Genomic DNA, 144179 nt, shown 5'->3' with positions numbered 1-144179 from the left:
TTTTTAGAAGGCCATGAGTTTTACAGTGTGGTTCTAGAGCATTTCATTTTGAAGTCCCGAAGTAAGGGGCTAATTCTAAGTCGCAGGTTCAAATCCCATTGAGAGACGTTGAGAACAGTCCTTCAAATGGGACTGTAAAAACTTAGGTCCAGTGTCACAGAATAGATGCTGGCACCAAAAAGATCCCTTAATGCTTAATGGCCAAAAGTGCCGAGTACTTCTAAATTTGGACCCTCCACTGGGGAAATGTTCAAAGTCGTAGTCCCAACAAATCTCAAAGGGATTTAAAGCAAAGAACAACCCATCTTCAAGGGCCTAATTAAAGAACCAGAAGTCTCTGATGAGACTGTAGCTCTACTGGTCTGTTTGTATAACAAAAGAAAAGTAGCACTTGGATTTGAAACATTGCAACATGCAACAATAAATAGAATTATGTATCTTAATGTAGTCTACTTTTGTGACAAGTTATTGAAATCAAATGAAAACTAGGAGTAGTAGCGTTTTGAAAGTATTTCACGGAAATTTCTATGTTTAGTACTGGTAACCATGACAACACCATTCACCCAAATAAAAAAAAAACAGAAATACATATTATGTATCATAGTGTATTCTAACTGTGTGCCAAATTAGATTGAAATCAGACCAAAATTGTAGGAGGAGTAACGTTTTAAAGGAATTTCACAGAAATTCCTATTTTTAGTAACCATGGCAACACCGTCCATCGAAATCAAAAACCGATGCACTAAATTATGTATCTTAGTGTAGTCTACTTGTGTGCCAAGTTATATTGAAATCGGACCAAAACTGTAGGAGGAGTAGCGTTTTAAAGAAATTTCACAGAAATTTCTATTTTTAGTAACCATGGGAACACCGTCCATCGAAATCAAAAAACCGATGCACTAAATTATGTATCTTAGTGTAGTCTACTTGTGTGCCAAGTTATATTGAAATCGGACCAAAACTGTAGGAGGAGTAGCGTTTTAAAGGAATTTCACAGAAATTTCTATTTTTAGTAACCATGGCAACACCATCTGTCGAAATCAAAAACCGATGCACTAAATTATGTATCTTAGTGTAGTCTACTTGTGTGCCAAGTTATATTGAATTCGGACCAAAACTGTAGGAGGAGTAGCGTTTTAAAGAAATTTCACAGAAATTTCTATTTTTAGTAACCGTGGCAACACCGTACATTGAAATCAAAAACCAATGCACTAAATTATGTATCTTAGTGTAGTCTACTTGTGTGCCAAGTTATATTGAATTCGGACCAAAACTGTAGGAGGAGTAGCGTTTTAAAGAAATTTCACAGAAATTTCTATTTTTAGTAACCATGGCAACACCGTCCATCGAAATCAAAAACCGATGCACTAAATTATGTATCTTAGTGTAGTCTACTTGTGTGCCAAGTTATATTGAAATCGGACCAAAACTGTAGGAGGAGTAGCGTTTTGAAAAATTGTTTACAGACAGACAGACAGACAGACAGACAGACGGACGGACGGACGACGGACACCTTACTATCGCATAAGCTCTTCTGGTCTCTGACCAGTAGAGCTAAAAATACACTGGACGTCTCAGGAAGCTGTATCATGATTTCAAAACTATTTGGAAAGAGTATATAAACACTATTTGATTGAACCAACCCATATCTAACCAGAAGTCTCTGATGAGACTGTAGCTCTACTGGTCTGTTTGTATAACAAAAGAAAAGTAGCACTTGGATTTGAAACATTGCAACATGCAACAATAAATAGAATTATGTATCTTAATGTAGTCTACTTTTGTGACAAGTTATATTGAAATCAAATGAAAACTAGGAGTAGTAGCGTTTTGAAAGTATTTCACGGAAATTTCTATTTTTAGTACCGGTAACCATGACAACACCATTCACCCAAATAAAAAAAACAGAAATACATATTATGTATCGTAGTGTATTCTAACTGTGTGCCAAATTAGATTGAAATCAGACCAAAATTGTAGGAGGAGTAACGTTTTAAAGGAATTTCACAGAAATTTCTATTTTTAGTAACCATGGCAACACTGTTCATCGAATTCAAAAACCAATGCAATAAATTATGTATCTTAGTATAGTCTTCTTGTATGCCTAATTATTTTAGAAGCAGACTAAAACTGTAGCAGGAGTAGTGTTTTAAAGGAATTTTACAGAAATTTCTATTTTTAGTAACCATGGCAACACCGTCCATCGAAATCAAAAACCGATGCTCTAAATTATGTATCTTAGTGTAGTCTACTTGTGTGCAAAGTTATATTGAAATCGGACCAAAACTGTAGGAGGAGTAGCGTTTTAAAGGAATTTCACAGAAATTTCTATTTTTAGTAACCATGGCAACACCGTCCATCGAAATCAAAAACCGATGCTCTAAATTATGTATCTTAGTGTAGTCTACTTGTGTGCCAAGTTATATTGAAATCGGACCAAAACTGTAGGAGGAGTAGCGTTTTAAAGGAATTTCACAGAAATTTCTATTTTTAGTAACCATGGCAACACCGTCCATCGAAATCAAAAACCGATGCTCTAAATTATGTATCTTAGTGTAGTCTACTTGTGTGCCAAGTTATATTGAAATTAGACCAAAACTGTAGGAGGAGTAGCGTTTTAAAGGAATTTCACAGAAATTTCTATTTTTAGTAACCATGGCAACACCGTCCATCGAAATCAAAAACCGATGCTCTAAATTATGTATCTTAGTGTAGTCTACTTGTGTGCCAAGTTATATTGAAATCGGACCAAAACTGTAGGAGGAGTAGCGTTTTAAAGGAATTTCACAGAAATTTCTATTTTTAGTAACCATGGCAACACCGTCCATCGAAATCAAAAACCGATGCACTAAATTATGTATCTTAGTTTAGTCTACTTGTGTGCCAAGTTATATTGAAATCGGACCAAAACTGTAGGAGGAGTAGCGTTTTAAAGGAATTTCACAGAAATTTCTATTTTTAGTAACCATGGCAACACCGTCCATCGAAATCAAAAACCGATGCACTAAATTATGTATCTTAGTGTAGTCTACTTGTGTGCAAAGTTATATTGAAATCGGACCAAAACTGTAGGAGGAGTAGCGTTTTGAAAAATTGTTTACAGACAGACGGACAGACAGACAGACAGACAGACAGACAGACAGACAGACGGACGGACGACGGACACCTTACTATCGCATAAGCTCTTCTGGTCTCTGACCAGTAGAGCTAAAAATGATACAATGCCATACACAATGTCATAATCACGAAGTTTAACCCATGAATAAAAGGCATGAAGAAAGGACGTCTGAAATAATTTCATCAGGGTGAAATATGCAGACATATAAATGATGAAATTGTTTTTTATAAAAGTTGGTAAACATTAAAAAAAATATTTGAATCATCTTATTTAAAAAATCTTTTAAGTCGGTGCGATTTCATTGGGTCGGTTGCATTAGGGGAAACAAAGGTATTTTTTATTTTGGCCTGGATATTTCACTTTGTAAGTAGTATAAAACTATAAGTAATATAAAACTTAATTTATATAAAACTATAAGTAATATAAAACTTAATTTATATAAAACTATAAGTAATATAAAACCAAATTTATATAAAACTAAAATGGAATGTTATACTTACCTGTTTAATACTTTGTATAGAAGTCCAAGAGATGAATTAAATTTCAAATCTAATTTCTGAAGAAGAAAAAAATATTCTGTTGACTAAAATGCAATTAAACCTGATATTGTTTCTTTATTTTTATTTTTTTTTTAATGTATGTAATCAGTTACATGTACCAGGTAATACATGTAAGACACCTGAGGTCATTGAGCATTCATCCATTTGATTTTGTATCAGACAAGGTAAAAAGGAACACTAGAGTAATATATATGTGCCAAGGTTGGTGACTAGACATATAATCATTCTAGAGTAAAGGAAAATGAGAAATTTTGCATCTAACACTCATGGAAACAGAGAGATGAGGGACAAATTTCAATTAAATGTTCATTTGTATCTTCTGCTCAAGTGAACTGTAAACACATTAATGTATAAATCACCTTAAAACTTCTCTTTTAAATGAAATATGACATTTCAGTCACCATTTCCCAACAAAAATGAAAATGGTTTTCTGTTTATTTTCTTAAATGACAATCGTTCTGGTTCAGCAATGGGATACATGTATCAGTAAATGGACTTTTAAATGCTTTTGAAAAATGTTTTTTTTTTTTTTTTAGTTGTTTAATGATATATAACATAAACTTTTTTCACAAATCAGCAATATTTCTCATAGATTTATATTCAAATAGGTATTACCCGAATAATATTTGCCAGGTAAAGTGGGAGAATTTTGATAGATTTTGTCACAATGTTAAAAATGTGTACAAAATTTTGTATAGAATTACATAGAAAACCACAAAAAGTCGCATATCTAAATACCAAAGAAAACTTACGATTTCTTTATATTTTAGGGATTTATTATTTAAGTCATTTCTCATCAAAATCAGTCCAAAAATATAATATTAATCAATCCATGCATCAAATTTTTGCTTGTGTTATGTATCCTCAACACTTCCCTCTATTTATCATTTTTTTAAGCTTTAGTTTTGAAAATCTCACTGACACTGTGAAATTGGAATATTGAGAGGCTTAAGTCTGATTCTTAAATTAGCAAGAATGCTCAAAACTTTGTTCAAGTGTCATAAGATGTATTAAATGCATACCATTCTTATCAGGTTAGTTGAAACATGTTTGGTGTCAATAATCAATGGAAACATCTTGTTAAGCTCTGTCTTGAAGTCTTTATAATGTGCTATAGGAGGAAAAAGGTACAATTTCAGTTTTAAAACAAGAGGCCCAAGGGCCTTAATGATCACCTGAATATAGTACAACCTTGTGAAGGATGCATGGAATGGTAAATTATTATATCAAAACAAAGAATTAACTGAAACTCATAAAGAAGAGAAATAGGATGGTCAGGTAACAACAAAATAGTTGGTCTGGTATTTAGCATATACTATATGATCGATAGAGCCCAGCCACCTGTCCCAAGGGCTACAAGACACCCAGAACTTTGGGCCATGAATTTCACATTCCTGGAGGAAGCACCCTTGCTCATCATATCTCTGCACATGTCTGCTTAATATACAGGGGGGAAAGAAGATATTTTTGAAGAATTTATGCATTTTTACCATATGATCAATAGAGCCCCAACCTAAGAATGTAACCCATGACCCTGGAGCCATGAATTTCATTATTCTGGTTAAAGACCAATTTTTTTTAATAATCATACCAACAGTTTGATGTCCTGGAAGAAAGAACAAGATATTTAAAGATTGTATTAATTTTAACTGTTTTTTAACACATCCCTCCTGCCCCTTGGGGGGATGAAATTCTTAATTTTTGTTCCATTTTACCCATAGATGTTATATACCAAATTTAGTCAAAAGTTCATGACTGATGCACAGCAACGAATGAAAACAAATTACAATATGTCACCTGAATGACTCAGGTGAGCTAATAATAATTGCACACAACATTTAATAGCTTAATATTGTATTAGTATTAGTATACATTAATCTATCCTCCAAAATACCTGGAAGTGGTTTGTGAAATTTATCATAAATCAGCAGCAGATCCATCAACATATTGTGTCCTAGCAGGGGCTGAAAAATAGCAAAGTAACATTTCACAGGAAAACATTTCAAGTAATGGGTTTCTAATTTTCTCCCTTTCCAGAAAAAAAATTATTTATGATTAATTAGTTATATACAACGTGGACAAGAAATATACATGTAATATAACCATTTTAGTGATGACAGGAAGTCATAAAATAGTTTTCCCAACCTTCTTATGTTCTAGTAAGACCAGAAACAACCTCCTGAATCCAAGCAGACTATTGGAAAGTCTAGAAGGAATAAAGAAAAAAAGTACATAAGCCAAAATAAAATATACAGAATTCAAACTTTTTTTTAGACATTGAATCCATATTGAAAGTTTCATGCTCTATTTTGTGTCAAAGTGGTCTTAAAATTATTATATTGTAAAGTATTGTCTAGCTGTTTTGATATCTTCCAATCGCATCATTTTGGGCCTTTCCGTCAGAGGTCAGAAAAAAAACCTCGAATGTATTAACATCCCTGGATGTTAAAAAATTTATGCAAGATGGAGTCACTTCCTATTTATTAAAGAGTTACAAGGTACTCCTGTAGTATATTTAAGGTAATATCTTTAAATTCAATAAAGTTGAGCTCCAGATAAGAGGTCTCCCTTCATTTATTTAAAAGTTTATGAAAAGGGGGGTTGTCAAGGATGCCTACATAACACAATCGAGGTTGTTTTTCCGCTTGTCAGCCCGAGAAGTTTCGATTGTGATGTCTTCCTGGCAAATATTCACATTTTAAATTTTCAAGAAACCTTACATAAAAATATTCATAAAAAAAAAAAATCCAACTCCTTTATGAGTTCACATTTAGGTCACACATCAGCAGATCTAGACACATTTTAATATACTTTACTGATATAATATCAATACATTTTATAGCCAATCAATTCATTAAGAAACTGTTTATGAATGTAGTCATATCAAAGGTAAATTTTATGGTTCCTTAAACTCTCTTCTTTTTACAAATGAAAGGGCAAAACTTTCTAAATTTGAAATAAATTCTATGAAAGCTTTTTAAATTGATCAGTACAATATTTAATATGGTTACATAGAGATTTACAAGAATTTCAAACTCCTTAGACATAGGCAGAACCATCTGCTTGTGACTTACTCTGAACTCTCTGATTTCTCTAAAGTCATCTTTTGTTCCTTTTCCTCTGGTGTAACTTTTGTTACCACAAGCTTTAAAATAAGTGGAATATGTGTTACATAGAAAAAGCTATGAGGGGAAAGAGAACATAGCATCAATATTATAAAAAGGATATTATCAGAAGACAGGGTTTATTGAATGCTAATGCCCCCACTCCCTTTTGGAAAATGATTTTTAAAACATTTCTCTTATAATTGTTTTTGGAACAAACTAAGCTTATTATTCAACTGTTTAAGTTCTCCAAGATATTGTTTGCTTAATTAAAAAAAAAATGGTGAGTTCCACAATGCACCAGAACCCACAAAAATGGTACCCAATAATAAAACTTTTTCTGGCTTTGGGAGGGAGCAACCCTCCCAGACCCCCCCCCCCCCCTCCCCGCCAAAAAAAAAACCTGGTGGTGGCCCTTTATAAAGACCTACTGAATCATGATGCCATGTTACAGTATAATACAATGTCAAGGAGAAATCTAAGATTTTCTAAGAGAGAGAGAGATAGAGAGAAAGAGTAAATCTATGTATAATTACATTTTTATCACCATCTGTTGATGTCCAGATGTCCTTGAATCTACTGCGGAGCTCATTTTGGAAAACATAGTTGTATTTAATCTTTCTTGCGCCTAGATAAGAAACAATCATCTTCATGTTAAGAATCATAATACATGTAACATACTTGCTTTTGGAAAAAGTAATAGCTTGGAGCAGTATTATATAAAAATCTTTATACTGTATCTGCCCCCCTCCCCCCATAAGTGGGCAAATTTAAAACTTGGCTACAATGAATTAGACACAGAGTTCTTGAACATTTTTGAAAATATGTATTTGGAAAGCCATCAGTAACATTCATTTTTATATACATGAACATGTATTTGTTATGCCTCCAACCTTTGATTTACATACCATAATCCAAATTAGGAAGATTAATATGCCTATCAATTAATATACATGTAATTCACTTTTTCCCATACATGTATTTAAAAAATTCTACTTTCTTCACTTTCCCTTTCAAAAATTCAATGAACTCTAATGAATCTTCAAAAGGCTTGAATGAGATAAAAATAATTTACGTAAAAAAAAATACCATCATATTTCAGAATAGTGTGTGAATCCCCAACCTCAGCTTTTGTGTGCCACTCAGCTACCTCAGAGCAAACATCCTGTACAAGGTTTTCATCAATGTCCCTGGAAACAGTGTGTATATACTATACTATATTCTAAAAGTTAATTTACACAATTCAATTCCCAAATCATAAAGTTTATAGCTACTAGCTAGGGTACATGTCATGAGCTTTGTGCATCTTGCCCCATTCATCCTTTTCAGTTATCTGTCAAATTATATTTTTAAAAAGACTTTGAAAATTTCATTGATTTTTTGTTAATGGTCACAGTGCAGAATGACCTTGTTTAACATCTGGTCTGAAAAAATATCAATGTCTTTGATGTCTCTGCAATGTTTCATGGTTTTCTTAATGAATTTTTTTATTTTCGTTTTTTATTCATTTCTTTTTTTGCCTTTTGAAATTGAAATAAAATATAAAAAGTGTATTGATCAAGCAAATACAGAATACTACGTCGTTTTGGGGGGTTAGTTTTCTTGTGTATATGAATAGAGTTTTCTTGTGTATATGAATAAATTTTACTTGAAAAAAAGTCAGTAAAATGTGTATTTTGATACAGTTAACCAGTAAATCAGTCGGAACATCTTCCAGTTAACCTATTAGCAAATCTGTATTTGATTGCCACCCCTATTAAATTATAAGCTAGGTTTCTTTTAGAAGATAATTATCCTTAAAGCAAACTTCTATATGAATGAACAGAGGGATGCAACACCTTAATAGACATCTTGTTTTCATATGGTTTACAAGCTACAGTGTATATGGTTTTGATCTTATTTCAGGTAAAGTCTGTGTTAACTGGCATAAGCTTGGGTCCTCAATTTACATTAAGGAGGAAACTCCTTACCTCTCCACTCCTGCAGTTATCTCCCTTCTCTTCAAGAATGCTTTGAGTTGTTTTTCTTGATCTTCATTCATAAATGATATGCCCTCATACACATACTTTATTAAAAAAAACTGTATTTAATACCTGAGAAATAATAGGATGCAGCTTTATTTGACATATAAAATAAAACATATGTATTTAAAAAAAGAAGTACCTCACCTTGTTAAAATCAAAATCATACCGTCTTTGGAATTCAAAACTTGATGCCTGAACCAAAAAAAGATAATATTTTCTAATGTACATGAATACTGATTCATACTTGATACAAATAAAGCACCTTAAAAAAATTTATGCATACAAGTACATACACTGCTTTTTTTTATTTATACAGTTACAAACATCACTTTTCTACTGAAATCAGAGTTTGTAAAATAAATGCAAATAATCTGCCAATTATATTATTATATGCAAGAAAAGACAATATATATAATTATATATATATATATATATATATATATATATATATATATATATATATATATATATATATATATATATATATATATATATATATATATATATATATATAGTGATTAACCATTGAGGTGTCTGATCACTTACCTGAACCATGAATCTGACATCAACAGGACCATAGGCAGCTGGAAACAGGTACATATTGTAAGTGTGGGCCACATACCTAGTCAATGGATAAAAACATCATACAAATATTTCTTATACAACATACCTAGTCAATGGATAAAAACATTGAAAAATATTTCTTACGGTTGTACTGTATGTACTTGTAAATATATATGTGTTAGGCTATCAACAAAATACAACTCTGTACACTGATTTACTTATAACTCCCACCTGTCATTTTTCTTTAAAAATGCTGAGATTCCTAAAAAGAAACCAAAATCATTTTTACTTAAATACTCAGAACACTATAAAACATGTACATTATAAAGTAGTAATGAGGGATAAGAACTGAACTTGTACCTATCTGACTGATTGTAAACTGTTTGGTACTCTCCCGAAGTTTGTTGTAACGATCCTCAATCGAGTCAAACAAGCTGAAAATCATCAATATTACAATATTAAATTAAGACAAATATTCTTTGTATTGATAAAAAAAAATCAAAATGACTTCAAAAGATTACTTTATAATTATTCTTATAGTAAAGAATAAAAAAACAAGAAGTCTGTGAGCCACTGCTCACTAATAATACCCCGCTCTGATGTGAATACACAAGTTCGGTATGGACAAATACAGTGATAATCAGGAAATTGACATCAGATTTGTTCCAAACGGATTTGTAAAAACTGAATCCCAACATATGGCATGCCTAAACAAAGATTGTGCTAAAATGTCAAGCATCTGCGATGAGTAAACAGAGAAAACTACGACCAATATTTGCTATGTATGGTACAGACAGACGCACGGATAAACCAGAAGCTGACATCGGATATGTACAAAAATGAATCCCACCATATGGCATGCCTAAAAAAAGAGTGTGTTAAAATTTCAAGCACCTGTGATGAGTAGTTGCTGAGAAAACTGCGACCAAAGTTTGTTATGTGTGGTACAGACAGACGCACGGATAAACAGGAAGTTGACATCGGATTAGTACAAAAATGAATCCCACCATATGGCATGCCTAAACAAAGACTGTGCTAATATTTCAAGCATCTGCGATGAGTAGTTGCTGAGAAAACCACAACCAAAATTTTTTATGTATGGTACGGACAGACGCATGGATAAACAGGAAGTTGACATCGGATTCGTACAAAAATGAATCCCATCATATGGCATGCCTAAACAAAGATTGTGCTAAAATTTCAAGCATCTGCAATGAGTAGTTCCTGAGAAAACTGCCACCAAAATTTGTTACGGACAGACAGACACACAGACAGACAGACAGACAGACGGATGGACAGACAGACAGACACACAAGTGTAAATCAGTATACCCCTCTCTCCTTCGGAGTGGGGGTATAAATATGTTCAAATCAAATGAATATTACATGTATAAGAAAAACATAGCTAATCAAAGGTTATGAAGCTCACTTCAATGAATGTTATCTATAGTAAAGCAAATCTCACACCAAATTTTTTCTAGTTAGTGCGAATCCTAAGATCAATATCCATGTGGGTCTGGTTTAAGTTGGACCTAAAGTAACTTGGGAATGGACCTGCTCCAAAAACTATGACCTGTTCCAGAAAATGTAGGCCAGATCCAGCATCCACCACACGTCTGAGTGTCCATTCCTATATACATATATGCATCATCCATGCAAGTTTAATCATAACAGGCCATATAGTTACAAAGCTACTCCAAAAACTTTAACCTGGTCACTCATCTAGAAAATATAGGTCAGATTCAGGATCCAAAGCAAGCCTGGTATTGTGCATCCTTAGATACATCATTGGTCCAGGTGGGGCTTATAGTTACTTTAATAGGAATAAACTTGCTCTAAAAACTTTTAACCTGGTCGATCATCTTGAAAATTTAAACCAGATTCAGCATCCGAAACAAGTCTGGCAGCGTCCATCCATAGATGCATCATCCATGCAAGATAGGTCTAGGTATGGCTTACAGTTACTTGGAAATGACTTGCTCCAAAAATTTTAACCTGGTCAATTATCTGGAAAATGTAGGTCAGATCCAGCATCTAAAGCAAGTCTGACAGTGTCCATTTCTATATGCATCATCCATGCAAGTTTGGTACAAGTAGGCCTTATAGATACTTGGGAATGGACCTTGCTCCTAAAACTTCAACCAGGATGCCAACGCCGATGCCGGGGTATGGCAAAAGCTATCTCGACTTCACTGAGGTGAGCTAAAAATCACTGATAAATAAAGTACCTTACTGAAGCTACTTGCTTTTATGCAATGTACTTCATACGTTTATATGATATAATAGTCCAATCCACACTTTGCAAAAGTTGTGTCCATTTGCGGGGTCAACAAAAAGGTCAAAAGGGAAAGAAACAACATTTCTCCTCTTTATACTGCCAAACATTTGGGCATGCTCCAATGAATCCACTTTGTTTAAATTCTTTTCTTTCAAAGTATGGGTAGCCCCATCCTCGGGCATTCAATTTACAAGAAGCAAATATTTTCTCCAGTCAAACGATAAAGTTACAAACCAGAAAACTACAAAGGCTACCAGAACTATGAGGATTCTATGGATTTTCCCCCAAAGATGGTGGCCAAAGGACATAACTTTTGAAAAGTGTGGCTTCAACTATTTAATATAATCAAAATACCAGTATATGAAATAAATTTATACCTATTCTTCGTTTCACCGCCCAAATTTAATCCTGTAAACTCTGTATCTATAGCTGAAAAAAAGATCAGACATGTTTGATGAGAAGAAATCCAAATTAGAAAATTTGATTCTGCAGTTGTTTAATTGAAGTATGATAATTTCAACATGAAATCACAAGTTCTACAATGTTTAAAAATCAAAAATTTATTGCCAGAGCTGAAATTATTTTGTCAGTGACTGTATGAAATGTAGACTACAATGAAAGGGGTGATTTGTGTACCGTATATACTCGCCTATAAGTCGGTCCGCCTATAAGTCGGTTCTATTTTTTAAGCTTCAATTAGAGGGATTGACCGGCTTAAATACCATTCTTTTTTATAACTCGCGTATAAGTCGGATAACGAGTTTTGGAGCCAAGTTTAACTCCCAAAAAACCGACTTATAGGCGAGTATATACGGTATTTTGATACATGACACAAACATCTGAGAGAAAAATCAAACAATCAAAACTGTTTATTGTATGACACTACATTAAAATAAGTTTCGAACTAAATTTATGCACTTCATGAAATACGCTGGCGTGAAGCGTTGTAGTTCATGTCTTCATGAATATTTAAAAAATTAAATTCATTCTGCAACAGTCGGGAGTTCAGGAATCAAGAATTCTGTAGTTAAGTATATTATATGTACATAACAATGTTGATATATTTATGTAATGATGTACAAATTCATCTTAACATATGTGCCTGAAAAGTATGGAGCAATTCTGTTCAGAGGTTTGAAGAATATATCTGATATATGATATGATATGATTCATGTAGATTTACTGCCTAATTTTCTGTTGCTTGCCATCAATAATGTAATGATCGATGTAGTACACTTTCATAGTCAAATTATATGTCATGCTTGGAAAATCTTAGAAAATATATAATGACAACTCCTTTCAGGGCTTTCAAAAAGATTAGAAACAGGTGGTACTTCTACAAAAGGAGGAGGTACCTTGTGGAAGTGATTTTAATTATGTATGTTATTGAATTTTTCTCAATTGAATATTTTGGCCGGTACATTCATGATTTCAGCTGGCTTAAAGTATAGGCTACTGGAAGTTTTTTTGTGATTGACAGCAATGGTCGAAATTAACATTGTAGAATTTTGTAGACTTTGATAAATTGTGTCATACCTGATTGTTTTAAGTTGTGTGTCTCAAATCTGTCTAAAACTGGTTTGGAATTGATAAAACTGAAGTGTTAAATGATATTTCTTTGAAAACAACTTAATTTGATATTTTTATTTTAATTAAAATGAGTTGGAAATGCTCATATGGGACAGACCATCCCATTTTCTATTTCAATGGACAACTCATCTACAAAATCATATATGGCACCACTGCCTTTATTACCAACTATCTGCATAGACAGTGTTTAGACATTGCTCACCCAATGGAAAAGACATTTCACACAGTCTAGAAATTGTTGTATGGAAAATTTGGAATTAAATACATTGAGTTATTATTTTACTTTGGGGCTAAATATTTATTAAATAAATAAGAAATCCTACATAGTGTTATATTCAATGTAATTTGGAATTACATGAATGGATCTTCGGTGTCCAACCCCCCAACCCCCCCCTCCCAACCCCCCATCCCTTTCCCCTGGAATTTCAGAGTTATTAAATTTCTACGTAAAATTTAAAGGAATAGATAGTTTTCATATGACGTATTTTCTCTCCGGGTTATTTCCCTTGGCCGCCATCTTGGGGGTCAACCTGGTAGTTTTTCCTCTTTGTCTTACCAAATCTAAGAGGATGTAGCAGAAATATTTGGGGGAGAATCTTTATAGAATAAAAATAATGAAATAAAGGAGGCTTTAACAAATGTATATTTTTCAGAAAAACAATGCTTCCTACCCCACAATAGCCAGTATAAAAGGTTAAAGTTGGTTGAATAATGAAGTAATATGAGCATGTTGCCCCCTAATATGGCGGCCAACGGGAAATAACTCTTGCTAATTTGGGTCTACTGAAAACTATCTATAAAAAAACTGACCTTAGACCCCCTGGGAAACAGACCCTACTTAAAATTGTAAAAAGAAGCATCTATCTGAGAAATTTTATTTAAAGTGTCTTCTAAACCCCCCCCCCCTCCCCCTCTCTGAAATAGGATCTTCATGTTAGGCAAGATGTTAAGTTTTTTTTTTTTTGCTTACTTGTAAAAGAATGTAAAAGACTGACATATGTTAGTTGATGCAGAACACCCCCCTCCCCCGAAAAAATCCTGGATCCGCCCCTGAATTAGATGCCTTCAGTTATTATTTTACTTTAGGGGTATACACTATATTACATAAACAAGGGGCAAAGGGTTTTTTTTTTAAACCAATTCTGTGATTCTGTCATACAACTTTGCACAACAGCCAGAAAGATGTATACAACGGACCACTGATTTGAAAATGAAAAGATCTTAAGAACCTCATTTGCCTAAAACAAAGTTTTTGATCGTACAAGCTTGAAGCCGATAAAAATCTGCACTACATCCAATGACTTGGCTACGTTCGAATTTCCTTGGTTAATCACTGTTAATTATACGCTGTTGTCATTTTGTAAACATTCCCACTGAATATATTTAAAAAATATAAATTAAGTCTTACCAATAAATTCAGATTTAGATATTGATTCACTTATTTTAGGTAAATATTCTTCAAAGTTGTGCTTATTAACCTCCATGCTTCCTTCACTGCCTTCGAGTGATCTCCCCCTTGCTACATTTTGCCATAAGCTGTTGAATCGAAAGTTTTGATTGGGTTTTCTAGAAAAAATAAACCAATCACACATCTTGAAATAAAATCGCTCAGAAATACCAGATTGTTTAACAATGGCGGAAAATATGAGCAAACTTTACAGTGCGATGTGAAATTTTACATGATATTGGGTATCTTGTGTAAATCTGATGCAATGTCTTCTCTTATTCTGTTTTTCTTAACAATTCTTTTTGGGAAATCATATAGTCAAGGTAATTCTTCAAATTTTATATGCACAAATGATTCTATTTTCAAGTTGTAGCATGCTTACACCAATGTATTTTGACAATTGGAATCTTCTAGCTACAAAATATGAACAGCATAATCTTATTCTACAAAACACAGATGTTTTTCTGTTTAACAGAGCTATTTAAAAATGAGTCCACCATGACCATGTGAATAAATTTTGTATTTATGCCCTCGGTTTCTGAGAACGTTAGGCCTACAATATAACTGTGCTGAAATATGAAATGTCATTAAATCAATAGACAAGGATAAGATTAACCTCGAAGTTGAAAAAAAAGTAAATCTAATATTGAAGTGTAAACTAAAACCTCAGTAAAACAAGTCATTTATAAATTGGTTTTCATAAATCACAATACAAGAGTTATTACATCAAATCCTCATAAATACATATAGGAATGCTATGTATTGTAAGACATTTTGAATATAATCAGAGACCTATATACTAGTATATAAGTCCCTGATATTATTGAAAATATTTCATTAATTGTCATTAAATAAGTCATGCAGCAATTAATTAAAGGACCATGTTACTTTTGTTGAAGAATATCACCTCTTGCAACTTTTATTTGACCTGTTAGAGGTAAAAGTTTTAGAAACATTTTTTTTTTTTGATAAATGATATAATGATCCTCCTACATTGCATTTCATTTTATTCTATGTAGGCTACAGGTGTAGAGATTCTCAAAGTTTCAGGTACCTTCATGCGGAGTTCTCAATTAGTCACTGTCGACATCACGTGACATCAATTGTGTATAAATACTGAGACTCCGCAGTCGTCTGTTGTTGTTCTTCAGATGCAGCCAAGGATAGAAGATGAGTGTAGTGAATAAAGTATTCACGTTTAATATTCCTCACCTGTTTTACAGTTAGAGAGATAATTTAAGGCCTGCCACAAACCAGGTTGACCTCTAGTATAGAGGCTAGCCATAGTTTGTTTTGTCTCATCTGCATTGGCTGACTAGTCCATCCAGGCTGCTATATTCATTGTCCGTCCTGAATAAGGCATCGTACAGTATATGCGATAATATGAGGGTGACGGGGCTCTTGTGTTAGGTTAGAACTACCAGTTTATTGTTGCATGCCTCTGATTATTCTAGTGATTTACTATTTGATTATCATTTATCAAATTATGTAGATAAGGTTAGGACATATTTGTATATTTCGACAGTCCACTAGAATTACACCAATTAGTTTTAATCAGCTACTATATTGAACACCTCAAACCCTGGAATTGACCAGGTAAGATCCCAGTGTTTTATGTAAATATGTAACATTACACAGGTATGTTTTGAAAACCAGCATTTATATTTTTAATTACATAAGGCCAAACAAAAAAATATGTGTGGTTCCAGTTACACTTCCAAAAAAATTAGGGTAGGTAGGTAGGGATTTTTTTTTTTTTTTTTTAACAAAATGATTTTCTTAATTTTTTCTAAATAATACCTATCACTGTTTTGCAAATGGCATTTAGATGTGATGTGATAATATACTAGTCAATATTGGTAGGGGACACCTACATGCTAGCTTGCTTTGGATTTAACACTATTAAACACTTGCACTATGTTTTGTAAGGAGGCCGTCATTGCTGAAACTAAAACTTAAACTGGAGCCATTGATAGAAATCGGGGGAAATTCCGGAAAAAATATGAAAATTGCCAAAAAAAAAGTTTAGGGTCGGGGGTATAAAATAGGGATGGTCGGGTAACCGGAACCACACATATTTTTTTATTTGGCCTAAGGTTTGTGTATCATTCAGAAAATGGCATCTGAATTTTTTTTTGCAGAGATGGAACAGTACATGATGTTTTGCATGTTATTTTAACAAAATATTAAAAGTTAACACTATAAATTAAATGACAACAGTTTTTGAAGTATGAACTGTATTACATTCATTTGCCTAAAAGTTCAAGAGTGCAAAATATTTCTACATAATTTACAGGTATGCACATATAAGAAAGTCAATTTAAAATTCTCCTGTGTGTGCATCTTGCTGTCTTTAGTACTAATTAACCTGGGCTCCACAACAGCCCCCTGATGTAACTTATTTTTTACTCATAATGTTATATTTGCTATGTTTCATATATATTAACTTATATCATGTATATGATATTAAGTTATCTAACCTTTTGTGCTTTATTATTTCAAGGTTGTGTAGTAGTCATCTTATTAATATATTATTTGTTTTATTTTTTCATTGAAGTTTAGTTAGATAAATGAATATATATACATGTATCATAAAAGGATTTCATGTATGTTGCATATGCTGTAATTTTGGACAGTAAAGTTAATTTTAACAAAATATTTTCAGGTACCGGGAGAGTGTTTATTGGAGTTCCAAATAATTCATCATTTCCAACTTTTACTGTAACTAACAGTGTAGCTGGTGGAGTGACTGTCAATGTTCCAGTTTACATTGATGCTGTGAATAATACAGTTAGTGAGAATATCAATGGCAATGTAAGTATATAACGTTAATCTTATCCTGATCGTCTGTGTGCTGGTTTGCATGTATACCATTACCAGGGAGCCATCCTTTGATGCTTGTCCTATGACCAATGTTAGATCTGTTCCTTTGTCAATCCTCTCTCTCATTCAATTCCTTTTAAGTGGACCATTTCCATGTTTCTTTAGTTTTTAGCTCACCTGAGCTGAAGGCTCAAGTGAGCTTTTCTGATCAAAGAGTGTCCGTCTGTAAACTTTTTGCATTTTCGACTTTTTCTCAAGAACCACTTGGCCAATTTCAACCAAACTTGCCACAAAGCATCCTTGGGTGAAAGGAATTCAAGTTTGTTCACAAGAAGTGCCAAATCCTGTTTCAAGGGGAAATAATTAAGAATTCATGAAAATTTGGTGGCATCTTTCAAAATCTTCTTCTCAAGAACCACTGGGCAAGTAAAGATGAAACCTATGTGAAAGCTTCATTACATACTCTTGATTCAAGTTTGTCCATTTCATAACCCCCGAGCGGTAGGGCACTGCCACAAGAGGGGGTTGAAGTTTTACATAGGAATATACATGTATAGGAAAGGTCTTTAAAAATCTTCTTCTTGAGAACGGCAAAGCCATGATTAGTCATTTTATAATAGAAGTATCCTCATGTAGTGTAGATTCAAGTCTGTTCCAATTATGACCCCTGGGGTAGGGCAGGGCCACGACAGCTTGTTTTGTTTTCAAAATATTTAGAGTAAGACTTAGTAAAGAATGACCAAAATATACAAACTATGAACAAGTAAGAATCTGAATTTAATGTCATAAAAATTACTTCTGTCCATTGATACTTAAAAGTAATTGCAACAGTTATTCCCCCTATTGCAGACATTATTTGCTCTTGATCTTCTAGCTTTAATTTGGATAATATAATAACTTTACTGTACAAAACAGGAACATTTTTTTTTACAAAGCCTAAAATGAATTTAAAAAAAAAATACAATTTAAATTCCATATTGATGTATTTAAATGATTTATCTCAAGATGAATTTATTTTCATCTGTTTGGAAAACAGAATTCTTTATTTTTGTATATATTCTTTTAATTTTGACAGGTTGATGTCACTTGTGAGATGCGGGTCACAACAAGCGGCTACAGCAGTGCAGCATTCTCAACCAGACGTCTGTCAGATACAACACGCAGTGGAACTGTTCAAATGAGGTGTTCATTTAAGAATTTACTAGGATATTTATGAAAGATATCATTTTCTAGTAAGGCGGGGAGAAATCAAATAAAGAAACTTTGACTTCGAACAAATATTATTAATGAAAAATTGAAATATTTGCTGATTTTAATTTTACAAGATATAGTAGATTCAAGAATATTTTTCCTTCACTGTTGTAATTTATTAGTTATACTTTTAAAAGTTAAATAAAAATGCAGGAACTTAATTTTTTTTAAAGCCATTTATAGGTGAAATGTGTTCTTTAGAATTGGAGGAATAATTTTCTGGTACTATTTTCCCCCCCAGTAATTTACAAACTGGAAGGGTTGCAGGATTTCAATGTTTTGGAGAATCTGTCACAGCTGGAGTGAATCAGTTTACACGAGCAGGCTCAAGGAGTAGGGAATCGTAAGTTTATAAATATGTAATTTTATAAAACATACTGCTCAGCAGAATTTCAAAATCACTGTATACATTTATTTACCAGTTTTTGGAATCAGATTTTGATTTTTGATTTTCAAGTGGATGATTGCTTTGAAACAAAAAAATTTAAAACTCTCCCATAATACATAAAATCTTAAAAGAATTTTGTTTGCAGAGCTGACGATCACTTTCCTCAATAGGGAAAATATGACTGAGTGTTTTAAATATACATTGTATGATATTTTGAATATTCAGGTCTCTTACTGTAATTAGTCCCCCCACAATAAGCATCTGTGCAGAGGATACCATAAAAGTCCTAAACACAAATACTGCCCAACAGAGTTTTACAGTGGAATTCAGGTGAGTTGGAAAACAGTACCTCACTTATTCAGTTGAACTATTATTGACTGTAAATTTCAATTAAAAGCAAATACTTTTTAAATGAATTAAGAACACTTTGTTGTGGGGTTAATTCTAAAATACTTGTATATACAATGGATGTTTGGAAATTATTTAGACATTCATTTTAACTCGAGAGAAGAAAGAGATCAATTCACGAAAGTTCACCAGAATTTTGTCAAGAACAAAGAATACAAATATGCAAAATCTCTTGTTCATAGCATAATTATATAAATCCTGAGGCCTGTTCAACAGAGCGAACGTTCGCAAGCGCTCGCCTAAATTCCTTATCCTTTCAACAGAAATGTTGGCGAGCACTCGCGAACGTTCACGCTATTGAACAGGCCTCTGGTGCAATTCTAAACTTGCATATGTCCACTGACCCGGAGCACTCCAAAGAGATAATCACAACATCATTTTTCTTTCCTTCAGGCTTCAGCATCAGTTTGTTTTCTCACATTGGAATGATGAAAAAAGCATCAACTGTTCTTTTTCTGTCAACACTTGATAAAGTTCTATCTCTCCATTTTTTTTATCTCCCTCTACAAACTTGTGAACTGTTGCTTCCTCAATGTCTAATATCCATGAAATATCTTTCCCAGTTGGACATGCATCATATGGTATAAACTTTAGGACTAGTGACATCAATTTGTTCGTAATAATTGATGGTCATTTCAATACATGATTTTGAGACTGCGCTGGGTACCCTTACCATCGATACATTTATAGGTCATTTAAAAGAAAAATCAAATTTAAATATTGCAGGTGTTTGTTAAATGTACTTTTACACCAAATAACATTGATTAAGAAGGAATATAATCAGAATGTCACAATAATTTCCGAATAGCCCTCATATACAGTATGCAATATATTTATATAAATAGATACTCAATATTTGAATAGGAAAATCCTCTTGTCTTTCTGCAATTTCAAATAAGGCTTTAAGATTCAAAGTCCCTTTGATTAGAGAGATAACTGTCTCTGGGATACTGAGTTAAATGATTATTATTCCTTTATAAATTTGTCGAGTTACAAGGCCATTTCTGTCAAATTTTGCATTGTTAAAGTGTGTTGCATTTTTTTTTTTGCATTTTTATCATAAATTTGATCATTAATATTAAAACAAAGTATTTTATATGAGTGAACAGAGGGCTAATGAACCTTAAAAAGCAAAATGATATTTCATAAAGAAAAGAAAAACAGTATACCACTATTGAAATGTACAACTGTTAATTTCAGTGACCAAGTGACCACTGCAGTAACTGTGAGCTGTACTAGAGGTATTTCATATTGCATTACAGTATACACTTTCATAGTTGCTTTAAACTTATTGTATTTTGCATTTGGTGCTGTTTTTATGTTGCCTGCAGAGAATGATTGGCACAAAGGGGTCAATTTGTCTGCTGTCTGTATGGCAGAATTGTTTACTATTATGGAAATTCTATACTTATCCCATATTTTAGTTTCAAAATACAGATTACGGATTGGATGTACCTACAGAAATCAAGCTTTCCAGTTATACTGGTACTCCAAATTTTATTTTTATTCTGTGTCAAATATATACTTGAGCAATGATAAGTCTTCAAAGATACTGATGATAAGAACTTAAATGATCATATATCCAACTGTGTATTACTCTAGTTTTACTGTTGATTTTATGCAATCATGTCACAGTGTGATCCGGCTTTCCGGATCACCAAACTGGTTTTCTGAATCCATATCACCCCTCTCTGAAACTGATGACGAAGCTAGTACACGGTATAAATGATATAATTTTGTTAAGTATCAAAAAGTTCCTTGAAAAAGTGAACATTTAAAAACCTGATTTCTTTTAGTCCCATGAGATGACTTTAAATATAATCACTATAATTTTCACCATTTTCCAATACCGTATAAGTGGAATTTTTAGCTGGATGCAAGTTTAGCGAATCAGCGATCTTAAAAATTGGTAAAATTATTTTAGCAGAAGAAATTTTGGCTTTTTAGCTCACCTCAACGAAGTTGGGGAGCTTATGTAATACCCTCGGTGTCGGCGTCGGCGTCCCAGGTTAAGGTTTTTGGAGTAGTTTTCTTTTCAAGTACTTCTATGGCCTATATTAGTCAGAGATGCATGGAGGATGCTTCTAGTGTGTTTTTTTGTACCAGTCAAGGTTTCAGATGCTGCAATTTCAGCTAAAGAATGACCAGGTTAATGTTTTTGGAGCAGGTTAAAGTTTTTGGAGCAGGTTAAAGTTTTTGGAGCAGTCTCATTTCCAAGTAACTATAAGCCCTATATTGACCAGACTTGCATGGATGATACATCTAAGGATGCACACTACTGAACTTGCTTCAGATGCTGGATCTGACCTACATTTTCCGGTGAGTGACAAGGTTAAAGTTTTTGGAGTAGATCTCATTTCCAAGTAACTATAAGCCTTATATTGACCAAACTTGCATGGATGATACATCTAAGGATGCACACTACTGGACTTGCTTCGGATGCTGAATCTGACCTATATTTTCCGGATGAGTGACCAGGTTAAAGTTTTTAGAGCAGATCTCATTTCCAAGTAACTATAAGCCCTATATTGACCAAACTTGCATGGATGATACATCTAAGGATTCACACTACTGGACTTGCTTCGGATGCTGAATCTGACCTATATTTTATGGATGAGTGACCAGGTTAAAGTTTTTGGAGCAGATGTCATTTCCAAGAATCTATAAACCCTATATTGACCAAACGTGCATGGATGATACATCTAAGGATGTACTCTACTGGACTTGCTTCGGATGCTGGATCTGACCTAACTTTTCCGGATGAGTGACCAGGTTAAAGTTTTTGGAGCAGATGTCATTTCCAAGTAACTATAAACCCTATATTGACCAAACTTGCATGGATGACATATCTAAGGATGCACACTACTGGACTTGCTTCGGATGCTGCTGGATCTGACCTAATTTTTTGGGATGAGTGACCAGGTTAAAGTTTTTGGAGCAGATGTTATTTCCAAGTAACTATAAGCCCTATATTGACTAAACTTGTATGGATGATACATCTAAGGATGCACACTACTGGACTTGCTTCGGATGAATGATTTGACTTACATTTTCCGGATGAGTAACCAGGTTAAAGTTTTTGGAGCAGATGTCATTTCCAAGTAACTATAAACCCTTTATTGACCAAACTTGCATGGATGATACATCTAAGGATTCACACTACTGGACTTGCTTCGGATGCTGGATCTGACCTACATTTTCCGGATGAGTAACCAGGTTAAAGTTTTTGGAGCAGATCTCATTTCCAAGTAACTATAAGGCCTATCTGAACCAAACTTGCATGGATGATGTATCAAGGGATGAACAATCATAAAACTTGCTTCGGATGCTGGATTTGACTTACATTTTCCGGATGAGTGACTAGTTTTAAGTTTTCAGATAAGTCTATTCCCAAGTAACTGCAAGCCCTATCAGACCAAAATTGCATAAATGTTGCATCTAGGGATGCACACTCCTAGATTATTAGTTTAGTGTGGGACTTTGCCTTACTTAAAGACAACATTCGTTGAGGTGAGCTCTGTAATCTCTGATTACCTATGTTCTATAATGTGGAGATAGATACATATTACCATCGATATGGAATGAATTATTAGCGCTATTGAATTTTAGCAATCTCAACACTCTCGCTCATAATGCCAAAATTGAATCCTCGCTAAAAATTTCTGCTTATACAGTATTTTGAAGTACCTTCAGGACACATTGTGTTGAGCACTTGTGCTTAGTTATATGTAGTTTCATGAAACTCCTATAATATTCATATCTTTTCTCTTCAGCAAATGGAACCATGGTTCTGAACATTCCAAATAATGTGGCACAAGTTGGTACAACTAGGTTACAGGTAAATTTTTACCCCATGTAAGAATTATCTTGTACTGATATTCCTACCCATGAGGTTGATGCCAAAATTTGGTATGTTACATTTGAATTAAGTTTGATATTTAGATGCATAATTAATGAATTTTAATGAAGTTGACCTCTGTAGAAGTTTTAAGTAATTGGTCAGATTAGAAGTTGTAAGTAAATGACAAAATTGCTAATATGAAAAAATGTATTTAGTGTGAGCTGTTTACTCTTTAGATGGACTTCACGCTTACAACAGTGGGAACACCTGTACAAGTCAGCTGTTCTGCAACAGGATATAATACAGGTATGTAACCTAGAAATAATACATGTAATCATGTGTAACCTAGAAATAATACATGTAATCATATGTAATCTAGAAGTACAAAATGTAATACATGTAATTATGAGTGACCTAAAAATAATAAGGTAGTCAAGTATAACTTTGCTAGTGATGTTAATTGAATTGAATCATATTCCTTGTATCTTTATATGTCTCCCAAATTAAAGATGAATGTGCATAATATACATGTACATGGTCTATTTCTTTGTCTTGAACTATAATCTCATGTTTTTGAACTGTATGAAATGGTATCTGCCAGTGGATGAGGTGGAGCCTACCATGTCAATCAAGTTGCATTCAGAAGTTGTTTAACTTGTTTTATGAATACAAGTACATGTAGTAGCTTCAACAATCATTGCATGTTTTTTTTTTTTTTTTTTTTTGGAGATTGCATGATTATAGTGACTGGACACAAATGTATCTTATTTTTTATAAAATAAAAACTGCAAGGTCATGGTCCCATATTTTGATATTATTCATAAGAAATTTTTTTTTAAAAGATTAAAATTTCATTTTTGAAGTTTGCGAGGAGTTCCCAGAATTGTTGAGTTCAGTAGAACACACATATAATGAACTGCCAAGAACAAACAATATTGATTTGTTATAAACATAATTTTTTATATCCATTAAGTTTTGTGTTAAAACTACAGGAAATCAGTTCACTGTAAGTGTGAATTCATTATAAGAGTGTTCACTGTAGTCATGATTTAATGTAAATTTTAATCAGAGAAAGAAATTGTATTTAAAAAAGAAATGCTTTGTTTCTACTTATAGGACCTTCAGTTGTATTCCAGATGAATGAACCTGTTTTAGCATTCTATCCTCCTCCCTTCACAACAACAGCTACAAAATTTGGGGTAGGTGCTGTATATAATAGCCTAGGGTATATGTTATGTAGCAATAATTATGGATATATATCATTATTATATTGGGTTGAAATAGAAAGTAGAATTGTATTTAAAAATTTTTAATTTTTGATTTAATCAAAGGAAAATAGTTTTATTTTTATTTTCTAGGGTTCATAAAGAAAGCGATGCATTTGACCATGTACAGATTCAAATACATTGAAGAATTCCTAAAATTAGCTGAATAAAATCATGTTCAAATTAACTTTCTTGATGAATGCACAAAAATATTTTTATATTGAAAAGTGATGAATCAAACGTTCACATGCCTTATTGTTTAAATGATGCCTTTGGGGAGGTATACTGTATTTGTTCAATATGGTTTTCTGCTTTTGAGCACAATTATAAACAATACTCTCTTTTGTAGCTGTTATTGCTAATCACAAATCCTCCCACCACTACTATTCCCGTAAGCTGCCAGGCTAACCTCTACTCCTCTAGTACTGCCGCTCAGGGTGCCAATAACAACCCTCCATGTGGAGCCTCGCCTACTGCCACCACCACGACTGCCACAGTCACCACAGGCTCATCTGTCTCAGGTGGGTGTCACATTATATAGTCATTTAATGAACATTGAACCAGTGCAGTAAAATTTTATTAATGTGTTATGCATGATGAATTTCAATACAGGTGTTGAAATACAGTGGAGCCTCATTTATCTGGACGCTTAGGTTCCCAGTCAAAATGTCCGGATAAGTGAAGCGTCCAGATATCTGAAATGTATTGATTTCTTCCACCAATATAATTATAGCGTAATAGTATAATAGCCTTTCATATCAATATAAGTAAAGAAAAATGCTGCCAAATAGAAATAAGGTTTTATTATTTTATAGACTACATCTATAATATACATCAGCACTACTTTTTAACACTTTTTCAAATAAAATGAACATTTCTAAAACTAAAAAACTAAGCACTGTGATAACTGTCACCAAATTAAAAGATTCAAGCTAAAAATTACAATACCGATGTGTATTGTGTGTGTAGAGAACGACATTATGAAACTCTGTCGTCATGTCTATTAATAGAAATACATGTATGTGTAAAACCAATGTAGGTTCTGTACTCGGATTGTAAATATCTTTCAAATAACAAATAACTGAAGAGAAAATTATTTTCTGTTTCCAACACAGTACATGTAGTTTAATTTCACTTGTGTATCTCTCATGTATTTTGTATCTCTCATTCCTATAGTGATGTTTCGATATCGACTTAGTCTAAAATCATAACAGGTCACAGGTAATCGTCTTATAAAAACACTCAGACCAGCTAGTGTTTTTATAACAATTAACACCCAGCTCAGCCAGGAATGTTGACAACCATGGGCGTACAAATTAAAATTTACTGTCCAGATAAATGAACCAAAATATAACTTAAAAATGCATTTTTTGGTAAAAAAGACCGTCCAGATACGGAACGCGGAATTCCGGATAAATGAGCCAAAATAACATTAAAAAAATCTGTTCCCAAGAAAATTCGTCCGGAAGGTGAAGCATCCGGATATCTGGGGTCCTGATATGTGAAGGTCCACTGTATATGTATATATAAACATTGTGGTATTACCTAACATGTAGACAGAAAAATTTTATGATTGACATTTATGACTTTCTGTCTGTTTAGTGCATTTTAAAAAACATTTACTTAGTAACAAGATTTTTGAACTTTTAATAAGTTCCGTATTTTTGAGACCAAGACTTGATATCATGTAATTTACAAGTAATTGTAATATAAAGTATGGTAGAGAGGGGTCAGTTGAGGGTCTGTGTGCTTTATCCTAGAGGATTTAGGAATGGCAGTGGCCTGTGAATTGGGGTAATACATGTAGTAAGAAGGGGATTGTAATAGTGATATAGTATCACAATCAATATATTACAGTGTATCAATGCTTTAAACATGACTTGTGCATGGGTATATCATTGTATATTCTAAACACTGAACAATCAAGATTTATGTAAACTACATGTACACTGAATGTTTTTTTTCTCATTGTGTACTATCTACTTTTTATACTATGAGTGGTTTTATTTTAATATTTCAATAATTCATATAGAAAAAAATATGATTTAAACTCTACTCATGCAGTTTGACTTCATGTTTCTTTTTAACAAAACATATTTTCCTGCATATGGAATTATTGGTAAGTAACTAAAGCACAAATACCGTATACAGGGAAATTTTCGCCCCCGTTTTATTTTCGCCCCTTTCGCCCTAGACGCAAGTGGGCGAATTTAAGACTGGATGAATTCAAAGAAAACAGTATAATTTTTAAACAAAACTGTGACTGGGCGAAATTAAAATGGGGCAAAATTGTTTGCAAGTGTGAAAGGGCGAAAATAACCCTGTATACAGTATAAGCTAGTGGTGATTTTTTTTTGTATTGTGAATACATGTAGTATCACCTTGCTTGATATCAAATAAAACCCATATTTTATCACAATCCATAAAATCTCCAGTACATTCCATACCCTATGTTACCTTCTTTATCAATTTCTAGACTACATTGTATATTGAAACACTCATACATGTATGAAGACAGGTTAAGCAGAATCTTAAACATATTTTTATATGCTATAAAAAAACTTGCAGTGCTTCAATTGATCATAATTATTCACATAAAACATCAATATTGCAAACATTGTTCAACTTTTCCTTGAATCAACAATGCTTTTCTGCAAATCCCCTCCCCCGGCTTTTCCATGACAAAACACTTCTATTCTGTGACTTTATTTTCTCCTTTTTATTGATTTTTTGAAGGTACCCCTTTCATTAGCCATATAGTACCTATAGCTATTACTCCCTGTTTACAAGACTAAGTACTATAGGTAAAAACATCTAAAACATCATTAAAACATGCAGTCTGTCGAAATAATCTGCAGAATTGTTCAGTCCTAAAATGTTTACATGTAAATTTATTTGCAAGTTTAAATCCAAGGGATTTCATAAATTTGTCATCTGGTTCACTGAATATTTCTGAATGTATACTGAAGCAAAAAGAAAGTGGGTTTTTGTATTGGTTTTGTAAGGATAGACACTTAGTACCTTAAGATAGTGCAACTTTACATAAATGTAATACTAGTAGGTGGTGGTTTGTTTTTTTCAAAACGCAAAATTGTACCTAAATATTAGGATGTGCAGAATGAAAAAAAATGCAGAACAGATTTGAAAGGATAGGTGGTGCATAATACCTGTATTCATTTAAAAATCACAGAAAAGACAACTATTAAATTAATTGATTTGTGGAAAAGCAATGTCAAGTCCTTGCAGAAAAGCATATAGGGGTTTTTTTTTTAAGCACGGAAAAGCAGTTCACCCATTGCTAAATAGAGCAATTGTACATTGGTTATGTAGTTTTTATTTCACATCAAACTTGTTTACAACCATGATTTGGTGAGTGTTTAAGCACCATATTTCTTTTATTGAGAGTAGAGTGCACAAGGTTGTGTTTTATTTTCAAATAACTGTCTATTAATTTCCAAAAAAAAGTGTGTACTAATAGAATTAATAACTTTCATAAATTGTTTATTATGTTTATGATGCAATGTTTTAAGCTATATCTGACTCTAAATACAGTCATGTATTCACCTATGGGTATATTCTCCAAATGGCAAAACAAAAATGAGCAAAGAAATAAAAAAAAATCCCAGTTCTTTTTTTTTACATTCAGAGAATTCATTTCTGTACATTTACATTACAGCTGATCCCAATGCGACAACATCTGCTCCTATTCCATCCACAACATTAGTACCATCAATTCCCGAGTGGGGGGTTCTGCTTGATTCTCCTGCTATAGAGAGTGTAAGTGTACTGATTTAGAAAGGGAATTTTAACTGCAACAAATTGTTTGACATATATTTTAAGTTTGTCATGAAAACATGGACACTGTTGTTGATCATGAATACAAATACAGATTGTTGCCTATAACATGCTGACCTTTGTCAAAACATATGAGATATATGAGATAACATAGATTCATTTGGATATTATAAACAGCTCTTACTAAAGATTGTTACTCAAAAGACCAAAGAGTGGCAGATGTGTGTCTAAATTCATTTGCAGTATTAAAACTTCATTGGATCATAAGCATTATTTATTTAATTTTTTTTAGACAAATAATTACATACAAATCAAAGTGGCGAGGAACTTGGCTGCTACATCATATGTCCGGGAGTATGTGGTTGTCAGCTGCTGCACCACAAATCTACCAAACCAGCAACTTCAGGTTGCCACCTTGGTGGTGGCTGATCTCAATAAGAACAGGACTATTGACTGGACAAATGCTGCAGGTAACATATGATTGATCTCCGTCAGTTGCAGATTTTACTCAATATTTTAGAAGATACGAAAGATTATGGGATATGCATTAAATTTGAACTATTTTTATTAAAGCTCAAGTGAGCGTGAACTCAGAAACACCATACAAGAATCCAGCATTTGTCAACCTTTCACCTTGTCCATGTGATATTACCCAGAATGCCTGTGACATGGATTGCTGTTGTGATAGTGTAAGATCAAAATGTTCCAGGTTTAAAAGATAATATATTTATATGTATATGGCCTGTTTTTCAACCTTTTAATTTAAAATATCTGTGGAGAATACATGAAGTGGTAGAAACACATGAAACATTATGCTTGACATGCTTCATGCTAAATGTAAAAAAATCTCCAATATTGTCTTAATATTATCTTTTTGATCTTGTGTATAAGTTTTTTCTTCTTTTTTTTTTTGCAAAAGGACTGTACAACTTCAGACAAGAATTCCTTTCGGGACTGTATCAGTGGCCTGCTTGGGGGTCAGTCTGCCCCGTACCCGGAGTATTACTGTAAATCCTCACACCCCTTGAAGGAGGACTGGTTCCCTCTCATGTGTGTGGAAAGGGAATACAATGCCCTCATTGGATTTTTCTATGCTGCTTCAAACAACCTGAGAAATACAGAAGCTCTAAATCTTAAGATGGCATCAGAGAGTTTCTACTCATACAGGTAGAATTAAAAAGCATTAGACTTCTAGGAAAATGTTAAGACTGAGTGGTCACAGTGTCTGCTAATGGTTTTTTTTATGCCCTGTATTGAAGATTCAGGGGTACATAGATTTTGCCCTGTCCGTCCATCTGTCTGTTTGTCTGCTAAAACTTTAACATTGCCCATAACTTTTGATTGGTTGGAGCTATAGCTTTCATATTTCACATGTGTATTCCTTGTGACAGGACCTTTTTTGGGGTACCATCATATTTTACCTTTTGACCTTGGAGTTCCCAGTTTTGCAAAATTTTACCGACTTTTAACCTTGGGCATAACTTTTGAATAATTGGTGCTAGGGCTTTTCATACTTCACATGTATAATCATTTTGACAAGACCTTCCTTTGAATACCAATTGCAACAAATTTGACCCTTTGACCTTGACCTAGGAGTTTGACCTACTTTTGAAAAATTAAACTTTTGAACGGTTGGTGCTAGGGCTTTCATATTTCACGTGTATTTCTTGTGATAAGGACTTTCCTTGGGCACCATTAATTTTGACCATATGACCTTGACCTAGGAGTTTGATCTACTTTTGAAAAACTTTAATCTTGGCCATAACTTTTGAACTTTGTGCTAGGGCTTTCATACTTCACATATGTAATGCTTGTGACAATTTCTTCCTTTGGGTACCAATTACTTTGACCCTTTGATCTTGACCTTGGAGTTTGATCTACTTTAGGAAAACTTTAACCTTGGCCGTAACTTTTGAACAGTTGGTGTTAGGGCTTTCATATTTAAGATATCTATTCCTTGCGACAAGACCTTCATTTGGATACCAACAATTATAATCCATTGATCCTGACCTTGGAGTTTGACCTACTTTTGAAAAACTTTAACCTTGGCCAAAACTTTTGAACAATTGGTGCTACAGCTTTCATATTTCACTTGTGTATTTCTTGTGATAAGGCCTTTCCTTGGGCACCATTAATTTTGACCATATGACCTTGACCTTAATGTTTGACTGTCTTTTAAAGTTTAACCTTTTCCATAGCTGTTCCATGGTTGCTGCTACGACTTTCATATTTCACATGTGTATTTGTTGTGAGAAAGCCTTTCCATGGGCACCATTAATTTTGACCATTTGACCTTGATCTTAATGTTTGACTGTCTTTTGATAAAGTTTTACCTTTTCCATATCTATTCGATGATTGCTGCTAGGGCTTTCATATTTCTTTACCTTGATCTTGGAGTTTTGCCTAGATTTGAAAAACTTCAACCTTGGCCTTGAGCTGTTATACGGGGGCATCAGTGTGTCAAAACCACTTCTTGCTTTGTTTCTTTTGCTAACTGTATTGAAATCAGCTGAGGAAGAATGACTGCAAGGCAATTTATCATGTGTTAGTTATTTAGTATGTAACTGCTTTTCGAATGCTTCAATGCATTTATCATGCATACATCAATCTTTTCAGCAGATATTATTTAAAAGGGAATACCAATACATGTATTTAGACTAAGTGTATTTTTATTGATAATTGTAGTCGTCCAGACCTGACTCCAACTCCAACACTCACCTACAAAACAGGAGTGTCTGTAAGGTCCATCAAAGAGTCAGTAACAGCAGGTGGGGCTGCAGAGAGGGTTGGGACAGTTGTCCTTCCACAGAGGATCCTGGCTGGACAGTGCCTGACTACAGCTCCTGTTCGCTACTTAATGGACCGACAGTCTGACTGCAGCTTTACTCTGACCCGTGACATGTGTAACAGTGCCAGTGTCTTTAGTGCCTTATTTTATATTCAGTCCTCCACCACTAGAGATCCTTCCTGCCCAAATGCCTTCTCCATCCAGGGCAGTCCATCAGACTCTTTTCTGACAGATACCAATGTTAACTACTTCTGTACATCAGACTTCTCAGGTTATGTTAAAGATACATCATCCATAGCAGATGTCACAACATCAACATTCTTCAATTTCACATTGCCCACTGATCAAGATTGCTTGGATGTGTGTGGAAATTATATATGTGTAGAAAATGTCCCAGTAGATGTGACAGAGCCCACCAGAGGATCCCGATGTTCATTTGATGATGGGTACACTCGCCCACCTGTGCCCACTGTCAGAAACAATATTTGTGAGAATGTTGTTTTAGATGTAAAGTATGATTTTCAGTGGAAAGGCACCAGGATTGTCAGACTGGATGCAACAGTTATCCTGGGAAATGTCCCATTGTCAACAGCTGTGGCTCCTGTAGAGATAACCCAGAAGTATGAAGCTAATTTCAATTATCAATACGAATCAAATGGAACCATAGCCTCTGATAACTACAGGGGAGTCACCACAGCATACGACCGCTCAACAGGTCAGTGTATATTTCTACCACTTCTAGTACATACGAACGCTCAACAGGTCAGTGTATGTTTGTACCACTTTACATATGACCACTCTACAGAGTTGGTGCATGTTTCTATCACTTCTAGTATATATGACCGCGCAACAGGTCAGTGTATGTTTGTACCACTTCTAGTACATAGGAATGCTCAACAGGTCAGTGTATGTTTCTACCACTTCTAGAACATAGGAATGCTCAACAGGTCAGTGTTTCTACCACTTCCTGAATTTACAATGGCTCAACAGCTCATTAAATGTTTATATAAGAATGCTTAGCTTGTCTGTAAATATTCCTACCACTACATAAGACCTGTCAACAGGTCAGTTGTCAGATGTTCATTTTAAACAATTGATTATCCTGCAGTAGGTCAGTATGATGAAATGTAGTCCTTAAACCTGACACACTTTGTGACTTGACCTGACATTAGTCATTGTTCCTTGGTAAAGTCAGGTCACTTCATTTGACATGGGTCAGGTCTCGGGTACATATTTCATGATGTTGACCTCATAAAAGATAACTTATTTTATACAACCACTACATGACCACTTAACAGGTCAGTATTTTTTTTTTACCACTACATAGGACTGATGAGCAGGTCAGTTAATGTTTCTATTAATAAATATGACTGCTGAACAGGTCAGTTCTATGTGCATTCATTCTACTGCTCAAGAGCAGTAAATGCCTGTAACACTACATGCAATCACTTGACTGGACTTTCTACCAGTACACATATGATCACTCCACAGGTCTGTTAATGTTTCTACTGTTTTAGTATATATGACCCCTGAACAAGTTGTACATTATTATTTGCAGTATCTACGTACACATTTTCTTTTGTGTGCGAGTACCATTTTAACCTTTCACTGATATAAGCAATTTTGCAAGCCCTGAACTTAAATCATGGGTCCAAATTGCAAGAGCTTCAATTCTTATTTGGAGTAGGTTTCCCTGCATAATTGATTTCATCAAGTTCATGGGTGTTTTGTTTTGTAATCTACAACTTTATTAATCTTTTTTTTTTCAAGCAAATTCAGTAGGCTTTATCTTTCATTTACCTATTTAAAAACACTTTTGGTACAGTAATTCTGTTTCTATGCTAAGAAATGTTACTTTTTCTGTTGTAGGTTATGATTTAGGTAAAAACCTGCACAGTGGAGTCCAGATCAATAATGTGACAGAGAACACATTCTTGTACATCAACACCAACAAGTCTCAGCAAATGGCTGTGTGGGACACAGGTAAGAAACAAGTACCTTGCTACATGTACATCTATCTTCTGGTAAGAGATAAAAGATATTGTATATTATAACTTGCTCATTCTTACAGTTTTTGAGAAAAAATGAACAATTCAAAACTGAACACAAAGAGATGGTAATAATATTCTTTATTTATGAAAAAAATTCCTACATTATCAAAGCAGCGCATGACACAATCTGTACAAAAGTAGGAGAAATGCATACATACATGTATAAGCCCAGTCAAGTCACTGTACACTCTTGTACCATTTCAGTAATTTTAAATTTCTGTTGAACAGTTTTGTATATAATAGATTCCTATTTTACCTTTTCTAAGGTGTTGATGGTCTGTGTTTTAATGCTGGCAGAAAGTTGATTGAATTTGGACAAGATGTTTTTACAAGTTGTCTTGTAAAACTCTCTCTTCAAGACCTCAGGAATTGTTCTAATATCAGGTATTTTAAATACTTTTCTAGTTTATTTCATCTAGAATAATACATGCTTTATCAGTTTACAATTAAAATTCTGCATAATTTTAAGAATTCCATGATGTTTTTATTAAGTTCATGTATGTTGTTTATTTTTTTTCTCAGGAAAACACTGATCAATAGACTAAATAATTTAATGAAAGCTGACAAAATTGGTCGCCTTGGTAACAACAATCACTTGAATTTAGCATACTGGATAGATGTTGCAAGGTGGGTATTAGCTTTCTGAGCTTGTTTTTTGCATTAATGGACATGAGAAAAATAGTAGAGCAATGAATAACTGAGCTATACTTGTTTACTGGGGTTGACAGAACTAACTTCATAAATAAATTATAATGCTGAAAAGTAAAATTCATATGAGTGCTCTTGTTCTACAGAGAGGATGTATCAGCTGTGTGTACTGGATACCTGAACAGTGTTGATGATGCCACTAATAACAGCAAACTATCGTACGAGGCTCAGGGACTGTGTGTAGACATTATCAGTGGCATTCACCTAGATATCATGTATGCCCTTACAGGGAAAATCAATGCCACTCCAATCTATGAAGTTATTGGTGCTCGCATAAGGTACAGAGTTTCAGTAGATAAATTATACTTTTATGAGGTATTTATAGTTAAATTTTTTATCCTTGTCAATATTTCTTTACACTCATCACTCTCTACAAAACAATTTGCAGTATAAGAAGTCAAAAAAGGATTCATTCTACAGGTTTTGAGAGAATTAAGTTTCAAGATGAATTGTACACCCACCAAAGTTTGGTTCATTTAGAAATTATATCACCTAATAATTTTATTTTAATTTCAGCTATGTGAAGTCTGAGTGGCAGTTAAGGTGCACCATTGGTGACATGAATGCCTGCAACACTCCAGGATATGCAGAAACATTTGAAGTAACTAGTTATGTAAGATTTATCCTAGTGCCAGGCAACACACCAGAGAGACTGCCAAGGTGAGGGGAATAATTACTTTATCACAGGCTTGGGGGAAAAAAGGAAAATAAGACCATTATACACCATGGATATCTACCAATATTTCTAGATCAATATATATACTGAAAGGAAAAAAAATGCTTACCCAAATATAAAAGGTTAGCATTTATTACTATGGGACACAATGATAGCCAAATACAAGTTCACATTTTACAGTGTATTTCATTCATAACTGTCATTAATTGAAGCATAATATCAAATCAAATGACATTTTAGCACCACATTTATTGACTATAGGGAGTAGGGGTCAGAATTTTAACATTCAAAATTTCACAAGTCAATATCCCATGTGTCCTCATCCAGTATTTAAAGAAGCTGGTGTCGGTTTTGAACCTAAAATTGATCAGGTAGTTGATTCTTCAAATAGGGATGAAATTTCACTTCCCCATAAGTGCTTACCTCAGGTCATTGGTGGCATTTGAAAACAGATAAGGTCATTAAATTCAATGATCCATTTTGTCCCATAGTTCCTCAACTGGAGGCAATGTGGAACTAAATGGTGATCATTCTGTGTCCGTACATTGTTGGTAACATAGAAATCTAAGCATATTTTAGCAACTTGCATTCTTTTCATGTGAAATGTGGTTGTTAAAGGATGGCCCATGTGCTTTAAGGCCTGCTGCAATGGAACTTTTGCATACCTTTTTCTCTCTAATTCTGGCATTGCAGCATCCAGGAATGCTACTAGCAGTTTGAAACCTTTTCTGTCTGTGGATTAAATGGATCTCTCTGTCCGGAAGTCCCGTTGCCCTCTGAAGACATCTGCTTCTGCTAACATGCGTCTTCATTATAGCCACAATACAGTGGATTGGAGCACATTAAACTGCTCAACAATTTCATTCTGATGGTGTCTTTGCATTAGTTAGGCAATAACCAGACCTCTTAGAATTTCAGTTTGGTGTGGTATCTTTTAGGGTCCAAATCTGTTCAAATTCCCACCTTACATTTTCGAAAAAATCACTGGAGATTGCAAAAATGATCTTTAATTCCACTACAGTTTGTGGCTTTCAACCCGAAGCTCATATGCAAATTACTCGTGCTCACATCAAGCACACAAGAGTCATGGTTGAATGATTTTCTATCACAAATCCATTTCTAGACATTATTAAAGCCAATTGTGAAATAAATTTAACTATGATTATAAAAAATTGTAGTAGATCAATCAAAAATATGAGTTTCTTTTTCCTTTCAGTACTAGATTTATCTGCAACTTATTTTTATGCCCCCCTTCGAAGAATGGAGGGCATATTGCTTTGCTGCTGTCTGTTGGTCGGTTTGTCTGTCTGTGGGTTCACCAAGTTGTCGTTCATTTTCTTCACAGAGGTTGCACTTATTGAAATGAAATTTGGTATACAGATTTATCAAAAGAATATCTAGGTCAACTTCTGTTTTGGGTACGATCGAGCAAATTTTGACAGAGTTATGCCCCTTGGACTTTGAAAAATTCTAATTGTATCCAGTTTCTATTCATTCTCTTCACAGAGGTAGCACATACTGAGATGAAATTTGGTATACAGATTTATCATAAAAATATCTAGGTCAAGTTCTGTTTTGGGTATGATCGAGCAATTTTTGACAGAGTTATGCCCCTTGGACTTTGAAAAATTCCAATTATTTTTTTTTGGGGGGGGGGGGCATAATTGTTTCACAAACAGCTCTTGTGTTTTTTACTCAGAGTTCAAAATTTATAAAGCCTCTTGGTGAACAAAAAAAAAAAATTAAAAATGTTGTTCTGCTAATTAAATAAAAAGACTGCTTTTCAAAAACAAAATATTTATTTACATACATGCATCATCCACTGAAAACGAGATTTTTGCCACCTGGTACCACATATGTTTTCTTTTCTAGGTACAAGGACAGCAAGTATTATGACACCTGTTCCAAGGACGTGTGTTGGGAGGCCTTTATTTACCCCCTCTCCTCCAGATACGAGGGTGTGGATAAGGAACAGGTGCTTGTACAAGTTCTTCTCATCATCGTCATCCTCGTAGGTTTCCTCATATTCCTCAGACCATGGTGGTACATTTTATGATAGTGAATTCTGCTAGATTCTGTGATAATGATTTATAACTATAAAGGTACAAGACTGCTGTATGGGATGTCATAAAGTGTAAAAGTATGGATTATGATTGTGACTATAGGAGATGGTTTTGAGGGAGGTAGTATAGTAGATAGTACATTGCCAGGTTAAAGTGGATGAAGTTGAAAATTATTTCAGTTGGAGAGTCTGGGATTTGTGAAAACTTGAGATTATTATTGATTGATACAAATGGAGGGTCACTCCACTTTGTGTACATTTAAATGAAGCAAGATGGCCAAGAATTACTATTGTGATAATGTTCAAATGCTCATCAATTCATACACAATGTACGCAGCACATGGAAACAAAATTCTGTCCATTTTGCATCATCTCTTGTAAGACATTTGGTTGTGATAATTGATGATTTTAGAATACAATTACAATGATGATCATTTGTCTATTTTTAGACAAATTGATAAGTCTGGTGTATTTGTAAAAATGTTGGGTGAGTGAGAACACAATATACAAGTGCTTGTTGGAGAGAAAGGTGTTAGTGATTTCTTTGTTAATCATGTATTGAAATTTACATGTAGATAGGTATACTCAAATAAATTATTTTTATATTAATTTTGGATTTTATTGCATTGATTTATTTTAAAGTATAAAACTGTTCTGAATCATCAGATAAGAAGATTTTGTATTTATCAATATACTCAATTTTGATTGATTTATAGAAAAAAAAAACAATGGCAGACCTACTTGAATGATTTAATTTCCCCTGAAAGTCAGTTAATATACATGTACATTCACAAATAAAGTCAACCAAGGTATTCTACTATTGTAAATAAAACAAAAAACTGATTAACGATGAGACAAAATTTTGCAATAGTGTTATTAAACATGGAAGATAACTACGTAAATTTTATATCTTTTAGTCCTCTTATCCCCTGCATCCCACATTTAGCTCCAGCCACCTTGCATCCAAATGTTATAGCCTCTGTCAGGTTTCTACCCTCAGCAAGAGTCAAAATGGTGGCAGCATTAAATGTGTCCCCAGCTGCTAAAGTGTCACACAGCCTCTCAGGAGGGAAACAAGGGGAGGTAATTAGCTGACCTTCTGCATCAGTAGCTGCTGCTCCGTCCTCACCCCACGCACAGATGACCGAAGCTCTAAAAGAACAAATACGAATGTAGGGTCTCCCTTTTTTTGACAGTTCATTATTTTTTATCAAATGAGTGAAATTTCTTTTAAGCCTCATGCAGTAAACCATATTCAAAGAATATCTGTAATTAAGTCATCTAATTGTCAAAAGTAGGAAATATAAACTTGATATAATGATGAAACATGAACTTCATACATACAGTCGTACTGAGCTTGAGATAACTAGGTTCAAGAACACCTACCCTTTCCTACATCTCTTTATGAATCCTTTAACAGCCTCCTCCTTACTCCTCAGTCCTTGATTCTGACTGTAATCCTTACTGACAAACACATACTTAGCCTTATCCAAAAGCTGATCTTAAAAGATGGTTTAAAATTCATATTTATTAGCTTTATAACATTCTGATAATTATGAAAACAATAGTCTCAGTTGCTGAAAGCTCTTTGTCATACTCAATACTGAATGACCCAAGTTTTATATCTCAATGTCTTATCTTCATGAAAAATTGTACAAACTGACTAGGAAAATTGTACAAACTGACTAGCTAAGTGCTGACTGGGGAGTCTATTTACCCAGTTCTGGCCTGGCAGGTTTCTCCAGCTCCACTGAAGTCTGGACTTGCTCTGATTCAGACACTGAGCGATTGTACTCATCAATATGAGCTAACATCCGGACTATTTCATAGGCTGGGGTATTGAAACTTGGTCTTCCCTGAGAACGCAGTGTACATGCAGTAAATTTATTACCCTTTGATTAAATAAAATATGCAAACTGAAATTGAATTGAATACCTCAAAATGTATCCATTTGTAATTTTTCAGATCAACAGCTTTAAAGTCTTCCAAAGTTATTTCTGGCAAATTCCTATAAGAAATTTGTTTGAACTCGTGTGTTATTACAATACAGTATACGCTTACTGGAGCAAGCATTATGCTTAGAAAAAGTTTTTATGTTCCCATAATCAAAGATTTGGGGGCATATAGCTTCTGCTCTGTCCCTCTGTCTGTCTGTCTATCTGTTTGTCCACAAAAACATTAACCTTGCCCATAACTTTTGACTGGTTTGAGCTAGAGCTTTCATACTTTACATGTGTATTTCTTGTTACAAGTCCTTTCTTTGGGTACTGACATATTTGACCTCTTGACCCTGAAATTTGACCCACTCCTGAAAATTTTACCAAACTTTAACCTTGGCTATAACTTTTGAACACTTGGTGCAAAGGCTTTAACACTTCACATGTGTATTCCTTGTGATAAGACCTTCCCTTGGGCTTAAATATTTTTGCCCCCCCCCCCCTTTTGCAAAAGTGAGGGGACATTAAATCTCATTTGTCTGTCAGTCTGTCCCTCTGTCCATCACAAAAAACTTTAACTTTGATCATAACTTTTGAATGAGAAAAGAAAGGGCTTTTATATATTTCACATGTACATTACCTGTGACAAGACCTTTCCAAATATTCTATGATTTTTTTACCCTGAGACCTTGACCTTGAAGTTTGACATACTTTTCAAACATTTTAACATTGGTTATGACTTCTGAATGAGAGAAGATAGAGCTTTCATATTTTTTTCACATGTGCATTATCTGTGACAAGAGGCTTCTGAACTTGCTATGAATTTTAACCCTGTGACCTTGACATTGAAGTTTGACCTAGTTTTCAAAAATTTTAACATTAGTGATAACTTAAATGCAAGAAGATAGGGCATTCATATTTGACAAGTGCATTAACTGTGACAAGAAGTTCTGGAATGTGCTATGATATTTGATCCCATGACCTTGACTTTCATCTTTGACCTATTATTTATATCTTTTTGTATGATTGACAGACAAGACAGGACACACACACAAGACAGTTACAATATGCCATAGTTAATTGCATCCCAACCACTAAGACACCGAAAGCAAGGGACCAAATTCTTTGAATTTGCTAGTTGACCTTGGAGTTTGACCTACTTTTGAAAAACTTTAACCTTGGCCATAAGTTTTGAATGGTTGGAGTACGGCTTTCATATTTCACATGAGTATTCTTTGTGACAAGACCTTTCTATGAATACAAACAATTTTGACCTTGACCTTTGAGTTTGACCTACTTTTGAAAAACTTCAACTTTCGCCATAACTTTTGAATGGTTGGTGCTGGGGTTTTTGTATTTCACAAGTGACAAGAACTTTCTTTGGGTACAAATAATTTTGAACTTTTGACTTGACCTTGGAGTTTTACCTGCTGTTGAAAAAATTTAACCTTTGCCATAGGTTTTGACTGGTTGTAGCTAGGGCTTTCATACTTCATATGTGTATGATCCTTGTGACAAGACCTATATAAAGCCAACAGGGAATGAGAGTCATATAAATGCAAATACTTGTAGTTTACTTGCTGGCATGTAGTATGGTCCTGGATCCATTTTGTGAATTGACTATTATAACAGAGGTAGGGGTGATGTATCCTGTACTGTATGTACGGCAGTGAGAGGTAGACACTCCAAAGCTGTCAAAGTCCTCCTTCAAAAACCTCTCATCAAAATAGATTAAAAAAGAAGACATGTATAGTCTCAAGATATGAACAAGATTACAAGTAATAAAGGATTACAAATACAGTCAAACCTCATTATCTCGAACTCAAAGGGACCGAGAAAATACTTCGAAATATCCAAGGATTCGAGATATGCAGGGTAAAATACTTAAGGAATAAGCATTTGGGACTTCCAAATCACATATCATGGTATTCGAGATATCAGTGTTCGAGATATCGAAGTTCAACTGGAATGCAAAATACAATTCAATATGAAAGAAAATTATATTAAATTCATCCATTAAATAATGTGTTACAGTTAAAAATCTTGCTTCAGTTTGATAAAATGTTTAGAGGTGATATATTTAGCTGATGAATTGATTCAGTCAAACAATTATTAATCTGATGTAAATATCTGTATTGATTTGCAGTTATAGTGACATTGAGTAATTATGATATTTTACTTCATCAACTGGTACCATGCACTATGATAACTTGAAAAACTGCCCCTTTATAAAGAATTTCTAATTTCAGCAGTTATGTAGCTGATGATTCTCACTAAGGTTATAAAATGTACGCATGTGAGCTAAGGCTAGGTATAGGCGTTTCTATGCAAATGAGCTAATAAAAGCGCATAAGAGGTGTATTTATTATTCAGAGAAAGTGTTAATTTATTTTCTTATGCATACTTAGTACCCACGATATGTTATAACCAGTACACATTATGACGTCATATTATGACGTCACTGATCGTACCTACTGGGTGTAATAAAACACATCAACAAAACAGCTATTTATTTTAACATAAAAATTGCATAATGCTTAGAAGAATATTCTATAGATTAATAAAACTGCTGCACAAATCCAAGGCATTTTCTCATTTGATCGAAATTTGAGGAAACTTATACCGGACTGTACATTTTTACCCTTATTCAACTTAAAACTTTACAAATAGAAATTATACAACCGAGCTGTTGATATTTGTGCAGCAATACCAGTAAACTTTGGAATATTTTGCTTCTAAATAAACCTTGTTCAGTTAAATAAAATAGAGTATGCCCTTGCGCCGAAGCATTTTTGTTGATATCCATTATAATCTTTTGTAGTAAAGAACAATGACGTCATAATATGACGTCATAAAGTGTTCTGGCTGTCTCATGTCGTGGGTACCAAATATGCATTAGACAATAAGTTTAAACTTTCTCTGTATAATAGATATAGTCCTTAGGCATTTTAACTAGATTATTTGCGTAGAAATGCTTAAACCTAGCCTTAACTCACCTGCTTAATGAAAAATCACGAGATAATGAAAGAGATTTATTTGTGATTGGTATATATTAATTTCCATTTACTTGATAACCTTGTATATAATAATCATAATATTACTGTCAGTGAGAACAATGTACTGAGTGGAAACTACAATGAACAAATGGAAATGAAAATCACATCTGTCCTGTCATTACACATGTAGACCTATGTTTAATTCAATACCTCATTTCATTATCATTAGCAAAGCTTCCCATGTACTCAGACTGGGCTCCTAGTAGTGATAGAACAGAGCTGGTGTTGGAAGCATTACCTCCCCTCTGCCAATAGAAATCCAACACTCTGTAATAGAAAGGAATGAATAATAACAAGACCTTACTTTACTGATTCATTAATTGAAGTCAAGAACTAAATAATCTAAAAAAAAAAAAAATTACAAATATTTTTGCAAAATTACTGTCTTCCAGTAGAGGTGGGTAGAAGGAATAAAGTTGAGAGAAATGAAATCTTGAGTGTGTTATTATGTGCAATGATAATCAAATTGGAGAGGAATTTCACTAATTACTGGAATGTAATGTAATTAGTAATATTCAGAAAGATTCCTTGTTACAAAAATATTAATATGCATATCTAAATGTTTTAAAATTCTGTAATTTGATGACAAATACTAATCCTGCATTATTTTATTGAGAAAACCATACGATAAAGATCCTTATTTCATACTCACCTGAACAAAACCTCTGAAACAATATTTTACAATACTTTCCTGTAAAATAAAATTTCAACAGCTGCTAATCAGCTTTACCGTATTGCATACTATCGTGTGATGTTCTATTTGCAAACAAGTGCTTGCCTTTGATCACTGTCTTCCTCGGGATAATTTTTGCACACATTTATAATGTCAACACAAGCAAGTCCTACACACATCACACGGGGTCCAGACATATCAAAATACAACCAAATAAATAGACAAATGACACATGTGCTATTTCCCAGGCCAAGTTTACAACAAAATGAAAGCGAAAGTAACAGCAATCGGAACATTTCTTGTATTATGCTATTGTACGTGACCTGAAGTGCCAATCGAAACTTCTCGGGCCTTTCCCACACCGACGACGGAAAGACCCGAGAAAAAAAGCGGATCCCTCTGGAGGTATAAAATGTATGCTTTTTCGGATCTCCATCGAGATCGGAAAACAGGAGGGAGGAAATTCGGAATATATAATGGAAACTAGCAATGCGGAATGATACTATAGTCAGATGCAGAAATATATGGAACGACTTGACTTTACCGGTCCCCAGAAAAACGCGCTAAAATATAGTGTCGCCGTAGGCGACTTCAATATATATGAGATCGCGTGAGCGATCGAAAAAAATTTAAAATATGAGGTTTTAAGCCTTTTTGACCCCAAAATCGAATTCTAAGGTTAAAAGTTTAGTTTAAAACTTCGTTTTTAAACGAAGTTTTTAACCTCGTTCTCTGAAAAAAAGTAATAGCGAGCGCAGCGAGCGGCGCGAAGCGCCGCTCGTCACTGCGAGCTCTAACGACAACGCCTGGGCGAAGAGAAAATTCAGACTACTGCACATTCATTCAATAGAATTTTTTTCCGCAGTAATTCTGACCCACAATGCATCGCTTCTTGTTCTCGCTGCTAACTTCGTTCACGCGGTGACAACAACTAAAAATTCACACAAAATAAACTCACCTTAATTTAATGGATATTGCATGCAGATAGTAGATTAAACGTTCTTTGTTAAAATATTTGCACTTTTTAAACTTTGTTTATGGAAATGCAGCTAACATACGACGTCATGTGACGTCACAGTCTAGCCGTTCCAAATGCCTCGTGCGGTTTGAAGAGGCGGATCATACATGTAATAATGAAGTGAACACTGCGCTCGCCCCAACGGTCGCACCGTCAACATATTAACTATTGTTTATTCAGTGAAAAGGAGACACAAAATAATTGTGAACGGAGCGCGTGCGGCGCATGCTTAGTGCCGTTTCTTTTGTACTTAGCCATTTTTTTCATGTAAACAAACCAACGAGATGTCGTTGAAGCTGAATTAAGATCTTGCAAAAAATACAGATGCAACTGAATTTCTTATTTAATCTAAAAGAACAAGACACTAACCCTAATCTCTCAGATGGTATGCGAGGACTAATCCAAATCTCCCAGGCGGATGCTAGACTAACCCATGTGCGAGGACTAACCCTAATCTCTCGGATGGATGCGAGACTAACCCTAATCAGTTGAAAACTTATGGAAGGACTAACCCTAATCTTTCAGGTGGGTGCAAGACTAACCCTAACCAGTCGAAAAATGTGCAAAACCAACCCTTATCAGTTGAGTGACGTAAGTCTTACGTCATAGTGCAATGAGCACGCGGATCTTGCGGATCTGGGGACCGGTAAAGTAAAGTCTACCCGAAATTTATGCATAATTCGATCAACTTTTATTTAAAAAAGCAGAAGAATAAATGAATCAACTTTACAGATAGTTTTTATTCATTCATTTATTTATTTATTTATTTATTTATTTATTTATTTATTTATTTTATTTTATTTTATTGATTATTGATTTATTTATTTATTTATTTATTTATTTATTTATTTATTTAATTTATTCAATTTATTTATTTATTTATTCATTTATCATTCTTATAATTAATTAACTAAGTAACTGATTAATTCATTAAAAAATATATTTATGTATTTTTTTTAAAATTTTTTTTAATTACATTCTTTCCTTCATTTATTAATCGATCAATCCATTAATTAATTATCTATTAATTAATTCATTGATTTATTAATTTGTATGTATGTTTATTTATTTATTATTATTAATTAAATAATTAAGTAATTGATTAATTCATTAAGAATTTAATTTATTTGTTTGTTTGCTTATTTATTTATTATATTCCTCTCTTCATTTATTTCTTATTCTATTAATTAATTTATCTATTTATTTATTTGTTTATTTATTTATTTATTTTTTAATTTATTTAATTATGCATTTATTTATTTGTATGTTTATTTATTTCTTTACTTCTTTATTGATTGGTTGATTGATTGATTTATTTATGCATTTATTTATTGATTTATTTATGCATTTATCATATACATGTATTACTTTTATAAATTAATTGTTTTTAACAGGGTTTGTATACTTATTACCAGGGTCTGATTATGTATTGCCATAGTTTGTACTATCTATCACCAGGGTCTGTATTTCCATCACCAGAGTTTTGATATCTATCACCATGGTCTGTATATCTGTCACCATGGTCTCTATTACTATTACCAGGGTCTGTATTATCTATCACCAGGGTGTGTGTATCAATCATCAGGGTCTGTATTATCTATCATCAGGGTCTGTATTATCTATCACCAGGGTCTATTTACCTATCACCAGGGTCTGTATACCTATCACCAGGGTCTGTATACCCATCACTTAGTTCTGTATACCCATCACCAGGGTCTGTATACCCATCACCAGGGTCTGTATACCTATCACCAGGGTCTGTATACCAATCACCAGTGTCTGTATTATCTATCACAAGGGTCACTATGCTTATCACCTGCGTCTGTATACCTATCACCAGGGTCTGTCTACCTATCACCAGGGTATGTATACCCATCATCAGGGTCTCTATACTTATCACCAGAGTCGGTATACCTATCACCAAGGTCGGTATACCTATCACCAGGGTCTGTATACCCATCACCAGGGTCTGTATTATCTTTCACAAGGGTCTATATACCTATCACCAGGGTCTGTTTAATCTATCACCAGAGCCTTTATACCTATCACCAGGGTCTGTATACCCATCACCAGGGTCTGTATACCAATCACCAGTGTCTGTATTATCTATCACAAGGGTCACTATGCTTATCACCTGCGTCTGTATACCTATCACCAGGGTCTGTCTACCTATCACCAGGGTATGTATACCCATCATCAGGGTCTCTATACTTATCACCAGAGTCGGTATACCTATCACCAAGGTCGGTATACCTATCACCAGGGTCTGTATACCCATCACCAGGGTCTGTATTATCTTTCACAAGGGTCTATATACCTATCACCAGGGTCTGTTTAATCTATCACCAGAGCCTTTATACCTATCACCAGGGTCTGTATACCCATCACCAGGGTCTGTATACCCATCTCCAGGGTCTGTATTATCTATCACAAGAGTCTATTTACCTATCACCAGGGTCTATATACCTATCACCATGGTCTGATTATCTATCACCAGGGTTTATATACCTATCACCAGAGTCTGTTTACCCATCACCAGGGTCTGTTTACCCATCACCAGGGTCTGTATTATCTGTCACCAGGGTCTATATACCTAACACCAGGGTCTGTTTACCCATCACCAGGGTCTGTATTATCTATCACCAGGGTCTATATTCCTATCACCAGGGTCTATATGCCTATCACCAGGGTCCTTATACCCATCACCAGGGTCTGTATACCTATCACCAGAGCCTTTATATCTTTCACAAGGGTCTATATACCTATCACCATGGTCTGTTTAATCTATCACCAGAGCCTTTATACCTATCACCAGGGTCTGTTTAATCTATCACCAGAGCCTTTATACCTATCACCAGGGTCTGTATACCTATCACCAGAGTTTATATACCTAACACCACGGTTTATCTTTCCTTCTTGCAGGGTATTATTGCCATTTTTTGTAGGGTGTCCTTCAACATAGTTTGCATTATGAAAATGAAATCCAATTACTTTTTTAGGGTGTCTTTGTATGTTTCTAGGCATAAACGCAACATCTTGTGGAGAAGGCATGAGTTGTATTTAATGAACTATAATGATTTTTTTGCGATTAAGATGCCTTGACTCTAATGTTATATTGATCTTATTTACTTTTTATTTTGTAGTGTAAGCCTGTCAAGGAGGAAGCAAAGGATATAGAAACTTATAACAATAGACGAAGATTTATATTTGTGTGGAAAATTTTTTATATTGTGAATGTCAATGTATCCTGATTCCTCTGTTGCATAAATCGAGAGAAATCTTGAATTCCATTATGTTGTTTACTTTTTCCACAGAAAATGTGAACATATATTCTACATAATTAATCAATAAAGTGTGAAATGGTAAAAATTATCATAAAAGAAGAGCAACCGGCACAAAGTTCAAATTTCTTCTATGTTCATGACAGTAGAACAGTAGGATAATAGTGCCAAAATATATGTGCTCTACAGAAGAAGGAAACCCAGTGTATTTTCACTGCAGGGAAATGGTATGTAATGTATTTAATCTTTTTTTGGGGGGGGGGGGGGTAGGATGCAATCATCTATGGCATATTGTGACTGTCGTGGCAGCTCATCATATTTAAAATTATTATACATTTTTCAAGTGGAATGTTCTGTTTAAAAGCTTACGACTAAGGATTGAGTCATGACTTGAAAGTCAAACTTCAAGGTCAAGTTTATGAGGTTAAAAATCAAAGTATATTTGGAAGGTCTTGTTACAGCTATGTACAAGAAAATATAAAAGTCCTGTCTCATCAGGTGCAAAGCTCTGGCCAGGATTAAAAGTTTTTTAAAGAAGGTCAAATGTCAAGGTCAAAGATCATAAGCAATGTACATTCCACTTATAGTACATTGCACAGGTGAATTATGAAAACATATATCTCATTCCATACTAAGCTTAGGTCAGGGTTATTGTTTTTTTTTTGTTTGTTTTTTTTTATAAGTTTATCAAATTTCACAAGGTCATTAGATAAAGTAATAAATTCAGAAAGATTTTTAATTTGTAATTCATATGTGGAATATAAGAGTTCGATCTTCTCAAAATTATTACATATTTTCTATTAGATGAATATTTCTTGCAATTGATAAACTAAACAAAAACTAAACTAAACAAAAAATTATGTCCAGTGTTCAAGTTTTTGTGATGAACAAACACATAGGCTGTCCCGGCGCATTTGCTTTTGCAATGGAGAATAACTGAATAAAATTCCATGAAAGATAAAATGAAAATTATGATAAAACATTTTATTTGAAGAAGTGATATGTATATCTTTCCAAATTAATTTTATTAGCAATACATATATTCAAAGAGTAAGACGCGTAGATAGTGTGTGTTAACCTCCCCCCCCCCCCCCCATTTATTTTTGTAAACCTTAAAAAATCTCATGCTCTGAATTTTTTTATGCTTGCTAAAATAAAAACTGATATATGAATAATTTACGGTCTAAATTCATTTCATATAAACACACTGCTTGCATGTTAGGTGCCTGTAAACATCTGTGTGCAACAGAGGCAACTGATGTTACTTTTTTGTATATATGAGGTAAAAATGTTTTTGTTATAAATACCTCCTGCATTTAAATATTAAAATTTTATTTTAAGAAAATGTTCCGAACATTCGACTATCGTTCGAATAATGTTATCGAATAGTTGACTAAGAAAAATAAATATTTTGACATCCCTAAAAATACACAGTAACAAGATTTCTAATATGAACTTTTCGCATATATATCACAAGATTATCGCATAATTAAATATGAATCACAGGGATTTTTTTTTAAATATAATTATAAAGTATTCACAACCTTCAAAAATAAATCACAAGATAATCGAAAATGAATTACAAGATTGAGTGAGTTTGTTTCCTATCTGACTATATCTTTGTGATTTCAAATAATTCTCCCATTTATCGTACATTTTTGGGCAATTTCTTAGAAAGCCGATTTTTTTAATCGTGTGCAGACAAACACAATCTGTGATTAATGTATCAACTGTTGATTCTACTTGTTTTATAAACAAAATATTTCATAGAATTTTCCTTTATTAGACTACATGTACAATTTGCAACCAGTTTAAGCGTTCTCAATTCTTTATTTGGATAAGATAAATTAATCTAACGCTTTATTCGCATTTTTTTCTGTAATTTCTGTGATTTTTGTACATCAGTATTGGGGGAACTCAAATTCATACTTTAACATTAACTCAGCAGGAAGGAAAATATTTATACAACATTATAACAACAAATCAATAATTTGCAAATGTTAACGTGTTTTATAAAAAATAAAAAAATTGTAATAACAAATCGATAATCTGAAATTATAATTTGATGCATTGTAAATACAAATGAAATAAATAAAATTTGTAGTATTTACACCGAAGAAGGTGCCTTAAATGAAAATCTATAGTGAGGTCGTTATTATTGGTCTACCTTTCCCTACACCTTGATCTACATGTTTTGGACTTGAAATAAGTTCCAAGCAACACATTCCAGACAATTATTTAGCCATCCTTATTTATTTATCATGATAGTTAGACTGACAACACCTTGTAATAAATATTGAGTTTAACCCACTTCCCCAATAAAAATACATGTAATCGCTAGGTTATACCTCCTTAAATTTAGATTTAAATTTAAATTTTAAGTGCAGGAATTCATTAAAAATATTTTTACAAAGTAGCACAGTCCAAATGCAGACTTCAAAGCTAAGTATACATGAAAGTTGGATATCAAAGAACATATCGTATTGATATTAATTTCTCGAACGGTCAATAACATGGTCATTTCAGGCCAAAAATAAATAAACAAATTAGTGAACAAACAAACGTACAAATAAACCTCACTTTAAAGCAAAGGACTTTCTCTTTCTTTAGTGAACAAAATTATCTAAAAACTATTACTAGTATATTGGTTCTTATCGAATATTTCAATTTAATTATGTTTGGTATTTCAAATATTTCAAATTAAAACAAGACGTGTTTGTGAAACACTGATGTCCCTGTATGACAGCTTTTGGCAATGGTTAAAGTTTCTCAGATGCAACTCAAACTCAAATATTAATAGCTGAAAAATGTTACCCAAAGAAAGGACTCTCAGTGAATATGCGAATATATGAGAAATATGAAATTCCAAGCATTAACCATTCAAAAGGTTTAACCCAGATTAATTTTTTTTAAATGTGGGTCAAACTGCAAGGTCAAGGTCAAAGGGTCAAATTAAAGGTACCCAGGGTAAGGTTTTGTCATAAGAAATACACATGTAAAACATTAAAGCATTAGCACCAACTGTTCAAAATATATGGCCAAGATTAAAGTTTTTCAAAAGTAGGTCTTATTCCAAGATAAAGGTTAAAATTTCAAATATGTTGAAACCCAAAGAAAGGATTTGTCACAAAGAATACAAATGTGGAAAATAAAGGCCCTGATACTAACTGCTCAAGGTTAAAATTTTAAAAGTGGGTAAAACTCAAAGGTCAAGGTCAATTTTTTTAAAAATCCGTTGAAGGGTCTTGTCACTATGAATACACATATAAAGTATGAAAGCCCTTGCACCAACTGTTTAAAAGTAGTAGCCGAGGTTAAAGTTTGGTAACTACTTGCAAAAGTGGGCAGAACTCCAAGATCAAGGTCAAAAGGTCAAATATGGTAGAATCCAAACAAAGGCCTTATCACAGGGAATAAAACTGTGAAATATGCAAGCAATAGGTCCAACCAATCAAAAGCAATGGGCAAGTTTTTGAGGACAGACAAACAGGTGATAGGTATACAGACCCTGGTGATAGATAATACAGACCCTGGTGATAGATAATACAGACCCTGGTGATAGATATACAGACCCTGGTGATAGATACACAAACCCTGGTGATAGATAATACAGACCCTGGTGATAAGTATACAGACCCTGGTGATAGATCATACAGACCCTGGTGATGGGTATACAAACCCTGGTGATGGGTAAATAGACCCTGGTGATAGATAATACAGACCCTGGTGATAGATATACAGTTCCTGGTAATAGATAATACAGACCCTGATGATGGGTATACAGACCCTGGTGATAGGTATACAGACCCTGGTGATGGGTATACAGACCCTGGTGATGGGTATATAGACCCTGGTGATAGGTATATAGACCCTGGTGATAGATAATACAGACCCTGGTGATAAGTATACGGACCCTGGTGATAGGTATACAGACCCTGGTGATGGGTATAAGGACCCTTGTGATAGGTATATAGACCCTGGTGATGGATATATAGACCCTCGTGATGGTATACAAACCCTGGTTATAGGTATACAGACCCTGGTGATAGATAATACAGACCCTGGTGATAAGTATACAGACCCTGGTGATAGATAATACAGACCCTGGTGATAAGTATACAGACCCTGGTGATGGTTATAAGGACCCTGTTGATGGGTATATAGACCCTTGTGATGGGTATACAAACCCTGGTGGTGGGTATATAGACGCTATGATGGGTATAAGGACCCTTGTGATAGGTATATAGACCCTGGTGATGGGAATATAGACCCTGGTGATGGGTATACAAACCCTGGTGATGGGTATAAAGAGTGAGTGATAGATAATACAGACCCTGGTGATGAGTATACAGACCCTGGTGATGGGTATATAAACCCTGGTGAAAGGTATATAGACCCTGGTGATAGATAATACGGACCCTGGTGATAGGTATACAGACCCTGGTGATAGATAATACAGACCCTGGTGATAAGTATACAGACCCTGGTGATGGGTATATAGACCCTGGTGATGGGTATACAAACCCTGGTGATGGGTATATAGACCCTGGTGATAGATAATACAGACCCTGGTGATGGGTATACAGACCCTGGTAATGGGTATAAGGACCCTGGTGATGGGTATATAAACCCTGGTGATAGGTATATAGACCCTGGTGATGGGTATACAAACCTTGGTGATGGGTATATAGACCCTGGTGATAGATAAGACGGACCCTGGTGATAGGTATACAGACCCTGGTGATGGGTATAAGGACCCTGGTGATGGGTATACAAAACCTGGTGATAGGTATACAGACCCTGGTGATGGGTATAAGGACCCTGGTGATGGGTATATAGACCATGGTTATAGATAATACAGACCCTGGTGATGGGTATACAGACCCTGGTGATAGGTATAAGGACCCTGGTGATGGGTATATAAACCCTGGTGATAGGTATACAGACCCTGGTGATGGGTATACAAACCTTCGTGATGGGTATATAGACCCTGGTGATAGATATGCAGAGCCTGGTGATGGGTATACAGACCCTGGTGATGGGTATATAAACCCTGATGATAGGTATATAGACCCTGGTGATAGATAATACAGACCCTGGTGATAAGTATACAGACCCTGGTGATAGGTATACAAACCTTGGTGATGGGTATATAGACCCTGGTGATAGATATGCAGAGCCTGGTGATGGGTATACAGACCCTGGTGATGGGTATATAAACCCTGGTGATAGGTATATAGACCCTGGTGATAGATAATACGGACCCTGGTGATAGGTATACAGACCCTGGTGATGGGTATATAAACCCTGATGATAGGTATATAGACCCTGGTGATAGATAATACAGACCCTGGTGATAAGTATACAGACCCTGGTGATGGGTATACAGACCCTGGTGATGGGTATGCAAACTTGGTGATGGGTATATAGACCCTGGTGATAGATAATGCAGACCCTGTTGATGGGTATACAGACCCTGGTGATGGATAATACAGACCCTGGTAATAGAAATAGAGACCATGGTGATAGATATACAGACCATGGTGATAGATATCAAAACTCTGGTTAAAGAAATACAAACCCTGGTGATGGTATACAAAATATGGCAATATATAAACAGACCCTGGTAATAATTAAGTATAAAACCCTGTAAAAACAAACAATTTATGAAAGTATTTTATGATAAATGCATAAATAAATCAATTAATAAATGCATAAATAAATAAATAAATAAACAAATAAATAAATCAATCAATCAATCAATAAAGAAATAACTTAACATACGAATAAATAAATGCATAAATAAATAAATAAATAAATAAATAAATTAATTAATTAATTAATTAATTAATAGAATAGGAAATCAATGAAGGAATGAATATAATAAATAAACAAACAAATAAACGAACTTCTTCATGAATTAATCAATTACTTTATTATTAGAAAAATAAATAAACAAACATACATAGAAATTATAAATCAATAAATTAATTAATAGATAATTAATTAATCGATGGAATAATTAATAAATGATGGAAAGAATGTAATAAATGAATTTAAAAAAAAAAATACATAAATATATTTTTTAATGAATTAATCAATTACTTAGTTAATTAATTATAAGAATGATAAATAAATAAATAAATAAATAAATAAATAAATAAATAAATAAAATAAATAAACAAATAAATAAATAAATAAATAAATTAATTAATTAATTAAAAAAAAAAATACATAAAAATTAACTGTAAAGTTGATTCATTTATTATTCTGCTTTTTTAAAATAAAAGTTGATCGAATTATGCATAAATTTCTGCATCTGACTATAGTATCATTCCGCATTACTAGTTTCCATTATATATTCCGAATTTCCTCCCAACAGCATACATATTATACCTCCATAGAGGGGAGAGGTATAATATGTATGCTTTTTTGGATCTCGTAACCAGCCTCTATAACCAGGCAGAGCGCATGTGCGCAATAAATTTCCATCGAGATCGGAAAACAGCAGAGAGGAAATTCGGAATATATAATGGAAACTAGTAATGCGGAATGATACTATAGTCAGATGCAGAAATTTTTGCATAATTCGATCAACTTTTATTTAAAAAAGCAGAAGAATAAATGAATCAACTTTACAGTTAGTTTTTATTTATTTATTTATTTATTTATTTATTTATTTAATTATTAATTAATTAATTTATTTATTTAATTTATTTATTTATCATTTTTATAATTAATTAACTAAGTAACTGATTAATTTATTAAAAAAATATATATTTGTATTTTTTTTTAAAATTCATTTATAACATTCTTTCCTTCATTTATTAATTATTCCATCCATTAATTAATTATCTATTAATTAATTCATTGATTTATTAATTTGTATGCATGTTTGTATATTCATTTATTTATTTATTATTCTAATAATTAAGTAATTGATTAATTCATTAAGAAGTTCATTTATTTGTTTGTTTATTTATTTATTTATTTATTATATTCATTCCTTCATTTATTTCGTATTCTATTAATTAATTAATTTATTTATTTATTTATTTATTTATTTATTTATTTATTTATTTATTTATTTATTTATTTATTATTTATCTATTTATTTATGCATTCATTTATTCGTATTTTTATTTATTTCTTCATTTTTTATTTCTTTATTGATTGATTGATTTATTTTTGCATTTATTTATTGATTTATTTATGCATTTATCATATATTTCTTTTATAAATGAATTATTTTTACAGGGTTTGTATACTTATTACTAGGGTCTGTTTATGTATTGCCATAGTTTGTATACCGTCACCAGAGTCTATATACCTATCACCAGGGTCTGTATACCTATCACCAGGGTCTGTATACCTATCACCAGGGTCTGTATACTTATCACCAGGGTCTATGTACCTATCACCAGGGTCTATATACCCATCACCAGGGTCTGTATACTTATCACCAGGGTCTGTATACCTATCACCAGGGTCTATAAACCTATCACAAGGGTCTATATACCCATCACCAGGGTCTGTATTATCTATCACCAAGGTCTGTATACCCATCACCAGGGTCTGTATACCTATCACCAGGGTCTGTATACCCATCACCAAGGTCTATATACCTATCACCAGAGTCTATATACCCATCACCAGGGTCTGTATACCTATCACCAGGGTCTGTATACCTATCACCAGGCTCCGTTTTATCTATCACCAGGGTCTGTATACCTATCACCAGACTCCGTTTAATCTATCACCAGGGTCTATATCACTATCACCAGGGTCCTTATACCTATCACCAGGATCTGTATACCCATCTTCAGGGTCTTTATACCCATCACCAGGGTCTGTATACCCATCACCAGGGTCTGTATACCTATCACCAGGCTCCGTTTTATCTATCACCAGGGTCTATATACCTATCACCAGGGTCTATATACCTATCACCAGGGTCCTTATACCTATCACCAGGGTCTTTATACCTATCACCAGGGTCTGTATACCCATCACCAGAGTCCTTATACCTATCACCAGGGTCTGTATACCTATCACCAGGGTCTGTATACCCATCTTCAGGGTCTTTATACCCATCACCAGGGTCTGTATACCCATCTTCAGGGTCTTTATACCCATCACCAGGGTCTGTATACCTATCACCAGGGTCTGTATACCAATCACCAGGGTCTGTATACCTATCACCAGGGTCCGTTTTATCTATCACCAGGATGTATATACCTATCACCAGGGTCCTTATACCTATTACCAGGGTCCTTATACCTATCACCAGGGTCTGTATACCTATCACCAGGGTCTGCATACCCATCACCAGGGTCTGTATACCTATCACCAGACTCCGTTTAATCTATCACCAGGGTCTATATCACTATCACCAGGGTCCTTATACCTATCACCAGGATCTGTATACCCATCTTCAGGGTCTTTATACCCATCACCAGGGTCTGTATACCCATCACCAGGGTCTGTATACCTATCACCAGGCTCCGTTTTATCTATCACCAGGGTCTATATACCTATCACCAGGGTCTATATACCTATCACCAGGGTCCTTATACCTATCACCAGGGTCTTTATACCCATCACCAGGGTCTGTATACCTATCACCAGGCTCCGTTTTATCTATCACCAGGGTCTATATACCTATCACCAGGGTCCTTACACCTATCCCCAGGGTCTTTATACCTATCACCAGGGTCTGTATACCCATCACCAGGGTCTGTATACCTATCACCAGGGTCTGTATTATCTATCACCAGGGTCTATATACCTATCACCAGTGTCCTTATACCTATCACCAGGGTCTTCATACCTATCACCAGGGTCTGTATACTTATCACCAGGGTCTGTATAACTATCACCAGGGTCTGTATTTTCTATCACCAGGGTTTGTATACCTAGCACCAGTGTCTGTATACCCATCACCAGGGTCTGTATACCCATCACCAGGGTTTGGGTATCTATGAACAGGGTCTAAATCTGTAAATCTATGTCAAGGGTGTGTATTATCTGTCATTAGGGTCTGTATGTACCCATCACCAGGGTGTGTATACCTATCACCAGAGACTGTGGACCTATTACCAGGGTCCGTATATCTATTACCAGCGTCTGTATTTCTATAACCAAGGTCGGTATTATCTATTAAAAGGGTCTGTATATTTATCACCAGGGTCTATATTATCTATCACTAGGGTTTCTATTATCTATCACTAGAGGTCTGTATACTTATCACCAGGGTCTGTATAACTATCACCAGGGTCTGTATTTTCTATCACCAGGGTCTGTATACCCATCACCTGTTTGTCTGTCCCAAAACGTGCCCATTACTTTTGATTGGTTGGACCTATGGCTTTCATATTTCACATGTGCATTCCTTGTGATAAGGCCTTTGTTTGGGTTCTAACATATTTGACTTTTTTGACCTTGATCTTTGAGTTTTTCCCACTTTTTCAAGAACTTACCAAACTTTAACCTTGGCTATAACTTTTCAACAGTTGGTGCAAGGGCTTTCATACTTTATACTAGTATGTGTATTCATAGTAGCAAGACCTTTGAACGGATATTAAAAAAAATTGATCTTGACCTTTGAGTTTTACCAACTTTTAAAAATTTTAACCTTGAGAAATTAGTATCAGGGCTATTATTTTCCACATGTGTATTCCTTGTGACAAATCCTTTCTTTGGGTTCCAACATATTTGAAATTTTGACCTTTATCTTGGAATAAGACATACTTTTGAAAAACTTTAATCTTGGCCATATATTTTGAACAGTTGGTGCTAATTCTTTAATGTTTTACATGTGTATTTCTTATGACAAAGCCTTACACTGGGTACCTTTAATTTGACCCTTTGACCTTGACCTTGCAGTTTGACCCACATTTAAAAAAATTTAACCTGAGCTAAACCTTTTGAATGGCTAGTGCCTGGAATTTCTTATTTCTCAGATATATTCACTGAGAGTCCTTTCTTTGGGTAACAACATTTTTCAGCTATTAAGGACATACGCAACGTAGTTTGAACTTTATTGTCTTTTTCCCTGGAGTTGAAGATTTCCAATACTTAAGGTTTTGCCAAAGGTCAACATGTCCAAAAATTTATTTTTACAATAGCTCCAAAACTATGTGGTTTATAAAGTTAAAACTTTTACAGTTTATAAATATATCATTGATTAACAGATAGAAAGTATCACTTGATAACAAATACAAAAAAAAATATTTATCGAGAAAAATTCTTCTAAAAAAATGCATATATTTTCAAAAAATACACCTAATTAATTCCGTACTTTTAGTGAAAGCCATCATTGCAGAAGCAATATATGTTTATCAATGAAGGGCAAGTTGGACTTCGTTAGCCTCTGGAAAGTTGTTTTCCCTGTTTATTTTATCCAAATATTAAGATTTGAAACCGAAAGTACATTGCAAATGGCGGATTTTATAAGGGTCTTGTCTTTATACATGTCATGCTTTCAATAACAGCCTTTCAGAGACCATTCACGTCCAACTTGCCCTTCATTGATATACATATATTATTTCTGCAATGATGGTTTTCACTAAAAGTACAGAATTAAGCTGTTGCATTTTTTTAAAATATGCAATTTTTTTTTCTTAAAAAATATATTTTTTTAAATATTTGTTTTCAAATGATACTTTCTATCTGTTAATCAATGATATATTTATAAACTGTAAAAGTTTTAACTTTATACCTCACATAGTTTTGGAGCTATTGTAAAAATAAATTTTTGGACATCTTGACCTTTGGCAAAACCTTAAAGGAACTGTGTGCTACATTTTAATGTCTATATATGCTGTTGTACTCTTCTTCTAAAACAATTTTGGATAAACAAAACATCTAGAATATATGTTTAATAATTTTTGTATATTTTTCTTTGAATTATACAAGAATTTTCATCAATTGATATCTTTTCAAAACCCCTGGTAATGCATGCTGATTTTTGTCTACGAACATCTGATGGCACTATAATCTTAAATTAAGAATATCTTGAAAAATTATCAGTAGGTAAGGTACGTTGCGTATGTCCTTAATATTTGAGTTTGAGTTGCATTTGAGAAACTTTAACCATTGTCAAAAGCTGTCATACAGGGACATCAGTGTTTCACAAACACATTTTGTTTTAATTTGAAATACCAAACAAAATTAAATTGAAATATTCGATAATAACCATTATAGTTTTTAGATAATTTTGTTCACTAAAGAAGAGAAAGTCTTTTGCTGTAAAACGAGGTTTATTTGTACGTTTATTTGTTCACTAATTTGTTTATTTATTTTTGGCCTGAAATGACCATGTTATAGACCGTACGAGAAATTAATACGATATGTTCTTTGACATCAAACATATCAAACTTTCATGCATACTTAGCTTTGAAGTCTACATTTGGACTTTGCGACTTTGTAAAAATATTTTTTAATGAACGCCTGCACTGAAAATTTAAGTTTAAATTTCAATTTAAATTTAAGGAGGTATAACCTATCGATTACATGAATTTTTATTGGGGGAAGTGGGTTAAAGTCACTATTTATAACAAAGTGTTGTCAGTCTAACTATCATGATAAATAAAGAAGGATGGCTAAATAATTGTCTGGAATGTGTTGCTTGGAATTTATTTCAAGGCCTAAACATGTAGATCAAGGTGTAGGGAAAGGTCCACCAATAATAACGACCTTACTATAGATTTTCAAGGCACCTAAATACTACAGATTTTATTTATTTCATTTGTATTTACAATTCATCAAATTATAATTTCAGATTAACAATTTGTTATTACAATTTTTTATCTTTTATAAAACAAGTTAACATTTTATAATTGCAAATTATTTGATTTGTTGTATAAATATTTTCCTTCCTACTGAGTTAATGTTAAAGTATGAATTTGAATTCCCCAAATACTGATGTACAAAATTCACCGTTACAGAAAACAAGATGTGTTTGTGAAACACTGATGCCCCCGTATGGCAACTTATAGCAAAGGTTAAACTTTCTCAAACGCAAATCAAATTTGTTGGTACCCAAAGTAAGGTCTTGTCCCGAGGAATAAACCTATGAGATATGAAAGCCCCGGTAGCAACGATTGAATAGATATGGATATGGTTAATTTTTTTTTCAAAAGTATGTCAAACATCAAGGTCAGGTCAAATGGTCAAAATTAATGGTGCCCAAGGAAATGCCTTCTCCCAAGAAATACACCTGTGAAATATGAAAGCCAAAGCACCGACCTTTCAAAAGTTATGACCAAGGTTAAAGTTTGATAAAATTTTGCAAAACTGGGTCAAACTCCAAGGTCAAGGTCAAATATGGTGGTACCCAGAGAAAGGTCTTGTCACAAGGAATACACATGTAAAATATGAAAGTCATAGCTCCAACCAATCAAAAGTTATGGGCAAGGTTAAAGTTTTTGCGGACAAACAGACAGACGGACGGACAGGGCAAAACTACATACCCCCGAATCTTCGATACGGGGGCATAAAATGCGAATAAAGCGTTCGATTAATTTATCTTATCCAATAAATTAAAGAATTGAGAACACTTAAACTGGTTGCAAATTGTACATCTAGTAGGACAATTCTATGAAATATTTTGTTTATAAAACAAGTAGAATCAACAGTTAACACATTAATCACAGATTGTGTTTGCCTGCACATGATTAGAAAAACTGACTTTCTGTGAAATTGCCCAAAAATGTACGATACATGGGAGAATTATTTGAAATCGCAAAGATATAGTAAGATAAAAAACAAACACACTCAATTTTGTAATTCATATTCGATTATCTTGTGATTTATTTTTGAAATTGTGAATACTTCAAAATTATATTTAAAAAATCCCTGTGATTCATATTTAATTATGCGAAAAGTTCATATTCGAAATCTTGTTACTGTGTATTTTTAGGGATGTCAAAATATTTATTTTTCTTAGTCGACTATTCGATAACATTATTCGAACGAAAGTCGAATATTCGGAACATTTTATGAAAATAAAATTTTAATATTTCAAACCTCACTTGTAAATGCGGGAGGTATTTATAACAAAAAACCTTTTTACCTCATATATACAAAAAGTAACATCAATTGCCTCTGTTGCACATAGATGTTTGCAGGCACCTAACGTGTGGGCAGTGTGTTATATATGAAATAAATTTAGACCGTAAATTATTCATATATCAGTTTTTATTTTAGCAAGCATAAAAAAATTGCCAGCATGATATTTTAAAGTTTACAAAAAATAAATGGAGGGGGAGGGGGGGGGGGTTAATACACTATCTACGCCTTACTCTTTGAATATATGTATTGCTAATAAAAAAATTTGGAAAGATATACATATCACTACTTCAAATAAAACGTTTTATCATAATTATCATTTTATCTTTCATGGAATTTTATTCAATTATTCTCCATTGCTAAAGCAAATGCGCCGGGACAGTCTATGTATTTATTCACAAAAACTTGAAAATTGGTCATAATTTTTTGTCTAGTTTATCAATTTCAAGAAATATTCATCTAATAGAAAATATATAATAATTTTTAGAAGATCGGACTCTCATATTCCACATATGAATTACGAATTACAAAATCTTTCTGAATTTATTTTTTTTATCTTATGACCTTGTCAGTGAAATTTGATATACTTATAAAAAAAAAAATAACCCTGACCTAAGCTTAGTATGGAATGAGATATATGTTTTTTTATAATTCACCTGTGCAATGCCCGTGACAAAACTATAACAAGTCACTGGAATGTACATTGCCTATGATCTTTGACCTTGACATTTGCCCTTTTTTTTTTTTTTTTTTTTTTTTTTTTTTTTTTTAACAAAACTTTTAATCCTGGCCAAAGCTTTGTACCTGGTGAGACAGGACTTTTATATTTTCATGTACATAGCTGTAACAAGACCTTCCAAATATACTTTGATTTTTAACCTCATAAACTTGACCTTGAAGTTTGACTTTCAAGTCGTAACTCAATCCTTGGTCCTAAGCATTTAAACAGAACATCCCACTTTAAAATACATAATAATTTTAAATATGATGAGCTGCCACGGCAGTCACAATATGCCATAGATGATTGCATCCCAATCACACGATTGGTGCTTTGACTTTCATATTTCACCTCTGTATTTCTTGGGAGGAGGCATTTCCTTGGACACCATTAATTTTGACCATTTGACCTTGATGTTTGACATACTTTTGAAAAAAATTAACCTTATCCATATCTATTCAATGGTTGCTACTGGGGCTTTCATATTTCACAGGTCTATTCCTCGGGACAAGACCTTACTTTGGGTACCAACATATTTGATTTGCATTTGAGAAAGTTTAACCTTTGCTATCAGCTGCCATACGGGGACATCAGTGTTTCACAAACACATCTTGTTTTCTGTAACGGTGATTTTTGTACATAGTATTGGGGGAATTCAAATTCATACTTTAACATTAACTCAGCAGGAAGGAAAATATTTATACAACATTATAACATCAAATCAATAATTTGCAATTATAAAATGTTAACTTGTTTAATAAAAGATAAAACATTGTAATAACAAATTGTTAATCTGAAATTATAATTTGATGAATTGTAAATACAAATGAAATAAATAAAATCTGTAGTATTAACACCGAAGAAGGTGCCTTGAAAATCTATAGTGAGGTCGTTATTATTGGTCTACCTTTCCCTACACCTTGATCTACATGTTTAGGCCTAGAAATAAATTCCAAGCAACACATTCCAGACAATTATTTAGCCATCCTTATTTATTTATCATGATAGTTAGACTGACAACACGTTTTTATAAATAGTGAGTTTAACCCACTTCCCCCAATAAAAATACATGTAATCGCTAGGTTATACCTCCTTAAATTTAAATTTAAATTTTCAGTGCAGGCGTTCATTAAAAAATATTTTTACAAAGTCACACAGTCCAAATGCAGACTTCAAAGCTAAGTATACATGAAAGTTTGATATGTTTGTTGTCAAAGAAAATATTGTATTAATTTCTCGAACGGTCTATAACATGGTCATTTCAGGCCAAAAATAAATAAACAAACTAGTGAACAAATAAACGTACAAATAAACCTCACTTTACAGGAAAGGAATTTCTCTTCTTTAGTGAACAAAATTATCTAAGAATAATGATTCCTATCGAATATTTCAATTTAATTGTGTTTTGTATTTCGAATTAAAACAAGATGTGTTTGTAAAACACTGGTGTCTATGTATGGCAGCTTTTGACAATGGTTAAAGTTTCTCAAATGCAACTCAAACTCAAATATTAATAGCTGAAAAATGTTGTTACCCAAAGAAAGGACTCTCAGTGAATATATCTGAGAAATGTGAAATTCCAAGCACTAACCATTCAAAAGGTTTAGCTCAGGTTAAAGTTTTTTAAATGTGGGTCAAACTGCAAGGTCAAGGTCAAAGGGTCAAATGAGAGGTACCCAGTGTAAGGCCTTGTCATAAGAAATACACATGTAAAACATTAAAGAATTAGCACCAACTTTCCAAATTATATGGCCAAGATTAAAGTTTTTCAAAAGTATTTCTTATTCCAAGATAAAGGTCAAAATTTCAAATATGTTGGAACCCAAAGAAAGGATTTGTCACAAGGAATACACATATGGAAAATAAAGGCCCTGATACCAACTGATCAAGGTTAAAATTTTTAAAAGTTTGTAAAACTCAAAGATCAAGGTCAATTTTTTTATATCCATTCAAAGGTCCTGTTACTATGAATACACATATAAAGTATGAAAGCCCTTGCACCAACAGTTTAAAAGTTATAGCCAAGGTTAAAATTTGGTAAATTCTTGCAAAAGTGAGCAAAACTCCAAGATAAAGGTCAGAAAGTCAAATATGTTAGAATCCAAACAAAGGCTTTATCACAAGGAATGCACATGTGAAATATGAAAGCCATAGGTCCAACCAATCAAAAGTAATGGGCAAGTTTTTGCGGGCAGACGAACGGGTGATGGGTATACAGACCCTGGTGATAGGTATACAGAGCCTGTTGATAAGTACCCTGGTGATGGGTAAACAGACCCTGGTGATAGGTATTTAGACCCTGGTGATGGGTATACAGACCCTGGTGATGGGTATATAGGCCCTGATGATTGGTATACAGACCCTGGTGATAGGTATTTAGACCCTGGTGATGGGTATACAGACCCTGATGATTGGTATACAGACCCTGGTGATAGGTATACAGACCCTGGTGATGGGTATAAGGACCCTGGTGATAGGTATACAGACTCTGGTGATAGATAATACACACCCTGGTGATAGGTATACAGACCCTGGTGATGGGTATAAGGACCCTGGTGATAGGTATACAGACTCTGGTGATAGATAATACACACCCTGGCGATAGGTATACAGACCCTGGTGATGGGTATACAGACCCTGGTGATTGGTATTTAGACCCTGGTGATAGGTATACAGACCCTGGTGATGGGTATACAGACCCTGGTGATTGGTATTTAGACCCTGTTGATAAGTATACAGACCCCGGTGATGGGTATACAGACCCTGGTGATAGGTATTTAGACCCTGGTGATGGGTATACAGACCCTGGTGATAGGTTTTTAGACCCTGGTGACGGGTATACAGACCCTGGTGATAGGTATTTAGACCCTGGTGATGGGTATACAGACCCTGGTGATAGGTTTTTAGACCCTGGTGATGGGTATACAGACCCTGGTGATGGGTATACAGATCCTAGTGATAGGTATACAGACCTTGGTGATAGGTATACAAACCCTGGTGATAAGTATACAGACCCTGGTGATGGGTATACAGACCCTAGTAATGGGTATACAGACCCTCGTGATGGGTATATAGACCCTGTTGATAGGTATACAGACCTTGGTGATAGATAATACAGATTCTGGTGATAGGTATACAGACCCTGGTGATGGGTATACAGACCCTGGTGATAGGTATAAAGACCCTGGTGATGGGTATACAGACCCTGGTGATAGGTATACAAACTCTGGTGATGGGTATACAGACCCTGGTGATAGGTATACAGAACCTGGTGATGGGTATACAGACCCTGGTGATAGGTATACAGACTCTGGTGATGGGTATACAGAACCTGGTGATAGGTATACAGAACCTGGTGATACGTATACAGACCCTGGTGATGAGTATAAAGACCCAGGTGATGGGTATATTGGCCCTGGTGATAGGTATACAGACTCTAGTGATGGGTATACAGACCCTGGTGATAGGTATACAGACCCTGGTGATGGGTATACAGACCCTGGTGATAAGTATACAGACCCTGGTGATGGGTATACAGACCCTTGTGATAGGTAGACAGACCCTGGTGATGGGTAGACAGGCCCTGGTGATAGGTATATAGACCCTGGTGATAGATAATACAGACCCTGATGATAGATATACAGACCCTGGTGATAGATATGCAGACCCTGGTGATAGATAATACAGACCCTGGTGATAGATACACACACCCTGGTGATGGATAATACAGACCCTGGTAATAGAAATAGAGACCATGGTGATAGATATACAGACCATGGTGATAGATATCAAAACTCTGGTGATAGCAATACAGACCCTGGTGATGGTATACAAACTATGGCAATACATAAACAAACCCTGGTAATAAGTATACAAAGCCTGTAAAAATAATTAATTTATAAAAGTAATATATTATAAATGCATAAATAAATCAATAAATAAATGCATAAATAAATAAATAAAGACATAAATAAACATACGAATAAATAAATGCATAAATAAATAAATGCATAAATGAATAAATAAATGAATGAATGAATGAATAAATTAATTAATTAATAAAATAAGAAATAAATGAAGGAATGAATATAATAAATAAATAAAGAAATAAATGAACTTCTTAATTAATTAATTATTAAATTATTAGAATAATTAATAAATAAATAAACAAATATACATACAATTAATAAATCAATGAATTGATTAATAGATAATTAATTAATGGATGGAATAACAAATGAAGGAAAGATGAATTTAAAAAAAATACATAAACATATTTTTTAATGAATTAATCAGTTACTTAGTTAATTAATTATAAGAATGATAAATAAATAAATAAATAAATAAATAAATGAATAAATAAATAAATAAATAAATAAATAAATAAATAAATAAATAATAAATAAAGAAAATGAAATAATTAAATAAATAAATAAATAAAAACTAACTGTAAAGTTGATTCATTTATTCTTCTGCTTTTTTAAATAAAAGTCGATCGAATTATGCATAAATTTCTGCATCTGACTAAAGTATCATTCCGCATTACTAGTTTCCATTATATATTCCGAATTTCCTCCCTGCTGTTTTCCGATCTCGATGGAAATTTATTGCGCGCATGCGCTCTGCCTGGTTATAGAGGCTGGTTACAAGATCCAAAAAAGCATACATATTATACCTCGGAACTCACATATATCGTCACAGGAGTTCGCAATTTTATCAATAAAGTCAATAAAAATCACTCGATTGACCAAGCCATGAGCTATGCGTTAGCATGCTAACGCATAGCTCATGGCTTGGTCAATCGAGTGATTTTTATTGACTTTATTGATACTAACGCATAGCTCATGGCTTAATTGGTCAATCGAGTGATTTTTATTGACTTTATTGATAAAATTGCGAACTCCTGTGATTTCGTTTTGTAACTAAGCGACAATTTGCACCTACCCTCACTGCACATATTGTTGTCCTTCGGTACATATTGTCACCGGCGACAAATGTGCCGAGGCGAGCCTTTTTTTTTTGCTCCTGCAGAATGCACAAAATGTAAAGTCACACATCAGGCGCGTATACTGTTTTTTGAAAGGGGGGGGGGATAAAAATATGACAATTTACTTGAAAAACTTTCACAAGCCAAAAAAACCCCTCTATAATACTATTTCTTTCGGGGGGAGGGGGATAGGTTGGGGGGTCCAACTTCTTCACAACCAAAGTTTATTGGTATACACTAATTACCCCGATTTTACTATATACTGCAACAAAAAGTGTGTGTGTTTGGGGGGGGGGGGGGGCAAGCAGCCTTTCAATGAACATTTTCAACAGTAAAAGGTTTTGTTTGGAAAAAGTGCCCCCCCCACCCGGATACTATGCCTGCACATCAGCACATACTGTCGCCGACGACAATATGTATATGAACATTTCGCCAATATTTTTTGGGGGTCTAATATATAAGAGAAAGACTGACACTAAATTGTCTACGGAATCACAGGGCGGGTGTATGAACCGGTCAACTGGGTATGCTTACTCCTTCATGGCATCTGATCCCACCTCTGATGCTTTAGAGGTCCATGTTCGCTCTGCTCCCGATTTGTATTGTTTCAATTGACTTTTGAGCTTGATTACGGTTTGTTATTTCCACATTTCATCTCTGTTCTAAAATTACAATCATTTAAGGAGAGGCTATGAATCTTGCTCACTCTAGAAGCTGAAGCGATGGTAACAGAAGAACAGTCTTTAGAGTCAAAATCTTCAGATCTGCTGACTCTATTGGTTCAAATGGTTGTTTTGTGAGAGTTAGCAAGACGAGTGGCTAGTTCCAATTTGGTATTAACTGACGTATAGACGGGTGTTTATTTAAATACTAAACATTTCAACAAGGATGAATTTAAAGTTCCGAACATGTATCAATACTGTTCTCATGATGAACAATCCTATGATGAACAATCCTACTGCTAACTTGTATCCAGCTATAGTCTGTGGTTTGCACTTCCTCACATTGAAATTCTGCTAACTATGGTATATAGATGTTGTAACTGGATCAACATCATGTTCTTTACACCGACTGTTATATATTCCGAGTCTTGGATCATAAAATATATACATGAAGATGTCTTTCTGGCATTTGCCATAATTTCTGCAATTTCATCAAAAAATTCTTTTCACATGTATCGCAAATCGATAGTTTCCATTCTACAAGATTGAGAGATTCTAAGTTTTGATGAAATATCTGATTGTGATTTTGAGAAAGAAGATCTGGCCACAGTGGAAACTTGACTAGTACATCGATCAAAAGATCGATCATCTGAGGGTACCAAGACTGTCTGGGCCACATTGGAGCAATATAGTACAACACTTGTTTTTCCAGTATCTTCTGTAAAACTTCGACAACAGGAGTTGGTTGAGGAAAGGCATACATCTCTTTCCAACTCTTTGTTAGAGTATCCTTGAAAAGCATTCATGTCTGGAAACGGAAAGCAATAGACTTGTGCAAGTAACATTTTGTTTTGCACAGTTGTAAACCAATCTATACATTCTATGTATTATATTCTATGGTCGATACAATGACCTTGTCAGCTAATACAATCTATCATTAAGGCGAATGTTGACTAATTTTTTTTTCATACAGATTGTTAGGCCTATGCTTCTGACTGTGCTCTCCAACTTTGTTCTAACGCATATGATATCAATGTCAGTTGACTTCGGAATCCTACAAAAGCATTACTTTAAAAAGTTTTACCGATTTATCTACCATTGTAAGTGCTGAATTAAGAATGGACGAATCACTATCAAATGAGTCTTTGGTCTCCACATAGCTAAAAGGTATAACTGTATTGGACGCATGTGTAACCTTCCCATTGGAAAGATAAATGCATGAATGCAACGTCTAAAATACTCTGAAACCTAGATCTATATTCCTATGTCAAATGTCAGGTGCAGTCCATTAGGCATTGTTCCCAAAAAGCAGGGGTGGGATCTGAGGTTTTAATTATTACATTTTTATAGAATAGAAAAACTTTGGTTAGAAAAAAATAATATAAGAATACTTCAAGCGAACAAATTTCTTCCGATCACAGTATACTTTTTAAAATGTTATAGGTATGGCTTTCCATAGAAATGATTTCCATCTTACCTGTATTATAGAGAACTGAAAGGTAATTTAATTATTTTTCCTGCTGAAATGCTTATTTTTTGCTAATTTGTTTTTGTTCTAAATTACCATAATTTTAATAACTGAAATACCTTAAATTGTGCATTTAAGTACACGAAGTGGAAAGTTCTCTTTTGTTTTTGTTTTTAAATGAATTGTAAATTATGATGATCCTGGATTACAAACACTGTTAAAGTATAACGCATATCTATTTTTTCTTGCAAATTCAAATTTATTTAGTATGAGTTATGGTGATATTTTAGATTTGAACATTCTCCAAAGAACATTCAGGATAATATAGCAATACAACTAAAACGAAAGTAGCACAGAGAAAATATTAGCTACATTATGAGTATGGAGCATAATTACCCCATACCAGTCTACATAGCAAAGTTCTGTCCACAAAATAAAGCTGACTGGGACCTTAGATCCAGGCACCTGAACTGCAGCAATGACGACACTAAAATTCACAGATACCACTGTGTACCAAACAGCCAAAAAACGGCTTTACTGGAGTTCTGTTACGATATTATCAGACCACTTGTACAGAAAGGTAAAACAACACTTATTAATGTAACTCAATTTGAAGTTAGTGAAGATTATACAGTGTAAAGTTCTGATTTATAATATATTATTATACAGATAATTGTATGGAACTAGCTCAGAGCGGGACCCTTAACCAGTACTATTGCAAAAAATTTCTCAGTGGCTGTCCAGAGACACACTATTACAGTGATGAGTCCTATCTCTGTAAGTATGCAATCTTGTACTCTGAAATCTGAAATCTGGAATCGGAACATTCTGATCATGTTAAATAGAAGTTAAATCTAAATAGTTATAGCATCTGAAATTGTACTTGTATATACCTTTGATTGCATATACATGTATATGTACTGTATGTCTAATCACTTTTACTCAATACATGTATATATATGTTTAGATCCAAATTGTTCAAGAATCGATCTATATGGAAAGTGTTATATTGCTGACCCTAGTTGTGCATATGCAAGGTAAGTAGGATTATGTATTGAGGAAATGTTCCCGTAATCTACGTATGACATAATGATAACTCATCACTCAGTCTCTCTTTATAATACATAATTTTCAGCACTACGTTAGCTTCAGCCACTGAAACCATCATTTCAACAGGCACGTCCCTGTCGGAAAACTTGACCTGCACCCACGTGGAATCGACTCTCACCATTGTCTCCACCATTCTTAGTTTCCTTATCGTGTTATCTTGTCTTACAAATATTGTTATCCTTAAGCGAAGGTGGATACAAGGTAGGTAGATATTTTCCTTTTGAATGAAAAAAAAACTCTGAGACTATTGTAATTTTGTAGGTAATTTTGGGACAAGCACTGAAAGTCAGAGAGATCTGTCAACTCGGATTTATTGAATATGTACACAATCTGCATTATGTCTAAATGATAAAGAAATAATTATGCCAGTTAATAGTTGTGTAAACATACTAAGTATCTTATTTTACGCGAATAACTGATATCGCGAAAGTCTTGCAGACGTTAATCGCGAGGTAATGAAATCACAACAAATTCATAACAAGCGAGACTATAAAGGGTTAGGAAGTGGATAAAATATACAGCTTGGTTATAGAATATGTCTAGAATTAAGGGATATAGACATATTCTATAACCAACCTGTATATTTTATCCACCTCCTAACCCTTTATAGTCGTCTCTACAAACCAATAAACTCGTTATGTCATCCGACAACAAATTTCATAACGGTCTGTAGAGACGACTACAAAGGGTTAGGAGGTGGATAAAACATACAGCTTGGTTATAGAATATGTCTATAATTAGGGGATGAGAAGTCGTTGGTTGGTGGCGAAATACTAGTACATCCCCAAAGTGCGCAGAAAATCTAGCGCCGTAAATTGCACTTTATTTACATTACGGGATCTGTAGCGTTATATGGTCAAAGACTGAAATATAAAACCATAAAACCATAAGGCTAAAGTTCTGCAGCTAGGGATCAAGCCACAGGATGAGGCTAATTAGTCATATCTCAAAACATTCATCATATTTGTGAATTTTTATACATGTTTTCATTCATGGAATCAAGCAGAAAAATGGTCTGCGTGATTATTAAAGTTGTTAGCATTCAATAAAAATTCTGAACCCTTCGATTCAGTATACAGGCCTCATGGTGTGGCTCAAATGGTCAAATATTAAAAAATGTCGTATTAATATCTTTGAAAATTGTCTTCTTTTTATTGTCTACATGTACATCTAGTAGGCAGATTATTAGCATGATTTTAATTCATCTTAGCGATTTTGGTGGATGAGCATCAATTACATAGCTGAATGTCTTTATATTAGGGTGAATTTATAAAAAGAATATGACCAAACACATATACATCAACCTGCACTAAAAATACAGGTAATTGGAATGAATTTCTATGTCCCAGCATATGTCTTTAGATAGTGTCTAAGAACTTGCCAAATACCTCAATGATATCTCAGTTCACAAAAAACTTGTGCCAAAAAATGATGCTAAAAATGTCAAGAGTGGAAAACCTTTCTGTGACATTTTGAAAAATAAATATTTGAAGATCTGTGAAATAAGTGATAGTTTTTGTTGAAAATAAAGACTTTCGTGATAATATTCGAAGTATTGAGCTTTAAATGGAGACTGTAGCAACTTTCGTTTGACCAAGTTGTAGTCTTGGCTGATGTTGAAAAAAATGTTATACCATGTCAGGAGTGCAACAGAAAAAATGTAGTGTTGCCAAAAACATTGATTTTAAAAGGAGTACAACACATTTTTTAAAGATTCAAGTTATATGATGAAAGACTTCTATTAATGCTAAGAAATATTCTTTAATTGATAATGATCTATTTGAATAATTTAGTACTAAATTATTGACAGTTTTATAATTAAAATCCTTCTCTTTTTCAATTTTATCAATTCAGATGTGTTTTTATCCTTTCTTTGATATTTTTATGAATGTAAAAAATAAACACACAGAATTTTTTTTTCTTTTTTTTTTTAATAAAAATTCAAGTAATTCCACCTTAACTTCACTGAAACAACAGAACAAGGTCTGATGTCATTTTGGCTTCACAATTCTACTTTAAAGACTCTCATGCTCTTGGTCAGGAGTGCAACAAATATGTTAGAATTATTGCTGATCAATTGTGAATAAATATAAAGAAAAAAAGGATTAGTATAATGTTTCTGGTTGACCTCAGTTGCTTACAGTGATTGTCCCGTGAAGGAAAATATACTATAAAATATATTTTATCTTCTAAATATATATTTTAGCTAGTTTTTTTTTTAACACAAATAGGGAATAATTCAAGAAATAAAGCCAAGTTCAAATACTAGTACTCTCATGTGTTTTAATTATGAAGTATTGGACTATAAATATTGCACAATTTCGTTACCACTTAATGTTGCCAACACTTTATGAATTTTTGTGTTCTACGGTTTTAATTTTTAATTTTACTGCAGTGAAGAGTGCAACAAAACTTTTATAATTATCAATGATCTTCATCTATCTTTACTAAAAAATAAATTGAAAAAAAAATGTTTGCTACTATTTGATGTTCCAAACATTATGTCTATCAACTAATTACAGACATTTTACAATCAATTCAGAAAATAGTTTTCATCACTTATACTTTTCATAGTCTTCATCACATATTTTTAAATACAATGTATATATATTACACATTGCAAATAATCATGTTTTGAAGTCTTGAAAATATGAAAAGCTTACCGTAAACGATAAAAAAAATATCAAAACGACGAACAGATTTACAAACTAAGAATGAGTTATTGTGTGTTATAATTTTTAAAACAATGTTAAATAAAATACAGATCAGATGTCAGGAGTGCAACACAATAATGTAAACTAGGATCGCTTTAAAATCCAGTATTTTTTGTAAGAAATTCTTTCTTTGCTTAGATTTAAAGCATTGACTTAAATGGACAAAAAGTGATTTTGGGGGAATTTTGTTTCATATTTGTTTTATATTAAAACTTTCCAAACCAGAACTGAAAGAATAATGTAAAATAACAATCAAAAGCCATTTTTTTTTCTCCACATATACAAGAGAAGAAACTCAATAAGGTTTAGATCTAATCATTTATATACCATTTTGAAGCATAAAAAATCATGAGAAAGTCTTTTAGGATATAGTGATTTTTTCTTTTTTTCAAATAAAGTTTTACTAATAAAATTCTTTTTTATCCACTTGTCTATTTTATTGCAATTTCAGGAATTTTAACTAGGAAGCATGTACAATATGATGATATAAGTAAAAAAAAAATATGGGTAGTTGATTTTTTTGAATTCAATTTGGTGGTCTTTTTTTAATTCACCTATTAATATTCATATCTTAAGCATTCAAAATTTGTAGAAAAATGATTTTCCGCCAACTACGTTACGATAAATATAATACATTAAAAGTATTCTGAATACATATTATACCTCTGAAAAATGACCTTTTACATGAAGAGGTCATGCCACCAAGGTTGATAGACATAGAAAATGCATTATTCTGTTATGGTCTGCAAGCAATATACTGATTGTATATGTATTGGAAGTATGTCAAAAAATGCTCAGGTGAATGTCAATTCTGGTGGGCTCTTTATGCAAACCCTTTTTGAATTACCTTTTGTGACATGCGCATATCTTACAACCGTTTTCTGAATTCTATGAACTGCCAAAATTAAGAATGCAAAATTATATATTCAACCTTTTTTTAGCTTTTCAGAAAGAAAAGCTGTTGACTTCATGAAGAAGAAGGAAATGTGATGATAACGAACAGTGATCATTCTAAATACAGATTAAAAGCAGAGCAGAGCTAGCACAGACCTCTGAAAACAGAGGTGGGATCAGGTGCTAGGGAGAAATAAGTAGCCCTTATCAACCGGTCACAGCCGTCGTGAGCTCCTTATAATCTTGTAAGCAGAAAAATCTGTAAAATCATTTTGAAAATAATGGTATAACAATTTGCATGGAAGACGTCAGTCAATATTCGACTTACATGTAAGGTCATAGAATACCCAAAGTTCGAAGAATGTGAGGATTCGATCATACCTTCTTCTTTGTAGCTGTTTTTAGGTTCAGATTAATTTGTTTCATGATAAAATAATATTATAAATTTTTATTTAATTATAGGAGATTTCATTTTTTAATGGTTTTACATTGAATTTTGATATAGATATTAAAGTATAAATTTGGAGAGAATGAAAAAAATAAGACTGGTTTGATAAGAAACATTTGTGATAAATGAAATATGGAGATAAATATGTGTTTTTTGCAATGATTAAGAATGCATAAACTTTGTTAAAGAATTCGATAACATAATGTTTTGAGTATCTTATGTCCTTAAAGATAGTGTTTGCAAACAAGGTCATTGTATCGACCATAGAATTTGCGAAATGTGACTTTAAACGAGATTGTTTATATCCTTGTGTCATCAACATATTTTCAATAGCCATCATCGTTTTAAAAATTGTTTGTACGTAGTATATGTTTTTGTGATCGAATGACCTGGAGGAATTAACTCCATATGCAATATTGATAATGGTATACTGCTACAGAAATAATTTATTGCTTCTTTCATGTTACAGTCTCGTTCTCAATCATCAAATTCTCTCTATTATTTCCATTCCATAATAAACATCGTTTGAAAGATGGTTGTATCCTTACGTTTAACGATCTTCTTCCTGTTTTGAATTTCTCTCTAGGAAGATACAGAATCTGGAGAGAGGGCAGAAGTAAAAAGGGTAAGGTATAAATCTTATATCTTCCAGAGAGGAAGCTGTGATAAGAAAACATGTCATACATTAATAAAAACATAATTTTAGCAAGATTACCATTACTCATGGTATTGTTTGTTGTATGGAACTATATGCAAGTTTTTATAAGCAAATATACAAATGTATTTTAAAAAATTACAGATATACTCGTTGAAAAAGGTAAATGTGCACAATAGAGTTGAACTCTAGATAAAATGAAATCATGTACACCTGTTTCATTGATTTTTCTATCGAATGAAACCTGGTGAAGTAAACGTTTTTGTGACTATTTTGCTTTTGCCATATTCTTAACTGACAAGAACCCAGTTTATTATAAACCACAGCAGAAATTTTATTTAATGTTTTAAACCTCCAGAAAACAATTTTTCGATGAACTCATCACTAATTGTAAAGCCTCGCTTCAATGAATCTTTTCGGCTTTCCGCCATTTGGCATGGATGAGACTATTGAACCAGACAAAGGTAGCAGAAAGCTTTGGAGTGCGTCAGAATACTATAAATCCAATTTGGTTTGCTCTATAGTCAGTTTGTAAACACGGAAAACCGGCGTCCTATGCTAGATGCACAATATACGATAGCATATAGGGACCCATGACGTGCCTAAGAAAACATGACTTGTCCATTCCTAAAAAAATGATTTCCTCTTCTTTTAAATTTCCTTTTGCTTTTTCAGAAAAAATTGTTAAAAATGTGAAAATATCCGGAATTCGACGATCGCCAAGTCAATTTTAAATGGTCGCCAATTTGGCGACTTATGCCGGGAAAAATATTAGGCGCCAATCAAAAATTTTAGGCGCCATGGCGACTAAATTAGACGCCAATTAGAGCCCTGCATATGTATGTATATAATATTTCGAGTGGCCACACTTACCTGCTATTTCTGCTTTATAATGCAAGAATAAGCTTGATCTTTTTTTCACTGAAAAATTCCGTTCCATCTAGTACATGTAAAAGCGGTGGCCGATCATGGGTTTACCGCAGATTTGAAGAATACTTCACGGACGCCTGCGTGACACAACGTAACACAAAGACAGTCGTTTAATGGAAGCTGCGTTATGGTAAAGGATGGGATTGCTGTACATGGCAAAATTCCCTTGGTGATTATTTACAGAAATCCATTAGAACTTTGGTTCAGGGACTTGTCCAGCAACTTGTCTTGCCCTTCATTTAAAAGTCGTGACCAACAAACCACGTTGCAACCAGACAATGCAAAAACCCCATGTTTCATGTTTCGCTCTTGACTTCCTTAGACAACAGAACATCCCTAAACTTTGATACGTTGAACATGCTGACGTTGGCTGATCTGGTTCCAGATCTGGTCCAATTTTGGATAAAATAACTATGCCATATGCTTTTTTGAGCAATTGTATCGTAATAAATCATACATGAACTCTTTATTGACTGTGAATCTTCTGAAGATTGTTTACATCTAAAGTATTACATTTGAGCCTCTACCGTGTATATGGTGTTATAAAACAACAGTACGCACGAAATGGTTAATTCTATATCTGCAGAAATATAGCTCTCTTGTTGAAAAAACTCGGACAGGCAAACCAAAGAGCTAAAGATCCAAGCATTGTAAAAACCTTCGATTTACGGCGACGCTTTTTTGTCGCTCGCTTTGGGTATTATTTGTATTTTATGAATTCTCCAGTTTAAAGAATGGTATCTGATAATTAATCATATATTTTTTTGTATTCCTGATCCTTTATTGTCTGATGTCATGACGTCAGACAGTACTAGATCTAGGTGGCAGAGGATAGTTTCGGCTTAAGTACCGGTCAAAAATTTAAAAAAAAAATAGAGAAACCTAAGGTTTGAATGCATATTGTATGTGATTTTATTGCTAGAATATTTTATGTGAGCATTTGGAGGGAATTAGTGGCCTTGTGTATATTATTGATATATGACACTTTAGTGTCACTGGATATGGACTAGAAATACGAAACTAAAATCAAAGATCTCTCATCCGGGATTTCCTCAGAAAAGCGGGGTGGGTTCATAGGATGAATTGTAGCTTGAAAATGAGGTGGTTAAGCCAGTATCCCTTGCAGTTCTGTGGTATTTACAAGTGTTTGTCTGCATTTTGTGTGGTAGCGTAGGGTATTAGCACGGGCCTGGGAGCTGTTGCGGATCTGGCAAAACAGTGAAAATAGGCTAAATTTTCATGAAATTTTGAGATTGTCCATGTGCCATCATTTGGGCTCAATGTGTAATTGTACGTGTTTTATTCCTAAAAGCTTCAAATTCCTCAAGGGACTAGACCATACTATTGTTACATGTAGAAAGATTGTCCTATGCACATTTTTACAAGCAGCTCAGTATTAAGGAAAACTTCAGCCAAATGTTTTGATTGCCAAAAAACTGTCCTCTGCCACCCTAGCCAAGGCTTGTTGGTCAAGTCGTTCAATAGAATTCTTGTGATAACTTGATCATGGAAACTTCATACTATCTTAACTATCAACTGGAGAGCCTGAGGAGTAATGGAAGCATGCAAAACACCCAAACAAGCCAGAGAATTGGAGCTGATGTCTATTTTCACATTATGCATCACAGGTTTCTCAACACTCAACTCAAATGCATCATTCATGTCCAGCAAACAAGAAGGAATGAAACTGTTCAGGTCAACACTTGTCGATTATCTTTATCAGATTAACTAATGGATGTTTATTTTCAATGCATATTAAGTCTCTCTACCTTTAGAATTTTATAAATCTACAAATAATATAAATACCAAAGTGAAGGATTAGATATTAATTGAATATTCTTTTGCTAAAATGCGAAGATGTAGCACATTTGTAACATGTTTATTGTTCTTGTTATTTTTTAAATAAAACATTTCTTAATTATCAAAATTGTTCACCAGTTGATGTTTAGATTTTTATGTGTTGTTACTTTTTGTTCAAAAGCACTGGTATCTTTGTATCCATGAACAGGCCCGTTGGAAGAAATTTTAGAAATTTTCAGTTTAGGGTGGACACTATCTAGAAAAAATTCCTTATCGAGCATAAAAAAAAGAATTATCAGAAGTTAATATTTACATGGTTTAGGGGACACAAGCATAAAGGAGCATTCCATGACTCAGAGTCATGTTGATTACACTGGATTCAACTTTTCTTCATTCCTCTCTTAAAAAAAGCTCAAGTCAGACAAGCTTTTTAGGAAAGCTAATACTTGTTTACTTTAGGGTGCGTTATTTTATCATGACCCCACCATATGGACTTCGGAATGCGAAATTTAAAAGCTGACATTCCAAGGCCGTATAGAGCTATTTGTATCCGTTGAAAATTAAATAAAGTATCAGGAATACATGTACAAGTAAAATATGGTTAATTAAATAATATTATCCTTTAAGCGGGGAAACGCATATAATACAAGAAATAATATCTGAAGCGAGCGACAAAAAGCGTCGTCGTAAATGGATCTGTGGCTCTCTGATTTGTCTGACAGAATTTCTCAACCAGAGAACCACAGTTCTGCAGCTAGGTTAACTCATAATTTGGATACATTGAGCAGGCACTTTTTTCAGTTTGCATATAATTAAAATAAAATAATGTTTGTTTTTTTTTTGTTTTTTTTTTCAAAAGATGCGACAAATATAGAAGACATAGTGGAAAGTGAATCCATGCTTCGAGAATCTCTTCACCATTCAGTCTCTGACGAGGAAGGTACGCACAGCACCTGATGATTTTTTTTATTCCTGACCTTTAAAAAGAGACTTATCCAATTTTACTAAAAGGGTTTTTACAATAATATTATAGATTTCTCTGTCTTTATTTTTTTTTTTTTAAAAAAGGGCATCTTACAAGTTTTGATCCTAAGAATCTTCCTGGTTCACCAAGACGTAAGTAAAAGATATACCATTTATCCTATATTTCATGAATAATTCTGTATTGAAACTTAGGTTTATATATATATATTACTTTATGCGTAGAAGGATTCGATTTTTAAAAATCTTTCTATTAAAGTTCTGCGACAGTTTCTAAAACAGCATGTGTAATTTTAGATATTAGTCCAGTCAAATTGTCATAAACCTTAAGCAAATTGCAACAGAATTTTTTTCTTTATTTATAATTAGTAAATTGTATTATAATCAACATATAAAAACTCTAGAAAAATATATAAAGGCGAAAGATGTCTTTTTCAGAAATAAATATTTACTGTTCTGATAAAATATGTATTGCAGAAACGTGCTACCATATGCACCAAGGGAGACAATTTTAACCACTGGAAACAAACCACTTTTCTTCTTAAACAAGCATAATAAAACTTATAATTCATTTTGTATACACGCTTAGGTTTAAATTTCACCAATGCACTGAAGATATAAGATCTGAGAATCTTATATATGTCTAAACTTAGCGATATAATGTTGAAATCTTAGTATATTATTATCTGTGTCACAATTTTTAAGCATGTAGGAACCTTTCTATCAAAATGTGGGTCTATGAATCACAGGAAATTATATATTAATCATGTATTTCTGTAAAAATTCAATCTTCCAATTAATAATAACTCATGCACATATATAAATTAGCGTTTACTTCTCTTTTATTAGATATTGGAAACATTATATATATATAGGGGAAATAATATATGGAAAGTCGTTAGTGGTATTATTGCAACATAAAAATATTTTATTATCTAAAAGTTATATTTTGGTGTATGACCTTGTTTAAAGATTTTTTTCTTTAGAATGTTGATTAGATTAGTGAGATCTACTTTGCTATTTAAAAAAAATTAGATTAATGCCATCTTTAAAAAATTGTTTGGTTGCCTTCTCCCAACCGACTGACTAAAAATGGCCCGACTCAAAACTTTTATTTTACATTCCAGGACATCATATTTATTTTATTCCTCTTATGCTGTCAACAAATATGTTGAAATTGCCTAGAAAAAAAGATTTTCCCACCTACCTACCTACTTAATAATAATTTTACCCTGATTCAGGAGAGGACAAACAAACAATATTTTAAAGATGACCTTATTCTTGAATTTTTTTGGGTGTGTGCATATTCACTATAATGATGCTCATTATGTACCTCAGTATATTTTATTGTAATTTGTAAACATATTTCTTAAACATTATATTTGTGTCACTTTGATTCACATTTCGCTTCTAGTTTGTTCTTATCATAACCCCGGATCCAAGTAGGGTCACATGAGGGATCTAATTTTACAGGAAGTCTTTGAAATAAGCCGCATTGTGGAATTTTTGTTTTTTTTAAAACACATCCTTTTATGTAATAGATTTGTGCATTTCAGCTTTTTAAAAACTGCACAACATTATCGACTATTTTCCAAGTAGCATCCCAAATTCACCTGCATATTTAAGAAAAGTTTTTTTTAAATACTATTTTCCTATCACGATAAGTGAAATCTATCACTTAAAAGAGCATAGAAAATGATCAGATAGGTAATTTAATTGTCATAAAAAATGACTCTAAACCTCTAAAAGCTGCGCTAGTGAAGATTGGTTGATTGTAATTTGTTTTACGCCCCGTTCAAGAACTTTTCACTTATAGAAAAACGTCACCATATACCGGCAAAGAGCTTGAAATTTAGACCTTTACTAGTACTCGGCGCTTACGGCCATTGGGCAGTGAGGGTTCTTTATCATCTCATCCTAAAGACCTGCAACGTTTACTTCAAAGTGCCGAGAACTTAATTAATAATGTGATATCCCCCCCCCCCCCAAACACACACACAAATTACAAAATAAATCCAAAGGAGATATAAAAACTAGCAATGAACATTATATTGAATATAATGTGGCACCTTCAGTGGATTTTTACGATTTTTCTTTTATTTCTTTAACCTTTCAAATAAAACCAATGGGGAAAAAATCTGACTTTTAAGATTTAGTTCAAGTGTTACGTATCCATAGGTATGACGTATTTCAGATGAATGTCCTATGCATGCATTGCTATAAAGGGAGATATGTCGGGAAGGGGGGGCTGACCCCCCTCCCCCTGAGATTTTCAAGAGTTAAAATGTTCTATGTAAAAGTAATAAAGATATGTCCATGAACCCATTTCCCCAGGACACTTATTAAAATGGCAACAAGTCATGTGCATTATGAACCCATTCCCCAGGACACTTATTTAAAAGGCAAGAAGTCATGTGCATTATGAAAAAAGACCCCCCCCCCCCGAAAAAGGTTTTCAAGTTTGAGGTAATGAATAATTAATTTCATTTATTTATTTTTCTTTCTTTTTACTTATTTGTTTATTTATCTATTTATATTTGCTTGTCAGAAAAATTCCGAGACTTGACATCTGTGATATTTGATATGACCCCCCCCCCCCCTCGATAAAAATTCCTGAGATGTGTCATGTGTGTGCTTAATTGTCCACTATATATAATTTTTTTTTTAAATTATCTTAACTAATAAAACTTGTCATTCCTACTATGGCTACACATTCTTTGTCCCTGCACAAAGCCATACTGAGGAATTGGAAAAATTTTATTTTCAGTTATGTCCGTTGCCATGGGAACAGGAATCCATACCAATTAATGAAATAATTACCAGTTTCAGTTTGCAGACGCATTTCTGCATGACCTACCAAGAAAATTCAAGATCATATAGATGGCAAAACTTTTATTATGCGTATATAGAATGTCTTTTTAAACAGTGATTTATCGGCATTTTTGAACAGAAATCGGTTTTTTTGAAAACTGAAAAAATGATGTTTGGACAAATATATTCTTCTAGAGTTTTGATATATCAAAAGGCACATTATAAATAACAAAATTCTACTGGAATAATTTCTGTTGCAATTTGTTTAAGGTTAGGGTGTTTTAGGGCTAGATTGACTGGACTATATGAAATATTTTTCAGAAAAGGACATAGAAAATGTACTTGTTGGAGAAAATCCTAACGGTAACAAAACGATAATAAACTCTGTCTTATTAATACAAGGATATCTTTGAATCAAGTGTTAAAATTACATTAAAATATTTTGCAATTTTTTCGTAAACTAATAAAAAAATAGACATACAAATATAACAAAAATCTTATCGTGTATTTATATATTTATGTGTATTTTCAGTATGAAAAATTATTATTTAGATTTACAACTTGTGTCTGTGAAGACGACGAAACAAGGCCAAGAGAAGAAGAAAGAAGGTCAGTTAATGCATGTGTTTCAATTATATCACTACAGATCACAAATGCATGCATTTACTACCGGAGATAATAAAAGTTATGACATAACCATGTAGTTTATTTAATTGTGGTACGTCGTTAACCCGAACTGCATCTTGATATGTATTTCAAAATATTCGCGCCGGATTGGGATTTTAATTTTAAGATTAAGAGTAAAACTTTCGTTTCAAAATTCTGTTTCCAATAAATATCGTACGAAACTTCTACAAACATAGTTGTAAATATATTATGGGTATGAAAGAGGTTACTATTTTAAATTGCATGGTGTCTTGTTGACAATTATTTGTTCCTTCATGCTTTTGACAAAAAAATTCGTAACAGAAAGCTGGGAATTCCAGTCTGACATCACATTGCATTTACATTTGGTTGTACTGAATTTGTAGGAACGAAGATAATTGGTATCACATTAAAAAGTAGCAAAATCTGTTAATCTATACAGCATAGAAAATAAAAATGTTTCTCGTCAGATTATTTGGATCCTAATGAAAAGGAATACAAGAAAAAGAGGATTGGTGCAAGTATAGAACTGGGAACAACAAACTCCGGATATTGTTATTCTTATTACGAACAGTTTTGGTACGACCCTGTTGGAAGTATCTCTCTAAATACGTGGTATTCGTCAGAACTTGCAACTTCAAGAACCGGCACAGAAATTCTTTTAGATAAAAACTTGAAATGCATAGCCTTTGGATATGACGCTGAAATCTTGTATTCACAAAGGGATGCAGAGAAAATTCAAGAAGAATTCTACTTCTTTTCAAAATTTATTAAAGACCTGTCGGAATATTTTAAGAAGGTGTGTAGAAAGGTCTTTCAAATAAATATCTTTGCAGACATAATTAACAAGTATTATTAAGCCTTGTCCAAAGTTCAAACTTTTCAATAGTAACCATATAAAACCATCCTGATAAGAATTCATGTGTAGATGAATATATTTGGTAATTGAAAAAAGAATGCCTCTATACAAAATTAATAGGTTTTCATTTACCCTCGTACTTTTTTGTGCAGAGAAAAATACATCCAGATTTGTATTTACAGCTCCCATCTATTTGAAATACAATTCATTATACTTATTTTTGATATAGGATAAAATAACATCAAAGCATGTTCTTCGTGATGTTCATAAGCAGAAGCAGTTTGATGCCATGGAGATTGTGGCTAAAGCGATAGAATATATGATGGAAGAGATTTTCAAAGACATAAAAAATAGTGGCTATACAAAAGAAGAAATCAGAATGCACTGGGTTCTTACTGTATCATCATTGTGGAACAACAAAGGAAAACAATTTTTGTGTGACTGTGCAACAAAGGTATTTTAAAGAATATATAGTAACTATTTGGCTTTAACATCAATTATTTGTTTTTGTTGTGAGTATTAATCCTCCTTGGACCTGGTCCCACCTCTGGAATTTCCGGGGGTCCGTGTTTTATGCCCAGTTTACGGGTTTGTAGTTTGTAGATTTTTTGAGATCGATCACCTTTCGTTATCATCACCTTTTCATTTATGTGAATTTCCTGCTGTGACGTAATCTTTTGGATTTTAAAAACTGTTTTTTAAATCTTATTACAACTAATGCCAGAAATAGCAATGGCATTAGAAAGAAAATCAGAATCATTTTATTGGCACAAATCGTCATGCTTTGTCTAGATCTGTAAGGGTGCACATAATGTAGTCCCCATATTTGATGATAAGATTAAACTTTTACATTTTGTTCGAATTTTAAACATTTCAGTCATCTGGGACAACATTATAATTATACATATTTTTAAGCTTCTTATTGCGTTTTGAATTATTACCCATTCTTAAATCAACAAGTTGCATTCTAATTAAAAAGAACAAAATATGTTAGAACATACTGAAAAGAGTTTTTCCATGGCTTTTTCAGGCTGGTATAAGCCGACAGGCACTTTTAATTGTGACGGAAGCTGATGCATTGGCGATGTACAGTAGGTATTCAGGTATATGGAAATCGAACACTAAGGATGTATTTAATTGTGGAACTAAAGTCATGGTACTTGATGTTGGAGGTAATTTTAATCAAAGTAAACTTTGATGCAAATTATTATAAAAGAATGCTAACTGCAGAAAAAATTTCGCTTCATCAATTTGAATTTATCATTTATGATAATTAATTTTTTTTTTCGAAACTGGCCACTGTTCATTATCTTCACCCATTCCATTATAATAGATCTTTGATAAATTGAATTCATTTCATAATAATTTTTAAATTCTGGTTGTAAAGCGCCATTTGCTTGGATAGAGAAATAAATTTTAAGTTTAAATAAAAAAAAAGGATGCACTGCTTTTTGGTGTAAGAGTTATCGCTTTTGCATCACCGTCTGACATTAGAAGGATTCATTGAAGTGCGAATCTGTTGTTCAAAGTTCAAAGGAAATCGTGCATGGAAAAAATATGGTCACAGCCATATCGGTAGCGTCGTTTATCAGTTTCTTTTAGGTCGCTGTGAAATGTTCTTCTTGAGGTCTGAACTTGATTAAATTTAAGTGTAAACTTAATTTTTTGTACGTGGCGGTTTCAGACCAGAGGTATATGTTCATATAGTATTAGTCAGTTACATCATACATTATGTATTTAATGTTTAGTCATCACTCATATCCATCATTTGGCCTAATTTCGTATGGACATATATTCGTACAAAATTCATATTTCATATTTTTAATTTCCAAAGACTAATTATTGCATATCTACATCAATAAAAATCAGAGTAGTAGGAAAAGTGCAACCCACCATAGTGTTTGTGTGGTTTATTTTAGCTCGAAAATATGGGGGGTTAAGGCAACTTCTTGTAGCTATTACAATAATGGCAGATAAATAGAAATTATAAGGACAAAGGAGAAATTCTATAAATGGGTAATATATATTATGGGTATTTGACAATGTCAGTTGAACATAAATTCGTTTATATCAATCTTTTGTACAAGGGTCATTAAAAAAAATACGTAGACAATATCGCTCTTCATGATATTATTTTTTTTTCTCAAGTTTTATGATCAACACATTTTTAAGTGCAAAACCATTTATTTTGTCGTTGTTTGAAGTTTCATTCCAATTCATTTAATGGAACTTATATTACTTAACTTTAAATTCAATGTTTTGTCACCACGAGCACTCTTAACTGCAATGTAACGTCAAAAACAACGTCGTGAAAGTTACAATTACTCATTTCTCACGATTTTGTAGCGCCTTGTTAACTCATTCAAATGTCTCCATATTACTTGATTCATACTTTGCTAGCAATTGTTAGTATGTCAGTGTTTTCAAATTCTTTACTGCTTAACTCTGCTTTTATAAGCTTTTATAAGTTCCACACAATGAAGTCCATGACGTTACTAAGTCTTTTGACCAGATTTTCAATGAAAATCTGTTTCCTCACAGACTTTAGATCGTCCAATTCAAAGTCTCTACCACTCGAACACTGTCTTTACCATTAATATACAAATGCATAACTCACTTCTGATATATTTCCTGATTTCTTCAGCATTTTTAGAATTTGTTAAGAGGTTTCCCGAATGCGAAACAAAATTATATCGCTGCTCTGTGACGTCTATTAACGTCACCCTTTTTCGCTTTTTCAAAGAGGACTACCTGTCTTCTGAAATTTATTTCTCTCTAACGAAGTAATGTATTATATTACAATTTGGTACTCAAATTATAAAATAAAGGTATATTTGAACATTTAAATGATATTTTATTTAAACGTATAACCTGTGTTGTCTACGTTACAATGACTTACTTTTATCTATCTATCTAACTATCTGCTTGACATTACATCTGAAATTGTACAATTTGAAGGCATTTTTAAAAGGGAAAATTTTTGTCTTATTCTTTTTACTAAATAATAGCAAATTAGATTATAAGTAATAAATTGAATAGCTAACTAAGTAATACATGTACAACCTGGGTTGGAGCAGTTTACGCTTTACAAACTCCGAATTCTTGGTTTATAAAGCGTAGACTGTCCCAAGTAAGTTTACGTAGTATAACTTGGGTAGCTGTTAAATTTATTTCTTAAATAAAATTTGTCTTAATTTGCCGCTAGAAACTTAGGCACAATTATCTTTATTTAAAATGTTTTCTTTATTACAGGTAGTGTTATGAATGTGACAGTACATGAGGTTGACTTTAATGGATCGCTTAAGTTACTGAATGTTAATCAGTCCATTGACTGCGGTGGAAACGATGTTGATAATAAGTTCAAGAAATTGTTGAGCATTATCGCAGGAGAACAGAAACTTGGAGAGTACGAGAGAGAATTCACATCTGATTATCTTGAAATTTTTAGGGCCTTTGAAAATAGAAAAAGACAAGCTACATCAGGGAGAAAATCAGTACTAATAAAGTTACCTTTAACTTTTATGGAGTTTTGTAAAAGACATAATAGGGACATGAACAAATTTCTTGAACAGAAATTTGGAAATTCTGTAAGGTGTTATCGAGATAATCTCAAAATCGAAAATACAGAATTTGAAAAACTATTCGAAGATACTGTGAAGAAACTTGTAAATGAAGCTGAAGATATTTACATAAAAGAATCGGACACTAAATTAATTTTGATGGTTGGAGGCTTTTCAAATTCATACTTATTACAGAAAAGGATGGGTGACGCATTCTCTAACAAATGCCATATTTTGTTTGAGGACAATCCAGAAGTTGCTGTATTAAGAGGCTCTGTGCTGTATTCACACCAACCCCATGTGTACCAGATGGTCGAAAAAGGTGTAATTGTGTGAAATTCAAGTCATGTTTAAATTCAACAAACAAGGAAACAATTTTTAACATTGCCGTTACAAGAGTCCTTCAATATGCATAGAGACAGTGTTTGTGGAACAACATAGTGAAAACTCTCCATTCCCCACAACCAAAAAGTAATAATAATGAACATGCATATAAAAACATGAATTGTTAAATTAACAAAGTATTCATCAATACAACTACGAGGGTTGTCCCAAAAAGTCGTAGACAATGTTTATAACTTTGTAAACATTCAACCAATACTAACCAAATTTTGCATATCCATAATTTATTCAATGTACCTTAAAATAGTGCATTTTTAAATAAATATCTTTAATAGTAATAATATTATGAGGATTTATAGGAAGGCCAATATGGTCTGTCGGCGCACGAACAAAATCCGGAATAATTTACGCATGTAACTATTCCAATTGCATTTGTTTCTCTGGTAAAATGTGAAAAATCAAACCCAAATTTATATCAGTGAAATCAGAAACAAAATCTTAGTATTATGTCAGTAGCATCAGATCTAGAGATAGAAGATTGGTGTCGTTATTTTCACACAGCTGTTAGAATTGAGTTTGCTGCGAATGACGTCCGTGAAACATATTGTACAGGTGTCGGATTAATCGGTTTTCACCGTATTATTAGTTACCTGTTTAATATATAGATTTTATACAAGTTAAAATACTAGTAGTATGAACCAAATTATCGACAAGTGCATGGCATTTTTTTTTTATTTTTGCCCATTTTCTAATATTTTGTTGCATCAATTTTGTCATAATCTCATTAAAAAATGGATTACTGCTGCTGTTAAATAAATTCTATTGGACCAACAAAAAAAGCATGTTGTCATTAAAAGAACATCAAACTAAAGGTGTTGTGTAATAAATTTTAATTTTGATTGAGAAAAGTATTTAAATATTTTGCACCTAAAATTTAAGAAAAGATATTTATAAAATTCTATACCTCAAATAGCTGTCTACCAGTTGAGCTGAGAAGATGTGCAGACTATAGAAATATCAATTTTTTTATGGATGAGAGTTTATTTATTGCAAAAAGAAAGAAAACAGTCTTAATTGTCGCCCGCGTGGTGCAGTGGTTAGAGCGTTTGCTCTAGAGTCGCGGAGTAAGTAATTGATCTTTACGTCGCGGGTTTGAATCCCACTGTGGGACGTGGAGACGGTCCTTCGGATGAGACAGTGTCAACCGAGGTACCGTGTTGCAGTAGGTGCTGGCACGAAAAAGATCCCTCACTGCTCAATGACCCTAAGTGCCGAGTATAGGTCAAAATTTGCAGCTCTCCACGGGCAAGTGGTGGCGTCTCCGTATGAGTGAAAGAATACGTTAAAGAATAAACAAACTAGTCTTATTTAATTGCTTTTGATGAACTTATGATAGATGAGTATTATCTAACCAATTTTTAATTATTTCAAACATACAAACAATTTTTCATTAGAAAACCCGATGTAAGAAAAGCGAGTGAAAATAACTAAATCTTTTAAACCGTTTCGGTTTTTATTATTCTTCCGTATTATACTTGCATATGCTAGTGCCTTTAAGATATGCTGTTTAACAAACGAAATGATAGCATCATAAATACTCAATACATCATAAACAAAATCACAAAAAAACAGAGTCCTCATTAACATAAACTTTTGTAAACTATAAAAACATGTCAAAATTATATTTAAGTTCAATGAAACAAGTACAAGCAAATGAAAGACAGTATGTATAAGTAATTTATCTATAATTACACTGAACACTTGATGTAAGACAAGCAAGTGAAAAGTACTACACAAATGAAGCTCTTCTAAACCGTGTCCACTTTTACCATTCATTCTGAATCATACTTGTATATGCTATAACCTTCAAAATATGTTGTTTTCCCAGTTGAAGAACGAAAAATATGTCTTGATCGGACATTTTCTGAAGAAAAGTCGTCATTCCTCTGAGAATTCTTGATCTGGGGCCTATCTATTTCCTTCGTTTTAGTGGACTTCACACATTTTCTACAAAAAGTCAAAATCATTAAGGACAATAGAAAAACGTTTCTTCATCGTCTTCCAACACAATATACATGTATACTTTAATGCTTTCATTTTTTTTTTTATTTTCCTCCATTAATTAATAATAAATAGGAAAGGAAGTAACAGTTGTAATTATGTAGTATGCAAAGTACATGTACATAGAGAATATTCAATGTTTTGTAATTGGACTGGTGAAAATATCAAAAAAATCTTTTCCACGAGTAATAAATTCCATATTCAACAACTACGAAATTTGAATTTTCTGCTTATTACATTTTCTTTGATTTCCCCATTGCCTATCTTTTCGTAACACAGTGTCATATAGTGACGGTATAGTTGAGCGGTTGAGATATCATAGCTTAGGGATTGTGAGATTGAAAACAAACACTGTAAACATGGATTTCAACAGCAATTTGGAGAAACTTTGGCGGTTATAGTCTCTATCAGGTCATCTTTAAAAATTTGTTTGGTTGCCCTCCCTCTCCCGACCGGCTGGCTAAAAATGGCCCGACTCAATTTTTTTTAACCTAACTATTTTTTTATGCATTCCGGAAAATAGATTTTGAAAATTCAGCATTGATTTGAAAATTTTCTGTGAAAAAAATTTTCCCACCTACCTACCGACCCAAATTTTTCATCCTGAGTCGGGAAAGGGCAAACAAACATTATTTTAAAGTTGGCCTCAGGATGGTTTATTGACTCTATCTTATCAGAGGCCAGGGAATATTTTTTACAAAACTCTTGGGAAGGGAAGGAAAATCTCGAGTTTTGCAGCACTTCTGATATTCTTTCACACTGCGCCAAAATATCACTTTGGTATTCTTTCACACTGTGACAGAATATCACTTTCATCCAATAAATAAATTACATTGTTATACCTTTTAAAATTGGTTCCTATATAAATCTATGCTAAAACAGTCTAACTTTTCCAGTGTTTTACTGAGCAGTCATAAAAAAATCGATGTTTGACCGTAGAGATAGATATTGGACCTGTTAATGAAATATTGGACCGCTTACGTCACACTGTGGGCGGGATCAGATAAATCTTATTTGCATTCGTTAGTGTTTGACAGTGGCAGTTTTATCGCAGTGCTGGTAAAGGAAATTTACATCATATAAATAAAAAATATAACAAAATATTTATCGACTGTATTCTCGGGCAAAATGCATTTTATCGACCCCTCGAACCAATCTGTTTGCCCTCGGCCTAACGGCCTTAGGCAATCAGTTTGGTTCTTGGGTCCGACAAAACGCATGTTGCCCTCGAACCCAGTCAATAAATATGTAGTATTTCACTGTTGAAAATGTAATAAAAGTTATTAATTACTAATAAACTAATAAGTTAACAAATATTGTATATTGTTTATAGGGTTATTTTCGCCCGTGTAATTTTCGCCCTTTCACACTTTCAAACAATTTTGCCTCATTTTAAATTCGCCCAGTCACAGTTCTGTTTAAGAAATTATACTGTTATTATTTGAATTCGCCCCGTTTTGAAATTCGCCCAACTGAGGTTAGGGCGGAAGGTGCGAAAATAAAACGGAGACAAAAATTTCCCTGTATATGCTTGAAAATATTGTTATGGATTAAAAAACAATAGAAGAGTTAATTTAATATTACCTATAGATGAAAACGCCTATTAATACAGAATACATAACAACAACCACACAAATGATGATAAAATATTTGTAATATTCTTTAATAAAATCGTCTATTTGCTGAATTGGAAACTTTGTAGTAATTGATCCAGGTAAATGACACAGAAAGTTTCTTAATTCACTCCAAGAGCCGTTTGTGCAGGTGGTATTATAATTTTCTCCTTGTGCTTCATATTCAGGACAGCAAGACAAAGTAGCAATAGACCCTTCCACATGTATTGTGTTTGAAGCATTCCAAACACCTCCAATAATGACTGGTAAACTGTCACATGTTCTTACTGAAGGAAAAATCAGAAAATGAAGAAAGCAACAATTGTATATGTATTTCATATATGCACCTTATCTAAAGTACTCACAAAATAGGCACAAAAGTAGTATTAATATGATATTGAGATATACCTCAAGTTAAATATATCCTTAAAATGCAATAATAGGCCAAAAATGTTTTGTTTTCTTCAACAAATTATAAATTATTGATTAGTATCATAATAGTATCATACTAGATTTACGTACTCTCATATGAAGCCTCAATAGAAGAATTAAAAAGGACAGATAACTTCCAAGTTTCAACTGCAAATTCAGCAGATTCTGTCAGGACGTAATCGAACTCACATTCCTCGTCTCCAACACATAGTTCTTCAGCTTCCGCGGAAATATTTGTAGGTAGATCAAATGTCGGACGAAAAGATAATTTTTGATAATCACTGTAGGACTTTCCAGATCCATAAGTGAACAATGATTCATTTTCAGCAATTCTCCCTTCAAAATAAAACATTTATGCATGAAAAGATTACAATAACACTGCTCGTCTTTGTATAAATGTGAATATCTTACATTGATTCCCAAATCTATCGTATATCTTCTCCGATGTTGAGTTTGGATGTAAAATCTCCCCTGTTGGTGATTTTAAGTCATTGCTTGAGTCTTTATCAAAATCCCCAAGAAGGCCTCGTAGGTTTCCTGAAAAAAGAGGAATAACTTACTCCTTATCCACGTCTTTACACCTCTTATACACACACACTCACACAAACTCACCCTTTACACATACACAGTTAACACGATATTCTGTTATAGATACATTTAAATTGATAAATTTTAAACGCTAAATGTCACATTCATTTTAAAAATACAGAGTTTCTATGACCTTGTCAACAGAAACTGACGCCTAAAAGACGGCCATCTTAAAATCATTTTTGAACGATAAACTTATGATAGCGTGTTTTGCAAAATGAAAATAAAAATAATCTACCAGGGTATCAGGCTTGTTTCTATTGTTGCTAGGTCACAACTTGATTGATACCTGGGATACTTTAGGAAATAATGCATACTTTGAGACGGCAATCAGTGGTCATGTTCAACTTCTTGCAGTCGCCCGCGTGGCGCAGTGGTTAGAGCGTTCGCTCTAGAGTCGCGGAGTAAGGAGTTGATCCTTACGTCGCGGGTTCGAATCCCACTGTGGGACGTGGAGACCGGTCCTTCGGATGAGACCGTATAAACCGAGGTCCCGTGTCGCAGTAGGTGCTGGCACGAAAAAGATCCCTCACTGCTCAATGTCCCTGAGTGCCGAGTATAGGTCAAAATTTGTAGCTCTCCACCGGCAAGTGGTGGCGTCTCCATATGAGTGAAAAATTCTCGAGAGGGACGTTAAACAATAAACAAACAAACAAACAAACAACGTCTTACAATTCATGTGGTGGTTTTGAAAAAGGACTGTCATATTGCACGATATAGGAATAACTTAGGAGATTTATTTGATTGATTTTAATAAAAAAATTTTTTTCCATTTGTTGGTATTTTATACATAATCATTTATTGGTATACTTATTTGTTCCAATAAGATGTCACTGATGAATGTAATCCAGAAGATAACATCTGTATATGGAATACTTCTATTTTTGTTGAGGTAATTATTTCATCTTTTTAATATTCGTGTAAGTAATTCACTATGTAAATGATATCATACATTATATACAGTGATAATTAAGTTTTACCGATTTGTTTCTATGCATCACTGCAATAAGAAACATTCAAAAGAATTATGACAAGTGGATTTTTTTCTTATTCCGTGCATGAATAGCTAAGAACCCCTTTACTTGTATAAATAAAGATTAGATAATGTATATGCATGTCTTCAATAAAAATGCAATGCACTTGCGTCTTACTGGAATTGGAGAAAATGACATATAAAAATTTCAAATTGATAGTAAAAATACTTCGGTTAACTATAGTTAACACTTTGACAAACTTTGTAAAATCTTTGATACTGTACTAATCTATAGTTTTGAACAGTAAACAACAGGTAACTATAGTATTTTAATGTTTGAAATGGTTTAATCAACGAACGGGTATTCCTTTTTGATAAATTACTATACCATACCTTGGTTTTATTCCTCTAAGTGCACTTAGTTAAAATGAAACAGAGAATCTGTAGCATCGTTTCATTGAAATTTAAAAGTTACAACAAACCAGTGTATACACAAGTATCAGTTTTGAACTGGGTTTTTTTTTTAAGATTTCAACTGGAACATTTGTCTGCATAATGCCCTGTTTACAATAAAGGGGATGAGAGACACGGCACCACTCAAGATTCATCGAGTTCGTTTATTAAAAGAACAGAATAAAAACGGATGAAATTGTACAAGAACTAATTGTTCGAATCAAGACTTTTAACTTGTAAAAAAAAAAAATTTAAATAAATACGCATAGGAATACTATTTTACAATTCAACAAATTCAATAGCTTTTGATGCCGAGTACTTATATTCAAATTTAAATTATAAGGGTAAGCAACTTGTACTTGATATTAGATGCGTTAACTCTCTTTTTGACCTCAGATGGAAAAGTATTAACCGGTAAATGAATGAAATCTGTGGCAATATATCTTTCTTTACTCCTCACTAAGATATTAACAGTAGTGAAGGAGAAACTTCAAGAGTACTGTGCAACAATATATTTGAGAAGTGGTGTAAATCAGATGTGGATACTTAAAAATTTCAAGGAACTTTTGGAAAATTTGAAATCACAAGATTTTACCAAAATCAACAGCTTAAAAACTTTCGACTTTTCAACTTTATACACATTCATTCCCCACGATAAATTAAAGTCCAGGCTTTTTGATGTCTTGCCCCCTTATTAGCAGACCTTTTTTGTATTCATATGAAGCAGAATTTGTCCAAAATCTTCCACGTGAAAAGAAGAAAATACTTGCTGTGGCCTTCACCTCGACACTTACATATATCGACGACGTATTTGTCAATTAACAATGGTTATTTCCAGTGTTATGTCGATACGATATATCCCGGTGAGCTCGAGATAAAAGATACTACAGAGTCTAACACATCTGTATCATATTTGGATATTTTACTTGAAAAAGAAGTTAATGGTAATCTAACAACCAAACTTTATGATAAACGTGATGACTTCCCTTACTTATGCAGCAATATACCTTCATCACCTGCATACGGGGTTTATATCTCTCAGTTGATTCGATACGCAAGAGCATGCTCTACGTATGTACAATTTCTAAAACGAGGTAAATTATTGACAAACAAGTTGATGAAACAAGAATATCAGCTGTCTCGTTTAAAGTCATCATTTCGTAAGTTCTATGGTCGATACAATGACCTTGTCAGCAAATACAATTTATCATTGAGTCAAATGCTGACTGACATTTTTCATACTAATTGTTAGGCCATTATTTACACACTGAATTGTCGACGGATTTTTCCGTTATTTCCCGGTCATGACAAGGAGCACACGGCGGGTGTGTATAATAGTATATTATAAGTCGTACATACCGAACAGTGAACTATTTCCTATCACTGGAAGAATATTAAGCATACTGGAACTCGCTATGGCTTTAAAAGAAATACCAAATGAGGCAAAAGCTATAATAAATTCCCTGTTGGTTGTGTTAACGCTTGTTGAATTAGTTGTAAACTGTGATACCGTAATTCCTAAAATAAAATGGATAAAAGACATATTACTGGAATTTTTCATTCTATAAAAAAATTCTTCTTTTTCGTCGATATTTCTAGAAAATGCTAAACAATCCTCGTTTTTTTCTTCAAAATGTGGTGTTTGTAGATAAGAAGATAGAAAAGTATTGAAGTTTTATATAAAAAAAATAGTTCAAGTAAATAATTTACCTTCAACATGATGAGGATTGGTCTCATCAAAATCAATCACATTTCCATTAACTAAAACATCTGCAGTTCTGATTGAGTTTAAGAGGACTTCTACAACCACAGAGCTGTTTAAATCTTGTGATGCAAAGGCAGTGCATATACTTGCATCTACCAAATTACCTTCATGAAAAAAAGCAAATTAATTGTAAAAGAAACTCGTGTTCTTATGCTGACGATTATCGCTCAAACACATAGTATAGTTTTTGAAAGTTTTATGATTGTCCGTATGTTATACACATATTAGTATTCTTATCGTGAACATACCATTCTCTTTTCGAAACTGTTCAAACCGTATCTGACTTTGAAAGGATCCGTCTACAGTTTTCATAAGCATAAATTCTCCAACACCATTAAATGTATATTTAAATCCATCAAACGTAGTTATATGGGGGTCTCCCTTAATTTGGGCTACAAAAAATTATTGCATTACTACCGACACAACAAGAACATACTTGCATGAACTGAAAGGTGACTAACAAACAAGATAGAAAAGCTACTTAAATCTACTAAAAATGTTTTAATCATATAACTCCCATTTCTTTTTCTTTTCTTATATCTTAGCGATATGAAGGTTTTTATCGGGAATATAAAAATCGTTTTCACAAAAATTCTTAAGAAATTCTTAAGTGCAAAATCGGTCGTAACTTTACGAGAGCCCAAACCCTCTCTTAAGTATTTTAAAACAGATTCAATTGTAAAAATATAACCACAAAAACCAAAATACACATTAAATTGAACTTTTTTAAGCAACTTCCATTAATATTTTATAATTTTATCACAATCAATGTCGAAAAATTAAATGAAATTCACTACAAAATATTTACGATTGAAGTTTCACTTAAGATTTTCGTATGACCTACTTTTACGTCAGACTTGTGATTGTGACGTCAGATTTTAAACTTCCCTGCTTCACAAACGATTGCATTCGATATTTGTTGTCAGTAATGTGTGTTATGCTGACATATGTTGAAAACTAAGTTTTATTTTTATTTTCACCCATTGATTTAAGGATAATAAAGCATATTGAAGTCGTTGCTAGGGATGAAGTCTGTCGTAAGTAAAATCTTAAGTTCAATCTGCTAAGAATGCGTTCGTGAAACGCACTTAAGATTTGTTGTAAGAAATTCTTAAGTTAAAATCCTATGCTAAAACTTAAGATTTTTTGTGAAAAGGGCTACTGACTTTTCCATGTCAAATGACGATTGTTGTCTTCCTAGACAAATTTACTTTAGCATTGACATAAAAAAAAATCTGGTTGAATTAAAAAATCATATTGTGTTATTTTACTTCTCATTAATTTTGATACTTAATATATTCATCTTACTACTAAAGAGAACAGATAAATATCCACAGTGTCATTCTGCTGAAGTTCTGTTACATCCGGGTCCCAAGATATTGACTGTTGTCCCGTGAACCATTCAGAATTGTTTTGTCTGAAGACTCTATGCTCGCTGTCCGCAGGGTTAACTTAATTAAGAATACTCAAAAAATTAAAGAAAAACAAAATATTTTCAGTTTTTAAAATCGTCAATCTGTATAAAAGATCGGAGACTTCGAGATACTTTCATTTCTCTGACGTTAAAGAAAAATTCTTTTTAAAAATGTCAACTCATTACTCTATGAGGGAATTCCTTTATCCAACACATAAATTTAAGTGTCTGTAACTTAGACCTCTGAACAATAGGCATGAAGCTGTTACTTTTACTTAATTGAAATTTATTTTCATATATCCATGTTCATATGTTCGTACATAGAACTGATCATACATATATATATGATATATAAGAATTTATGACAGGCAGGTATTTACTTGATGCTTATTAGTTACCACCAATTCAGTCTTTAATTAAAGCTAGCGACGGTTACATAATTTTGAGAATGCAAACAACATATAAGATTGCAGAAGAGATCCAAGAGCAGTCAAAAAGGTGTTATTTAATTATTTGTTATCCTCTTGTAGTGTTACTTTTCAACTCTTTTTCAATAGTTTCACCTTTAAAGTTCTGTTGTAATATAAATCTTTGCGGGAGCTGAAGTTTAGTAATTACATTTTTTTTGTTAAATAGTTATCTGTTGTGACAAAATCTGATGTAATATATACTCTATGTGATCCTTTTACAGAAATAGAATATTTCGTTTTAAATAACATTATTCACAAATCTTGACAACGTATACCTACCGACTGTGTAGAGACCTCGAAATAAATTTTTCACACCTTGGTCCTCAATTTCTATCCTTATGATAACATCGCCTGTGTAATTGAATATAGGAGTAATGCAAACCATGCTGAATTTTGATTGTCTTTCACAACTGTATTTTCTGGATCCCTGGAAAGTAGCCGTTATGTTTCCAGTGTCTTCAATACACGGACCACTGAGGACTAAATACTGACCCCCTAAAAGTGGACCATATCGAGGAGTAATCGTCAGATCTCCTGAAAGGACAATAGAATAAAACATATATTTCCATACGGTCATCTGAGTATCAAGAGTGGTTCTTAAAAAGGTTTATACAAGAAAATATTTTATTGTCTATTAAGATTTTTAATCCCCCAAATATGATACTTTCTAAGTGCAAAAAAGGTCACACAATAATTTCTGCGCATTAATTAGCATGATTTGTTCAATGATAAATATTATTCAAACTATTTTACGTAATATCAGATTATATTTATTGCCATGTTTATATCTGATAAAATATGATAAAGATTAAAGTGACTAACCTAAGAGTTACAATTTAAGTGCAAAAAGGTCAAGTTAATTGTACCGTTGCTCAGTAAGATGTACACTGACCCCCCAATTTTCTTTGTGAAATTGAGTCATGCTATATGACTACTTGTCTAAAATATACTTCTCAAAAAATCCTTCATGTAACTAATTTCACGAGTGACATACCTTTATACCAAATAACAGTGATGTAAATGTAAATTATATGTGAATATACAAGTAATAGTTCCATGTAGTATGAATTGGAGAACATAAAATATAACAATCCCAAATCAATAGTAAAAATACTTAGATATACTATAGTAAAAACTTTGATATACTACAGTGAAAACTTTGATACTATAATTAACTATAGTAAACTATAGTATTTTTGTAAGGGTATGGTGGATTGATAATTGCATAAAAAATACGAATTCTAGAAGTCGGTTCCTAAATTTTTGCTAAAGTTATGGTGATTTTTGAAATTGTTGGAATTAAAAATTAAAAAAGGAATTTCATCAATTAAAATGCGGTTTGATGACCTAGGCATATTATACGTTTAAAATCTTTGCTTGCTGAGAAGTTCGTGCAATGCATGCATCTTGAAATATGAAATTTGTGATAATTTTTTGAGAATGTACATTTTAACGAACTTAAAATTTTACTTACATTTTATTGCTTAGAATGGGCAAAATAACAAACCATATAAGTTTAACGCAATTGACATAATAAATAACTGTATATATACATTTAGCTCTCTGCTTCTGCAACAATTTATAGTAGATGTTTTGACCTACAGAATGGAAACACATTACTCTGTGAATCTCAAGATGCGAGAAAACGAAAACTTTATTTTCACTTTACTAAATGGTTATGGGAGACACAATGTTTTCAAGAATGTTGATTATTTTCAAACTATCTCATTTCATCTTAATTCCTATGTTTAGAATCAACTAGGCATATTTCTGTTACTACTTGTCAGATGTTTATGTCAACTTCTGATGTTTATGTCATTTAATCTTATGATTATGTCGACATGTGGGTCGGCATAAACATCTGACAAGTGGTGGCAGACATATGACACAATAGAACTCTCAATCATAGTCATTAATTTCAGGCTTAAAACAATTGAACCTTCCCCTTAACTTTTCATATATTTCAAATACTAGATCCTCTTATTTTTTCGTATATATTTCATATGCACATTTTTTCAATGGAGTTCTTATATGGAACTATTGAATAGCTTCTATTATACACTTATCCACTGGTAGTGAGTGAGATAGCTCTTTTATCAAACCCCGAGGGCTTGCCCGAGGGGAATAGTTCCTGTCAAGGGTTTGATGAAAGAGCTATCCCACTCACCACCAGTGGATAAGCGTTTTTTATACTGATGTATTTCATAATTTCTGAGGGTTGAATTACCTGATAAGTACTACAGTTTCATAGGCAAAACACGAAAACTTCAAAAGACTTTGTAAAAGAATGAGCTGAAATTCTGATGACATCACAATGCTACTGAAGTCATGATGACTTCATCAGTCTAAGGATTGATTAAATGAAATCAAAATTGGCGGCAAAAATTGCATGAACATTTACCGAGGAGTGGGTAGCACAAACTATACCCCGGGGTATAGCTTTGCTATACGTGCAAATTTTCAGACTATAAAAGATAGTTATTTAACTTCTTAACTTTATATAGGAAACATTTTAACAGAAGTATAATAATAGCTATTATTATACCCCGGGGTATAGTTTGTGCTACCTACTCCTCGGAAAATTTTCATGCAAATATTGCCGCAATTTTTAGTTTCCTATAATCAATCTATAGACTGATGATGTCATCCTGACTTCAGTAGCATTGTGACGTCATGAAGATTTCAGCTCGATCTACATGTAGCAGTATTATCTTTTTCCTAATATACTTAATTTAAAACTTTTAAAATTATTCTTTTCATGTTCTGACTATGAAACTGTAGTATCAGGTAACACGAACCCTCAGAAATTATGATATACATCAGTATAATAAAACGCTTATCCACTGTCTGTGAGTAGGATAGCTCTCTTTCATCAAAACCTTGACAGGAACTATTCTCCTCGGGCAAACCCTCGGGGAATAGTTCCTGTTGCGGGTTTGATAAAAGAACTATCCCCTCACAACCAGTGCATAAGTGTATACTATCAGACTTTAATATAAATGAAAAGTTATTTATTATGAATTGATACATATAATTGTAACAAAACATGTATTTATAGTATATATTACTGAACAAATTATCATTGAGTCAGGTGCTAAATCAGTTATTTGTACAGATATTCACTAGAGTATATAATCGAACAATAAGAAAAATATAACTAGAAACTCATTGCGAGCAATGAGAGGTCTTCCGTCCGATTCTGAAAACAAAACGAAAATTCAAGCTGAAAAAGTGATAAAAGAAATTCAGACACTCTGGAGATTTAACCCTGGTCGTCAACGTGAAAATCAAACGTGCTAATCATTAACAATTCACTTTTTTGCATCACTTCCTGTTACGACCGGAAGTAACGGCGATACAAGATTTTCTCACGATTCAAATAAAGTGATGACCTTTTATCAGTCCTGAAAGTTTTAGATTTCAGTCGTTTACTGTTGCCGAGCCGTATCTTGAGAACAGATTCTAATTTTGAGGACAGGTAGACAAGGACCGGAAGTGAATTTTAGAAAAATCTCCGACTTTTCTCTAGACATTTGCAGTATCTACACATACATATAACTATTTCAAGTACTTTATCGATAAGCAATATTTATGAGAAAGTTAAATATAAGAATAACGTAGTTTATCTCCTAAAACCGGAAGTTGACATTTTTGATTTCGGTGGAATCTAACATATTTCAAAACAGTGAAAGAGATGCAATAAAGTGATGCAAGTTTTAATATAAAAAAGAAAAATTAAAATTTTGATTTCTTTGATCACTTCCTGTGACGACCGGAAGTGACGGCTGACGCTCTGAACCCAAATGGTTTTGCCTACATCTTAAGGTCTGTTGCTCATAAAAGTTTGGTGTCTTAATCACAGGGCTCGACATTAACTTTTTTCCCTACTTGTCCATTCGGACAAGTGACCAGGACATTTACTTGTCCGAACTTCAACTTCACTTGTCCGAACATTGTTCAATAAAGATAAAATACTGTCAACTTGAAAACTAAAATAAAGTCCATTACATGTGATTGATTAGTGATGTTATCTATAAATACAAAAAACATAAAAACAAAATTTTATCTAGACTTTCTATCCTGACAACAACATAAATGTTCACAAATGAAACTGTCAACATCATACAGAATCTAAACTTCGTAACTCGGCGTAACTTCCATGCCTTTGCAGTAGTATGCAATTAGTGAACTTCGATCCCGATCGAGTGTGAACTCAATTACATAGCAATTCATATCGGGATCAAAGTTCGTTTTTTATGTACTGCTTCCGTCTTTACCGATGAACTTTCAACAGTCGTTCTTTTTATTATTTGAAGACTTCTTTACATTAAAATGCACTTGTCCAATCGGACAAGTGCCAAGCAATATTCACTTGTCCGTATTTTTTTTTTCACTGATACCGGACAAGCGGACAAGCGTTAATGTAAATCTCTTACCGTTTCCGAGATCTTGCTCAGACAACTTCTCATTTTGAGGACAGAAAAACACGCGACCGGAAGTGAATTTTACAAATCTTAAGATACTTGACGTTACTCTAGACATTTGCAGTCTAAATAGCACATTTAAAATTCATTTCAAATGCTACAAAAGACATTAATTACTACAAAAGATATTAATGGGAAAGAAAAATACTCAAATTATGTAGTTTTTCTCTTGTTACCGGAAGTTGACGTTTTTGTTTCCGGTGGGACCAACATATTTCGAAACTACAAAAGAGATGCAATAACGTGATGTAAGTATTAATTTAAAAAAGAAAAGTTGAAATTTTACGATTTCTTTGATCACTTCCGTAAGCGACCGGAAGTGTCGACGACGAACAAAAAGTAGCGACCCGGCTAGTATCTATCACGAGCTATAATCCCTGAAAGTTTGACATTGATATCTCTTGTCGTTCTTGAGATTATCCGCGGACAAAATGTCATTTTGAAATCAGAAAATGGTCTGTAACTTGGCACCGGAAGTAAATTTCCAAATTTTCTCTCAGATAGATCAAGTTCATTTTACAACACACTATTCCTGAAAAGTTCATGTAAATCCATTCAATGGTCTTTGAGAAATCGCGTGCACAAAATTAGAAAGTGACTTAAAACGAAAAAAGCGAATTCCTAGAGTATGTTTGAATCAACATTAAAACAAATTATATATTTAGTAATCCGATAAGACGCTTTCTTATCCCTACTAATATCGCAGAAAAATATTTAAAAACAAAAAAATTGAAAAAATCGATTTTTGAAAGCCACTTCCTGTAGCGACAGGAAGTGCCGACGGCGTACAAAAATAAGCTTCCCGGCAAGTCTTTATCACGATCTATTATTCCTGAAAGTTTTACATTGATATCTTTAGCCGTTCTTGAGATTATCCCTGGACAAAATTTCATTTTAAAATCAGGAAATGGTCCATAACTTGGCACCGGATGTGATTTTTGGAATTTGCTCCCGGATAAAATAACTTCAGCCTACGACACGTTTTCCCTGCAAATTTCATCCCAATCCACTCAATAGTCTCTGAGAAATCGCGTGCACAAAATTAGAAAGTCAAAAAAATAATAATAAGAATAATAATAATAAGAAGAAGAAGAAACAGTAGAATCACTATAAGGTCTTCCGTGAAGACGGAAGACCTTAATGACAGAATACAAAGGACAATAAGATTGAGGGTAGAACATACCAATATATCGGATTGATTTTTGTTGTTTTACGTCGAGTCGGCAATATTTCAGCGGATGAACGAATTATAAAACATACAACTAAATACATGTATGTTTTAGGTCTGATGACATGTTCCTCGAATATCTGTTTTTATATGTCTTAATAATATACCAATAATATATATACTTATTATCGTCTTGTAAATTCTGAACTGCTTTCAAAATGCTTAAAAATATTAGACCAAAAATTGAGATATCAGCATTTTAAGTGATTTTCAATAGGATTAAGTATGAAACAACATTATCTGGTATCTTGCACAAATGCTTGGTAATGTATCTCAATTTTTTGTGAGGAAATTTTTTAAAGTAGCAATACTTCACAATTTCTTCAGAAAAATTATGTATTATTGAGGAACGTGTCGTCTGACCTTAAGAAGAATATCAAAGAATAGCCATACCTTTAACATTTAATACATTTAAATACGAAATTCACAGCTTCTGAACTACCTTCAGTGGTGCATCCTCCTTTAGTGATAACGGAAGCGTCTACTCTGAACACAAATTTCCCTGGTAATCCAACGTTTGACATTTCGTCCACATTCACAACGTCATCAGTTCGTGACGCATTTAACATGTAAAAGACTATGCCATCTCCAGCGTTAAATCCAATCTAAAGAATGTGGAGGGAAAATTTAAAAACTCATACATATACACATGTATACTTAAATGAATATCATAATTTCGAAAATTTGACATTATATAATAATATATTAGGTATGGCAAATTGTAACCGGTTAACCGTGATCGGTTCGTGAATCTGTAATCGGTTACTCGGAAAAATTAAATTTTATTTAAATTTGAACGAAATTTCCTTAAAATGTTAATTTTTAAGACCTCTAAACAATGATAAGCTCATATATTTCATTAGTTCTGTCTGGATTGAGATAGTGGGGTTAATTGGTCAGTTTGTGAGGTGTTAATTACTCACTGTTAAAACTCCATGTCATTAGAAAGCCAATCCTATATTTCTTTAATGATACATGTATTAATTAAATCATCGTTGAGAACTGCTAACTGATTATAATTGTGTTTCTAACCCCGTCTGTCCTCCCTAGTAATTTATCAAATAATATAATTTAACAAACTATAAAGAGCAAGAGCCACTTAGGGCCTTTTTTGGCCCTGAGAATTTCTGAAAAATCGAAACTGCTCAGTTTTGGTTGAAAATGCAGTATTTATAACTTAGACCCTTGGTGGCCGTGTATCTATTGAACATGACGTAATTTTCTCTCTAGTCAATGCATTATGACGTCATAAAATACGTCATTTTCCCCATATCCTGTAAATTCTCTTAAAAATGGCCAAAAGTTGAGGTATTTTTTCAATATTTCACATACAGCACAACCTCTGATCCAAAATATGCAATTACATAATTAAAGATCTGTTTCTTAAGATCACAAAACATGTTTTAATTTTTGGATCGTGGGCTGTGCTCATATTTTAATTCTTTGTTGAAGGTAGTCAAATACGCATGTTTTCTGCAAAATCCAAGAACATTGCATTTTCTTAAAGCCTGTTTTCCAATACCCGGATTCTCAAAAAGAAATTTTGTTATAGGAAATGAAAGCACCAAGTCTCTACTTTATTTTGATATATGAAATGGGACAGAGGGTGATAGTCAATTAATTGATATAAGGACAGGGCCATTTTATGCATAAAGTGAACCTAGCTCTTAAGTGATAGTCTGATTATGGTGACAATTAATGCGGCAAAAATGTTTTATGTTTCTGTTACCTTAGGCATATTCATGATTTTCTTACATTTTCTTTGCATATTGAAATTGAGAAAAAGTATCTATTTTATAAAATGTATTGTTTAGTTTTCTAGTGTACATGAATAGAGGTTACCTAAAAAAAAAATGCAGAAATTATTGTGTATTTTGATAGGAGCAACCGATTAATCGGTCGGAACGTCTTGCGATTTATTCAAAGCACTTAAAGTGACAAACGACAGGAACAATTAGAAATTGTCAAAACTTCGGGACGCCCTGTCCCTTCCTCAAGACAAAGAAGATTTTAAAATTTTAACAAGTCAAAAGTTAAAAAGACTTTTTGAAATCTTCTATTTTTCTATGTCCTGAGGAAGGGACGGGGCGCCCCAAAAATTTGACAATTCTTGATTGTTTGTGTCATTGGTCATTTTTCGCGACACCCTGTTCCTTGGGACAAACAAAAACAATAAGCACTACAACTGAACTATTTAGCCCTATCTTTTTATAACTCTATATATTTGAACGTTAAAAACTAATTGATATGAAATAATTCTGGACCTTTTTTAAAGACGTCCGATCTGTCTGATGTACTCACTACAGGTATATTTTATGTAAAATTATTCTTTTATGGATTTTACATGTATGACATAAGAATCGGAAACGCAAAATTGTGTCACATAAAACGGGGGGTGGGGTGGGGGGTTTATCCCTGTTCCCAATCACTATAAAAGGATCAGCTTCAGAGAGATAGTTGTCATTGATATTGAAAAAAAATTATTGCCAGCATTGCTACGTATATATTTTTTAACACACATTTTGCATATCATGCCAGGTTTCAGATCTCACGTTATCTCTTTGTTTTATATGGAAAGCCACAGCGGCCCCCAATTCATGTTCTAAATATTTTATCGTAATTCAATCTTGGCCATGTCAGAATTTCAATCCTAGCCTGCTCATGATTTTCAATACAGGACATTCCTGACAGGATTGTAATTATGAACGGCCAGGATTGAAATACAATATAACCTGGGGTCCCCTGTGGCTTTCCATAGTGTTCACTATTATTAACCTGTGCTGGAGTTCCTCCCAATCCAGTCATAGCGTTACCATCAGCTGTTGTACCCGTCGTCCATTGAATTTGTTCGTAATTATAAATAGTGAATGAATTTTGTCCATTGGATATCAGAATTGTTTGAAAAGTGTTTGTCTGAAATACCAGTAATACATACATGTTGTTAATTCATCGCAACAATTATTTTATTGTACAGTTGTATTGAAATTTGAAAGAAAATTTATTTTCTAAAATTAGCAGTTTGTTTTCGACTTCTTGTAATAACTAAAGTCTTGTATGGTATTTTGACAAAGACGGTGTAATGATTGATTAATTGATTGATTGATTGTAAGTTTTACGTCCAGTTTGAGAATTTCTTACTCATATAGAGACGTCACCATATGCCGGTGAAGGGCTTCGAATTTAGACCTTTACTCGCCACTCAGGGCCTCGGTTTTTACATGTAAGGTCTCCTCCGAAAGACCCGCAACTTTCACTTCAAAGTGCCGTTGTAAGGTTGAATTTTGACCCCCGTGCGCTTGGCGAAGGAACAGTTGCTACTTTTTTTTTTATCGATTTAGGTTAGTCGCTGCAGGGGTTTGAACCCACCATCACCATCTTCCAATTACGGAGCGGACAGTATAACGAAGGCTGAATTATACAATTAGGGAGTACCGTTAGTGGGCGTGATAAAACAGCGCAATTTCATTCAGCCTAAAATACTCCGTCGATTTCAGTCTCAAAAAAAAAAAAAAAAAAAAAAAAAGTTGGAGCAAAGAGGCTATCTATGGAAGCCCAATAGTACAAAACAATTTTTTGGAAAAAAGCGAAAGCCTAAACTGATAAAATATCAAATGATTTAAAAATAAAACATGTACAAGAAATCTAAAGAAAAATCCGCCTAAAATCATCTAAATAAATATCTTATTTCTCCGAACATAACAGTATTTCGTCAAATCTTGTAATTAAATTTGGCTGAACAAATAACTTAATTTGTCCTTACAAATGTCTTATTCAACAGAACAAAAAAAAAAAAAAAAACAAAAAAAAAAAAACAAAAAAAAAAAAAAAACAAAAAAAAACAAAAAAAAAAAAAAACCAACAACAACAACAAACAAACAAACTTAGTATATAAGTACATGTATGTTATTTTTAATTCTACCGATGTAATGACCACTCAAAATATCACATTATTACACATGTGTGCTTTCTTTTTCAGTTCTGCTTCTCCACCTGTTTTATCGTTATTAAAAAAATATATACAAATGTAGATTAAACCAAGAGATACATATATCCTCGTTTCACTCACAGAAATTTCTGTTTTCATTATCATGGCAACACCAGCAAAATCAGAATTCAATAAATAAAATTATATATCTTAGTTTGGTTTACTTGTGTAAAAAGCTTTAATAAAATTTTATTTAAATTGCAGAGGGAGTAGCGTTTTAAAAGAAGTGCAAAGTAATGTCAATTTCTAGTAAATTTGGTAACAGCATTCGTTATCAGGCTCTGATGCACAATAGAATTTTTAATAAATTTCACTGAAATTTCTAAATAAGTGATGTGACAACAACGTTCGTCAAAATCAAAATCCGATACACAGAGTTATCAGAGTTTAATGTACGTGTGTTCCACGTGTGTTCCAAGTTTAGCTGAAATCGAAAAACTGTTTTTAAACTGAAAGTCCATGCAGTAAGATTCATTTTCTCATATTACCTCCTAAATGCAAATTGTGACGTCATGAACTTGTGTATTTTCCAATATTTTTTTAAAAAGTTGCAGAAGACATCAATTTTCTGTGGAATTTTCTTCCCGATGTTATTAAATGATAAGGAATTTTTATGCTCTCTGATTGGTCCACACTCTCATAGTGGGTTCACCTCAAGATGACGTTCTTGGAGGTTTATTCTGGTTTTCTATCTTGATCAACCATAGATTTGCTTACAATTTTATCAACCAATCAAAGAACTGCGAACGATAGCATTGTTCTCCCGCATACCTCCAAGTCGATTTTCAAAAGTTAACATAGTTTGATGATTTTTCATATTTATATAAATATTTATATGAATTTTCATAAAACATTACTTCTTTGAGAAAACAAAGAGAGGTAACTCTATAATTTGGGTAAAACTTGTGCTTTTCACAGTAGAAATCAACGGAAAACGGAAAATATTTTTAAACCCCCCCCCCCCCCCCCGTGAAACAAAAATTTCTTTTTACACGTACTATGGACTGTCATTTTACAAATTCATACTAAAGCTTTTGTGCTTCACGGGGTGGGGGTGGGGAACGTATGTTTACAGACAAAAAACTACAAAAATGCTTATTTTTTCACCAATTTCAAAGGGTTTAACAATTGAAATATTGTATTTTTTAAATAATATATGTTTAATTTTGTATGCGTAAAACATAAGAAAAGATTTTAGGAACATTTATTCATATCCAAGAATATTTTAAAATGTGTTGATGTTTTAAAGCCCGATTTCAATGGAAAATATCGTATACCCCCTTATTTTAAGAGCTGGAATTAGGAATAATTAACTATTTAACACTGGCATTAAAATTATCAGTCAATTACCATTGAACTGTTCTTTTCATTCAACAAAGATTTTACGGTCAAATTGTTATAAGTATTGAATTAAATGGGTGTAAAATGTAGGCGGGAATCGAAAGTTAGCGTGCGTAGTTCTTGCGCATTTTAAAGCATGCGTCGTAAAATAAACAATACAGACGCCAGTATAGAAGAGTCTAAGTTCTTTCACTAGTATTCATTGTTTCATAATATTATTCTATTATGGACTCTTTTGGTGGTGAATATGGTTTGTTATTTACCAGAAAAATATCAATTATTATATTGACCAAGGCGAACATTGAAGGTTGCATGACGACATCATTTACATTACCGAACTTCTTTCGTAGAAAAATGTCAAGATTACAAGTTAGAGATTCTGTGTTCTCCTTTCGCTGTGTGTAAGACATCAAAATGTTCTGAAAATAATCCCGCGATTGGCTTGCCTAACATATTTTTCCTGGCCAGATAAACACAGCTGGCTCAAACCGTTGGAACCATCGTTTATAATGTTGCTTGAGGTGTTGATTGTGACGTCACAATTTTGCCTGGTCACTAAAACAGAAAAATCTCCGTGAAATTTCATTCAGAGTTCTACTCCTTCCACATCTTTAGTCCATGTTTATAAACATTTAGTACAAAAGTAGACTACCTAAAGATTCATAATTCTGTATATCAGATGTTGATTTCAACGGCCAGTGTTGGCTGGATACTTTTATAGAAATAAATATGTACAGTTTTTGTCTTTATTGTGCCCTAAAAATTTGAGGTTTTCAAAAAGTTTTAAATTGTGAAAATGAAGGAATCCCGAGGTAGTGCATATTCAAACTTAATCAAATCATGACCCAGGGGGTAGGGTGGGGCCATTACAGGGAATTATGTTTTATATGAGAAGGAAACATCTTTTAAAATATTCTTCTCAAGAACAACAGGTCCAGTCATATTAGGTATTCACTTAGGTAGTGCATATTCAGATTTGTTCAATTCATGGTCTAATAGGGGTAGGATAGGATCCAAGTTTTTTATGGGAATGTAAATGGGCAATACTTTCATTCTTTTCCTCAAGAAGAGCTTGGTCATGATAAGTCGTACTGAGGTGCCAATATCATCAGGTAATGGAGATTCGAAATTGTGAAAATCGGCAAAAAAATTTCAATTTTTTCTCTCAAGAATTACCAGGACATGACTATTCATATTTAAATGCAAGCATTTTCAAGTAGTACTGATTCATGTTTGTTCAAATCATTGCGCCAGGGGTAGGTTGGTACCACAATATATTGGATCAATATATTTGTAGGAATATGGAGAATTTTTAAAAAAAATCCACAGGGCTCTCTAAGCCTATAACAAATAACCTTAAGTTGTGATTGATTGATTGATTGTTCCCGTTTGAGAATTTTTCATTCATATAGAGACGTCACCATATAACGGTGAAGGGCTTCAAACTTAGACCTTTACTCGGCACTCAGGGCCATTGATCTGTGACGGATCTTTATCGTGCCAACGCCTACCGTGACACGGGGCCTCGGTTTTTAAGGTCTCATCCGAAGGATTTAGGTCAGTCGCTGCCGAAATAGCAAAGTTTATTATTTCAGAAAACGTTCACAAAATGCTAAAGAAAATTATAAAAACAAAGAAAAGGCTTATAAAAAGGTGTTACAAAGAGAAATAAGTAAATATACAGAAGAGATGAGCAAAAAGTTACAAAACATGAGACTCAAAACCCCGAGAGAATATTGGAAAATATTGAATAAAAATAATAAACAAAACAATGCAGGTCAAATTTATATCGAAGAATTATTCAACTATTTCAAAGAATTAAATAAGGAACCTGAAATACCAGAGAATATAGAAAAAATACTAGATAACGAAATAAATACATTAGAAATAGAAGAATCAAATCATAATCTAAATAAATACATTTCACAAGACGAAATACTCAAGGCTGTAAAAAGATTAAAAAACAACAAGGCATCCGGTGAGGACAATATAAGAAATGAATATATAAAATTATCAATACAGGTTATGCTCCCACTTTACGAAAAATTATTTAATATTGTCTTTTCAACAGGTAAATTACCTGAATGTTGGCTTGAAGGAAATATCCTTCCTATATATAAAAACAAGGGAGAGAAAAATAATCCACGGAATTATAAACCTATAACAATTTTAAGCTGTATTGGAAAACTTTTTACATCCATATTAAATGACAGATTAAATGATTTTTCAGATGAATACGAAATACTGCACGAAAATCAAACAGGTTTCCGAAAACAATACTCAACTACCGATCATTTATTTTCAATACATATTTTATCAGAGTTATTGAAATTAAAAAAGAAAAAGCTTTTTTGTGCTTTTATAGACTTTGAAAAAGCATTTGATAACGTATGGCGAAAAGCTCTATGGTATAAGCTATGTGCAAACAACATTAATGGAAATATGTACAATGTTATTACGAATATGTATAATCAAATCAAGTCGAGAATAGTCTATGATAACAAGGTTACTGATTTTTTTCACTGTGAAAATGGTGTCAGGCAAGGAGAAAATTTGTCATCTTTTTTATTTTCAATTTATATAAATGACTTACAGAATTTTTTCCAGCAAAATATGACAATTGGTTTACCTTCAATATCTGTTATGTTTGAACAACGTTTGAATGTATATTTGAAATTGTTTGCACTATTATATGCCGATGACACTGTATTGATAGCTGAATCTGCTGAACACTTACAAGCAAAAATTAATTGTTTTGAAAAATATTGCAGAAAATGGAATTTGAAGATAAACATTAACAAAACAAAAGTAAAGGGAAAAAAAGAAGAAAAACCTGAATTTAAATACGGCGAACAGCTTATTGAAGTTGTAAATGAAATTAATTATTTGGGTATTTTATTTTGCGCATCGGGTTCATTCAAAGAAGCAAAACAGAAACAGGTTGATAAAGCAAATAAAGCAATATTTGAAATTCTTAAGAAAGGTCGCTTACATAATCTATCAATACGTTGTCAGTTAGATCTGTTTGATAAAATTGTTCAGCCTATATTGCTGTACGGATGTGAAGTGTGGGGATTTTCGAACAATGCAATTGTAGACAGAGTACATCTAAAATTTTGTAAACTACTTCTTAACCTTAAACAAACTACTCCGGACTGTATGGTGTATGGTGAACTCGGTCGACATCCAATGTCCATTGAAATACAGACGCGTATTATTTCATATTGGTGCAAACTTAAACTTGGAAAGGAAACAAAAATATCAAGCCTACTGTTCAAATTAAGTGATATCGTAAATCAAAAGACGAAGATTGCTTGGCTAAATAATGTCTTGAATATTTTAAACAACTGTGGACTTTCAAATATTTGGCAAAGTCAGACCTTTAATCCAAATTGGTTGAGATCAAAAGTAAAACTTACTTTACTTGATCAATTTAAACAAAAATGGAATTCGGATGTTCAAAACTTTTCAGACTCTAAATTACAGAATATACAAAGACAAACTAAAATTTGAAAAATACTTGGATATTCTATCTCGAAAAGATGCCATTAATTTCTGCAAATTCCGTACTTGCAATCATTATTTACCGATTGAAAGTGGACGCTGGCTAAATGAACCAAGAGAAACGAGACTATGTCAAAAATGTAATTTAAATGAAATAGGCGATGAATTCCATTACATATTAAACTGTACGTCAGTGATACACGAAAGAAATAAATGCTTATCGCAAAAACAATTACGGTTTAAAAATACAATTACATTCAGAGAAATAGTGAATTCAGAAAAACAATCCTTTTTAAGAAAACTGTGTACATTTATTAGAAAAATTACTAAAACGTGCTCCCCGAATTAGTAAAGATCTATAATTGTACTATTTGTCTATCCTCATACTCACGCATGCTAAAATTTGTTTTTATTTGTCATCATTGTTTACATTTATACCTCTGTATACAATTGTAAAATTGTGAAGAGATTAATAAATTCAGTTCAGTTTAGCCGTGATTCGAACACAAGACCTTCCGATCACCGAGCAAGCGCTCTGCCGACTGAGCTACCGTGACGGTCTCTTAAGCTATGTGCAGTTATATTTTCTTTTACAATCCTGGTTTTAATATTATAAAAAAATTATTGAAAACTTTTTGTTTCGAAAATGTTTTACCTTCGAACAAGGTGAAGAGTTGCAACCATAAAATGCGACACGTTCCCAAGTCACAATGAATATCCACGAAGCTTTGAATCTGTAGAACTGAGGGAAATAAGCTCGAACTTCTTCGCTCACCCTGTCTAGTAAAGTAGAGTTTACAGACTCCCTGTACCAAATTGTCCCTCCATTGTTCGTGTTAATATCTGTCCAGAACGGAGCTATCATTCCTACATCATTAGCAATGGGAAAGGGTGATGCAGAATATGAACTTACAGCTTTTTGAAATGAAATAACTCCATTTGTGTTTACCTAGACAAGCAAAAACAATACACTTTTGTTAAAAGATATGCTTACACTTTACAACTTACTTTTAACATACTAAAAATAAACGTATGTTTGCTGTATCTTCGATATTTGTTTATCAAATACAGGTAAAGATGGGTAAACTCTGCCTGTAACAACAACAGAGCAACCCAACCCCCCAACCCCCTCTTAGCGGGCCTTTTAATCATTCTTTATGATCACTTGTTGTTATTAGCGAGTAGCCATTCGAGGAGCACATCCAATAAAGTACGAAATTTGTACAATGGAATATACAGGAATTTTCTGAGATCAGCAATTCCATGTTTAGTGATATTAATATGCAAGCATCCTCATTAATTGCAGATTCAAGTTCTTATATATATATATATATATATATATATATATATATATATATATATATATATATATATATATATATATATATATATATATATATATATATTAGGTATGGCAAGTTCCGACCGATTAACCGGTTCATCGTATCAAAGTACAAATTTTCTTGACATTTTTTCTTCCTGTTCAATTTATTTATTCTCACATTTTGTAAAACAACATAAAGAAAATACAACAACGATATCAAACAAAATACATGATGCATGAATGTACAGTTTACATTAACATGGAATGGTAACTTTCTTATTAACTATATTGATGAATTTACTAAGGTTATTGATATCTTTTTTACATGAAAGTAAATTTGAAAACTAAAAAGCACTTGGTTGTCTTACATATGTTGATGGTAGCTACAGTTTTCTACAATCATTTACAGCTGGACATGACATAATATAATGGTATTCGTCTCCAGTATCATTTTCACATAAAGTACAGAGTCTTTAATTCGTAGGTATATTGCTCCATCGGCCTGTCTTGATTGGTAATTTATGATTACTAGTTCTAAATCTTACTAATGTAATTGTAGTATTCATTGACACATTGGCATTGAAATAGTTTCCAGATGTAAAAATACTATTAGTAAACAAATTATAAATGTTACCTTTACCAGATGTAGCGTAATCTAAATTCTATTTTCACAAATTAGTTGAAATTGATCAATCAGTGTTTGTTTGATAACATTCAACAACCATTTTTCATTTTCAACATTTTGCATCATCCAGACAGAATTTAAACCACATTCTTGTAAAATACTCCGTATACATTCAATCCATTTAAAACTACAATTAATATTGTCGTACATTGGTGAGCTATATAAAACATTTAATGAAATATGACACAATTTTGTCTCTTTACATTTCAGCAGTTTTACCCAGAATTTTATCATTCTCATTTTAATAGTTACACTAAATATCTATCTACCAAGCTCACTACAAACAATATATTTCGGTGTAGATGTCATAAGATGAAGTATAAGTTTACAAAATTTGAGTTGAAATTTCTCAATAATGTTCACATTTTCAAATCCCTATATCTCGCAACCATAAAGATTGATAGGGATAACCATTTTAACAAACATATCAATTTCACAATCGAGAGACAAATTCAATTCTCTAGATATTTTTTTAATTATGGTGTACACAACTCTTGTTGCTCTTTGAATAGTATATTTTCTCGTACTATAAAAGGATCCAGTTCTCGAGAAAAACACTCCTAGATATTTGAATTCTTTTATAATTTCAATTACATTATTATTATACGTTAATGCTACGTTAGGAGATAGTCTGCCCTACCCCAAATTATAATATTTGTTTTATCAACAATAACATTTTTTTCCCCAATTTTCACAATATTTTTGAAAACAATTAAGTTGATATTGAAGACCATCCTTAGTTTCAGACATCAAAACAGTATCACTTGCATACAGTGTTATCATAATTCTTAAATATACACCTAGCTTTTGTTCAATTTCTTTAGACAGGTTGTTCAGTCCCATAACATTTTCTTGTATTGAAAAATCTTCTAAGTCATTATTATAAAATATTTTAGAACTACAATCATTGTACATGTTAACAATAACTTTAAGGCATTTCTCTATAAGTTGATATTTAACAAGTTTTTTCCACAACCCTATTCGCCATTCTTTACTTCCAAGTATAGCTCTATTCATATAAACAAGAAGACTAAAAAGACGTAAGAAGTTAAAAACATTCAGTTTTTCTTGAAAGCTCTATGATTAACGTGATGACTTCAACTTTTCAATCGTCAACTTCCCTTACTTATGTGGCAATACTCGTATACCCTTATCACCTGCATATGGGGTTTATGTCTCTCATTTGATTCGATATGCAAGAGCATGCTCTTCGTATGAACAATTTCTAAAACGAGGCAAGCTATTGACAAACTAGTTGATGAAACAAGGATATCAACAGTTTCGTTTGAAGTAATCATTTCGCAAGTTACAGTCGATAAAATGACCTTGTCAGCATATACAACCTATCACTGAGTAAAATGCTAACTGACGTTTTTCATACTAATTGTTAGGCCATTATTTATGCACTGAACTGTCTACGGATTTTTCCGGGGTTTTTTTCCGATCATGACAAGGAGCACACGGCGGATGTGACCGGTCGGCAGGGGATGCTCACGCCTCCATGGCTCCTGATCCCACCTCTAAATTTTGAGGTTCGTGTTTGCTCTGCTCCAAATTTGTATCGTTTCATTGGACTTTCGAGATTGAATACTGTTCGTTATCTTTATATTTCATTGATCAGGAACATGTACATACATGTATATCTTATTTCAGTTTCAACACACACACACACACACACACACACACACACACACACACACACAATTAAAAAACATGAAACATGCCTGAAAATCAGACATTGATAATTTTCAAGAGCAGATTTCACACAAGTTCATTCTGCATTGTCACCATAAACAAAACTATATGTCTGAACTTTCACTTAATTTACAATGTTTGTCTGATTATATAATTTATAATATAACGGCAAAAGATAGACATGCCAATTAACAGTGCTCAACTGTGATTTAATATCATTAAAGAAATAGTTATAATTGAAACGGAGACCGTTACAAATGTTCCCAAAACGCTTCCCCTACTCCCTCTAGGGCCCGATTCCCTATATGCTTCAACAAATAAAACAAAACCTTTGTATTATAGACTTTAACTACTTATTTTCAAAAGTATTTTGAAGAAATAACGATGCAAATATAGCACAGTGAGCATAAGCGAATCAGATTTAAGTACACGTGCAAGCACATGATTTCGAAAATTACCATATACATGTACAAAATCTGATAGAATGCCATAATAAAAGTTCCATTTTAAATTTCAAAGACTTTCACTGGAAACAGAAAGTTTCAACAACATTAATATTCAGCAATTAATCAGAAATCAGCACGCGTGTATGCATGTCCTCATGTTCATTTCTGATTATTGAATAATGTAGAAGGGCAGACCACCAAAAATACTTTTACATTCTATGGTAACATGTTGGAGAATGTCAAAAAATTTAATTATTTGAGGATTGTATTTTCACGTTCAGGTTCATTATGTAAAGCTAAAAAACCATTTGTTTCAAGAAGCACAAAAGGCAATGTATGGTGTGATACGTAAGATTAGATAATTTAACTTACCCTTTGAATGTCAACTGGATTTGTTTGATAAAATAGTGTTAACCGTTATATTATACGGTTTTGAAATATGGGGCTCCGAAAATCTTGATATTATTGAACGAGTACAATTCATGCGCGGATCTAGAGGGGGGGGGGTGGAGGGGTCCTGACCCCCACCCCCACCCCCTGGAATTTGCCTAGTTATAAAAAGTATATACTGAAGCAAAGAAAAAATGACTTTGGACCCCCCTAGAAAACGTGGACCCCACCATCACTACCACGAAATAGGCGTTTTTCACGTTTGGGAAATAGATTTTGCGTTTTTCTTTTTTTGCTTGTCAAGAGCCTGGGATGGACCCCCCCGCCCTGGAAAAAAAATCATGGATCCGCGCCTGCAATTAAATTTCTTTAACATATCTTGAATTTGAAAAGTAGCACCCCAAGTTATATGATTTATGGTGAAACCGGGCGGTTTCCTTTATATATTTAGATTTATACTTTAGAGTTATAACATACTGGGCAAAACCTGTGTATGGAAAAGAAAAAAAGTTGTGTAGAATTGTTTATTTGTTTCTGATCAAATTTGATAAAGGTGAAGTAGTAAACCCCTGGATTTTATTTGTTCAAAGTATTTTTGACAACTATATGGTATGAGCAAGCTTTTCATAATGTAAAAAGGGATAACTGCAACCATCAAACAAAGGTTAAAAGATCAATATATTCAAAAGTGGAATAGTGAAGTTGGGAATCTTCAAAAACTGTAAATTACAGAATTTATAAAACCAATATTGAGTGTGAAAAATATTTATCTCTGTTATCAGGTAAATTTAGGAAAACTCTTGTTAAATTTAGAACAACAAATCGCCATCTCTGAATAGAAAAAGGCAGATGGAACTGTACACAAAGAAAAGAACGACTTTGTAAATTTGTGCGATAAAAAAGATAGGAGATGAAAATCACTATATTTCAGAATGTTTTTGTTTGTTTGTTTGTTTTACCTCCCTTTCGAGAATTTTCACTCATATTGAGACGCCACCACTTGTCGGTGGAGGGCTGCAAATTTTAGACCTATACTCGGCACTCAGGCCATTGAGCAGTGAGGGATCTTTTTCGTGTCAGCACCTACTGTGACACGAGACCTCGGTTCGTACGGTCTAGTCCGAAGGACCGGTCTCCACGTCCCGCAGTGGGATTCGAACCCGCCACATAAGGATCAACTCCCTACTCCGAGGTTATAGCGCAAACTCTCTAACCACTGCCCCACACGGGCACCTAATTTAGAAGGTAATGCAATAAGAAAAAATATTGAGTCAGAAAAATTTTTTGTAAACCAAACATGAAATTTTGTGATATGTGCTCAAAGTATGTTGAAATCTTTAAAAAGTGTGTACATTTATTACTGAAATTAATTGTTTGGTCTCTTCTCCCTCTAGCTAGACTTGACTCACACTTCTTGCTTAATCCATTGTATTATATGTATATATGTTTGTTTGTTTTTTTTTTTGTTTTTTTTTTTTTGTTTTTTGTACTTCGTGTACCATTTACATGATCTTGAGAGAATAAACTAAACTAAGCTAAGATTAAATGGAACTCATGTTACTTCTAAAATTAACATTTTATTTTCTACCACGGAGCATACTTTTCAAATTAACAGCATTGTAACGTCAAAAACATAACGTAACGAGTTTCCCCAAAATACTCTCCCTATACATTTCACAAACAGTCTGACGCCATAACCCCCCCCCCCCCAAAAAAAAAAAAAACTATACCACTTGACATTTAGTTTGCTAAAAATTGTTTCAGTAGAATGTTTTTGTCAGTATTTTCAATTTTTTTAATCGCGTAACTCTGTTTTCACAAGATCTGCAACAGTAAAGCGCCCATCTCTCCTCCCATGATGTTATTAATAAAAGTTTAATCCGAATTTCCCTCATAAATCGTTTATCGTCTGATACAGATTCTTTAATACCCAAAACCACCTTGAATAGTTACACACAATATGCTTACTTTTGACATATTTTCTGATTCCTCCAACACTTCTCAATTTATTCTGGAGTTTTCCAGAGTGCAACACAAAATTGTATCGTTAGTCGCTGCAAAATATTAGGTCACAATAAGAAATAATATAGGAACTCTCACTATGAAAGTCTAGATTTGTTTTTCGTTTTTGTGCCATTTTACAGAGAAATATGGAGATAACGAACAGAGATATGATTATCAAGAGCATTTTGTGTACATGTAAATTACAACCGGGTATGCTCTGTGATCCCATTTTCGCAGTAGTAGCTTTATATTTTTAATACGATGGAAATATACCAGAATATATTTGAAGCTTTAAATTCAAACTATTCGAATTTATTGAATTTATTGTTAAAACAGATCTAACAAATTGAATATAATATGACGTTAAGAAAAAAAAAAGATTTGACATAAGTCCGCTCACTTTCCGAACAGTCATCGTACATGTATCTGTGCACTTAATATTTAAAATTTATAAAACGGTAAACATTACCATGAATACAGACGAAATAATTTTTTTTTTCAAAGATATCTTTTTCATTTACTGTCCAGCCAGTCTTTTTGAAACTTAAAGGCTTATTCTTTTCATCAAGTTAAACCGGTTTCTGGAAAGAAAATTGTATCGCTTTGAAAAACGTTTTTACTGTTCGATGGAAAAAAAAATGAGTTTTTCATTTTTAATTTGATATTTTTATTTCAAACCGCATAATATTGTTGTGAATGTGTCTCCCTAAGTTTATAAGATGCTGTTGCCATGGACACAAAAATGGTGAATTTTCTGAAATTAATTTTTTTAAAAGTAGTACATGTAGTTGCTTTCTCTGCTTTTCAACTTCAATATTGTCTTCACCTCGGGGTGGCATACATGATATTTTTTGCAATAGAAAATGTTTTAGTTTCCATTTTCTTATTTTGTTTTAAATAAACAATACATCGAATTAAAATGCCAAATTTTACCGATTGTCAGGTGCTTTGCACGTCAATTCTAATCTTAGTCAAAAATCATAAAATATAACACAATTAAAGTCTAACCAAAAATGATGCTTAATATCAAACGCCGCATAAGGTGAGTATTAAACATGCAATGATTTAAGAATGCAGGTTCCAACTGGGAATAATATAGTAAGGGACAAATACAATGTCTTTGGCCTGAGTTCATGGGACCACGGTTAAATATACAGAATATTTTGTTGTTAAACAGATTATCGACTTAATCATTGTGAGACAAAGTGAAAAAAAAATGATCCAAGAGTTTTTTTACTTACAAACAATTTTGGATTTTGTTGATTGAAAAATGGGAAAGGAGTTGATAAAATAATTCCCGGACTACTTCCATCATCATTGCGTTCCATTTCTGTGTCTCCTGTGTCATTTCCAAAGGGGAAAAGTTCATTTAAAGTCAAACTTAGGGTAGCTGGAACGAAGATACAAAGGTGAACAATGATCCAAATGATCTGCATATTTTTTGACATGATTTAATCTTTGCTCCCTTTAACTACTGTATTTACATGGTATAACAAGCAATGTACATATATATTTATACCTGTGTATATGTGCAAATTTGATAACATTTATCCGGTACGAAATACGCATGCGTCAGTTTCTTTCGAAAGCTCTTGTCTCAGTCGATATAGGATTGCGTATTAAAAACCTTTAATTTTGTTTTATGCATTCTGTTCGAAAACTTATTCAGAAGTCAGAAATACAATTCCAACACCTTTATAATAACGCAGTATCTAAACTTTGAACATTCTGAATCTGATACCCGACAATCACAGTGACATTATTTGTCATTGTTATTTAATTCCTCCAGAATCCATTAAAAATTACATCATTTTACTTTTGCCATTTTAATTGCATTTCATGTTTAATTATTTCCATACAAGGTGTTTATTTCCCAAATTATCTGAAACCCTTGTCAATGTTCTGTATAACGTGTCTGAAGATTTATTCTTTGTACAAATAGTAAATCATACTATATGTATTGATAAAATTATACTTCAAGTAATATCAAAAGGCCTATGGACCACAACGTTATTTCTTCCTTTCAAAGAAATAACGTAAGACTTAAAGTCTTTCCTTTGGCTTTAAAGTCCATAGTTTTTAAACAATTTAAGTTATGTTACTCGTCAGATTTTGTAAAAAGTTTTGTCAGAACCTCTAACTTCATAATTATTTATTACATTACAATTTTTATAACATATTTGAATTAAATAATTTAAATTATACAATATTCAATTTAAATCTTCTCACAAAAATCGTACAGAAACAAGGTTTATGGTGGACTATTTCTTCTGGTGGAAAATTCTTCAAATCTACACATTTTTAAAATTAATCTAATATCTTGGAACTTGAGCCATACATATTTTTACTCAGAGAATGTTTTTCTTTATTATATGCTAGGAATATTAAATATAGCTTTCAATGATTATTTTTAGAATGAATTTTACACATTTACTCAGCAGATCCCCCCCCCCCCCAAAAAAAAAAGGAAAATAAGAAGAAAAAAAATTATGTAATGAAGAAGTCAAGATAAAATTTTCATTGTTTTTTTTGCCTGAAAATCGCATATTTTGACCAATATCTCAAAATAATCAACATCTGTTTTAAAACATTTGCAAAATTGATAAAGAGTATGGAGTGCGTTTGAGTAAAGTATTAAAAAGCTTATTAGAGAATTCATGTATTTTCACTATAATCATATACAGCCTCGCCTTAATATTAGAAAATTTCATCCTGGGACATTGAATTTCACAAATTCTGGAAGAGGCACACGCAGTTCGTCTGCTAAATACCCAGAAGCAGAAAAGATTTTCAAAGGATTAATGCATTTTCAATATGTCATAATAGAGCCCCACCCTAACACCAGAAGGCCTTGAATTTCTTAATTTTGGTACAGTGCTCAAAGTGGACGACGGCCGAAAACAGATATCAAAAGCTAGGTCACCTGAGTGATTCAGGTAACTTAAAATGATAGATAGAACTATGAACAATGAATCCTGGGGAATAATATCATGTTTCAATGTCCCAATGTAAAACTATTTTTAAAAATGCTAGCATATTTTGCTGAAAAAGAATTACTATTTATAACACTCACTTGGATTAAATGTCACATATGACGAGGAACACATCTATTGAAATTGTTACAGGGCTCTGATCATTTAAGAATTTCTGTTTTAAAACACAATCCTTTACTGGATCAAGCAATGCAATATGGAAAGCAAACCCCAAACTACAGTCTTCCACGGGTTTACAATTACACTTGTCAGTTTTTGAATAAAGGAAATTAATGTCATTTACATAGGAGGGTGAAAATAGTAATTTATTGCAAAATTTAGACGATTTACCTGATATTTTCGAACTGATGCTAGCTGTAAAAGATATAAATTATCAAGATGCTGTTTGTTCTTTGATGCATGTAATAGTAATACTTTGATAAATCAAGTAAAACAATACCGAATATATTAGTTCTACCCATCAAAGAAGCAAATGTAAGCTGACATTAAAAAAACAATTTTTAATCATATTGTCTTCTCTGAGAGATTTTAACTTTAGTAAATAAACTCTATAAACTTAAAAGTAGTCACATTGCAGAGTTTATTTAAAAAGTTAAATCTGTCGGAAAGGACAATATGTTAGTGATGTGTTTCAGAAGAGGGTAATAAGAATACAAAACATTTTCAATTTTTGGTCATGCACTACATGTAGTTCTGCAAAACTATGTACAGACTAACTGAGTTATACACTTTAACGATAAAAGTTGAACTGATTTAAGGGTTTGGTTTTGTGTTCATCCAAGTGAAACTCGTATGAAATAAAAATCTCAATATCTTAATAAATACTTCTTGCTTACTTTTGAAAACTGACCTATGACACCTTCCATGGGAAAGCTATCTTCACATGTATGCAGTTTGGTTGTCACTTGCAGTGCCATGCAGCAATAATGTGCATATTACACTTGCAGGACTGCACAGCTACAGGTCTAACAAAACAATAACATGACATTTGTTGTATATGTGCAGATAGTTGAACGTCATGGGTACAACTATTTGTTTCGTTCCTAGCAATTCTGTGCGTACTTTTTCCATAACTGTCTGTTTTTCATCAACTAGGCATGTCCGCCATGCGAAATCTGTGGGCTGCCATTCCGGTATTGAAACCAACTGACTATTTCTGTAATCTGATGTCTCTAGTACCCCAATTACACAAAGCAATTAGAGAGATATCTCGTAAAACATCTCCAGCTATTAGAATGTTTCAATCTAAATGATTAATATTGTTTATTATAAAAGTAACATCGATGTTTACATCATATCAGGGAATGCTCCGTCTTTGATTTTACAATGGACGAGATAAATTAATACGCGCCCAGTTTTAGCAGTTCCGACTGAAGTTAACGTCTGTTATTTCTTTTGCAGGTAAGGTTATTAATTACCTTTGATCAAATAAGCATATTGATCCTACAAATGTAGGACAGTGTCATATAATATTGAAAAATATTGCACGAAAATTAAGAACTATATTCACTCAGCGTAGTTTATTTCTGAGGTCTGTCATGCGATATTCGGCTAAAGTGAAAGTAGCAGCTGGTAAGTCGATTTTTTGTGTTTATTGTGAATTTTGAGTCTTATCTCAGATATACGATATAACTCCTAGTATCAGTAATACATTTTGAGTACGACAACGCCTGCGATCTGATGCACATCAATTTTAAAAAGGTTGAACGTTATACAAAGGATCTGAGAATTTCCACGTGTTTCTTGCAGACCACAATTTGGTAGCGGGCAATATTTAAGGTTCCTCTAATAAATGTTACTATGTTTCAAAATACTAAAAGTATTCGTCATTGTATCAAAATATAGTTCAGTCAAAAACAGGGTTTAAAATACTATGAGTAGAGTAAATAACTAAATTTTGTTTTCATTAATGAGCGATTTTTGTGTAAGATCCTTCATTGAGCCTCAGACACACCAAGTTAAATGTCCAATGACGGCTAAGTGAAGTGGCTCTACGTAGTGCACATATATGGTAAATCAGTTGTGTTATTTGTAAATCAAAATTTTGATACTCAAATTTTATTGCTTTTTTGTTTTACTTTTTGTAAAAGACATGCAAGTATTAATTATTAATTATTTATATAAATAATATTCACATAAGTTTGTACTTTGTATACAAACCATCATTTTGGTCTTGGTCCTTCTAATTTGCAGATTAGTGCAGTATGTAGTTCTCATGGGGAAAAGTAAATTAAACGATAAAAATTTTTAGGATGTCAACTTAATTTGCTTATTGCTCGATATGTAAATTGTTCATCAAATGAAGAGTGCAGCGAAATTGAAAAATAGCTTTTTTTTTAAAGATGAAAATTGCATAAAGTATTAATAATAAATATTTATTCTCTAGTTGAAATGGTTAAGGTTGAAAACTTGAATTTCTGCAACTCCATTGGTTTCATTAAAAAGGGAGTATAATAAGGGGGGTCTTACCTGATCTTAAGTTACCATTGAGCATGCTGAATCAAATGCTACCAAGCATGTTTATTTTTAATTGAATGTTCATTTTATGAAAGTCTTTCGTATGCTCAATCAGACTTAGGTTGTTGGTTGCACTTGCAAGGAAGAGAGAAGGGGGGTGGGGGGTTAAATCTTGGTATTGATCCATAAATACCATAATATTCTTGTAGAAACCTCTAAGATTTTTCTATAAAATTAAAAAAAAAAAATGAATGTACATGTAGCCACCACTTTATATCTAAGGTTATTATTATTTTCTTTTGAGGACCTGTATTTTAATGGTACAGGCAAACCTTGTTATTTCTATCCTGAAGGGACCTGAATAAAAAAAATCGAGAAATTTGGTATAGTTTGACACATTGAGGTTAAAATGCTTTAAAAAAATGGAAGAGACTTTCAATGAAATATGAAGACAACAAACAATAATAAAAATCAAATTGAAATTCACATTTATTGATGTTGGAGAGATTGAAGCAAAACTCTATTGTTATAATGTCTCAGAGAAAAAAAGTTTTATCGGAAACAGTTTCAGGAAATAAATACCATCCAGTAAAAAAAATGACACCCTTCAACATTTTCAACAAAGATTAATATTAATATCTAGATTTAAAAGAATTGTTTTTGAACTTTTTTCCTAAAATTTATTATAACTATGTTTACCATGTTTACAGAATGCCTTAATTAACTAATGTTTCACAAAAAAGAACACTGCTCAGATATTTTCTCTGAACTGCCAATTTCTGCATTTCATGTGATACCTGTGTTGGAGCCCTCCCAAAAACCTCCCCTGTAAAGTAAGTTTTTTATCATAATGAAATGATTCTGTAAATTTAATAGACATGTGTATAAGGGTATAAGGTAGGTGTTATAATCACAGTGAGCTGACTAGTCATTTTCATTTTGTATGATTGGATTCAGATGCTATTCTATGTGTGCAGAATGAAAGAATGTACAATTTTTATGATGAGAAATATATATGCTGTTGGATGAAAAGAAAGATCCTTTTTAAGTGAATGTTGTGTATGTGTCCATCACATTGTCTCAAGCCATGGTTGGAGTCCACCTACAACTCTCTCCTACCTGAGGCTGCTTGAGCGAATAAAGTATCGTTATCATGAATAATCAAACCTTATGTGTGATGTCACGTTATAAACCAATAAAAGTAATTGTTTATATTGCAGTTGACTTTAACGATAAAAAAAAATGTTAGGTAAACACTGAAAAAAGAAAAGCACATCAGAGGTTATTTTTAAATAATTAAAAACTTCAATCTCTTTTGGAAGGAACTGTTTCTGATCATCTTCTTGTAGCTTACTAAAACACATATGTCATCATATCAGGTTTTTAAAATTCTGCCATCAAATCCTTACCTTGTCATTTAACCTTCAGATTTTGCACCGATACTTGTCATCTACTTCCCAAGACAGGATGACATGACCATCACTTGGGTTTACCTTGATCTTATTTATGGTTGACCTCTTTGTATACAGATTAGACTCATTTATCTCTGTATGGATTAAACTACTCTGATCTACACTAATTGTAAATTAAAATAAGATATATTCAATGCAACAATCAGTGCTAACCAACATTTACAATGTGACCATCATTGCTGAGGGATGTGTAGCCTTTGACCCTGAAATTTACATGTCTATCTTTGCATGCTTTTTACTTAGTCATGATGTAAAGATTTGACTTTCAATTCAAGTTCCTTCTTTGAGAGTGATCAACAGTATTGTTTTTTTAGTGGTATCATGGTATGTTATACCGGTAAATTATTTATATTTAATATTTTACAGATTTCAAAGTTAAGGAGATCATTCAAATGACAGAGGTTTTGGTCCATGTTGGTTTGTCTCAACAGTTAATCTTTTGGAAAGCAGTGTTGGAGAAAATATCAGCACAAGTGAAGACTGTGATTTAGTTTCATATGATATGACTTCAGAAAGTTAATATTTTTGATTTCATGGTTGTATGAACAAATGCATTGACCTTTCCAAATATAATTGAAAAAGAACATATGATTACCAAACAAAAATACATATTTGAACTTTCCATGAGTTTACAGTGAAGAAACATTTTGGGATCTCGATACAGGATATTATAATAAAGTTTTATCTAATTTATTGTTTAGTGCATTAAATGCAAAAAATGTTTTAAAGTCACTCTTGTGAAACCCATGCTAAGAACACAGATCTCAAATATCTTAGAGAATCTTTAAAGAAACTTTCACAAAAATTAGTCAAACTTGCATATACTGGTTAACATGTTAAAAGAAATATAATATCCTGGAAGTGATTAAGAATAAAAAAAGTTCATCCTTTTCTTTTGTTCTTCTTGGTGACTTTTTTTACAATAATAAGACATTTTACATTTTAGCTCATCTGAGCAGAGGCTGTATTGAACTTTTCTGATCAAAGAGTCTCTGGTGTTTGTCCATCTGTCATCCATAAAAATTAAACCATAAAATAGGGTATCAAAGTTTGATATGGGAATCGATAGGAAAAAATCACCCTTTAATGAACAACAAGGTAATGATTTACTCATAATGTATGCAAGCATCCTCAAGTAGTGAAAATTCAAGTTGGTCTAAATCATGGACCAGACTTAATGTTATAATAATATTAAGATATTCCCTATTTGTATTTTTTTTCTTTTTTTTTTCTTCTTCAAATAAATCTGAGATCAGATTTTATATATAAATTGGTAATAGCATGTGTGCATGTGGAGAGAAAAAAAAACAACTTTAGAAAACATATAAGCCATGTTAGCCATATTGATAATTAAATATCCTCATGTTGTGGAATCAGTTTTGGATTAGAAGTGGCCTTATGACCCTAGGCTGGCCATGGGGCCACAATATTAGCTCAAATTTGTTTTTATGAGAATTAAGGGGGATAAGAATGTCTTAGAAATCTGAAGAACACCAAGGTGACTCAAGTGAACGTTGTGGGCCAGGCCTCTTATTTAAATTGCACACTTTCATTCCCCCTGCAGATTTTTAATTTCTTATTTGTCATATTTTTTAAGGAAAAAATTATTTTTCTAACATTAATTTCCCTGTGTTTTGTACACACCATAGATTAATACTTTAGATACATCTGGGCTTTCATATAAAGTGCTATTTTTAGATCAACAGTGAGTCTCTTTAATTCTATTTTTAACACATTACCATGTGGTTGGGACTACTTTCATGGCTAACATTTTCTTGTTTGACTAACAAGTATGCATTTAAAGAATTGTACCTATTGTAGTGAGTTTACATTTAAAACAAAGGTTCTTCACAAATAGTTGTAGCCACTTAATTGGTTTAACTATTTCATATTTTTTGGGATTTTTTGGTGCACTACTAAAACCTGTGGCTGCGCAGTCCTGCAGGTGTATTGTGCACTTGATAGCTGCAAACTGCTGCAAGTGTCAATTAAGCTGCATATACCCGGAGATTGTTTTCATTATGAAGATGACACGGACCAGTTTTCAAGTGTTAGCAAGGCTTAATTTTTGAGATATTAAGGTTTTTATATTTAGTGAGTCTCATTTGGCTGCACACAAAACCAAACCCTTAATTTGACTCGCACATTTTGACCAGAAAAGTACGGAAGCGTATTAGTGCCACATTGTAATTTTTATGTTGCCTTTTCCAACTTTAATCCAACTACTGTATACAGGGTTATTTTCGACCAGTGTTATTTTCGCCATTTCAAACTTGCAAACAATTTTGCCCCTTTTAAAATTCGCCCTGTCGCAATTCTGTTTTAGAAATTATACTATGTTCTTTGAATTTGTCCCGTTTCAAATTCGCCCACCTGTGAATAGGACAAAAGGTGCGAAAATAAAAACATTTCCTTGCATACAGTATAAAGTTGGTAAATCCAATTTTAAAGTTGGAGATTGAGTACTGCTATATGTATAGATAGTGTCTCATGTATTGCTTTGCACAGACATTTGTACATATACAATACCAGAGTTACTAAAATAGAGACCTTGATACATGTATTGATCTTTAACCTCCTTTTCAAAAGTGTTCATAATGCCAAAACACATCATATTTTTTCTAATCATGAGAGATATAGCATACATGTACATACTATTTTTCGTAATACTCTCTGAAAATCATCAGAGCTGCAGTTCATTCGACTTAGCCTAATTTCAAGAATCTTCCGAGCCATTAATTTAATAGACGTGTATCTTTTGAAGTCTGAGAAAAAGGTTTTGATAATTAGCGTATGAATTGTGTGCGTATGATCTCAAAATAATGCACTTTCAAACAATATCATATACATAGATTTTTTAGTCCAACACGTGATTTATAATAAATAGTAAAAAAATTCACCATACTTAATTACTATATATACTTTCTCTGCCTTCTTACATAGTAAAATTTGATGGTTTTTAACTACATGTAAAATGAAATTGTATTAATAATTGATTTCAGTGAAAGTGATTTTTTTTCTTATTGAAATGTCGAGCGTGAAAAATTAAGTTAAAAAAAGTAAGTTTTAAGATGATGGCATTTATCAATTGTTTACTACACATGCACGTAGTATCTTCTCTTTTTTTTTTTTGAAAAAAAAGGGGGGGGGGCAGCCAGAAAAAAAATTGACAACTTATCTGAAAAAAATGTTTGCCAAGAAAAAAAAAGAGAAAAAAAAGTAATTGCCCAAAGTCTACAAATCTTTTTACGGGGAGGGGGATGGGGTGAATTTTTTTTTTTTTAATTTGAAAAAATTACATCCATATCGTGTATATTTGGCAAGTTTATTAAGCAGCCAAACAGCATTTAAGTGATTTCTCGAAAAATAACAAAGTAGTTCCTAGTGTGCAATGTTTACTTTAAATGTTATACTTTAATACGAGGGGTGATCAAAAAGTTCTATCTCTATATTTACAAAACCACAATTCAGATCAGAATGAAATTTGGCACACATATAGTCATACAAATGTTCTATAAATAACAAATGTTAAATAATTTTTTGCTCCGTGTTTGTGACGTCACAATGTGAAAATGACGTCAATATGTAGGTCACTTGTGACAAAAAATGGTTGACTCAGTCGTACTCGAGCAACGAACGGCTGAAAAGTTTAACGTATATCTTAGAAATTCTTTTGCAGTAGAAGATGATAATTTGTACAAGGTTTATGAAGACAAAAGACTTACCAGACGTTCAATCATTAATTGGATTGATTGTTTTAGTGAAGGCGGGGAGATGGTTAAAAATGATGTTTGTTCTGTTCCCCCAGCGAAAGCAAACCGGGGAAAAGACGTGTTCTTAGCTGAGCAATTTGTTATAAAACATCGTCAAGTTACAATAAGAAAAATGGTTGAATATCTTAGCAATACTATAATCATTAAATCCCCAGAATATCGTTTACTTTAGACTTTAAACATATAAGATATGATAAAAAGAATGCGCCCATACTTTATCCACATTTGATAAACGACGCTCCCGAGACTGAGAACTCGGGTTGTGATGGGTCAGCATACTAATTGTGGGAAGGGATATCCTTATCCACCCATCCTATTGCCGAGATTTGGCCATTTCTGACAGATGGACTGTTCTTGTTATGAAAAATAACTTGCACGGTAAGAAATATAAGACTTGGAAAAATCTCTTAGCTTCTTTGAACAGACTGCTACGGAGCATGTCACGTGACTGCCTGGATCACGTGATTCGCGCATGGGCAGAACAATGGCAGATGTGCATTAAAATCGGAGAGGACTACTTTAAAAAATAATAAACACTGAAACCTCATTTTATGTCTTTTAAGAAAGTTATTCAATTAGTTCGCGAACTTTTTGATCACCCCTCGTATATAAAAGAATTCACAATTTAATTTTATGAACAAGTTTAAAAAAACTTTCAACTTTCACCCTTGAATTGTAGATATTACGATTTGCGTTCAATTGTATTGACACGCAAAATTGAATAAAAAAAATTAATAAAAAGCAAACAAAGACCCCCCCCCCCCAAAAAAAAAAAATAAATAAAAAATAAAAACCACGTACTGATCCTCTTGACAGAATGTTATAATAGTCATTATGATACACGGGGGTCTTTTGCAAGGAAATCCAAAGAAAATGTTATGAAAAAAAAATCATTTAGGCCTATAGCTCTTTTTGTTTTTTTAAAAAGCTTTGAGTAAAAAATTGTGAGAAATTGTCGTATGAATACAAAAGTGGTATAGGAGGTCAAACCTTTATATAGACAAGATATCATGTGGCATAAATGGTACTATACCTCTATACGACAATATTGATACTAGTATTCATACTTCTTACATTAAAAATGGTCTCCTGTACCTTTAATATAGAATTTTTCATTAGTGGACAATAGGGTAGGTCGTGAATGATAAACTTTTATTAACGGTCAGGATTCTGACCACTATTGCAACTTTATAAATGGTCAGTCATATTGTATCATTCATGGCCGTAGGAACCGGGGGTGGTGGGTGGGGTGGGGCGTGCCCCCAATAATATTGCCGATATATAGAATACTATAGAAAACATACCTACTATATGCTTGTACCCCCCCCCCCAATAATAACGTTTGATGACTTTTTTTTTGTTTGTTAAGGAATTTTGGTAGTCGATAGTGCCCCCCCCCCCCCAACTGAAAATGTATGGTTGTGCCCCCTCAAAGTGACATTGCTTCCTAGGGGCCTGTCATTATTGGTTACTATAACGCATCCTATGTTGATAAGATTTGACAGGGACCTGATCCCACCAGTGGAATTCCCAGGGGTTCGTGTTTTATGCCCTGTTCACAGATATGTATTGTTTATATAGATTTTTTTAGATCGATTATTGTTCGTGATTTTCACCTTTCAGACGTTTCCGCTGTAATAGATAGGGAAAATAATAAACAAATCAATCTATACATATTAGAGAAAATATATGTTTAAATCTATTACATGTAGCAATGTCGATATGGTATGGCAAACACCATGCAATAACCACTAAAATTCTGTATGAACACGACTGGCAAAGCGAATAAAACATAATCAAAACACATAAATTAAAAAAAAATCGTATTATTTAGCAAAGCAACTATACATGATGTGTAGCTTGAATGTATGGTATTAAACACATACTTATCTCTACTTAATATTTTTTTTTAGAAGTTTGATTGTCAAAATCATAATCCTACTTTCACAGTTTCTTTGTTACTTTAAACATATTTTATTGAACAAATCAATAAGGATTGGGCAACAGGCAAAATCTATGCACACCCTCTCCTTGTATAACAGGTCAAGACAAAGACAATTATAAATAATAATACTTGTAAATGACAATGGACATAAATGATAATAAAAAATAAAGATTCCCAATCAAGTATTATGCATCAGTATTATAAAAAAGAAAAGATGTTGACCCCCTAATTGTATACAAATTATTTACATACTGTTCCAGCTTTAATATAAATATTGTTAAAAACTAAACATTTAACAATAAGCCCAGAAATAATCCTGGAAGCTTCTATCTGAACCTTTTCAAGCAATTCTGCATTACTTTGTGTATAATTATCCCACACAATGTCTGCATATTCTAAAATTGACCTTATGAAAACAAAAGAAATTTTTATTAGTGAATTTCTATCTTTACTATATTTCAATAACCTAAGTATATTCAATCTTTTACATGCCAAGTTTCTTTATTCACTTTTGTGTTGAATTGTTAATGTTATGAAAGGATTCTTTTTTTAATTTTTTTTTTATCATTGACTGTTTGATTACAATAACTGTCCCATATATGGGTAATGAAAAATAAACTACTTTTTAATGCTTCCAATTAAATAAATGAATTATCAGAATTGTTTATGTTCATTGAACATTTTACGGACTTAATTTAAAGCCAAAAGACGTCTTTAATTTGATATAAAATGTTTGTTTCCCTTTGTGGGATGAGAAAATAGCATTAAAAGGTCAAACCACTTTTACATGTATGTATATTAATTTCTGTGTTTCTTTACCCAGATGTTCAAAGTGGATAAATATGAAAGTTCTAGTATTTTATTGTATTCCTCAGATTTCCCACTCAAATTGTTTTGATAAATATATCAAAGCTAACAGAATCAAGTGAAAAGTATACGTATTCAATAAATCATAATTTAATCATCATTTGGAACGTTTAACGTGCTTATAAAACCTATAACCGTTCGAATATGTCATTTGTCCAACAGAGGAAGATGCAATTGAAGAAACATTATTGCGATTCTGCTTGGAAAGATGATTTGCCGTGGCCAAGACTTGGTCTCTCCGGGGATGCCAGGACTCCAAGTTCTCAGCTTTCTTTTCTCCCTTGTGTGATTTTACACATTTTCTGAAAAAGGAATATTGTCAAATAAAGTCTTTGTTATTTAAACATTATTCTATAGATGCTTATTTTATTTTATAACACTTTTATAAGTGTAATCTCTAGCTGATAAATTACGTCGTTACAAAAGCACACAATCATATCATCTTCGTTTTGATTCAAATAATTATAACACGTTTTGTATATTACTTATATTCATTCAAAGAAACAAAAATGAAAGAAAAAGTCTTCCAGCTTACCTATAGATAAGAATGCTAAAAAATACGGAACAAATAACAGCTAAAACACATCCAATGATAAAATATATATAATTTTCCTTTATGAAATCCTCTACTTGTTGAATTGCCCTTTGCGTTGGAGACTTCGTTGCATTATCCACCTCCTCTGTAGTTGATTCCCGTTGAGTTGAATATTCTGTTAGAATACTTTCTGAAGTTGTAGATAGCAGGAATGTAGATTGACCAGATGTACTTTTTAAAGTGGTAGGAAAACTTGTGAAGTCTTCACTGGCTGTATTTTTAGGTGTGGTAGTGGGGATTGCCATGGTTGATGTTGACACTACCGTAGTGTCTGTAGGTGTACTCCCTGTACTGGCAGATGTCAAATCCCCTTCGAAACTCTCTGTCGTGGTAGATGACAACATGGTACTAGTCGAACCCTCCGTAAACTTCTCCGTGGTTTTAACTGTTGTTGCTAAAGCTTCTGTTGAAGGAAATATTGTAGTAGATGGATTAACAATTGTGGTTTCTGAATTTTCAACTGTTGTCCCCCTTGCGGTACTTTGTGGAGTACTTGTAATGGAAATGTCACTTTCAGTAGTTATTCCTGGCACTGTATATGCTACACTGGATTTCACTGTCGTAGACTCGTCAGTTGAAGGAATTTCCGCAGTTGACGATGTTGTATAAGCCGCATTTGAACTATATGTTGCAGACTCTTCAGATGAAGTAGTTTCTAGCGTTGTTGACGCTAAACTAAAACCTTCTGTTGTGGTTCCTTCAGAAATAATTTCTGTTCTTGCAGTACTAGTATCGGTTGGTTTAATTGTTGTTTCTTCCACATTAGTGGTAAATGAGTCAGTCATACTATCTGTACTTATTGGCATTGTTGTGAGATTGATTGTTGTGGCGTCAAATGTAGAACTGGTAATAATCAAAATACAACTGAAGTTGCCAAAATCGCTTCAAGATCCGTTTCTGCAAGTGATGTTATTACTTTCTCCTTCTATTTCATAGCCAGGATAGCAGGAAAAAGTAGCAGTGGACCCTTCTATCGTGCTTGATGCATTCCAAACGCCCCCTTTTATGGTTGGTAAATCGTCACAATTTTTTACTGAAAGAAAGAAAAAGCAAATGGAATTATTATGATATTTGCATAACCTAGAACTTGCATTGCATTAATTTCGGTCTTACATTTCAAAAACGAAAAATATAAAATGTAATAAATACTTTCAAATAATGTAAAGGTGATGTATGTATTCACAACTTCGAATGTTTAAAATTTAATTTAGTTTGAGGTCACACTTAAAATACTTACTTTGATATGAAGCTCCAACAGAAGTATTAAAGATCACTGTGAACTGTTGAGTTTCGGCAGCAAGTTCGGCAGATCCTGTCACGGCATAATCAAACACACATTCTTCGTCCCCTCCACACAGCTCCTCGACTTCCGGTGGAAGATTTGTTGGTGTAGCAAATGTTGGACGAAAGGATAATTTTTGATAGTCACTGTAGGACTTTCCCGCTTCGTAAGTGAATAATGAATCATTTTCAGCTATTCTCCCTTCAATTAACAAATATTATATATATATATATATATATATATATATAGATATAGATATAGATATATATAGATATACATACATACATATATATATATATATATATATATATATATATATATATATATATATATATATATATATATATATATCAAAGACAAAATGAAGAACCGGTACAGTTTTGTTATGTGTATTAAAAATAAAAATCAAAAAAGAAAATCACAAAAGATAGATAGATAGATAGATAGATAGATAGATAGATAGATAGATAGATAGATAGATTTTCCATTCATATCAGATTGTGAAAATCTTACATAATATTCCAAAATCATCGTATATCTTTTCTGTTGTAGAGTTTGGTTGTATAATCTCCTCCGTTGGTGACTGTAAATCGTTGTTTGGATCTTCATCAAAATTTCCAAGGATTCCTCGTATGTTTCCTGTTAGCAAAGGTAATTTTTATCACCATATCCATGGATATGAATTCCTTAACGAAGGGTTTTAATACATTGTTTTACAATTATGCCCTTACAACCGGGAGTTTTGCAATGAAAGAGATAAAAATTGGATTGTTACCCCTCCCCTATCCACCCATAGACTAAAACAAAAGAATACTAACCAGCTAGTGAAGTATTTCCAACGACTGGAAGGACATTGAGCACATTGGAACTCGCTACAGCCTTGAATGCGATACCCATTGTGGTAAAAGATACAATGATCTCCTTTTTGGTCACGTTCGAGTTTGTCGAATTTGTTTCAAGTTTCATAACAATAACACCTTTAAAAAAACAATTTCAAAGTTGTTCCTTCATTAATATATTTATATAAGTATTTAACTAAAAATAAGAAGTACAGATTTTTAGTTGGCAAATACGGTTTTAGGTAATCGTAACCTTGAAATTGATGGGCATTTGCCTCATCAAAGTCAATCATATCTCCATTGACTAAAACGTCTGCAATTCTGATAGAGTTGAGGCGGACTTCTACGATGACAGAATTATTTGAGTCTTGTGAAACGAAGGAAGTACATACGCTTGCATCCACCAAATCTCCTGTATAAAGAAAAGTTATTTTACTTATTGTTGAGCACTGTGGACTTTTTGATTTCTTACGCTTATACAAAATATAATATTATATTGATAACTTACCGTTCTCTTTTCTAAATTGCTCAAATCGTATCTGGCTTTGAAATCTCTCATCCACGGTTTTCATGAAGACAAATTCGCCAACACCATTAAACGTATATTGAAAGCCATCTAGAGTAGTAATATGTGGATCTCCGTTCGCTTAGATACCGAAACAAATGAATCATTGATATAAATAGCACTACAGCTTAAGTTATTTGAATTTTAGTACATGTACAGTAGATTGTTTATTCATGGGACAATTGAAATTTGTGCAGTTAAGGATTAAAAAATTAACAAAGATTTTTTTTCTGTAAAAATATTTTAATTCATATGGTGAGTTACCTGGTCTAGGTGGTATATAGTTCTTGCACGAACTGAACTCTCTGTGATTGAAGTAACTGGGGCATAAATTTGAAACACTAGAAGATCCACTTCCTATAACTTGATATACATTTTGAGAATATCGGCAACAGTGAAGGAATGGTAGAACGTCAAAGTAAAAGTTTGTGAGGTACGGTTGCACGTTTTCTCCACCGAGGTAATGGTATCTCTGAATGCTCCCTCCTTCTTTTACTCTTGAATCGATCAAGTTATTTTCATTGTCGTAGCAGCATAAATTGTCGACTCCTTGAAACCTATTTTGACGAATAAAGTAAATGTAATGATGTATATTTATTTATGTGTGTGCGCGTTTTTGTTATAGGCTGGAAAAACCATTAGTATCTACAATTTAAGCTTCTCTCACCCTAAATTAACTAAACGAATGCAATGGTTTGTGTCTCTTCTGTGCAAGCAATTACCAGTACGGGAAAATGGAGAAGTCCTGCTGAACATGTTGCAATCGGGATCTGGTTGAAATCTGACAATGTCCAGTAGAGCTTGGTCCAGAGTACATGGACATGGCTGAACATCATTAGTCGCCAGTTGGGGTAATTGTGTTTCACTTTTCAACCAGTCACGACAGAAACTGTACGCTTGATCTGGTGGTAGGGCCACGGGAAATATGTCGGACCAGATTCCTCTATCAGGCCTACAAAAAGGAAGTCATTTTATTCATAAATAAGGTCACCTGGCAGCAGGCTGTACGACTTGTCTGCTCATTTCTTCAATAATGGAAAGTATCTATTTAACATTTCTAAGGAATACGAGGACTTAAACCCTATTTTAGGTTTTTTGTGATGCCTCTACAAAGCTGTAACTGAAGTGAATCCAAAATATTTTACAAGCAATAGCAAGATCAACATATATATTATATAGAACATTTGTACAAAAGCAATGCCTTGGCTTCATGAATCAAAATTGAAGCATGATACATTAGCGTTTCCGCGGAATTTGACATCTCCACGAAGTGGTTTTAAGATCACTTTTAATCAGTATTAAAAGGTGACGTCGACGGGACTATTGAACCCCCTTTTCTAAAATATATGTATGGTATCAGTGAAATTAAAAGATTTCTCTTGTGAATATTGTGAGGAAACACAACATAATAACAAAAGTTCCTCAATTCTACAAATAGCAAACCATTCAAATACCTCTCAGACTTAAATAAGATCGAGGTCACGTTTTAGAATAATTTCATGTATTCACAAGTACACTCGTTGTAGTAATCAACAAGTCAATCGAGGTCAAATGAAGGTTAAAACAGACATAACAATAGAAGTTGAACACGTTTTTTGTGAAATTAAGTATGAACACACGTTTGTTGGCCCATCTCCTTTTAAAATTATTTTTCTCAAGAACTACCGACAAACTCTGACCATGTATTAAGACGTTGAAAAAAGCCTGATCGGAATTCAATGTTTATTTTGTTTTTTCTTGAAAAGGAATTTTTATATGCATATATATGTATCAAGAATACAACGCTAAGATATGGGCGATTAATAATATGAAGGAAAAAAAAATATGGAAAATCACCCATTTTACATGTATATCATTTCAATTTTCGACATTTTCTTCTGCTTTTATCAATCAAAAAACCAAAAGAATTTTGGAGAATGCTTTACATTATTTATTGTATAAAATTATTTTTTATGAATAAAATCCTTTGAGATGGAATAAGCGGTAATGAAATGAGATTTTACTTACTGTTCACCTCTCTTTGTGGCAGATGTAACTCTAATAGCCAAAGCAAAACCATTGTTTGGCAGAGAAATAACTGCTGATCTCGAGGCTCGCTGTACACCTTGAAGGGCAATCTGACTAGCCCATGACAGTTTACGATTGTTTCCCTCCTGAACAGTTATTAAATACACAAATGAATATTATAAATCTTAACATATGTTCCTAAAATTGACGTTTTATTTAGATTTTCAGTCAAAGGTAAATACTTAGTTAAAAAAAATCTTCGTACGGTTAAGAAGAAAAGATGTATATCGACATTTTCGTTATCCCGAAGTTCTGAAGCATCTGGTTCCCATGATATTGATTGCTGTCCTGCGAACCATTCCTCAGAGTTATGCCTATATACTCGATGCTTGCTGTCCGCAGGGTTTACTGAAAGTTAAGGTATGTTCATTATTTACAAGACACTGTTATTAACATCAATCTAAAAAAATTTCCAATATATTTATCTAAAAGAGAATAAAAAATACATTTGAAAAATATGTAGGTGTTTGCTTCGTTAGGTCTTGTTATTCAACTATATGAATTTAAATCAATTTAGGGAATGGAATATGGAGATAACGAACAGTAATCAAGCTCAGAAGTCCATTGAAACAATAAAATTCGGGAGCAGAGCAAACACGGACCTCTAAAGACATCAAAGGTGGGACCGGGTACCACGGAGGAAGCATCACCTGTCGACCGGTCACAACCACCTTGTGTTCCTTGTCATGATCGGGAAAACGGAAAAATTCCGTAGACAATTACGTCTGTAAATAATGATCTAACAATTAGTATGAAAAACGTTAGCCAGCATTCGACTTAATGATAGACGGTATTTGCTGTCAAGGTCATTGTATCGACCATAGAACATAGAAATGATGACGTAAAACGAGACTGTTCATATTCTTGTTTAATCAACTTGTTTGTCAATAGCTTGCCTGGTCCGTGTTTACTGGATTTATGAGATTGATTACTGTTCGTTATCTTCATATTTTACATTTTCAAGTTTACTTAGTGCTATAAAGCAAAGAATTGAAGACCAAAAGACAAAACACAAAACAAACATGAAAATATAACAAACATTCCAGCTTACTTACAGACTGTGTAAAGACCTCGAAATGTTTTCTTAACGTCTTTGTTCTCAATAGCGATCAGTATGATTGCATCTCCTGTGTGTTGGAATATTCTATCACAGGCAAACGTTTGTGGTGACCCTAGAAAAGTGGCTGTTATAGTTGCAGTGGGCTCTATACATGGACCACTGAGGACTAAATACTGACCCCCTAACAATGGACCATACCGCGGAGTAATGGTTAGATCTCCTAAAATGTCAAAACAATATATCATTTTAAAAGGCGATGAATTTATCAAAGACATAATTAAGCTCGATTTGGAAAAATTGAGTAGAGCTGTTAATCTACCCCCTGTGTTACATCCCCCGTCTGTTATGTCACTAGCATCTATTCGGAAGGCAAATTTTCCTGGTATGTCATTATTGGACATTTCATCCACATCAATAATGTCAGAAGTACGTGATGCATTCAACGTGAAAAAAACAATTCCATCTCCCGCATTAAAACCAACCTTTGGATAATAGAAAGAAATTTTACGACTCTAGAAGCATTACAGTTCACACCTGCGAAGTTTCCAGTAGAAAAAAATTACTTTCCTCAACTTTTCTGAACTTTGTACACGATATGATTTTGTATCAGCGTAATGTGTAGAAATTATGATAGACTAAGTACTAATTCCTGGATACGCCAGCATTCTTTGGCCTATGATTTTGCAAAAATAAATGTGTACACTATGATAATTTATACTTTACAGAGAATTTATGGACAATAATAGAAAATATAGATTACATGTCAACTTCAAATGAAGTAGTTGATTTCATGTATCAGCCTATAAATCATTTTGTTTGATACCGATATTCAAGATTAACAATATTGCCTAACCTGTGCTGGAGTTCCTCCCAGTCCAGTAGCGGCATCGCCACTACTTGCTGTACCTGTTGTCCATTGAATTTGTTCATAATTGTATACAGTAAATGAATGTTGTCCATTGGTTATCAAAATTACTTGGAAAGTATTTGTCTGAAAGATTTTATTAAGAAATAAATAAAGGTTAAAAATATCAATTGAAAATGAACTTGGTTGATCACGTGATCAAATCAAATATAAATATAGCACTAACTGTCCGTCGTAGATTTCAACAAAAATCGCGAGATGTGAATCGGCTTGAAGAGCGGTGACGCTTTCGATTCATCTGGCAAAAGGTTCTATTTTGAAGCGAATATTCTGTGAAAAACTACTTGTAATAAAACCTAGTGAGCACATTGTTGTCTGAGGATTTTTAATTTTCGTGAGAACCAATATTCGATGTTGAAAAGGCACAAGAAACATGTCCGAAGTTTGATAATGAAAAGTTGGAGGACTTTCGGTCGGAAGGTATTGAGACACTAGTCCGAGCCAGTGAATTTAAAATAAAACATAACTTCACAAAATTTGACCAAAAACATTATATCTACGATATTTTCCATCAGATTAGCAAAGGATGACTGCACTTAAGGACATGCGGAATTTGCGACAAAATAAACTTTCAAAACAAACATTTTTCTTTTCATTGCAAGAATGGTCAACATCCAATCTACAACTTTATCTAATTACGTTTAATAAAAGTGTATATTTACGAAGTTCGAATCTGTTTTCAAAGGCAGGGGTCATCACAATTTCTTAAATCTCCGTTCGATAATGAGGACGCCCACTTTTTCACTGACTTTATACATAGTCAGCGCATGTTTGTCTATTGTTCTACGTTTAACAATAGTTGTATATTTGCATAAATAATAATGTGTCAAAAGGAGATTAATAGACAAACATGCGCTCATGGTTAAAAAGAGAAAAAACTGCTTCTTCTTACATTCGTTCTCTGTGTTGTAACCAAGGATTGTGACATGTTGAATATTATAATTCACCACGTGATTTCTTACCTCAGGTAACTTTGTGAATACTTAATTCCGTCGCGTGACTTGTAAGGTAGCATGTGCTAACTAGGACATTCTGTTCGAACACGTTTAGTCATCTGGCATTGATATAAAATCTGCTTTAATTACATTGACGTGCTCATATTGTTAATTTCGTTTTGAAACCTTTGTCAGAAGTGTATTTGTGCCATACAGAATGGAGAGGGAGATTTGAAAGAGTGGTCACGTTCTTTTTTCCAAACATGTCATTGTTATCTATCAAGTCTAATTTTAGACTCATTCTTACAATATTAGCTCCACCTCTCATGCATACGTAATGTTCAATCAAGGGCAGGTAAGTGTAAATTCACTATATTTGGAAAGCAGTAAGGACAAAAAACATTGAATCATTTTATTGTATCACAGTCTAAAATCATTTTAAGATTTAAATGTGGTTCCAAATTGACAGTATTCTTTCATAAACATACAAAAGTGAGATAAGGTTTAGAAATAAAAGCAACAGAAGCAACCGAAAAAGACCCAAAAACAGGCGTTAAGTGCAGTCATCCTTTACCTTGAGAAAAGTGCAGCGTTTATGTTGAAGATTAAACTAAAGATCTATAGGAAAAATTATGTTAACGTTCAGACTACATGTATGCAGCTGTAACAGACAACTTCATGACACGTTGTTTTTATTCCCTATGTAAAATCGCCAGTTAAAAAGAACTGGATTATATAATTGTATATATTAATTAAAAAAAATACAAACATTTATTTATCAGCCTATTTTTATGCCCTGCCATAAATATGGCAAGGGCATATAGTGTTTGTCATGTCCGTCTTCCGTCCTTCCGTCACACTTTGCATTTAGCTCTGTTCAAAGCTCAGTTTCTCAAAAACTATACAAGATATTTCTGTCAAATTTCATATGCTGATAGATATTAAAGAGAGCTATGCAACTGCATCAACATTTTTTGACCTTGACCTTTCCTTTGACCTTGACCTCACTTTTCTTAAATTAGTGTTTAGCTCAGTTTTAAAGATACCATTCAAGATAGTGTAATCAAATTCCATATGTTGATACATACTGATGTAAGCTATTCAACTGCATCAATATTTTTTACCATGACCTTTCCTTTGACCTTGACCTCACTTTTCTCAGTTTGTGTTTAATTCAGTTTTAAAGAAACCATTCATAATATTTTTTTTGAACTTGACCTTTCCTTTAATATTGACATCACTTTTCTTTAATTAGTGTCAAACTTCATATGCTAATACATACTGATACAACCTTTTCAACTGCATCAACATTTTTTTACCTTGACCTTTCCTTTGACCTTATATTTATTTATTTTAAATTAATGTTTAGCTCAGTTTTAAATAAACCATTCAAAATATTTTTATCAAACTTAATATGCTGATATGCATTTGTGAGAACTATTCAACTGCATCAAAAACGTTTGACCTTGAAGTTTCATGTGACCTTGACCTCACTTTTCTTAAATTTGCATTTTGCTTAATTTTAAAGAAACCATTTAAGATATATTTATGTAAGCTTATGCACTTATACATAATTTGGTGAGAATTTATCATCTGTTTCCAACTTTTTAGATTTGAAAGAAACTATTCAAGATATTCTCATCAAATTTCATACACTAATACAAATTTTCATGTTGCACGACTAATATACCCTCGGCGGGGCATTCATGTCCTATGGACAGCTTTCTAGTTTAAACATTTTTTGTACATGAAAAGCGTGCTATATAATTGCTAAATAGGGCTAGTCATATTTTATGTAGATGTTAATGCTCCGTGTGATTAGGTCATGTAATGACTTATGACCTTTGGAAAACTTCATACAGATATGAAGTTTTTTGCACTCTGCATGTTTATATAATAGAGAGATACATTTACATTTGAGACGAACATTTGAATAGAAATGTTACACGAAGTACCCGTAGTATCATTTGTTATTACACGCATGTACAAAGCAGCATATATATATATATATATATATATATATATATATATATATATATATATATATATATATATATATATATATATATATATATATATATAATGATTCATTCATATGTGAAGTAGAAACGGTGGTATTTCAGCGAGAAATGTCTGTCTTAGTTTATATACTTTCAAAGGAATCTCGAGTTAAAAATGTAAAGCGGGATTTTTGGGTGACTTATGCTTTTATTTATTCAAATTATTCGACACAATGAACCGCGGAACATTAACTGGCAAAATTGGAAATATGCAGCTTACGTCATTTCCATCTGTTAAAGTCAAAACATTTAATAATAGACAAGGAAATGGGCGGGTACAATTCGACACGGACGTCCGAGAAAACAAAATGTTGTAACAGTCAAGTTTCAAAATTTAAAAATTTTCAAAATTGCTTTACAAAAGTGTTTTTTCTGCAAATAGAGATTATGTAATTCAATAATTATTTAACATTTTAAAGGCAATAGAAAATTTGACTTAACGAAGCCGAGTCTAATTCGAGTGCGCATACTGTGCGCAGCTTTTTTATTTCATGCAGTCATATGTGCGACATTACACCTTTCCCAAATATTGTAGTTTTAATACAAAATTAACATTATCTGTAACGCCTATGGGTCTGAAAATGTGATTTTACGACACAATAAGGGAAAAACGCTGAAATGGCTCTAATGAAGTCACTGTTTTTCGATTTTAAGCAATGCATGACGCTGAAGAATGACACATGACTCGCTTAATATATATTCAAGACGTCCATGAATATTTTACTAAAAACTGTTGACAGAACATCAAAAGAAATATGTAAGCAATCTAAACATTGCTAATTTTTTGCCAAAATAATTCATTTGTGCGCCGATAATTCATCTGCACCGATATATATATATATATATATATATATATATATATATATATATATATATATATATATATATATATATATATATATATATATATATATATATATATATCGCGGAGTATATATATATACGAAGCATAACATGGACAGGTAACCAGGCTATTGAACGGCAACACTCGCATTCGGAATGTTTCGGGGTTTACTCGTATTACTATACGTACTGCAAACTCAGCGTTCAATAAAACCCCAAGATATTGAACGCTAAAATTATCTAGAGTTTTAGTCGTTTTTTTATTATTATTATAGACTATTTGTTAGCTATATAATAAAAAAGTGTACTGATAGCTTAGTATTTAATTTACCTACATTTAGATAAATTGTACTTGTAATTTCCTAGAAATAATAAATTTTAAGAACAATTAAAGAAAAAGTATAACGCATTCGTCTCGATGCGGATTGCAAAATATGCAAAATGTGATAAGAGTTTATAATACTCGGAAATTATTTAACATTTTTTTGTTACAATGCATATGAAACATTCAATCAGTTCTTTTAAGTTACGCTTTCACATGCAGCTAATAGCATATATGGTTTCACAATATCTTACTTAATCACTTAATTTTCGCGAGAAACTCATTTACTCTTTATGAGGGAGACAAAATTTTCACGAATTGCGGTTATTGCTCTATATAATCTTTCGAAATACTAATATACGCGAGAATGAAATTTCCGCGAGCACACTGTCTCGCATAATTACGCAAAAATAAAGTTCTCGCGAATAAAAAGTGATTTGCAGTATTTGGTATTCATGAAAGCTATATCAACTCAAACAAAATTATGATCAGGACCTAATTTAAATCAAAGAATAAAACATTTAGAAATAAAAGTCTATGATTATTTCTTTTTCTATCGTGTAAGCACTGAAATAAAAACTAATAGAGAAATCTTACAATATTTATCGAAATGTGTACCTTTGAACAAGGACTACATCCGTAGTATGCAACACTGTCCCAAGTGGCAACAAATATCCAGGAAGCTCTGAATCTGTAGAATTGAGGGAAATAAGTTCGGACCTCTTCGCTTGCTCTGTCAAGTAGGACAGTATCTAGTGATTCCCTGTACCAAACTGTTCCACCTTTTCTCGTGTCAACATCTGCCCAGAATGGAGCTATCATCCTAGCGTCATTAGCAATGGGGAAGGGGTTAGGTGTGTATGTTCTGACGGATTCTAGAAACGAAACTACTCCGTTTGTGTTAACCTGTATTTGTAGAATAATACTTATGTAGCAGAAAAGGGGGGAGGTATGGATTTCCACTCCACTGAGGAAAATTATCTTGACAGGCAAAGAAAGATAAACAGTTGTAAAGTTTATATTACTGATATATTGTAAAGTTATATTCGTATATGATGAAAAATTACATAAATATATTTGATTTCAACTCTTGATGTGAATCATGAGGAATCTATATGCTTATCCATTATTGTTTTTTTTTCTTTCTCTCTTTGTTTGTTTTTTTTTTTTTAATTTTGTCTTGTAACATAACAAGAAACGACACTGGCTTCTCTATGATAAACGTAGACTAATAAGAGTAGACGGAATTGATGACAAATCTGATAAACACAGTAGGCTTAGAAACTAAGTGGTTGCATCAAATTTCTCCTAAACTAGGAATTTGAGATTTTTTATACACGTTAAATGATACATTTAATGAGCAGTTACGTGTGTGTGGGAATGATAACTGACATTGGAGAAGGATAATTTACCTAAAAGTTTAAAATAAATACTTTCTCGAGTGCTAAATTTTAAACCTTCAAACCAATGATTAGATACATATTTAGTCTATAGAAATCATTTTGTATCTATGTTTGTTTTCTATTTGTCTTTTCGCTTTTACTTTTGTTTTTGAATTTCGGTTTGGTCTTTTTTGCTGGTTCCGTGCTTATAAATGTTTATAATTTGTAATAAAATGCTTCTCTGCAATAAACATTGAGACTATAAAATGTCTTGAAGGAATTGAACTAAATGAAATCAAACTAAACAGCGGTCATTTTAAACCGTCGATTTAATAAATGAGTAGTTGCGTCCTATTTCTCCTAAATTGGAGAAATATATATATCATATTTAATTTTACATCAATTTCTACTAAGGATAGATTATACAATTTATAATGTTACTTTTAATGGTGCAGGTAAATTTCATTTTAGATATTCTAATTATGCTTCTTTTTTCTTAAAACTAACCCTGCAACGAAATACAAATGACGGAAATTACCTAATAGCTTCTAAATGCATATTTTTAACCTTGCGTCACGTAAAATTTATATGATATAAATGACTCTACAGTTCACATTGAATGGTCTTTAAACTATGTGCGATAAAAATCACATTCTGAATACACGTTTGGTTCATTTCAGGTTTGATACTACTAATCTTTATTGCGTAATCAGGTATTTTGTTTACTTTTATTACAACTCCAATGACAATTTTTTAAAAAAAAATTAAAAAGGATATGAGTAACAAATTATGTCTTATTTTTTCTTAATTAAAGTAATGATTTAATTAAAACAGTTAATTTTTAAAATTATCTTACAACTTGTTCTCTCGCCATTTAGATGTATTCTAAATGATGTAAATATATTCGAAATCAATAGAATTATAATTAATATTCACACACCTTTCCTGTCCATTGAAAAAAAGATTTTAGACTATCAATGTTTTGAAATTGCAGTGCAGAATACAATTTATATTCTTCATGGTTAATTGTTTTTGAGTCTTTTTTTTTAATAAAAGCTTTTTTTGTCCTAATTATTCATTCTTTCCAATTTGTCACTAAGTTATTTGCGTTGATTTACTTGAATATTTCCATTCAAATATTTTAAAAATGAAATATGATAAAAATGTACTCACAATGAGTTTTGGGTGCTGGTGGTTAAAGAATGGGAAAAGAGTTGAAATAGTAATATCATCAGTGCTTCCATCATCATTTTTGGCCATGGCTGTATCTCCATATTGGCTTCCAAATGGGTAAAGGTCATTTAACGTTAAACAAAATGTCCGAAGAACCAAAACAACAAAATGCGTAATAAAAAGAGCAATCTGCATAGTTTACGGACACTCCAACCCGAGACAATTAAGACAAAAAGCGATATGTTCAATGGGTTTTAATGCCTTGGATTGACTACTTTAAAGGTTTGAAACACCTATATATACATAAAATATATGCATATAAACTTCCGGGTATAAGATGTCCAATAGAATACAATCTACGTGGTTTTCTTTATTCTTTTGTTTATTCTTCGCAAACAATATTTTAAAA

General features: G+C 32.9%; 6 protein-coding genes and 1 pseudogene across 7 annotated transcripts in view; 3 read left to right on the top strand and 4 right to left on the bottom strand.

The window, feature by feature from the left end:
- Window positions 1-14746, bottom strand: part of LOC133196504 (poly(A)-specific ribonuclease PNLDC1-like) — a 19360-nt gene extending 4614 nt beyond the window's left edge. The window contains exons 1-14 of the mRNA XM_061332383.1: window positions 14646-14746; window positions 12025-12076; window positions 9731-9804; window positions 9602-9632; window positions 9353-9428; window positions 8951-8998; window positions 8753-8847; window positions 7872-7972; window positions 7319-7410; window positions 6753-6823; window positions 5824-5884; window positions 5573-5642; window positions 4701-4789; window positions 3619-3674 (exon numbers count right to left, since the gene is read on the bottom strand). Coding sequence (XP_061188367.1) covers window positions 3619-3674; window positions 4701-4789; window positions 5573-5642; window positions 5824-5884; window positions 6753-6823; window positions 7319-7410; window positions 7872-7972; window positions 8753-8847; window positions 8951-8998; window positions 9353-9428; window positions 9602-9632; window positions 9731-9804; window positions 12025-12076; window positions 14646-14721 — 992 coding nt within the window. The 5' untranslated portion in view covers window positions 14722-14746. The remainder of the gene's footprint in view (window positions 1-3618; window positions 3675-4700; window positions 4790-5572; window positions 5643-5823; window positions 5885-6752; window positions 6824-7318; window positions 7411-7871; window positions 7973-8752; window positions 8848-8950; window positions 8999-9352; window positions 9429-9601; window positions 9633-9730; window positions 9805-12024; window positions 12077-14645) is intronic.
- A 172-nt stretch (window positions 14747-14918) lies between these two features.
- On the top strand, window positions 14919-37349 carry LOC133197477 (uncharacterized). 2 transcript variants are annotated; one of them, XM_061333537.1, is made up of 21 exons: window positions 14919-15007; window positions 17350-17498; window positions 18583-18689; window positions 19000-19101; window positions 19372-19476; window positions 20755-20795; window positions 23328-23392; window positions 23632-23701; window positions 24512-24594; window positions 25010-25181; window positions 28385-28437; window positions 28748-28925; window positions 29029-29144; window positions 29375-29622; window positions 31141-31958; window positions 33113-33226; window positions 33561-33678; window positions 33817-33921; window positions 34089-34280; window positions 34519-34662; window positions 36551-37349. In XM_061333537.1, exons 1-21 carry the CDS (start codon window positions 14950-14952, stop codon window positions 36732-36734), a joined length of 3222 nt encoding a protein of 1073 aa, XP_061189521.1. In that variant the 5' UTR covers window positions 14919-14949; the 3' UTR covers window positions 36735-37349. The 2 variants fall into 2 exon arrangements, with proteins under 2 accessions (XP_061189521.1, XP_061189520.1); XM_061333536.1 differs by having other exon boundaries at window positions 28337-28437.
- Window positions 37350-37476: 127 nt separating this feature from the next.
- Window positions 37477-42627, bottom strand: LOC133196502 (ketohexokinase-like). The gene is made up of 7 exons (XM_061332382.1): window positions 42512-42627; window positions 41884-42000; window positions 40255-40392; window positions 38676-38748; window positions 38458-38596; window positions 38127-38241; window positions 37477-37892 (listed from the first exon to the last, which is right to left on the bottom strand). Exons 1-7 carry the CDS (start codon window positions 42601-42603, stop codon window positions 37634-37636), a joined length of 933 nt encoding a protein of 310 aa, XP_061188366.1. The 5' UTR covers window positions 42604-42627; the 3' UTR covers window positions 37477-37633.
- A 25365-nt stretch (window positions 42628-67992) lies between these two features.
- LOC133196915 (uncharacterized) lies at window positions 67993-77286 on the top strand. Its single transcript, XM_061332761.1, has 6 exons — window positions 67993-68191; window positions 68281-68388; window positions 68579-68648; window positions 68747-68922; window positions 77022-77102; window positions 77231-77286. The coding sequence occupies exons 1-6, from the start codon at window positions 67993-67995 to the stop codon at window positions 77284-77286; spliced, it is 690 nt and encodes a 229-aa protein (XP_061188745.1).
- A 3544-nt stretch (window positions 77287-80830) lies between these two features.
- On the top strand, window positions 80831-85385 carry LOC133196914 (heat shock 70 kDa protein 12A-like). The gene is made up of 5 exons (XM_061332760.1): window positions 80831-80834; window positions 81070-81398; window positions 81688-81912; window positions 82489-82630; window positions 84711-85385. Exons 1-5 carry the CDS (start codon window positions 80831-80833, stop codon window positions 85352-85354), a joined length of 1344 nt encoding a protein of 447 aa, XP_061188744.1. The 3' UTR covers window positions 85355-85385.
- Window positions 85386-89001: 3616 nt separating this feature from the next.
- LOC133196913 (mucin-4-like) lies at window positions 89002-121702 on the bottom strand. The gene is made up of 14 exons (XM_061332759.1): window positions 121678-121702; window positions 117457-117605; window positions 110327-110620; window positions 103617-103754; window positions 101281-101446; window positions 95409-95660; window positions 94554-94696; window positions 94412-94442; window positions 93494-93637; window positions 93191-93349; window positions 92840-92998; window positions 89878-90003; window positions 89557-89802; window positions 89002-89321 (listed from the first exon to the last, which is right to left on the bottom strand). The coding sequence occupies exons 1-14, from the start codon at window positions 121700-121702 to the stop codon at window positions 89002-89004; spliced, it is 2352 nt and encodes a 783-aa protein (XP_061188743.1).
- An 8117-nt stretch (window positions 121703-129819) lies between these two features.
- LOC133196911 (protein mesh-like) lies at window positions 129820-143965 on the bottom strand (annotated as a pseudogene).
- Between the last annotated feature and the right edge of the window lie 214 nt (window positions 143966-144179).

Source organism: Saccostrea echinata, unplaced genomic scaffold (assembly GCF_033153115.1).
Source record: "Saccostrea echinata isolate AGI-Se365-2 ecotype Australia unplaced genomic scaffold, CSIRO_AGI_Sech_v1 ptg000030l, whole genome shotgun sequence".
Lineage (NCBI taxonomy): Eukaryota > Metazoa > Mollusca > Bivalvia > Ostreida > Ostreidae > Saccostrea > Saccostrea echinata.
This window is presented reverse-complemented; position numbering and strand designations above follow the sequence as displayed.

Excerpts from the sequence above, each read along its gene's own strand:
- LOC133197477 (XM_061333536.1), top strand. The coding sequence starts at position 14,950 with ATGTCTTCTCTTATTCTGTTTTTCTTAACAATTCTTTTTGGGAAATCA. Across the intron at positions 17,499-18,582 it reads GTGAGAATATCAATGGCAAT|GTTGATGTCACTTGTGAGAT; the intron begins GTAAGTATATAA and ends TAATTTTGACAG. Across the intron at positions 25,182-28,336 it reads CACAGGCTCATCTGTCTCAG|CTGATCCCAATGCGACAACA; the intron begins GTGGGTGTCACA and ends TTTACATTACAG.
- LOC133196914 (XM_061332760.1), top strand. Across the intron at positions 81,913-82,488 it reads TGTGTGACTGTGCAACAAAG|GCTGGTATAAGCCGACAGGC; the intron begins GTATTTTAAAGA and ends TGGCTTTTTCAG. Across the intron at positions 82,631-84,710 it reads CATGGTACTTGATGTTGGAG|GTAGTGTTATGAATGTGACA; the intron begins GTAATTTTAATC and ends TCTTTATTACAG.
- LOC133196502 (XM_061332382.1), bottom strand. The coding sequence starts at position 42,603 with ATGTCTGGACCCCGTGTGATGTGTGTAGGACTTGCTTGTGTTGACATT. Across the intron at positions 42,001-42,511 it reads GAGGAAGACAGTGATCAAAG|AGTGTTGGATTTCTATTGGC; the intron begins GCAAGCACTTGT and ends TTTCTATTACAG. Across the intron at positions 37,893-38,126 it reads ATAAAGAGATGTAGGAAAGG|AGCTTCGGTCATCTGTGCGT; the intron begins GTAGGTGTTCTT and ends TTGTTCTTTTAG.
- LOC133196913 (XM_061332759.1), bottom strand. The coding sequence starts at position 121,702 with ATGCTCAATGGTAACTTAAGATCAG. Across the intron at positions 101,447-103,616 it reads TGGGAGGAACTCCAGCACAG|ATTGGATTTAACGCTGGAGA; the intron begins GTTAATAATAGT and ends CACATTCTTTAG. Across the intron at positions 95,661-101,280 it reads AGGATGCACCACTGAAGGTA|ATCTGACGATTACTCCTCGA; the intron begins GTTCAGAAGCTG and ends TCCTTTCAGGAG.
- LOC133196915 (XM_061332761.1), top strand. The coding sequence starts at position 67,993 with ATGGAGCATAATTACCCCATACCAGTCTACATAGCAAAGTTCTGTCCA. Across the intron at positions 68,649-68,746 it reads CCTAGTTGTGCATATGCAAG|CACTACGTTAGCTTCAGCCA; the intron begins GTAAGTAGGATT and ends CATAATTTTCAG. Across the intron at positions 77,103-77,230 it reads TTCAGTCTCTGACGAGGAAG|GGCATCTTACAAGTTTTGAT; the intron begins GTACGCACAGCA and ends TTTTTAAAAAAG.